The sequence below is a fragment of the Nicotiana tabacum genome, chromosome 3 (genome assembly GCF_000715075.1).
Source record: "Nicotiana tabacum cultivar K326 chromosome 3, ASM71507v2, whole genome shotgun sequence".
In the NCBI taxonomy this organism is placed as follows: Eukaryota; Viridiplantae; Streptophyta; class Magnoliopsida; order Solanales; family Solanaceae; genus Nicotiana; species Nicotiana tabacum.
The window spans coordinates 140818418-140962596 of NC_134082.1; the positions used below are offsets into that span (position 1 = coordinate 140818418).

The following is a 144179-nucleotide window of genomic DNA, read 5'->3' on the forward strand; positions in this document are numbered from 1 at the left end:
GGCATGACACGAGGACTGGTCAAATGGTCAAAGCATGATGATCAGTTAAGAGGCACGAGTGACAACAGATACGGGCAAAGGAAAGCTGAATAGGCACAAGAGGCAATTCGAATAATACAAGCTTCGTACCTATTTAGGCCATTTAAAGCCAAGAGATTAGAAGGCATTGAAGACTTGGATACGATGACAAAAAGGAGTCCAAATTCAATATTAAATACCCAATACATTAGAGAATTGGTATTAAATAGGAATGATTGTGTAACGTCTTATTTAATGTCATTTATTACTCATAATTGTCTCATTAAGGATAAGGTATTACTCCTTTATTTAGGATCAGCTATAAAAGGAGGAGGTCAGGTCATTTGTAAACACAGAGGAGACCAAAAACATTACATTAAAATACGAACTTATCTACTGCTTATTTGTCATTCTCAAAAAGTCTATTATTTCTTTTTCGTCTCCTGATTATCAGTAGCCCGAATTTCTATTTATCTTTAGCTTTGACCAAAGAATCATCTTTTTGGTTAAACAAATTGGTTCCGTTATCGAGAAACTGATAATCTTTTCTTTGAAGCTACGTTTTATTCGTCTTTTATCAACATGTCAAACAACAACAACAATAACAGTGATAACACATTGGGAAACCATGAAAATCAAATCCATCAAAATCAAGGTGACCAACCGAACATTGACGTGGTTCCCTCCCCTCCGGATTCACCACGTTAATCTCGTGAAGGCACTCTGCTCCGGAATCCCGTGCTGATCAACAAGACCAATCTGAACACTTTGAAGGAGGTACAAATGAAGCTTTACAAAAGCTAATTGATGCACAGATCGACAAAGCTCTTCAGGCTCTAGCTAATTGATTGCCTGCTGCACCACCCACACCAACTCCTAATAATAATACATTGGATAATCCTCGTTCTGGTCATGTTAATTCTGGAAATGGAGGAACCACAGTGAACCATAGTAAGGGGGACCAGGTAATTCAGGTAATTCCTATTTGCAAAATTTAGTACTAACCTTGCATAAACAGATTAAGGAACAAAATGAGCGTATTGAGCAAATCCCTGGAGTTCCGCCTGTAATAAAAGGAGTAGACATGGACAAATACTCACAACAACCTTGGAAGCCAAGTGCTGCTCCCTTTCCAATTCCGAAAAAGTTCAAAATGCCTGACATCCCGAAATATGATGGTACTACAGACCCACGTGACCACGTGACTGCATTTACAACAGGCGTGAAAGGCAACGACTTGACCAAACAAGAAATTGAATCAGTACTGGTCAAGAAATTTGGAGAAACACTCACCAAGGGTACATTAACCTGGTATTCTCTTTTATCTGAAAATTCTATAAATTCTTTTGCTGAGCTTGCAGATTCTTTTATTAAAGCACATTCGGGAGCTCAAAATGTTGAGAAAAGAATGGAAGATATTTTCAAAATCAAACAAGGGGATTTAAAATTGCTCAGAGACTTTGTTGATAGATTCCAGCGTGAAAGAATGACTCTACACCATGTACCTGACAACTGGGCTGCAATAGCTTTTGCAAGTAATTTAAATGACAAAAGTTCTAAAGACACGAGAAGACTCAAAGAAAGCCTTCGAGAATTTCCTGCAACCACGTGGAATGATATTTACAATAGGTACAGTATGAAGCTGCGAATTGAAGAAGATACCGTACCTAAGTTTCATCATGAAGAAAGGGGCGGTTCCAGAAGATCAGAAACCAAAAAAAGATCAGGTAAAAATATGTACGATCCATATATGGGACCTGCAGGAAAAGACTCACGGTCAAAACAAGATAGCCAGCAATATGATAAAAAATCGAGGAACAGGGACTCTGGTTCTTCATCAAGATTCAGAAATGATCGGAACAAACAAGATTCATGAGATGATGACAGAAGTTTAAAGGCACAGTTCGGCGGATATAACTTTAACGTCACTACCTCCGACCTTGTGGCTGTTTTGAGAAGCATGGGAGATAAGGTACGATGGCCAAAAGAGATGCGGTCAAATCCAAATACACGCAATCCAGATCATTGGTGCGAATTCCACAATGATCACGGGCACAAAACTTCAGAATGTAGATTCTTGCAGAGTGAAGTGGATCATCTATTGAAGCAAGGGTACCTCACTGAGTTATTTAGTGAAAAAAGGTAAACAAGCCTATATGAAAAATAGGCAAGAGCTACCAAAGCCTCCTTCACCCAACAGAACAGTGAATGTGATAAGTGGGGGATAAGATATTCACGGCATAACCTACACAGCTTCCAACAAAATTTCTAAAGTAACAATTACACACGGGAAACGGGTACGGCAGGTTTTAGAAAATGAAAGTGTTTCATTCGATGATGCGGATACCGAAGGAGTGATAACTCCACATAATGACGCACTGGTAATAACTTTACTTGTACATGATACTAATGTAAACCAAGTTTTGATTGATACAGGGAGTTCCGTAAATATTATACTACTAAGGGTATTACGTGAAATGCAAGCTGAAGACAAAATGATACCCAAGGTGCATGCCTTGTCAGGCTTCAACAATTCAAGTGTGGTAACAAAAGGAGAGGTAATTCTAACAACATTTGCTACAGGTGTTGTTAAAGAAACTAAATTTCAGGTAGTTGATATGGAAATGGCCTACAATATAATCATGGGGAGGCCTTGGATCCATGATATGGATGCTGTTCCATCGACTCTACATCAGGTTATTAAATTTCCGTCACCGTGGGGGATTTGTCGAATTCGAGGGGATCAACAAACAACCAGGAGTATCAACGCAGTAACAAATACGAGCACCGTAAACAAAGAAAAATAGCGATTACAGGAAACAGTTGAAGGTGCCAGCAATCAAACCTCAACTGAGCAAGAGAAAACAGATTTAGACTCGAGACCCGATACAATTCAAGAACCTGAGGAGAATGAAAACATCAAAACAACCATCGAAGAAATCGAGGCTGTGATATTATTTGAGCATTGGCCTGAACGGAAAGTTTATGTTGGAGCTAATTTAAACTCAAACATGCGAGGTATGGTAATTGAATTTCTAAAATCTAACATAAACTGTTTTGCTTGGTCCCATGCTGACATGACAGGAATACCACCGGATGTGATGACTCACAAGTTAAACGAAGACCCATCCTTTACACCAATAAAGCAAAAGAAAAGAAAGCAAGGAGCTTTCAAAAACCAGGTGATTCAGGATGAGGTCCAAAAGCTATTAAAAATTGGGTCAACCCGTGAGGTAAAGTACCCTAATTGGTTAGCCAACACAGTTGTTGTACCTAAGAAAAATGGTAAGTGGCGAGTCTGCGTAGATTATATAGATCTTAATAAAGCTTGTTCAAAGATTCTTTTCCTTTACCACATATAGATCAATTAATTGATGCAACTGCAGGACGTGAACTTTTAAGTTTTTTAGATGCATATTCAGGGTACAACCAAATTAAAATGGACCCTAGTGATGAAGAAAAAACTTCTTTCATCACAGACAGGGGGACTTACTGTTATAAAGTAATGCCCTTTGGTCTCAAAAATGCTGGGGCAACCTATCAAAGGTTGGTCACCTAAATGTTCTAGGAACATTTAGGAAAGACAATGGAGGTATATATAGACGATATGCTCGTCAAAACCCAGCAGTCTCATGATCATATTTCTCATCTATCTGTAACATTTGAAATTTTGCGAAAATTTAATATGAAACTCAACCTAGAAAAATGTGCATTTGGAGTTTCATCAGGTAAGTTTTTGGGTTTTCTTGTTTCTAACCGTGGTATTGAGGTGAATCCTTCTCAGATCAAAGCAATAGAAGAAATCCCTGATATCCTTACTAATAAAAAGGAAGTTCAAAGATTAACGAGAAGAATTGCAGCTTTGGGGAGATTTATTTCCAAATATTCAGAAAAATGTTTTAAGTTTTTCTCTGCACTCAAAAAGCAAGATTGTTTTGAATGGAATGAAGATTGTCAACAAGCCCTTAGAAATTTGAAAACTTATTTGTCAAAACCACCGTTATTGGCAAAACCAAAGGTGGGAGAAAATCTTCTCATCTATCTGGCTGTGTCTGAAGTTGCGGTAAGTGCTGTTTTAGTCTGTGAGGACCGAGGTAAACAATCTCCTATTTATTATGTAAGTAAGTCCTTACTAGATGCTGAAAAACGATACCCACGGCTAGAAAAGTTAACATTAGCTTTGATCATGGCATCTAGAAAATTAAGACCTTATTTTCAATGCCATCCCATTGTTGTAGTTACTGCTTTTCCGCTTCGAAATATTTTGCATAAACACGAACTGTCAGGAAGATTAGCAAAATGGGCTATAGAACTAAGTGAATACGAAATCATTTATCAACCTAGGACCGCTATAAAATCTCAAGTATTAGCCGATTTCGTGGCTGATTTTAGTCAGGGGATGCACTTAGAAGCAGAAAAAGAATTACAAGTTTTTAATGGTGCGAACCCAGGGACTTGGGTTTTATTCACTGATGGTTCATCTAATGTAAAAGGAGCAGGTCTGGGTATAGTTCTCATACTACCTACGGGTGAAACTATTAGGCAAGCTATAAAATGTCATTCTATAACTAACAATGAAGCAGAGTACGAGGCTGTAATTGCTGGTTTAGAATTGGCAAGAGAACTCGGCATAACACAAATTATAATCAAGAGTGATTCTCAACTCGTGGTCAATCAAATGCTGGGGACTTATACAGCCAGGGAAACTCGAATGCAAGAATATCTCGAAAAGGTACGGGAACTAATAAAGCAATTCCAAACTTGGAAGGTAATGCAGATCCCAAGAGATGAGAATGTGGAGGCAGATGCTTTAGCTAATCTCGCATCTGCAGCTGACGTAGCAGATGACGCAAATGCTTCAGTCATACATTTATTTCATTCTGTTCTCGAACCTGATAAGAATGAGGTAAATTTTAATCATTTAACATGGGATTAGAGAAACGAAATTATTGCTTTCTTACAGCACGGAACCGTGCCTAATGACAAAGGGAAGGCTCACGCACTTCGCAAAAAGCCGCTCGATATTGTTTATATCAAGGAAATCTTTATCGAAAGATGTTTGGTGGACCACTAGCAAGGTGTCTCGGACCCTCTCAAATAGAATATGTGATGAGGGAAGTGCACGAAGGACATTGTGGAAAACGCAGGGGGAAGGTCACTGGTAAGAACATTGATTCGAGCAGGATATTATTGGCCTAAGATGGAAGAAGAGGCAAACAGTTTCGTGTCCAAATGTGATAAATGTCAAAGATACGGCAATAATATGCACAGATCGGCTGAGTTATTACACCCTGTTATAGCCCCGTGGCCCTTTATGAAATGGGGAATAGATATCGTAAGTCCACTACCACAAGCAAAGGGTCAGTTAAAGTTTCTACTTGGACTCACAGATTATTTCACTAAATGGGTAGAAGTAGGAGCATTTAAACAGGTACGAGAGAAGGAAGTTAAAGACTTCATATGGCGAAATATAATATGCCGCTTTGGAGCACCAAAGGAGATTGTGTGTGACAATGGACCACAATTCATAGGATCTCAAATCACAGAATTTCTTCAAAGTTGGCAGATAAAAAGGATAACATCTACGCCATACCATACAGTGGGTAATGGACAAGCGGAATCCACAAATAAAGTCATTATCAATAACTTGAAGAAGAGGTTACATGATTCAAAAGGTAATTGGCCTGAGATATTACCTGGAGTACTATAGGCTTATCGTACAACGACAAAAACAAGCACTAGAGAAACACCATTTTCAATGGTTTATGGTGCGGAAGCCTTAATTCTAGTTGAAATAGGTGAACCGAGCACACGGTGCGTTCAGGCAACGGAGGAATCTAATGATGAAGAACTGCGGGTCAACCTTGATTTGCTTGAAGGAAGAAGAGAAGCTTCATTAGTAAGAATGGTAGCACAAAAGCAAGTAATTGAACGATATTATAATAGGAAAGCACGCCTCAAATTTTTCAAAATTGGGGACTTCGTACTTAAAAAGGTGTTCCAATCTGCAAAGTCTACTAATTCAGAAAAGCTAAGTCCAACATGGGAAGGACCATACAGAGTTCGTGACATTGCGGGAAAAGGAGCATACGAGTTGGAGACAATGGACGGCAAAGTTTTACCCTCACATTGGAATGCCGTCCATTTAAAGAGATATTACTTATGAGAAAGTACCCACGGTCAGGTATCACCATTTTAAAATTTTTCTTTTGAATTATTAAAGTTCTACTAACGATTTTAGATGCTAGGCAAAAACCCTAACTTGTGCCAAATGATGAGTCACGACTTGCAAGGCAAAATGGAGTATTGTAAAATTCCTAGCCCAGGGTTACAATTAATCTGATGGAAATACACACGAGTTAGGCAGTCTTCATCTATAATCACACCTTCGAGTCTCGTATATTTTTCTGTTTCAGGAAAAGGACCAAATTTAAAGAAATAAACAAGTGCTCGAGGCTTCATACTTCACCGCTCCAACACTTGGGAGACTACATATTATACACAGATATGTGTAGAAAAACAGATACGAATATCGAACAAAAGTCAGCCACAAAGAGACGAGTGTTGAGAAAAAGTTACGAAGTCTTCAACATTCATCATCGTGTTCAACAAACACAAGACATTCATCATAGTGTTTTTCCCATGAGAACAAAATAGTCATATTTCAAACTCATAAACGAAGTCACCTCTCAAACCCTTCCTAATATATACAGATAGGGTCATGACTATGTACTGAAATAGGTTATGAAGAAAAACCTTGTTTATTTTATATTATGTAAAAATCTGTTGCAAGAAAAATAGTTACGAGAAAGTTATAGATGTATTTTAATACATGTAATAGTCAAAAAGAACTTGTTAAAGTTCATGAATAAAAATTTGTCAAAGGTGTTTCATACAAAACATGTGTATTCCTATTTCTTTCATCATATTATAACACCATTATGAAGTTGAGATGTCTTCTTCATTAAGTGTCGATAAAATAAAAGGGCCCTCTTTTATAAGCCTCATCTTGATAATCCATGAGAAGAATCATAAAACATTTTCAAAGTATAAAAATGCTAAGTTATTCTATAAGTCCTAGATAAATAGGCAAGAATAGAATATACAGAAGTACCGATAAAACTTCTTAATATAAAAGACTAAGTACAAACTTAGTCAGCAAAATATTTATTTTTTACAAATGCCCCATTACGATAACTGGGGACTTCATCAAAATATCTCTTAAAGTTAACAAGGGATAACACCACCAGTTAAAAAAATAGTTAAGTTTGAAATACATTCAACTAGTCACTGAAGGGGTTGGAATACCAGAAGTTGCAATCTCATTTTCAGGAGCAGTCATAGGCACGGTAATAACTTCTGAAGGAGCAGCAATAGTAGCAGTTTCAACTGGGCCTGGAATGTTAAAATCACCGAGGGATGCAAAAGTCACGGGAACTTCAGCTTCCATGGACTGTGTCATAGAAGTTTCACCCTCAAGAGCTGGACTTGCAACTCCAATTGCCGCTGTAGCTACTTCTTCAATTAAAAGCTCTTCTGCCCCAGGAGTTCCAAGTCCAGGAGAAAGAGTATCAATTGGTTGTTGGCTTTTTTCAATAGTGTCTAAGACTTTGGATAATTCAGATTGCAAATCAAAGTTTTCTTGAGTAGCTTCCATCAAAGCATTACGACGAGATTTTAGAAAAGCCCAACTTACCTCTATGTTGAAGTTCTCCTCAAGAAGCCCATATTCCCTCTCCCACATAGTAAGATCGTTCTTCAATATCTGGTGTTCAGCTAAGTGGGAGTCAAGGGAAGCTTCAAGGGAGGCATGAGAACTCTTCAAAGCACGTATTTCGTCAGAGGAGATCCTTAAGTCAGCCTGAGCTTGAGTCAAGCTTTGTAACAATTCTCCTGCATATTCTTCTTTCTTCTCAACAAGTGCCTTGAGCTCTCTAATTTATTCACTAGCCTTTGATAGTTGTTTTGAAAATGAGTCCTCCAAAATCTCCTTATCTTTTTCAAGTTGGATTGAAGAAGCCTTGGCAATTGCTAGCTCAGAAGTCAAACCACGCTTTTGCTGCTCCAGGAAATTTCTACTTTCTTGCAACTCCTCTATGGTCCCCTGAGCATTCTCAAACTGCTCCTTCAAGTTTGTTGCCTCAAGCTGGGTATCCTTGGCTATTCTCCTAGCCTCAGAAATAGCCTTCACAGACTCTCGATCATTCTTCTCTAGAGTGGAGATTCTTCTCATTAACTCAGAACCAATAAGATTAGCTTACAAGGGAAAGGCATTGAATGTGATAATATAGAGAGATATATAAAAAAACTTGTAAGTTAAAAGAGAAGTACCTTCAAGGTAGAATGAACTATGCCATTCATCAGAGTCAAGCAACTGTGGCTCTCCATCTTCTTCTTCTCAATATCTCCGATTAAAGGCTCGAGCCAAACATCAGCTCCACCAGTCTTTCTCAAAAGGCTATGATTGGCAGGAACTTCAAGAGTAACACTTCTCATAGCCATGCCTCTGCAGCTAGAACCCGCCTCTGTATGATGAATAGAGGGAGAGGGAACAATGGAAGGAGGAGTAGTAGAAGAGGTAAAAACAATGGGAGCTGTGGGAGTCAACACAGGGATGGTAGGAGTAGATATGGGAACCAAAACAGGTAAAGAAACAGGAGTCGATAAAATAGGCAAAGAAATACTCGTGGTTGTCAAAGGAATAGAAGAAATGAGAATAGAAGAAGAAATGGGAGTTTCATCAAGAACTGGTCCAAACTCTCCACTCTCAAAACCACTAACAAAGAGACATCAAATTGATTCATTAGAGCCTCTTGGAGTGGTATCCTCATCAGAAAGGATTTGAACAGGCTCGGAGATAGAGGCTCGAGCAGGAGTATCTTCAACTTCGTCTTCATCAATGGCACGTCTCCTGGTTCTTGGCCTAGCTATCAAAGAGGTATTCTCTTCTTCCTCATTCTCATAACTTTCTTCTACAACTTTTCTTTTTGGTAGCGTGGCCCGAGTCTTTTCCAAATCAAGTGAAGCAGTAGAAGATGCTCGAATGGCAATGGCTACCTCAGCTGTCATACCCCTGATACCAAATCCTGATAAAAAGAGGGATAAGGAATTGAAATAAGAAAGAATTCAATATACGGCAAAGCATAAGGAAATACATACCATGGGTCTTCACTTTCCAACCATTCAAAAGAGAAATTGATTTCCAAGTTCTCGTCTCCATAGGTGCAATCTTCAAAATTGAATCTACCCAACCACGGAAGTCAGGAACATGTTTCACATCTCCCATGGTTGCTACAAAAAGCCGAAAAGAGACGAGATTAGAAAAGAAACCAAAATTCTTAAAAACTAAGATACGGTAGGAAAAAGAAAAACTTACGTGCAAAATTCCACTTCTCAGGGAAGGGAATGTTTGTTTCACCCAACAAATCCACCGTACATACAACAACGTAACGACAATACCACCCTCGATCCTTGTCATCTTCGGGGTTTACTAAAACCTTCTTGCTTCTTGCAATTAAGGTACAAACTCCATGGCGGAATAATTTGGGGTGGTATAGGTGAATAAGATGGGAAAAGGTAAAACTAACATTGGCTTTGGTAGAAAAATACCTTAAGCAAGCCACAGCTCTCCAAACAAGAGGCCCTACTTGAGCTAAGTAAATTTTGAAAAAGCGACAAAATTCAAGAATAACTAGGTCAATGGCAGGATTAAATCCCAAAGTAAAGGGATAAGTATAAACGAAAGAAAATCCAATTCTGAAAGAAGAAATTCTCTGGTTTGGGGCAGGAATCATCATACGAAGATTATCTCTCCAATTACAATCTTTCCTAACAGTGGGAATCACAAGTTCAGTTATTAAAAAAGGATAGATGTCAGCTTTTTCTAAAATTTTAACTTGTTCTTGGAGAGATCTTCTATCATTCCCAAAAGATAAATAATTGGGTACGATTTCTTCAACTAAAGGCTCCTCAGTAGGTTCAGAAAGTTCTTTACCTTTAGAAGAGGGGGTCTTTGGGATATAACTCCTAATACCAGAAGAAGAAGAAGCAGAACCAGATGAACCACCATGAGTGGATCCTAGGCTCAAGCTCCGAAGCCTACCTCCTCTGCCTCTCCTATGTCTTACGGGGGCATTGGGGAAGTGATCTAGAATTGGAACTTTTCTAGGGTTAGTGTTTGGAGATGACATTGTTGAAGAAGGATGAATTAAAGGGGAGAAAAAACAAAAGTGAATAATAAATTGCTTGTTGAAGATCTACGAAGAAGAAAACAAAAGAAAGAGGGTTAAATAGGTTTATAATGTCAATCGTCAAAATTAGAAGTGTAATGATGGAAAGCCTATAATAAAGGCAACTAACACTTCGTGAATAGTGGGAATGAAGAAGCCTTGAAAAAAGGGCGCAGAATTGCAGAACCAATCAAAAGATGTCACGTATGTAAAACATTAATTAGAAGGGACAATTGAAGCGTCAGTACTGTCAGAGTATTAATTACAGCAAATATTACCTTTTTATGAAGATCCACTTCCCAGATATTTAATCGATAAATAAATAGAAAGTGGGGGGGACTATCTGTATTGGGAAAAAACTAAATTTACATTGAAGGTGACGTGACATGACACGAGTACTGGTCAAATGGACAAAGCATGATGATCAGTTAAGAGGTACGAGTGACAACAGATATGGGGAAAGGAAAGCTGAATAGGCACGAGAGGCAATTCGAATAGTACAAGCTTCGTACCTATTTAGACCATTTAAAGCCAAGAGATTAGAAGGCATTGAAAACATGGATATGATGACAAAAAGGAGTCCAAATTCAATATTAAATACCCAATACGTTAGAGAATTGGTATTAAATAGGAATGATCGTGTAACGTCTTATTTAATGTTATTTATTACTCATAATTGTCTCATTAAGGCTAAGGTATTACTCCTTTATTTAGGATCAACTATAAAAGGAGGAGGTCAGGTCATTTGTAAACACAGAGGATACTATCAACATTACATTAAAATACAAACTTATCTACTACTTATTTGTCATTCTCAAAAAGTCTATTATTTCTTTTTCATCTCCTGATTATCAGTAACCCTAATTTCTATTTATCTTTAGCTTTGATCAAAGAATCATCTTTTTGGTTAATCAAGGTTACCATCAGTTGAAGATTCTGGAGCCAGATATCCCGAAGACTGCTTTCAGGACTCGGTATGGTCATTACGAGTTCCTTGTAATGTCGTTTGGGCTGACCAATGCCCCAGCAGCCTTCATGCATTTGATGCACAGTGTGTTAATGTAACTCCACATAGAGATAGCAATCGTGGATCTACTAGGATTACCGTTTTGTAGTCCCCAAATATAAATATCCAATGTATCTCCCGGGTGTCGTCCGTAGTCCAACTCATAGTGCGCAGGGATCTACCGGAATACCAATCCGTAGTCCTAAATGTAAATACCTAGTACTGGGGAAATCTACCGGGTGAAGTCCCATAGTTCCAATATAAATGTGTAGGGGATCTACCGGAATACCAATTTGTAGTCCCAAATAAACAGGCAAGGGGGATTTAATGTGATATTTTCTGTAGTACTAAAGTAAACGCACAACAGCATCAGGAAGAATATTCAATTCAATCCAATTTCATACCAAGGTAAAACAGGTATTTCTAACCTAGTATGCTGCACAGAATTCAAACAAAGCAGTTTGAACAAGTAAAGCAATTAAATCACTTAGACATGCTTCCCTAAGCTAACAATAGGCTTAAATTGCATGTAGTATAAACAGGGAAACAAACACAGTTGTAGTTACTTAATGAAAAAAGAATTTTCAACAATTAGCACATGTACGTACTCGTCACCTCACGTACAAGGCATTTCATATATCAACAATACCAAATCCTAAGGGGAGGTCCCCCACACCTCGAACCAACTCAATCAACTCGATATCACGTTCTTGCCACGAGTACCCGACTCCAAATGGCCCAAATCTATTCAAATGAATTGCATAATGTAAATATAACTTCAAGTAACTAATTCCACTAATTAATTCGAAGTTAACATGAGAAATTAAGAAAATCGCCCCAAAAGTCCCCCGAGCCCACATCTCGAAATCGGATAATATTCGCAAAAATATAATCCTCACACTCTCACGAGTTTATACATAACAAATACATGAAAATAGGACTACAAACGACTCCTCAAATCCCCAACTTCAAGTCTCCAATTTCAAACCCCAAACCCCCAATTCTAACCCTTATTTTCCATAAATTTCTTGCCAAATCAGTAGAATAATACCATAAAAATGAGTTTGGGTTCCAAAAATCTTACCTCCTTGAAGTTCTCTTGAATTTTCTCTCAAAAACCTCCCAAAAATTTCAAACCTCAGATAAAAATGGTGAAATAATAGGCTAAAATCGCGACAGAAACCTTATATAGGTTCTGGCCTAGGGTTTCTGCACCTGCGGCCATTTCCTTGCACCTGTGGACCCGCACCTGCGGCCCCAGGTGCACATCTACGAAAATTCACTTAAATACACTGGCCACATCTGCACTTCACTTACTGCATCTGCTGTCTGCAGGTGCGATAAAGCACCCGCACCTGCGACTCCTGATTTCCATTCCTCTGGCCGCATCTGCGACCGGTCACAAGCTTTTGCGGGCCCGCAAGGTCCCCAACCACAAGCGCGGTTATGACAACACTTCAACAACTAAATCTGCTTCCAAATCTCCCAATTTTCTTCCGTCAACCTTCCAAAATCATCCCGGGATCTCAACTAAAAATACTAACAAGTCACATAACACTATTCAAACTAGTACCAATCCTTGGAACACTCAAAACAATGCCGGAACACCAATTCACCATCTGATTCAAGCATAAGGATTCCAAAACTTCCAAATTCCGCTTTCGATCAAAAAGTCTATCAAACCTCATCCGAATGACCTGAAATTTTGCACACACTTCACATTCAACACTTCGGAGCTACTCCAACTCTCAAAGTTCCATTCAGACCCCTAGATCAATATCTTACTATCAAACCGAAAACTTCAGCATTTCAATCCTAAATAATCTACAGACCTCCAAAACATAATCCGAATATGCCCCTAAGCTTGAAATCACCCAACGGAGCTAACGGAACCAACAAAATTCCATTCTGATACCGTCTTCACACGGCTCTGACTACGGTCCAAATTCTAAAGCTTAAACTCTTATTTAGGGACTAAGTGTCCCAAAACACTCCGAAATTCAAACGAACGTTCCAAAAAACTTACAATAGCAGAAACATACACGGGGAATGCAGTTAATAGGGAAATTGGGGCGTTACAATATGTGATACAAAAGCGATTAGGATTCTAATAGCTTTCATGCAAGCAACCGGAGCAAACGTCTCATCATAATCAATTCCTTCCTTCTGATTGTAACCTTGAACCACTATCCTAGCCTTGTTCCTTGTAGTGTTTCCATGTTCATCAAACTTATTCTTGAATACCCACCTGGTTCCTATGATGGTTTGATCTGAGGGTCGAGGTACTAGGTATCATACATTGTTTCTTTCGAACTGATGCAACTCATCTTGCATGGTTGTAATCCAGTCTGCATTCTTTATGGCCCCCTTGATGTTTTTGGGTTCTATTTGGGAATGAAAAGCTAAAAAAGGTGAGTGAATTTCTGGCTTTTGATCTGGTTTGCACTCCGAAATCTAGAAGGATAATTATGTTGTCAAGAGGATGAGAGCTTTTCTGTTTCCAGTTGGGCATTAAAGGCTCATTTGCAGAGGTGCTGGGTAGATCTAACTGGTTCCCTTGTGTTCTTCTCTCAGCTACTTGTGGAGTACTTTGCACTGCATCAACCACTCTTTCTTCAGCTTCAGTGGTTGTAATTGTGGTACCTGGTTCCCTTGAGGCAGAAGCTTCATTGTCTCTACTTGGCTCCTTCACTTAACTCATCATGTCTGCCTTTCCATTTGTCATGTCGATGACTTCACCTAGAATCGGTAAGGGCTCCCCATCTTGATAATCCTTGTTGATTTTCTCACAGGAGGGATAAGACTCGTCAAATATTGCGTAAACACTTTCCTCAACACATTGAGTACACTTGTTTTATATCTTGTAAGCTTTGTTTTGAGAAGAATACCCCAAAAAGATCCCTCATCACTCTTGGAATCAAATTTTCCAAGATGATCTTTTCCATTGTTGAGAACATAATATTTACACCCAAATGTTCCCAGGTGAGTCAGCTTAGGCTTCCACTCAGCAACTCATAGGGGGTTTTATTCTAGAGAGATCTGATCATGCACCTGTTCACCAAGTAGCAGGCAGTGTTGACAACTTCAGCCCAGATGTTCTTTGCAATCCCACTATCGATCAACATATTTCTTTCCATTTCCTCAATAGTTATGTTCTTCCTTTCCACAACTCCATTTTGCTGGGGAGTTCTTGGGGCTAAGAAGTTGCGAGTAAAGCCATTTTTGGTACAAAATTCATCAAACTTGGCATTGTCAAACTTTGTTCCATGATCTGATTTAATGCATGCTACTCTCAATTCCATCTTCACTTGGATTTTCTTTACTAAGGCTGCGAATACTTCAAAGGTTTCATCTTTTGTTCTAAGAAACAGAGTCCAAGTGAATCTGGAGTAGTCATCCACTATCACAAAGATGTACCCTTTTCCCCCTGCTTTGCACTCTCATAGGTCCATATAGATCCATATGAAGGAGATCAAGTGGTTTTGAGGTGCTAACATGTTTCTTTGACTTGAATGAGGACTTCACATGCTTCCCTCTAGTACAACCATCACAGACTTTGTGTTCTTTGAACTTTGAAATGGGTAGACTGCGAACCAGGTCCTTCTGAATTAGTTTATTCAGAAGAGAGAAGCTTGCGTGCCCCAGTCTTCTGTGCCACAGTTCAAAATCATCATTAACAACTTTCAAGCAACTTAGATCACCACTTTGTAGAGACTCGAAATTAGCAACATAGATGTTCTTGTATCTTTTGGCCACAAGTACCACTTTACCACTTACCAGATTTGTAACTATGCATATCTTGACAAGAACTCCACCTTGTTTCCTTTCTCACAAATCTGAGAAACACTCAAGAGACTGTACTTAAGACTATTGACATAGTACACATTCTCAATTGAGTGAGTGACTTTCCAGCTTTTCCAATACCAAAAATGTACCCCTTTTTCCCATTTCCAAAGGATACACTCACTCCTTGCAGGGAATTTAGTGAAAGAAAGTCCATAGTATTTCCAGTCATGTGCTTTGAGCAACCACTGTCCATGAACCATTATTGATTGCTTCCTCTCACTGTTCCCTACACAAGGAGATCATGAGTTAGATTTAGGAACCCAAGCAAGTTTGGGTCCCTTGTAATAAGAAAGAGGATGAATAAATGGTCTTTTAGTCCATGTAGGTAACATGCCTTTTTTATGAGTGGCACCTGGTCCCTTTTCAGCAGTTACTCTCTTAGCAAAAACTTTATTTTTCTACAGAGATTGAACCCTGTCTTGGTAATTTTCCTTGAAATGCACATTGTTCCCACAGTGGGTGCACAACCAATTATCGGGTACAGTAACATATTTGTTGTGAGGGTTATAAGGAGTTTTCTCCTTTTAAAACCCTATTCCCTTCCTGTTACCACCATTATTTTCATACATGACAGTAATAGCTTCCGAGTACCAGGTCCATTTAAGAGACTTCTCAAGATCATTCTTTACTCTTTCCGTTTTGCTTGGAGTTGCCTATTTTTCTCAAGTTCAACACATAAATTAGTTCTCACAGAAGTTAACTCTTTTTCAAGCTTAATGTGTGCCTCACTAGCCATCTCTTTCCGTTTTTCAGAATTTCTAGGCCTACACTCAGCTCCAAGTTCCTATATTATTTTCTTTAAGTCTATAATCACTACTATAAGGTCATTTCTCTCCTGCTCAATAGCATTCACTTTTTGCACTAAGACCTCTTTTTCTTTACTGAAATTCTCAATGGTTTCTTTATAGTCAACAGCTACAACCACCAAATCATCTTTTTTTTTTGTTTTTTGTTTTTGTTTTTTTTTTAAATGAATTGTTGAGCAGATTACTATTAGAGGTAAGAAAAAGTTACAAAATGCCTTCCGCACCTCCAAGAATGGATCAAGCAAGCTCATTCAAGATTTTACATATTTTAATTCTACAAAACTATAGGTTAAGATAAAAGAACTCTTTAATGAAATCAAGAATTGCCAAAAAAAGGAGTAAAGAAAAAGAAAGATGAAACCTTTGAATTCTTGCACGGTAAAACATTGTTCTAATAGCAAGTTTTGGAGCCATTTTCCAGTATCTTGGACTGCCTAATACATACATATCGCCACTAACATAGCTACATAAACGATGATTCATGTAGAAGCTAACTTCAACATTCTCGAAGAATGTAGACGCGTATATATTTATAACTACGACTAATAAACCGAGGGAGAGATGAGAAATCAGAAACGTGCTCTAAGAATGAGCAGAACAAATGTTTACAGCTTTTGACCTGAATAAAGGTCCATTACCCTGGAGGACCTGGAATGCGCCTTCTTGTTATCGGTGACGCCAAGCCACTTCTTGAGAAGCTGGAAGACTTTCTCATCTCTTAATAGTTCCCTGTGACCACCTTGAACTCCTACTCTTTCCACCGCTTCAAAATTATCCGCCTTTGCTGATTCAGCTGGAACAGTTCCATCACCGTCCACGTAGGAGTATTGCGGCATAGTATGGCAGACATTCGTCAGGTCCTCGATTGGTGAAGCCTTTGAACCATAACAAACATCAAAAGGTGTATCAAAAGATGTCCCGTAGATGCTATAAAAAGGAATTCCTTGTGGTAATTGAGCAGTGTTTAAAATTTTGCGAGTACTAGCTGCCCAATCAAGAATTGATAAGTTGAAAGGTAGAGGCACTGTTTTCCCATTTAAGTTGAGCTCATTACTCTTCAATGCTTCTTGAAAGAGAGTCACACTTGTACTAGCGCCATAACATTCTAGTTCAACCACTGTCTCCCCCTCCTTAGATTTTTTCCTCCACACCAAAATCTCAGGTTGCTTTGCCCACTTGAAGTCGGGATTGGGCAACATCTCGTAGATTGATGGGCACTCAACCAACAATTGATGCATTGTCCACCTTGACACGAAAATGTTGCTTTCAAATCCATCAACGAACTGCACCCCAGTTAAGTGAGAATCATTAATGCATCCAGGTGCACCTTGAAAAGGAGTGGCAATGGTAATCCACTTATTCACATACTTGGAAAATACCTATTGCTTTGGCGGAAGTCGTAACCAAAACCGAACAATGTGGTTCCTTTTTCATATCCACATTTGACGAGCATATCAATCATATCATGAAAATGGTATACACCGGTCAAGTGTACACACTTCACCATCATAGAAGGATCCAAAATATCAATTGCATATAGCCCATAATCATCTTCATTGATAATTCCGCCAAATAATACTAAAGAAAAGTTATTACTACCTGTTTTAGGATTGTAAATGGACCATAACTTATTCTTAAACTCAAGTTCAGCAAGGAGAAGTCGGACCCAAACCCGGGTTTCAAAACCGCCCAGTTTCTTACTCTTTGAATGGAGAATGGACCCGGCAAGAACGGAAACCAACAATACAGGGTCTCTATCAGCCACAACATCGTTGACGGAGTCGGAGCTCCGACCCGGAAAGAGACAACAACAGTATTGTTTGAACATTTGATGCTCCGGTCGGAGCTCCGAACAGCGACGGTTAGTTCAGTGGAGGTGGTGGTAGTTGAAGTGAATGGCTCGTGGCAAATCATCTTTTTCATGTTCTACACTAGCAATTTTTTCAATTAGAACCACCTTTTCATTTTCAAGATTACTTATGTTTTCCTTCAGATCAACTACACACACTACCAAATCATCTCTAATTTGTTCAGCTTCTCCTAGTTCTAAGGTCAAAACATCTTTATCATCTACAAGACTATGATAGATATCAATTAATACATTTGTTAATGACATGAGTTTCTTAGGGGAGTAGGATTTCAGATTTCTCTGAACATCCCTGAAGTTTACCTCATCATTGACATCTTCTTCATCATCGTCTGATTGAGCCATCAAAGCAAATAGAGAATCATATTCATTTTCTTCACTTTCAATTGCCATCATGGAACTGTCACCAGCATTGGTTTCTTCTTTAGACTCACTGGAGGAATCTCCTGTTGATACCCAATTTTTTGCCGTGTATTTTTATATGTAAAAAGACTTTAAAATAGCATGTATATGCATATATAAGTATGTCCCAAGGTCCTATTATTTTTCTCAATTTTGTAAAGATTTTAAAATCAATTTTATTACCCTATTTTATTAAGAAAAAACCCAATAATTATCCCCAAAATTATCATCTTGGTGATTCATTTATTGGATTCTCATATTTTTACCAAAATATAGCTAAGGCAATTTTGCACATTTTTATTTTAGTATTTTAAAATAATTACAATATTAGCTTATTTTAAGATTTAATTGTGTTTATAATTATAAAATTGATTCCAGTATTTTTAATTTGACATTTATATATTATTAATTAATTTAGTACCTTTAATTTATTTCCAGGATTTAATTTACAACTTTTATAAAAAATAAAAGGGAAAAGTGGCTATTTAAATACTAGCCCTACTTATTTCAATTTTAGCCTAAATTCTACCTCAATTAAACCCAATTGAACCCCAGCCCAATTCCTAAAATTACCTGCCCCTGGCCCAATTAAATCCAACCCGCCCGGCTCCCTGTTTAATCCAGGTCGTTGATCAAAATGATCAACGGCCACATTCTTTCCTTTCCTTTTTAATTCACCAACCCCACTAACCCTAAGTCATTTTCACCTACCCGCCGCCTCTGAAACCCTCCACTCTCTCAAACTCTCTCGAGTCTCCTTAGCACCCTAGCCGCTTCCACCCTAAAAGCCACCGGAATCCATGGCTTCCAGGGCTCTAGGAGTCTTATACCTACCTCATGTTGCTCTTACACACCTGATCTCTGAAGATTCAAGGCTTGACCTTGAAGGTTTGTGCCCAGACCTCTGTCGATCGAGGTTCCACGGCCACCTCCGGCCTTGCTCCGGCGTACCACTGTTGTTTGAGCATGATCCTGACCTCTCCGATTCAGATCGGTGACTTTTCAAAGCCTTTCTCATTTCTAAGGGTTCTCCTGAAACCCTAACCCTTCGAGGTTTTTCCGATTCCCTTAGATTTGTTCCAGATCCAGGCTTTCCTTAAGGTCTTAAACGTTTTCTTGACTTTTTTTTCAAAAAAACTACTTTCAAAATCTTTCTTTTCCGATCTAGGGTTTTTGAAAGTATTTAAGTGTTTTCTAACTTTATTTTTTCTTTTATGTGTATTTGCTTCTATTGGGTTCTTGTATTTTCTTCTACCATGTTCTTACGTGCCTCTTCTGCTATATTTTCCTATACTATGTTCTCGTATGCTTTTCTACTGTATACTTTCTCTACTGTGTTCCGATATGTTTCTCCTACTATATTTTCTTACTAAGTTCTTAAGTTTCCTTATTAAGTTCCTTTTATTGAGCTCTGTTTAAAGTTTCTTCTAAAATTTCTTAGCATGCTTCTTCTACTGTTCTTATCAGTCTTCTCTATTATGTTTCATATTAGCTTCTCCTACTCTATTTTTCTTTGAATTCTGCTACTATGTTCTGCGTGTTACTTGCTATCATTGTTTTCTCATGAGTTTTTGCTGCTGAAAGAAACATACAAGAGGTTTTATAGAACTGAAACCTCTGAGCCTGTTTCGATTACTTGCCTTCTCATCTCTGTACTTGATTCAAGGAGGAAACCCTAGAATTCGGGGATTCTGCCAAGTTTGATTATGTGATTTGATTGAACTAGGGTTTTTATTTTAGAACCCCTTACTCTTTCAAACCAACTTCGAGTCTCTGAACCGAGTTTGGACATCCTGTTTGCATATGATTCTGTCCTTTAGCTAAACTCTTCTAAAACTCTTTCTTAACTGGATTTTTCTATTGGTTTTGCAATGGCACAACGTTTTCTTCCAACTCAACGTGTTTGTGTACTCTTTATATGTGATGAATCTTCCTCTAAAAAAGGCTTTCAACTCGTGATTGATTCAAATTCCTTCTAAATAGGTCTGATTGATTCCCTTTCCATTGTTTGCTGATTTCCCTTACGTTAAAAAACCTTTCCCATCTTTTTGACTCGGTTCATTCATACAAGATCCCTGACCTTTGATTTACTGGATGTTAATTGATTTTCTTGCCTTGTTTGTACAACCGCGTATTTCAGAAATTCTGTCTTTAAATAACCTTTATGTATTTACCCTTAATTGCATGATTTGCACAAAGTGCTTATTCATTTTTCTTTCCTTAAATTGTTTTTACTCGTTTAAATCTAAATCCCTTAATTAAGGGAAGTCTTGTATAATTGATTGACAATCAGTTCCTTGACTATTTTCTTACCTTATTTCTTCATGATTTTCACACTATAAAAGGCACGACCTTTTTTCACAAAGAGGACATCAGAATCCTTCTGAACTCATACTCTCTCACAATAACTTTCTCTTCTTGTCTGCATTGTGGCATGTTTACAAGACCTACTACTTTTCTTTGTTTGTTTCCTTTGAAAATGGTATGTCCTGATTTAAGCTTCAACACCACAACAATGTGTTTATTTACAGTCTTTGTATCCAAGTATACTCTACTGCTTTCTGTAAAGTTCAACCTTTAAATTAGTATGCTTATGTCCTACTACCTATTTCTGTTATGAATCATCGCTCCCTATTTCCTTTTATGTGCTTTGAGTTACAGTTTAAAATATGGCAATATGCAAGTTATTGTCTATGGATTGAACTTGATCTCTTAGAGGATCCTAACCTCTAAACAATGTGTTCTAATAGGCTTATGGGTGTGCTGGCATTTCCCATTGTTGGGTATTCCCACTAGCCTGTCTTTGCCTATTTACCACCTCTCCATTCCCTATACCCCTATGTGTATTAATGTGAGCTATTTTCTCTTCCCCTTTCCCCTTTTCAGAATTCTGCACTTGCACCCTCTCTTAGTGCCTAAGTTCTGCCCCCCTCTTGTGAGCCTTGCCTTGGGACATTGAGTTCCCTCTGAACTTGGACACTTGAGGGCTGACCCTTCTACGCTGCACTATGTCTTCATCTATAATGCATTTGGGTGTGAGCATTGCCCGGAGTCCATATGAGGCTCTTATAGAACTCTGACACATCCAAATGGGAGAAAGGCTTTGAAATAAGATCTCTTGGAGTTGGTTTACTTCATACTTCAGACATGAAGTCTGAATCAGGCTCTCCTTGGTTGTACTTATCTGATTATATTTTTGCTTTACTTTACTCTCTCTGGGTTGTAATAACTTTGTAATAAAACTCTAGGAGATGACTAGTGAAAAAGGAGGAGTAACTATGTATGCAGAAAGGGATAGATAACCTGCCTATAAGAGTTTATGAATTCCTGCATTCTCATATAAACACCATGTCTATAGGAATCCTGCATTCTCATATAGATACGATGTCTCTAAGAATTTCTGCATTCTCATGTATAGATACCATGTCTATAGGAATCTTGCATTCCCATATAGATACCATGCCTATAGGTTATTTCTGAATTTCTGTATATCATATAGATATCCGCCTATAGGAATTTTTGAATTTTCTGTGTATCATATAGATATCCTGCCTATAGGATCTTTCTGAATCTTGCATATGCATTCCTCATTAGGCAAACATGTTTATAGGTCTTAAATAATCAACCGCAATTAGATATCATGTTCATAGGCTTTAAACGAAATTCAACATCTAGATGTCATGCCTATAGGATTTCTGCATTTTTTACTATGCTTATAGAAGTGTCCAAAATCGACAACACATAGAAAGCATGCCTATAGGAGCTTCAATCGAATCTGAACCGCTTCACTCGCTTATAAGTCTAAACCAGTAACAATGACGCATGCTCTTTTACTAAAACTCGCCTTTCTTTAATAACAGATGATTTTTTCTTAAATCAGTATGTATTCATGTTTACTTCATTATTTCTGGAATCGGTAGATATCATGCCTTTAGGGTCATCGTCTAACACTTTGGCAAGCCATAGGGTGAATGTTTATAAACTGAATCAGACTTTTTATCAGCTACAACCAGCAGTCAATCCTGATTCGGGCTTCTTATCTGAACTATGTAATGAATCAGTATGCCTCAACCTTTAAGTTTAGTCAGGCCATAAACAGTATGTGTAAGTCATGCTATTTACTTGCTTTCTTTGTTTAAAGGAGGTGTATCTAAGCCTTTCTACTTACTGTATGCTTTCCCCAATGTGCTATACATGTTTTTGTATGTCGCCTTAGTATTTTACCCTTTTGAAACCAAGAATAAGCCCAATATCTTCTATCTTTAGGATTAGTAGTCCCAAATGCCTCCGGGACTGATAGGATAGGGGCGAGTAATAGCATGCAATAAGTAAACGAGACCATTTCGCGCTTTAATACCTCAACCGGGCGGGAAGGGTAGATATGGATATGATGACCACGCGGTAACATCACGTGTAGCCCCTCATTGAGGAGTGATTATCAGATGTTATGTGGGGTGATCCATATTATTAATAAACCTAGGACCCCCTTCCCTTTGTTTTCTTTGTTTCTCTTAAATATTTTTAAACCATTTCTTTTAAGAATCAACTTTTTTTACTTTTCTTATTTGTAACCATTACGTGAAAACCCCCTCTAGTTTGAAGTTCTTATTTGCCTACGTATTATTTGTACCTAAAGTCACAATAATTATCTGGCCGGGAACCACACTAATGGATCCTGAGGGGTTCCTAACACCTTCTCCTTTGGATAATTTCAAGCCCTTACCCAATCTCTAGTTGTTCAAATCAAACCTTTCTTAGTGTCCTAATGCACTTAAATTATTAGGTGGCGACTCTTCAATTCAAAACCCAATTCCCGAAAGGAAACGATTTGTCCTCCCAAATGTCATAAACCCGATTTCGCGAGAAAAAAGGGGTACGACAGCGTGGAGACTCTGCTAGGGATTTTTAGGCTTTTACCATTTCAGACTATTATTGTGAATTTATGCTTCTTTATGCGCAATTATTTGTTTATCTCTTTTAAGCATTCAATTTCCTTTTCTATTGCAAAACTGACTTGTCTTTTGTTTCTTTCTTTTATTTCTTTTACTGCTTTCCTTTATTACTACTTTAAATTATGAAGAATTGCTGTAATTACTTCATAACGTGCAAATACGTGACAACTTGTTTTAATTATTGCATAAGCATGTTTTCAACATCATATTCCACTCGTGCCAAATAAAATACCATAGCAACGCCTTTAATGAGTTGTTGCGCTCTTCCGATATTATCACTCCTAGATCCAGAAAAGGCATATTTGCAGTAAGACTAGCCGATCAATGGTGTAGTCAACGGTTCCGTGCCTTTCCCTCTTGAGTTGTCCGCTCAAGGGTACCAGTCTAAAACCCCCATAGAAACCTCACTCTATTTAAACTGTGCATGGTCAATCCTAGCCGAGTCAGTTATATTGTCCGCATAATGACTCTTTAATATAGCCTTGTCCAAAGTCCACTGGGTTTCCCTAAAACCCAAATGGACACCACCACGTTCTGTGCATTTATTTGGAGAACTAAATGCTTCATGCTAATTATTGATATTTAATAGTCGAGCCTGGCGGGGGTAAGGGCCTAACCTTGTTTGTCTTGCAGAAAATGAAGAACGAGGTCCCCAGTTTCGGTATGGTTAGCACGCCCCCACTCTTGCTAGACTGGTGGAGGAGTCTTCCATCAGATAACCAAATCAATAAGTGGAATGAGAGGGCCACCAGAGCTAGCGAAAAGTTAGAATATATGGAATACAGTCTGCTAGAATTAGAAGGAAAAGTGAAGAAGAGAGTCACCGACTGCCAGAACGCTAGTGAAACGAAGGAGAACACCTGGGAAAGGTATCTTTACGCGAACTGGAGGATTTGATCAATGCGAGGATTCAACCTGAGGAAGGTCCTTCTGGGACCAAATAGATAGGAGCTTGTTCTTTAGAATTCTAAGTTCTCCAAATCAATTTGTTGCTAGGCCTACCTCGGGCATAACGAGGCTCTTAATTAGGACACGATTTACATGCTTGCACTACGTGTTTAAATATCGCAACATTTTTTTCTTATAATTCGTACTGACTTGTTACCTTTTGTTTTTACTTTTGTTTTATTTATTCCTCTTCCTAAAGGTTAGTTAGGGCCCTCTGGCAACATCATCTTATTCAACGAGATCTAGGGGCCCTCCACCCACTCCTCCTCTTAGTCCTATAAAAAATAAGAACAAAGGGAAGATGGAAGATTCGAACAACACCAGAAAGGAAAACTCAACTGAACGGGTAGAGGTCACTCATGGTGCTCAGGTCTCCAAAGAAAGTGCATCCCAACTCGAGCAGAAACTGTCGAAATTTCAGGAGGAACTTGATCAGGTCCGGAATCTGGCAAACTTGTCATTTTCCCTCACCACTCTCGACATTAATTTCCCGAATGCTCAGAACCCCACACCTCTACAAAATATCCCAAAGTCACGAAACCATCCCTCTCCTTACCACCACTGCGATACTTGCCACACATCCAACAATACTCCACTGCTCATCCCTGAACCTTTGAATTTCACAGATGACCATTTCCACGCCCACCATAACACCCCCATTTATCTGGAGACCATGCCACATTCCACCAAACCCATCTCAAGCACACCTGAGTCTGATAATAAAGACTCACTCATCAGGAACCTGGCTGTGGAACTCAATAAATTAACTAGTTGAATTCAGGGTGTCGAATGAAGTAAGGGGATTGAAGGGTTGAACTACGAAGATATTTGCATACAACCGGATGTCGAACTGTCTGAGGGGTACAAACCTCCTAAGTTCGAGATGTTTGATGGTACAGGGGATCCGAGAGTCCACTTGAGAACATACTACGACAAGCTGGTTGGAGTAGGGAAGGATGAAAGGATTCACATGAAGCTTTTTATGAGGAGTCTGAGAGGAGATGATCTCTTGGTACATTAGCCAAGACCCGAAGAAATGGTCGAGCTTAGTGAGTATGGCGTCTAACTTTATGGATAGGTTCAGGGTCAACACAGAAAATGCGCCAGATGTGTTCTACGTCCTGAATTTAAAGAAGACGCCCATGGAAACATTTTGCGAGTACGCTACTTGTTGGAGATCAGAAGCCGCTAAGGTTAGACCGACTTTAGAAGAAGAACAAATGAACAAGTTTTTCGTTCGGGCTCAAAACCCATAGTACTATAAAAGGTTGATGTTGATTGAGAGCCAGAAATTTTTCGACATCATCAAGCTAGGGGAAAGGATCGAGGAAGGCATCAAAAGTGGTATGGTTACAAACTTTGAAGCTTTGCAAGCTACCAATAAGGCTTTACAGTCTGGTAGTACGTCCAAGAAAAGGGACGTAGGTGCCGTAATGGTTGCACAAAGAGCCAAATCCCCTATCAAATACCAAGCCTATCCGATACCTCCACTCACATATCAGCCTACCTCAAATTACCAAGCACCCTCATCCTCTTACCAAACTCCACCACCTATTTACCAATCACCCCCACCTCCTACATATCAACCTACTTTACCCAGATATTCCCAATCTGCACATGTCTACCAAGCCTACAATGCTCATCCATCCCACTATCAATCACATCCTACACATCAAAACATTCCTAGACCTCGACCAAATTTCGGCCGCAGACCTCCCAAACAGTATACCGCCATTACTGAGCCAATTGACCAGCTGTACGAAAGGCTCAAAGCTGCTGGTTAAGTCACCCTATCCCTGCTATAACCCTTGAAAACCCTTCTCAATGGGTCAATCTAAATAAATCATGTGCATACCATTCCGGCAAAGGGCATACCATTGATGAATGCTGCTCTCTGAAAGACAAGACCCAGACTTTGATTGATAATAAGATCATTGTGGAAAAGGAGCCTACTCCAAATGTCCCCAACAACCCTCTGCCAGACCATAAGGGTGGAGGTGTTCACATGATTGAAATAGAGGATGATTGGGATCCCAAAGGATCGATCGGTTTAATCACAAAAGGTGACAAACCAAAAAAAGGCAATAGTCACCCTTAATTAGATTGTAGTCCAGACTCAGCCTTCTGGGCACACTGAGGTAAACATGGCTGTGCCACTTGAGTTCGAAGCAACTACAAAGACACCAACACCAATCGAGGTCGAATTCATGACTCCATCAAATGCACCTCCACCATTTGAAGTTGCAGTTTTACCTCCCAAAGCACATGCTTCGTTCGGAGTGGAGATGTCCATGCCGATCCCAGTGGCGATGTTATCCGTAACACCATTCCATACAAATGCCATACCTTAGGATTACACAGCCGAGGCGAGAAGGAAAGATAAAGCCAAGTTCGGGGAAATAGTTGCGGCATAGGGTATGACAAGAACCAGCAGGGTTTATACTCCGGAACATTTAACTGAGTATAGTAATCAGGCCTCAGGTCGGTCGGCCATCACTAAAACTGGGCCCGATGATCTCTGGAGAAAGATACAGGCCAAGGAATACTCAGTCATTGATCAGCTGAACAAAACACCGGCACAAATTTCTATCCTAGCTTTGCTGCAAAGTTCTGACGCACATAAGAATGCCTTGTTGAAGGTGCTGAGTGAGGCATATGTACCAAGCAACATCACCAGAGGAGAAATGACAAATATGGTAGGGAAGGTATTGGAAAGTCAGAAGATTACTTTTCATGAAGATGAGCTGCCACCAGAAGGGTTGAGTCACAACAAAGCATTGCACATCACCGTGCAATGTGAAAATTATTTTATCACTAGGATCCTGATTGATGGAGGGTCCAACCTCAATATTTGTCCGTTGGTAACACTCAGAACATTGGGAAAGGGGCTGTATGAGATCAAGGACGGGGCCATCAATGTCAAAGCTTTCGACGGTTCCCAAAGGTCCACTATTAGGAAAATTAGTTTGTGCTTGCAAATGGGGCCTACTTGGTTCGATGTTGATTTCCAAGTAATAGATGTGCCAGTATCTTACAACTTGCTGTTGGGATAGTCGTGGATTCATGTCGCTAGGGCTGTAGCATCAACACTGCATCAGGTAGTGAAGTTTGAGTGGAATCACCAAGAGGTGATCATTCATGGCAATGGTAGAAATCCCATATACAGTCGCCAAACCATCCCAGCAATCAGAGGAAGAAGAAAGATAAGTGGGGAAACCTATCACCACATCGAGCGAGCCAATGCCATTAACAAAGGCAAATTGTGGGACAACAAAATTGAAAGCATATTGAACTGAAACGTATATGAACCTGGCAAGAGATTTGGCAAGAACCTCCAAGGAATCGTAAAGCCTATCAAACTGAAGAAACCTAGACCACTTTTGGTCTGGGATACGAGTATACTTGGGAGGAATTCAACAACTGGTCGACACCATGGCGTGGTCCATACTACTCGCTAGAGCAGCCAATACCCCATTTGGAGTAGACTTTCTAGCCAAACGATGTTATCTGTAGGTCGAAAGAAAAGGAAGAACTGGTAGCAGTAAGGAACTTGTTCCTAGAAGACAATGACATGGATTGTTGTGTCATTTTCGAGGAGGAGGGGGAGGAAGGCCCTTCCATACAGGCCGTAAGCCGAGGAGCATTCCTCAATAATTGGACTATCAGAACCATCAGGGCCCGAAAAGCCTCGGGGTAGCAAGGCTGAACAAAGCATCATGCACTATCTTTTATATTTACTAGTTGATTTTCCTTTCACATTTTGAATTTTCGCAATAAGATCTTCCAATGTTCAAAACAGTTATGAAATTTATCAAAGCATTTCGGTTTCCTTACAAATCTTACTCTTATTATTTTCTCTCATTACTTTATTTATACAACATTACTATTACCTATCTTGATGAACCAATGGTTGTGACATGCAATGAGACAACGCAGGAAATGGACATAAATTCAGAGGAAGATGATATACCAGAAGAGATTGTTAAAGAAGTCGAGAACTTGGAGAACAGGCCGAAGTACAACCTAGACGAGACTAAGATTGTTAACCTGGGAGATGTAGAGAATGCCAAAGAAATACGAATCAGCATTCACCTGTCGCCATCAGAAAAGAAAGAATACACAGAATTCCTAAAAGAGTATAAGGACATATTCGCCTGGTCGTATGATGACATGACTGGTCAGAATACGTCTATTGTGGCTCACAAACCGCCAACCGATCCAACGTGTCCACCGGTAAAGTAAAAGCTCAGAAAGTTCAAGCCTGGTATGAGTTTGAAAATCAAAGAAGAAGTCACTAAGCAGGTCAAAGCTAAGGTTCTCAGGGTAGTAGAATATCCGACATGGTTAGCCAATATTGTGTTGGTGCCAAAGAAGGATGGGAGGGTTAGAGTCTGTGTCGACTATCGGGATCTCAATCGGGCCAGTCCAAAGGATGACTTCCCCTTGCCAAATATACACATCCTGATTTACAATTTCACTAAGCATGAGCTACAATAATTCGTAGATTGCTTCGCTGGTTATTATCATATCTGGATGGATGAGGAAAATGATAGAGAATCACAGATAGTGGCACAAGAAGTTATCATTTCGTCTACTGGGGTATCACACCATAGTTCGCATATCAACCGAGGCAACCCCCTATATGCTGGTTTATGGTACCCGCTGAGGTAGAAATTTCTTCCATAAGGATAATACAAGTAGTCGAGCTCGACGACACAGAGTGGATAAAAAGTCGTTATGAGCAACTAGCACTTATAGACGGAAAGAGAATAAATGTAGTCTGCCATGGTCAACTCTATCAGAACAGAATATCTAGAGCCTTCAACAAAAGAGTCAAGCCAATACAGTTCACACCGGGGCAGCTGGTGTTATAGAAAATTTTTCCGCATCAAGATGAAGCCAAAGGAAAGTTCTCTCCCAACTGGAAGGGTCCATACATGGTTCACCGACTTCTGATATGAGGAGCCCTCATACTTGCAGAAATGGACAGAGAAGTCTGGCCAAAGCCAATCAATTCAGATGCAGTCAAGCGTTACTATGTGCAACCTTTAAGCTTTCTTCTATGATGTAATTTGAACTATACCCGACCTAATTCCCGTTTAAGAGGGGATTCGTAGGTAGCCACATGGGTTCGGTCACAAGTCAATAAAATTTTCATTTCCCCCGCAATTGGAAACTGGGGCACAATTTTGAGGAAGACCCTCAAAATTCCGAAGTGATTTCAGCCATTCGCCGCAAGCAGCCGTTAGAAGCAGCAACCCAATAAACTGCGGCAAAAAAGATGCAATGTCTTGAACCACGTCGCAGTCATCATTTAATCTAAAGAAAACTATTCTTAATTATGTATTTATGTTACATTTTCTTTACTAAAATCATGCATGTTTATTTCTGAAATCGCTCTATTTAGCAATGCTACCCCAATGATACGGGCAGTATCACTAGATCAAAATCAAGCAGGTCAAGCAAATCCAGAAGGGTACACGAACTAACCTTTCCCCCTTTACAAACTCACGACTTTTTCTTTGGATGCAGGCACTTGAGTTGCAAAATCATCAAATATACTATACGCTCACTCACAAAGTTCAGGAAAACAACTCTTAGAACTATTGTGCTTGCACGCAACTGCTATCCGCACACAATAGTCTCCCCAATAGGCACAATATCCCCATCAATCATGATACCACAATCCGCTATCAGCTAAGAAAACTCTATTGCCATTTGCTATTTTTACTTCCTGCATAAGGCTACCATTCTGCCTTCCAAGGTTAAGCTCTAAATCCATCTGCATTTCCTGCATTGCATAAGGCCACCATTCTGCCTTTCGAGGTTAAGCTCTACCTCCATCTGCATTTCCTGCATTGCATAAGGCTACCATTCTACCTTCCGAGACTAAGCTCTGTCTCTATCTGCAGCTCTACATTGCATAAGGCTACCATTCTGCCTTCCGAGACTAAGCTCTGTCTCCATCTGCATTCTCTGCATTGCATAAGGCTACCATTCTACCTTCCGAGACTAAGCTCTATCTCCATCTGCATTCTCTGCATTGCATAAGGCTACCATTCTGCCTTCTAGACTAAGCTCTGTCTCCATCTGCATTTTCTGCATTGCATAAAGCTACAATTCTGCCTTCCGAGACTAAGCTCTACCTCCATCTGCATGGCTGAAAGATCGCCACTTCATCTACATCTTGCATGGCTGAAATATCGCCACATTATTTACATCTTGCATGGCTTAAATATCGCCACCTTATTTACATCCTACATCAGCTGAAAGATCGCCACCTTATTTACATCCTGCATCGGCTGAAAGATAGCCCCTTATTGCATCTTGCATGGCTGAAATATCGCCACTTTATTTACATCTTACATGGCTGAAATATTGCCACTTCATTTACACTTGCATGGATGAAAGATCGCTACTTATTTCATTTCATGAGTTGAAATATCGCCACTACTGCATTCTATGGCTGAAAGATCGCCACCTTCACACTTGCATGGCTGAAATATCGCCGCCTTATTTTACGCTTGCATGGCTGAAATATCGCTGCTTTATTTTACGTTTGCATGGCTGAAAGATTGCCACCTACTGCATTCCATGGCTGAAAGATTGCCACCTACTGCATTCCATGGCTGAAAGATCGCCACCTTCACACTTGCATGGATGAAATATCGTCGCTTTATTTTACGCTTGCATGGCTGAAATATCGTCGCTTTATTTTACGTTTGCATGGCTGAAAGATCATCACTTATTGAATTTCATGGGTTGAAAGATCGCCACCTACTGCATTCCATGGGCTGAAAGATCGCCAAAATTGTCCAAAGGCGTCATTGTTCGGAGGCACCATTTTCATAGCCCGAGAACGCCATGCCATAGCCTGAGGACCCCTTTTATCTTTTGCATATCATTATTCAAAGGCATCATAGTTCGGAGGCATCATTATCATAGCCCGAGAGCATCATTTCATGGCGTGCGAATCCTTTATCATACGCTTCATGGCCCATGACGTCATGGTCTGAGGACGTCATCCTAACCGTCCAAAGACAACATTCATGGTCCGACGGGAACTTGCATCACGTTTAAATTTCCACACAATATACACTTGTATTGCTTATTTGCAGGTAAATCGGCGAGCAATGGCCTTCTCAGCTGGAGCAATCCCGCTCCAGTTCCCGCTGCCCTGTTAGACTTTAACTATCCATCCCAACCCAAATATTGCGTCAGCCTTGAAAAATCTCGATTGGCATATTCCGCTGACGGATCCTGAACTACATATGGTCTGATTCCTGTAAGACCAGGGATATGTAGGCAGCTCAGGAGCAAGATCTCGGTCAAATTCTTCAAACCATTCCGTTCGGTCAAATTGGCCATCATTTCTTTACCCGATAACTTTTTCATCCTTCCGGGGTAAATGGGGGCAGCTGTTGATACTCAATTTCCCCCCGTGTATTTTTATATGTAAAACGCTTTTCAAATAGTATGTATATGCATATATAAGTATGTCCCAAGGTCCTATTATTTTTCTCAATTTTTTAAAGATTTTAAACTCAATTTTATTGCCCTATTTTATCAAGATAAACCCAATAATTATCCCCAAAATTATCATCTTGCTGATTCATTTATTGGATTCTCATATTTTTACAAAAATATAGCTAAGGCAATTTTGCACATTTTTTACAAATTTATTTAGTATTTTAAAGCTAAATTGCATATAATTCCAATATTAGCCTATTTTAAGATTTGATAGCATTTTATAATTATGAAATTGATTCAAGTATTTTTAATTTAATATTTATATATTATTAATTAATTTAGTACCTTTAATCTATTTTTAGAAATCATTTTACTATTGTTTATAAAATAAAAAGCGAAAAAGTGGCTATTTAAAATCTAGCCCTAACTATTTCAATTTAAATACTAGCCCTGCTTATTTCAATTTTAGCTTAAATTCTACCTCAATTAAACCCAATTGAACCCCAACCCAATTCCTAAAATTACCCTCCCAACTCCCCGTTTAATCTATGTCGTTGATCAAAATGATCAACGACCACATTCTTTCCTTTCCTTTTTAATTCACCAACCTCACTAACCCTAAGTCATTTTCACCTACCCTCCGCCTCTGAAACCCTCCACTCTCTCAAACTCTCTCGAGTCTCCTTAGCACCCTAGCCGCTTCCACCCTAAAAGCCACCGGAATCCATGGCTTCCAGGGCTTTGGAAGTCTTATACCTACCTCCTGTTGCTCTTACACACCTGATCTCTGAAGATTCAAGGCTTGACCTTGAAGGTTTGTGCCCAGACCTCTGTCGATCGAGGTTCCATGGCCACCTCCGGCCTTGCTCCGGCGTACCACTGTTGTTTGAGCCTGATCCTGACCTCTCCGATTCAGATCGGTGACTTTTCAAAGCTTTTCTCATTTCTAAGGGTTCTTCTGAAACCCTAACCCTTCGAGGTTTTTCCGATTCCATTAGATTTGTTCCAGATCCATGCTTTCCTTAAGGTCTTTAACGTTTTCCTGACTTTTTTTTTTCAAAAAACTACTTTCAAAATCTTTCTTTTCCGATCTAGGGTTTTCTGAAAGTATTTAAGTGTTTTCTAACTTTATTTTTTCTTTTATGCGTATTTGCTTCTATTGGGTTCTTGTATTTTCTTCTACCATGTTCTTACGTGCCTCTTCTGCTATATTTTCCTATACTATGTTCTCGTATGCTCTTCTACTGTATGCTTTCTCTACTGTGTTCCGATATGTTTCTCCTACTATATTTTCTTACTAAGTTCTTAAGTTTCCTTATTAAGTTCCTTTTATTGAGCTCTGTTTAAAGTTTCTTCTAAAATTTCTTAGCATGTTTCTTCTACTGTTCTTATCAGTCTTCTCTATTATGTTTCGTATTAGCTTCTTCTACTCTATTTTTCTTTGAATTCTGCTACTATGTTCTGCGTGTTACTTGCTATCATTATTTTCTCATGAGTTTTTGCTGCTGAAAGAAACATGCAAGAGGTTTTATAGAACTGAAACCTTTGAGCATGTTTCGATTACTTGCCTTCTCATCTCTGTACTTGATTCAAGGTGGAAACCCTATAATTCGGGGGTTCTGCCAAGTTTGATTATGTGATTTGATTGAACTAGGGTTTTTATTTTAGAACCCCTAGCTCTTTCAGACCAACTTCGAGTCTCTAAACTGAGTTTGAACATCCGTATTTGCATATGATTCTGACCTTTGGCTAAACTCTTCTAAAACTCATTCTTCACTGGATTTTTCTATTGATTTTTGCAATGACACAACGTTTTCTTCCAACTCAACATGTTTATGTGCTCTTTATATGTAATGAATCTTCCTCTAAAAAGGCTTTCAACTCGTGATTGATTCAAATTCCTTCTAAATAGGTCTGATTGATTCCCTTTCCATTGTTTGCTGATTTCCCTTAAGTTAAAAAACCTTTCCCATCTTTTTGACTCGGTTCATTCATATAAGATCCCTGACCTTTGATTTACTGACTGTTAATTAATTTTCTTGCCTTGTTTGTGCAACCGCGTATTTCAGAAATTCTGTCCTTAAATAACCTTTATGTATTTACCCTTAATTGCATGTTGTGCACAAAGTGCTTATTCATTTTTCTTTCTTTAAATTGTTTTTACCCATTTGAATATGAATCCCTTAATTAAGGGAAGTCTTGTGTAATTGATTGACAATCAGTTCCTTGACTATTTTCTTCCCTTATTTCTTCATTATTTTCACACTATAAAAGGCACGACCCTTTTTCACAAAGAGGACATCAGAATCCTTCTAAACTCATACTCTCTCACAATAACTTTCTCTTCTTTTCTGCATTGTCGCCTGTTTACAAGACCTACTACTTTTATTTTTTTGTTTCCTTTGAAACTGGTGTGTACTGATTTAAGTTTCATCATTACAACAATGTGTTTATTTACAGTCTTTGTATCCATGTCTACTCTACTGCTTTCTGTAAAGTTCAACATTTAAATTAGTATGCTTATGTCCTATTGCCTATTTCTTCTATTAATCATCGCTCCCTATTTCCCTTTATGAGCTTTGACTTACGGTTTAAAACATGGAAATATGCAAGTTATTGTCTATGGATTGAACTTGATCCCTTAGAGGATCCTAACATCTAAATAATGTGTTCTAAAAAGCTTATGGGTGTGCCAACATTTCCCATTGCTGGGTATGCCCACTAGCCTGTCTTTGCCTATTTACCACCTCCCATTCTCTATACACCTATGTGTATTAATGTGAGCTATTTTCCCTTCCCCTTTCCCCTTTTTAGAATTCTACACTTGCACCCTCTCTTAGTCCCTAAGTTATGCCCCCCTCTTGTGAGCCTTGCCTTGGGACCTTGAGTTCTCTCTGAACTTGGACACCTGAGGGCTGGCCCTTCCACACTGCACTATGTCTTCATCTATAATGCATTTGGGGTGTGAGCATTGCCTGGAGTCCATATGAGGCTCTTAGGGAACTCTGACACATCCAAATGGGAGAAAGGCTTTGAAATAAGATCTCTTGGAGTTGGTTTACTTCATACTTCAGACAGGAAGTCTGAATCAGGCTCTCCTTGGTTGTACTTTTATGATTGTATTTTTCTTTATTTTCTCTCTCTGGGCTATAATAAAATTGTAATAAAACTCTCAAGGACGGCTAGTGAAAAAGGAGGGGTAGCTATGTATGCAAAAGGGGTAGATAACCTGCCTATAGGAGTTTATGAATTCCTGCTTTCTCATATAAACACCATGTCTATAGGAATCTTGCATTCTCATATAGATACCATGTCTCTAAGAATTTATGCATTCTCATGTATAGATACCATGTCTATAGGAATCTTGCATTCCCATATAGATACCATGCCTATAGGTTATTTATGAATTTCTGCATATCATATAGATATCCTGCCTATAGGAATTTCTGAATTTTCTGCATATCATATAGATATCCTGCCTATAGGTTATTTCTGAATCTTGCATATGCATTCCTCATTAGGCAAACATGTTTATAGATCTTAAATAATCAACCGCAATTAGATATCATGTTCATAGGCTTTAAATGAAATTCAGCATCTAGATGCCATGCCTATACGATTTCTGTATTTTCTACTATGTTTATTAAAGTGTCCAAAATCGACAACACATAGAAAGCATTCCTATAGGAGCTTCAATCGAACCTGAACCGCTTCACTCGCTTATAAGTCTAAACTAGTAACAATGGCGCATACTCTTTTGCTAAAACTCACCTTTCTTTAATAACAAACGATTTTTTCTTAAACCAGTATGTATTCATGTTTATTTCATTGTTTCTGGAATTGGTAGATATAATTCCTATAGGGTCTTCGTCTAACACTCCGGAAAGCCATAGGGTGAAATTTTATAAACTGAATCAGACTTTTTATCAACTACAACCAGCAGACAAGCCTGATTCGGGCTTATTATCTAAACTTTGTAATAAATCAATCTGCCTCAACCTTTAAGTTTAATCAGGCCCTAAACAGTATGTGTAAGTCATGCTATTTACTTGCTTTCTTTATTTAAAGGAGGTGTATCTGAGCCTTTCTACTTTCTGTATGCTTTCCCCAATGTGCTATACATGCTTTTGTATGTCGCCTTAGTATTTTACCCTTTTAAAACCACAAATAAGACCAATATCTCCTCCCTTTAGGATTAGTAGTCCCAAATGCCTCGGGGACTGATAGGATTGGGGCGGGTAATAGCATCCAATAAGTAAACGAGACCATTCCGCTCTTTAATACTTCAACCGGGCGGGAAGGGTAGATATGGATATGATTACCACGCGGTAACATCACGTGTAGCCCCTCACTAAGGAGTGATTACCAGATGTTGTGTGGGGTGATCCATATTATTAATAAACCTAGGACCCCCTTCCCTTTGTTTTATTTGTTTCTCTTAAATATTTTTAAACCATTTCTTTTAAGAAAATCAACTTTTTTTACTTTGCTTATTTGTAACCATTACGTGAAAATTCCCTCTTGTTTGAAGTTCTTATTTGCCTACGTGTTATTTGTACCTAAAGTCAAAATAATTGTTTGGTCGGGAACCACACTAGTGGATTCTGAGGGGTGCCTAACACCTTCCCCTTGGGATAATTTCAAGCCCTTACCCAATCTGGTTGTTCAAATCAAACCTTTCTTAGTGTCCTAATGCACTTAAATCATTAAGTGTCGACTCTTCCAATTCCCAAAAGGAAACAAGTTGTCCTCCCAAATGTCATAAACCCGATTTTGCGAGAAAAAGGGGGCGCGACATCTACCCATGCTGCAAAAGCTTGCTGTCAGCAGATTTCTTCCTTTTGAAGTGTTTGTCAGGAACCGGGTTCCTCTTTTCTCCTTTATCAGGGTTGTATTTGGAATGTTCTTGCTTCATAAGATGGCATTCTTTGATGAAGTTCCCCAATTTTCCTTACTTATGGAAGAGATCATAGTTGTTTGGTCTACTGGAGTTGCCCTATTTCAGTATTCCTCCATTTCTTATTACCATCTTCTGAAACCTTTTGGTTAAGTAAGCCATGTCACTGTCCTCCTCACTTGAGTTATTGCTTTCAGCTTTGAGTACCAGGTTCTTTTCCTTCTTTGGTTCTCTTCTTTCACTCTCTATCTTCCTCTTTATTTGGTTTTCAAATTTCCAACTAGCTCATCTATGGTCAGATCATGCAGGTCCTTTGCTTCCGTAATAACATACTCTTTACTTTCCCATGAACTAGGCAGGATGCTAAGAATTTTCCTCATAAGCTTGTTATTGGGAATGACTTCACCAGGTGAGTGTAACTCATTTATGATGGAAGTGAATCTTGTGTGCATGTCTTAAATAGATTCATCATCTTTCATCCTAAAGAGCTTATACTCAGTGGTAAGCATATCAATCTTTGATTGCTTTACTTGAGTGGTTACCTCATGTGCTATTTGCAAAGCTTCCCATATCTTCTTGGCAGTTTGACAAGTCGAGATTCTGTTGTATTCATCAGGTCCCATGCCACACACCAAAATTTTCTTGGCACAAAAAATTTTCTCCACAGCTTTCCTATCTGCATCGGTGTATTCTTTTCTGGTCTTTGGCATCGTCAATGGAAGATCTCCGACACTCTTTGTTGGGATATAAAGACCATCACATATGACATCCCATAACTCAGAGTCTTCTGCCATGATGAAATCATGCATTCTCGTCTTCCACCACCCATAGTATTTCCCCTTGAACCTGGGTGGTCTATATGTATATTGAACTTTTTCAAAATTTGGTGGAGCAGCCATAAGGATCCTTCCTAGGTCTTAGACTGATATGAAAAACCCGCTCTGATACCAATTGATAGTTTATATGAGTCCACTAAACTATAGAGAGACCAGGTCCTCTTATGAGTTTCCACTGAGAATGCTAATGAAATAGTAAGTAAATAAGACATGGAGTTTTATGTAGAAAAATCCCTGCTCAAGGGATAAGAAATTACGACCTACACTGGTAGGATTTCAACTTCACTATGAGCAACTTTTAGATTACAACCTATGCAATCTAGGAATTAAACTCTTAATCCCTCACTAACTTGCAATACACCTATTACAAACCAATTTACAATACACCTATTACAATGACTTCAACTCATGACTAACTCTAGTCACGACACAAACACTAAGGGTTATGGTTTACAAGGGGGTTCCTAAGCAACGCTTCTACCTAAGAAAATTAGGAATTATAATGAAGAACAATTACAAAGTTACACCTCAACTAAGGACAACAATATACTAGATTTAGAAACTGGTCCGTAGTAGTGTTAAACTTTGTTCTTGATGCACTTGAGAATTAAATGCTCGGATGTTAGATGGCTTGAATGCTTGAAGTGAATTCTCAAATATTCAAGTGATGTTTTGTTGTAATACTCTTGTTAGTACCACTTGAATGACATTACTTGAATGCTGTAATCACTTGGTTGGTCAAAGGACAAGTGACTGCAGAACTGTGTTGCACTGTTTCTGTGTACAATGCAGGCAGTCACTTTCTAGCTATACATAGTTGGCTTCGTACTACTGTCAGGGAAACACAACACAAGGGTATGAAGTCCTTGTGTTGGTTCTCTATCTTCTGAAGTTGTAGCAGTTCATATTAGCTGGAGTCCGTTGATTAGCAATATGTACCAAGTGTGTTAGGTTCCTTATCTGGTTTCTTTGACAGTAAGTTTGTTAGATTGTCAAAACATAAAGCTAAGACATTGGAGACCCATCAGTTAACTATTCCTTGGTCAGTGTGTTCCTGGCTGATGACAATCAACACTTCACTCTTTTCCTTTCTCTAGGCATGGTTTGTTGTTGATGCCCAATTATGTTGTGACTGTAGACAACACCTGGCATATTTGTCCGTCTGAAGACTAAATACAACATTTCATAAACTTTAAGATATCATGGTTACGACAAAAGTCTAAGATTTTTCTCTTTTTTTCTTTCTTTTATTGCAGTATTCCTCTATGTATTATTCATCTAAAATAATCCTTTTGATTCTTCTTTGGTTGTAGTTTTTCACTATGGATTTTCGTCATACTTTGTGTATTTTTAAGATTTCACGGTAATTTATCATCTAGATATTCTTTAGAATTTCTGCTTCATCACGTATTATTGATCTGATAGATAATTTTATCAAATTTTCTTTTAGTTCTAACTATTGTAATGGAAATAGTTGTTGAGGAGGTCACTTAACGAGCTACTTTACAACTTTAGACTTGCTTAGATTCAGTTTGTTTTGCTACTTCAGCATCACAAAATCCCTAATTGCTTAGCATTTGAAAGTAAAAATCCAGCAACAAAAAGGATATGAAAGTCATTGCAACTAGATTACCTCAATAAAAAAAGACAATAAAGAGGATGTTGTAAAAGCACATATATACTTTTATTGAATTGTTTCCTGATCGTATCCCTTCTTTAAAGTAGTAGAAGAGGAACCAGGAAAGATTAATATGTAAATGAAGAAAAAAGCCAAAATGTTTAGTAGGTTTACTATTGATTTCTTTTTGAATCCTTGTCGTTCTATTGTTCATTTAGTTCTTTTAGAAAGATGATGGATAATTCTGATGATCGTTGTCCAGGCTCTAATATCTACTTCTGGATCTCCTTCTTTCCTGCTATTGTATGTCCTTATTATATTCCGTTTCTTTTTTTGCTTCAGAAGCATAATTCAATTATCATTCAATTTCTAATATTTTGGAAAATTGTTTTTGGAAGTTAATACTTCTGGTTGGTACCAAGATTCACCATGTGGTAGTTAAGCTGGCAGTTGAAATCATGGATAGCAGTTCACGGGAAGGATTTCATCAGTTTAACCTCAGAGATGAGCTATTCTGGTTTGGTAAGCCTAGGTTTCTACTTCGGATAATACAATTTATATCATTCCAGGTATGCAAAATAACATTAATATTATCCTCAAATTAAAAGGGCTTAACAAGAGGAGCGATAATGTCACGACCCTAAATCGGACCCGGTCGTAATGGCGCCTCTCATGAAACAAGTCCAGCCAACACAAACCCCCAAACCAATTAAGACTGTTATAATAATTAATTTTAAGTCATAAATAAACTATAAATCCCAAAAATAAAGAGTAGAATAGAACATTGCGAAAACAACACAGCCTGATATCGGGGTGTATCCAGTCATGAGCATCTGAAAAATCCTTCTAAGAGTATGAAAAGACCACTCAGTCTAGTACAAGGCTAGTACAAAAGAAAGTAAAGGTAGGAAGGAGAAGCATGGGGCTGCGAATGCCGAGCAACTACCTAGTCAACTCCGCACAGCTTGTTGGTAAGTAATCAGCCCTTGCTAGCGTGACCCAAGACTCCTGGATCTGCACACAGGGTGTAGGGAGTAACATAAGTACACCAACTCAGTAAGTAATAAAAGTAAAGGCAGCTGAGCGATAAGAAAACACGTAAAACACATCAAAATGCCATAACGAGGCAGTATAAAAACCAGAACAATGCAATAAAACAGTAAAAGCTCGTAGAAATACCTTAGTTTAGTAAAAACCTCTCTAAAACATCTTTTAGCAGTTCAAACGAGTGAATGAAAACAGGGAGAAAAGATAGAAATATAAATCAGCCCCTCGGGCAAAATACCAACAGAACCAGCCCCTCGGGCTATCTCACAATCACTCGTATCAGCCCCTCGGGCAATAACATGGAACAACATCATCCCCTCGGGCTATATCACATCTCACACTGGGTACTCACGCTCACTGGGGGTATGCAGACTCAGGAGGGGCTCCTACAGCCCAAGCGCTATATCAAGCTATCTCGTGGCATAGTCAAACTGGCCCTCGACCTCACAACAGGCCACCTCGTGGCGTAATAAACCAGGCCCTCAGCCTCAAAATCATGAATCAGTACACACTACTACGTTGCACAGCTCGATCCCATAATATCCTCACAACACAAGCCCTCGACCTCACTTAGTCAGAAATCTCTCAAGCCACTCGGGCACAGTAAAACATGATGCTCAACCCAAAATATCATTTAAAATATCAAAATAGAGTAAATATGGCTGAGTTATGCAAACAGTAGAATATAGGATGACTGAATACAAATATGAAGTCAAAACAGTGAGGAATAGTAGTAAAACTCCCCTAAGGGTCCAAAACAACTGACACGAGGCCCAAATATGGAATTCAGCACAAAACATGATAATACTTTCCAAAACACAATGATATCAAATAGTTTTCAATCAAATATGCGACTTAACAGTCATACGGGACGGACTAAGTCACAATCCCCAATGGTGCACGACCCCACGCTAGTCATCTAGCGTGTGCGTTACCTCAAAGTAGCATAACGATGTGAAATCCAGGGTTTCATACCCTCACGACAACATTTACAAACATTACTTACCTCTATCTGGTCCGAACTCTAGCCCGCGATGCCTTTGCCTCTCGAATCGGCCTCCGGATGCTCCAAATCTATTAAAAAACAAATTTATACCGTCAAAATATGCTAAAGGAACAAAGCCCACTCGAAAATAACCAATTTACATCAAAAATCTCGAAATTGGCCAAACCCGACCCTGGGCCCATGTCTCGAATTCCGGTAAAAATAAAAAAAATAGAATCCTTACATTCTCACGAGTTCATACATATCAAATACATCAAAATCCGACCAAAAATAACCCCTCAAATCCCTAGATTTAGGTCTCCAATTTCCAAGCCCTAACATTCAATTTTAGGCTTTAGATTCCACAATTTCCATGTTTAATTAGGTAGAAATCACATTAGGATCAAGTATTAAGTCCATAAATATTACCTCCAAGTGTTTCCCCTTGATTCACTCTTCAATATCCCTCAAAAAGCTCCAAAATCGCTCAACAATGGTGAAACATAGACCCAAAATCGCAGATATGGTCTTTTAAACATTCTGCCCAGCTATTCACGATCCTTCTTCACGAACGCGGTCAACACCTCACGTTCGCGAAGAAAAAACTTATGTTGACCACCTTTTCCTTCATCGCAAATGCAACCTATGCACGCGAACGCGAAGCCTTAGCTTCTCAACTCATCACGAACACGGCAACACCCTCGCGGACGCGATGACCACTGATCTTCGCGAATGCGGGACCACCTTCGCGAACACAAAGGACAACTCTACTACCTCACATCCTAACCCTTCGTGAACGTGGGACATCCATCGTGAACGCGAAGACCAAAATCCTACAACACCAGCATCAGATTTTCTACAACTCTTTCCAACGTGAAATGATCCGTTCAGCCACCCGAAACTCACCCGAGGCCCTCGGGACCACAACCAAACATGTCAACATATCCCATAACATTATTCCAACTTGTTCCAATCTTCAGAACACTCAAAACAACATCAAAACACTAATTTGACATCTGATTCAAGCCTAAGAATTCAGAAAACTTCCAAGTTCCGCTTTCGATCAAAAAGTCTATCAAACCTTGTCGGAATGACCTGAATTTTTTCACACACGTCAAAAATGACACAACGGACCTACTCCCACTTCAGGAATTCCATTCCGACCCCCATATCAAAATCTCACCTATCAACCGGAAAACGCCAAAATTCTAATTTCACCAATTCAACCTAAATCTACTCCGGACCTCCAAAACACATTCTGATCATGCTCCTAAGTCCCAAATCACCTCGTGAAGCTATCCGAACCATCTTAATTCACATCCGAACCATTTTTCACATAAGTCAACATCTGATTGACTTTTTTAACTTAAGCTTACTCAAAAGAGACTAAGTGTCTCAAACCTTACCAAAACCTCTCCGAACCGGAACCAACCAACCCGATAGCACATAATATAGTTGAACAAGACAATAAGAAGCATAAATGGGAGAAACGGAGTGGTAACTCATGAAATGACCGATCGGGTCGTTACATCCTCCCGTTCTTAAACAAATGTTTGTCCTCGAATGAGTCAAGAAACATACCTGAAGCCTCAAATAGGTAAGGATATCTGTTCTGCATCTCCCGTTTGGTCTCCCAAGTAGCCTTCTCCCCGGGCCAACCTCTCCACTACACTTTCACTGAAGCTATATCCTTTGACCTCAACTTTCGAACCTGATGCTCTAAAATAGCTACTGGATCCACATCATAAGTCATATCATCATCTAATTGAACCATGCTAAAATCAAAAACATGATACGGATCACCAATATATTTCTAGAGTATGGAAACATGAAATACCGGATGCACACTCAATAAGCTGGGTGGCAAAGCAAGCTCGTAAGCCACCTTCCTAATTCTCTGAAGCACCACAAAAGGCACAATTAACCGAGGACTCAATCTACCCTTCTTCCCAAATCTCATAACACCCTTCATGGGCAAAACCTTCAATAGAACCTTCTTGCCAACCATATAGGACACATCCCGAACCTTCCTATCAGCATAACTCTTTTGTCTCGACTGCGCTATATGAAGCCTCTCCTGAATCACCTTCACCTTGTATAAAGCATTCTGTTCCAAGTCTATACCCAATAGTCTAGCCTTACCCAACTCAAACCAACAAACTGGAGATCTATACCACCTCCTATACAAAGCCTCGTATGGAGCCATCTGAATACTCGACTGGTAACTGTTGTTATAAGGAAACTCTGTGAGCGGAAGAAACTGATCCCATGACCCTCCAAAATCAATGACACAAGCGCACAACATGTCCTCAAATATCTAAATAGTGCGCTCTGACTGCCCGTCCATCTGAGGGTGAAAAGCTGTGCTCAACTCAACCTAAGTACCCAACTCTCGTTGCATAGACCACCAAAACTGTGAAATAAATTGGGTACCTCTATATGAGATGATGGAAACTGGGACACCATACAAACGAACAATCTCCCGAATGTATATCTCTGACAACCGCTCTGAAGAATAGGTAGTACACGCAGGAATGAAGTGCGTGGACTTGGTCAGTCGATCCACAATCACCAAAATAGCATCGAATTTCTTCAAAGTCCGTGGGAGCCCAACTACAAAGTCCCTGGTGATCCGCTCCCACTTCCATTCTGGAATATCCATCTGCTGAAGCAAGCCACCTGGTCTATGATGCTCATATTTCACCTGCTAACAATTGAGACACTGAGCTACAAATCCTACAATGTCCTTCTTCATTCTCCTCCACCAATAATGTTGTCTCAGATCTTGATATATCTTTGTGGCACCCGGATGAATGGAATACCGCGAGATATGGGTCTTCTCCAAAATCAACTCCCGAAGCCCATCTACATTGGGCACACATATCCGGCCCTGTATCCTCAATACCCCATCATCACCAATAGTGACATCTATGGCATCGTCATGCTGAACTTTATCCTTAAGGACAAACAAATGAGGATCATCATACTGGCGCTCTCTGATACAACAAATAAGGAAGACCGAGAAATCACACATGCCAATACCCAACTGGGCTACGAAATATCCAACCTCACGAATCGATTGTCCAAGGCCTAAACATCAACTGCAAGAGGTCTCTCCCCAATATGAATATACGCCAAACTCCACATACTCACCGCCTTCCTACTCAAGGCATCAGCCACTACATTGGCCTTCCCCAGATGGTACAAAATAGTGATATCATAGTCCTTTAGCAGCTCCAACTATCTCCGTTACCTCAAATTGAGATCCTTCTGCTTGAACAAGTGTTAAAGGCTACGATGATCAGTAAACACCTCACAATACACACTATACAAATAATGCCTCCAAATCTTTAACGCGTGAACAGTGGCAGCCAACTCCAAATCATGAACATGGCAGTCTTCTCATGGGGCTTCAACTGACGAGAAGCATAAGCAATAAATCTACCCTCCTACATCAACACACATCCAATACCCTACCCTCCTGCATCAACACACATCCATTACCAACTCTTGAAGCATCATAATACACGGTATATAAACCTGAAGCTAATGGAAAATTTAACACTGGAGCTGTGGTCAAGGCAATCTTGAGCCTCTGAAAGTTCTCCTCACACTCATCTGACCACCTGAATGGAGCACCCTTTTAAGTCAACTTGGTCAAGGGCGATGCAATAGATGAAAATACCTAAACAAACTGGCGGTTATAACTGGCCAAACCAAGAAAGTTGTGAATCTCTGTGGCTGAGGACGGTTTGGGCCAAGTCTAAACCACCTCTATTTTCTTCGGATCAACGTGAATACCATCACTGGACACCACGTGCCCCAAGAAAGCTACTGAACTAAGCCAAAACTCACACTTGGAGATCTTTGCATAAATTTTCTCCTCCCTCAATCTCTACAACACAACTCTCAGATGCTCCGTATGCTCATCCTAACTATGCGAGTATACCAGAATATCATCAATAAACACTATGACAAACGAGTCGAGATAAGGCTGAAACACATTGTTCATCAAATGCATGAACGCTGCTGGGGCATTGGTCAACCCAAAACACATCACCAGGAACTCATAATGACCATATCGTGTTAGGAAAGCTGTCTTAAGAATATCCGAGTCCCTAATCTTTAGATGGTGATAGCCGGAATGAAGATCAATCTTGGAGAAAACTCTCGCTCCCTGAAGCTGGCCAAACAAATCATCGATACGAGGCAAATGATACTTGTTCTTGATTGTTACTTTGTTCAACTGCCTGTAATCAATGCACATCCTCATCGTGCCATCCTTCTTCTTCACAAATAGAATAGGCGCACCCCAAGGCGACACACTATGGCGAATAAACCCCTTATCAGGGAGTTCCTGAAGCTACTCCTTCAACTCCGTTGGTGCCAAACGATATGGTAGAATAGAAATGGGCTGAGTGCCCGACCCCAAATCAATACCAAAACCAATATCCCTATCCGGTGGCATGCCCGACAGGTCTGCAGGAAACACATTGGGAAAATCCCTTACAACAGGAACAAAATCAATACTAGGAGTCTCTGCACCAACATCCCTCACAAAGGCTAAGTATGAAATACACCCTTTCCCAACCATCTGCTGGGCCTTCAAGAATGAAATCACCTTACTGGGGACAAAATCAGTCGAACCTCACCCCTCAATCCGTGGCACATCCGTCATAGCCAATGTCACTATCTTAGCATGACAATCCAAATTAGCACGACACAGAGATATCCAATCCATGCCTAATATCACATAAAAGTCCACCATACAAAGCAATAGCAGGTCCACTTAGGTCTCTAGACCCCCAATAGTCACCACACATGACTGGTACATACGGTCCACAACAATAGTATCGCCTACCAGAGTAGATACACGAATAGATGAAACAAGAGACTCGTGGGGCGTATCTGAATAACGAGCAAAATATGATGATACATATGAAAAAGTGGAACCGGGATCAAATAACACAAAGGCATCTCTATGGCAGACTAAGACAATACTTGTAATCACAGCATCTAACACAATAGCATCGGGTCTAGCTAGGAATGCATAGAAATGGGCCTGACCACCACCTGATCGACCTCCCGCTCTGGAGCGACCCCTAGCTAACTGACCTCCTCCCCTAGCTGGGTGGGTGGGTAGTCGTAAAGTAACTAGCGCTAAAGCCAATGGCTGACTCCTCTACTGAGATGGACCCCCAAGACGGTAAGGACACTGCCTCCATATGTGACCCAACTCTCCACACTCATAACAACTCCCTGATGCTGGAGACGGGGACTGAAGGGAACCCCAAGAACCAGAATGACTAGCAGATGCACCTGGCATAGAAGAACCCTGAACTGATGGAGCATGGACAAACTCTAGGCTGGAAGGGCACTGAGTGATGAATGGCCCTGATGAGACTGGGAGAACCATGACCTGATGATGCCCTACAATAACATAGGCAAGCTGACTGAGCATGTTTGAATGGACGACCTCTACCATGCTGAAACTGACCTCTCGAAGGAGCACCATCATAACTACCAGATCCTTGAGGCCTCTCTTGGCCTCCCTCTCATCTCGCTCCTAGCGACGAACTGACTCAATCTCGCAAGAAATGTCAACAACCTCCTCAAAAGTGGCACCAGACACCCTCTCCCTGGTCATGAGAATACGAAGCTGATATGTGAGGCCATCAACGAACCTCCTGATCCTTTCTCTATCTGTAGGAACCAACCAAACAACATGATGAGCTAACTATGAGAACCCCATCTCTTAATGCGTCACAATCATATATCCATGACGCAACTGCTCGAACTGCATGTGCAGCTCCTCTCAGCAAAACTGTGGCATATACTTCTCTAAAAAGAGAACGGAGAACTACTTCCAGGTAAGGGATGCTGCACCAACAGGCCTACGCCTCTCATAAGCCTCCCACCAAGTGAAGGCAGCTCCCGAAAACTAAAATGTAGTAAATGCGACCTCACCGGTCTCCAAAATACCCACTATTCGAAGAATCATCTGACACTTGTCCAAGAAGCTCTGGGCGTCCTCGCCCTCTGTACCACTAAAAGTTAGAGGCTGAAGTCTACCAAACCTCTCCAATCTGCGCTGCTCGTCCTCCTGCATAACAGGAGCTACATAGTCTTGAACAATTGCAACCGGCTGGGCTAGAGGCGCCCCCATGTCTAAAGTCCCTGCATGACCTGCTCAGGTGTGTGAGCAGCGGGAGTCGGAGTACCTCCCCCGACCTGAGAAGTAGTTGTGGCTATAGTAACTGAGACAGCCTGAGCTACGCCAGTGCATACTGATAGAATCTGAGCCAGGGCCTTCTGAAGACCAGGAATCACAATGGGCACAACTGGTGCCTGAACTGGTACTGCTGGAGCGTCCACAACTGGGACCTGATCATGAACTGGGATGGTTGGTGGATCTGCAGGTGCTGCCCAAGCTATTGTGCGGGCTACACCCTTGCACTTATCACGACATCGACCGCATCCTCCGCTTTTAGTGGCCCCAACTGGTGGTACTGGTGGTCGTCCATCATGATTGGTAGCACATGTCCTCACCATCTGTGAGATAATAGAATAATAGAAGTTTAGTACTCGGATCAACAGATTTGTATGACATGAATTTCAAGAATATGAAGTTTTCCTAAAGGTTATACAGCCTCCCAAGGATAAATACAGACGTCTTCGTACCGATCCGCGAGACTCTACTAAACCTGCTAATGACTCATAAGACCTATGTAACCTAGGCTCTGATACCAACTTGTCACGACCTTAAACTAGGCCCGGTCGTGATGGCGCCTCTCATGAAATAAGGCCAGCCGGCACAAACCCCCAAACCAAATAAGATAGTTATAATAATTCATTTTAAGTCATAAATAAACTATAAATCCCAATAATAAAGAGTAGAATAGAACATTGTGGAATCAACACAACCTGACATCGGGATGTCACCAGTCATGAGCATCTAAAAATCCGTCTAAGAGTACAAAAAGTCTACACAGTCTAGTAAAGACTAATACAAGGGAATGTAAATCTAGGAAGGAGAAGCACGGGGCTGCGAACGCCGAGCAGATACCTAGTTAACTCCGAACAGCCTATTGGAAAGCAATCAGCTCTCGTAAGCATGACCCAAGACTCCTGGATCTACACAAGGTGCAGGGAGTAACATGAGTATGCCAACTTAGTAAGTAATAAAAGTAAAGGCAGCTGAACGATAAGAAAACACATAAAATACAGCAAAATGCTACAACGAGGCAGCATAAAAACTAGAATAATGTAATAAAATAGTAAAAGCTCGTAGAAGCACCTTAGTTCAGTAAAATGCTCTTTAAAACATCTTTTAGCAGTTCAAATGAGTGAATGAAAATAGGGAGAAAAGATAGAAGCATAAATCAGCCCCTCAGGCAAAATACTAACAGAACCAGCCCTTCGAGCTATCTCACAATAACTTGTATCAGCCCTTCGGGAAATAAAATGGAACAACATCAGCCCATCGGGCTATATCATATCTCACACTGGTACCCGCGCTCACTGGGGGTGTGTAGACTCTAGAGGGGCTCCTACAGCCCAAACGTTATATCACCCATCTCGTGGCATAATCAAACTGGCCCTCAGCGTCATAACAAGCCACCTCGTGGCATAACAAATCAGGCCCTCGACCTTAAAATCATGGATCAGTACACACTGCTATAACGCGCAGCCCGATCTCATAATATCCTCACAACACAAGCCCTCGGCCTCACTCATTCAGAATTCTCTCAAGCCACTCGGGCATAGTAAAACATGATGCTCAGCCCAAAATATCATTTAAAATATCAAAAAAGAGTAAAAATGGATGAGTTATGAAAACAGTAGAATGCAGCATGATAGAGTACAAAAATGAAGTCAAAACAGTGAGGAATAGTAGTAAAAATCCCCTAAGGGTCCAAAATATTTGGCACGAGGCCCAAATATGGCATTCGGCAAAAACATGATAATACTTTCCAAAACACAATGATATCAAACAGATTTCAATCAAATACGTGACTTAGCAATCACACGGGACGGACTAAGTCACAATCCCCAACGGTGCATGACCTCACGCTCGTTATCTAGCGTGTGTGTCACCTCAAAGTAGCACAACGATGTGAAATCTGGGGTTTCATACCCTCGGGATAGCATTTACAATCATTACTTACCTCTATCTGGTCCAAACTCTAGCCCGTAATGATTTTTCCTCTCAAATTGGCCTCCGGATGATCCAAATCTATTCAAAAATAGATTTATACCATCAAAATATGCTAAGGGAATAAAGCCCACTCGAAAATAACCAATTTACATCAAAAATCTCGAAATTTGCCAAACCCGAGCCCGAGATCACGTCTCTAATTCCGATAAAAATCACAAAACTAGAATCCTTACACTCTCATGAGTTCATACATATCAAATACATCAAAATCTAATCACAAATGACCCATCAAATTCCTAGATTTAGGTCTCCAATTTCCAACCCCTAACTTCCAATTATAGGCTTTGATTCCACAATTGCTATTTGTAAGTAGCTAGAAATCACATTAGGATCGAGTATTAAGTCCATAAATCTTACCTCCAAGTGTTTCCCCTTGGTTCACTCTTCAATCTCCCTCAAAAAGCTCCAAAATCTCTCAACAATGGTGAAAAATAGACCCAAAATTGCGGATATGGTCTTTTAAACATTCTGCCCAGCTAATCACCATCCTTCTTCACGAACGCGGTCAACGCCTCACATTCGCGAATAACAAACTTATTTTGACCACCTTTTCCTTCATCACGAATGCGACCCATGCACATGAACGTGAAGCCTTAGCTTCTCAACTCATCGTGTACGCTTCAACACCCTCGCAAACACGATGACCACTGACCTCAGCCCTTCGCGAACGTGGTAACACCTTCTCGATCACGAAGGCCAGATCTAATGCCTACATCCTATCCCTTCACGAATGCGGGACATCTATCGCGAATGGGAAGGCCACAAGCCTTCCACATCAACAACAATTTTTCTGCAAATATTTCCAACATGAAATGATCCGTTCAGCCACTCGAAACTCACCTGAGGCCCTCGGGACCTCAACAAAATATGCCATCATATCCCATAACATCATTACATCTTGTTCCAATCTTCGGAACACTCAAAACAGCATCGAAACACCAATTTTACATCTGATTCAAGCCTAAGAATTCCCAAAACTTCCAAATTCCGCTTTTGATCAAAAAGTCTATCAAACCTCGTCTGAATGGCCTAAAATTATGCACACGCATCAAAAATGACATAAAGGACCTACTCCAACTTCCGGAATTCCATTTTGACCCCTATATCAAAATGTTACCTGTCAACCGGAATACGCTAAACTTCCAATTTCACCAATTCAAGCCTAAATCTACTCTGGACCTCCAAAACACATTCCGATCACGCTCCTACGTCCCAAATCACCTATCAAAGCTATCTGAACCATCAAAATTTACATCCGAGCCCTTTTACACATAAGTCAACATCCGGTGACTTTTCCAACTTAAGCTTACTCAAAAGAGACTAAGTGTCTCAAAACTTACAAAACTTCTCCGAATCTGAACCGACCAACCCGGTAGCACATAATTCAATTGAACAAGACAACAAGAATCAGAAATGAGAAAAATAGAGTGGTAACTCATGAAACGACCGGTCGGGTCATTACATCTAATTAAATTTAGGTCAATGATATAGCTGCCTCATATATGACTTATTGATTGCTCTTCTGGGTGAATCATTTGCAGAACGCATTTGAGATGGAAACATACATTTGGTCACTGGTAAGAACTTGGGAACTTAGTTTTCTGATTGAGGTAGAGTTGCTTATAATGAATTAAAACAATTTTGTCTTATTGTCAATGGGAAGAAGTAGAGTTGCTTATGAGGAAACGTTGTTCCTAGTTGGGATACTGCAGACTGTTATTAGGAATATTTTCCCTTTTGTAGCCAAAAGATGTAAGTTTCAGGTACTGATAATTATTCATGGACCCTCCATTGACTGCATATCGTAGTGTGATTAGGGCAAGTAATATCTTCTGCTTTGTATTTATCTTGTTTTACACTCTTGATAGTTTTGCCTTTTGAAAGCCTATACATAACTTCTACAAGTCTAAAGAACATTTATTTAACTTTTCAACTCTTAAAGCAAACTACAAAGTTATATTGATCGTTGGGTCTGACAATATAACAGAGAGCAAAGCAAAGGCTTTCATAGTTAGAAAATGCAAAAGCGGTAATTTTCTTTTGCAGTGATACAAAATTCTCTCCATAGGAGCTAACCCTGATTTCCTTTTCTAGTGCAGTGGGAAATTAAGGGATCATCGTGTTTCATAGAAAATCAAATGTTTCTCATGATTCGCTTGTCATTTGGGTACCTATCTTTATCTCACTTACTTGTTAACTTGTTGCTGAATACACTCATTGTGGCATGGCCCGTGTTAACCTGTCGCTGCAGGGTTATTTCTCAATTCTGGTGTAGATTTGTCACATTTTCACTCTATGTTATTGTTGCTCAGGTAACTAAAAAACACTATGCAATCTGTTTCTTTCGTCCTTGGTTATATATCCTTCTGCACTATTCCTTGAGTCACCGATGATCGAGCTAATGGGTTCCAGATACAAGAAGACAATTGTCTCAGAGAATGTTAGGAAATCGCTACATGGATGGCGACACAAGTTGAAAACCACACTCGAAGGTTCAGTTGTTAATCCAGAAAGATTATTAGCGACCACATCATTGGACTCTGTGGAGGATGAGACAGATCAAATTCATAGCATTGCTACCAACAGCACAACGAGATGCTCCCCATTATTCGAAAATACCAAGGTCTCAGACCAACAAATCGCTTTTGAGCAAAATTGCATGAATGAAATCTCAAAATGTGATGATGAGTTACATGTTCCATTTTCTCCTCGAAATTGAGGAGAGATTTGGTGAAAAATATGATGATGGATCAAACAATGACAATATAATTTCGTGCCTTCTACTACTGGAACCACAACCTTAGACTTAGTGTTCTTGTTTATCTTGCTTTCTTCTATATATATAATCAATTTTTGTTACGGAATGCAATGACCTTAAAGTGATTTCTATATGGCAATTGGAAAATGACATCCTATTGGTACTTTATCATGATGAACAAAATAATTTTTTTTACATCAATGAGTAATTTTTTAGAAGAATCACTTAGTATTTGCAACAAAGTATATTAATTTATAATAATTACGTGGTAAATAATGTGAAACTAAAACTAAAAACTACTAAATATATAGGAAAATAACGTTTCTCTTAACTTTCTCTTCTCAATCAATCCAGACTATTATAAAAGCACGAAACTTTAACGCAAAATTGGTCGACCTTTTTATCATATAAAATAGATTTTACATTGGATAAAATTAATGTTTTTAATATTTAGCTATTGTCATGGAGCTTGCGACTTGTATTATGTCGGGTTTTGGGCTATTGTATACACCTTGAGCTGTAAAGAATTTCCTTTTATATATGTTGTTGAGTTTTGATATTTTTAAATTACTGTTTCATTTACTTTCGCATGTTTGTTAAGCTTATCTAGTCTTAGAGATTAGGTGCGGTCAGAGGGAAATTGAGATCGTCACAATGCAACATATAATGTTTTATTATTATGAGATGGAGAAATTTAATGGATAAAAATTTAGTGTATGAAAATACTTCAGGTTTATGAAAGACGACAAAAATTATATTTTATTCTAATTTTCTCTTTGATTATCACACTATTAAGTTAAGTCTACTTATGATAACATGTGGTTTTTATAATAAGCATTTTAAATACAATAACATCGAAAATAAAGTAATAATAAATTGTAATTAACTGGTTAACGTATATACTAACAGTACAATAAATTATTGTATTGTTAGTACGAACAAGCTTGACAACTACATACACTCATTTGAGCTTCACATTGACTTTTAACAGAAGCTGCACGGTCATGATATTTGTTACACTGAACTTGACAATCATCGTCACTTGTACAGGATCCCCATCTTCGTGAACAAAAAACCAACATTGCCCAGCTGTCAACTCTGCATGAATTAAAATATTTAAATTAAGAGTTGATGATTCATTAAAATACAATTAAAATCAAACAAAATGAAGATTCTTTTGTTTACTTCGTATTTTTCAATTTATTCACAAATGTATTTCGCTTGATGAATTCAAGAAGTTACAAGAAAACCATTAACACCTCAAAGTACTTTTTTTTTTTAAAAAAAAAATAGCTTTAAACAATCCAATGGATAATGAATTTTAATGAATGATCATAATCATTTAAATGTTTGACATTATAAGTTTAATTAAAGAACATGATGAGAAGTATCGTCATAATTTGGTAGAAATTCAAAATGTTTACAGGCATAATTAATTATTTTCATTGATTAGAAAAATAAATGAGCTTTGATATAAAGGTAAGCTCTATCACCTAAGCTAATTTTCCTTTATTACTCACCATATAAGTTGATGCTTCAATTTATATTTTTTGTCTTCTGTTATCACTACTAATATAATATAAATCTTAATTTCGTATTTGTTATACTTAAATTTATTGAATTAACGTCTTAGGCACACGGAGAAGTGGACACTCTTGATCACCTAAGGTAGTTATGAAAGTTAAGTTTTAATCCAACAACTCGGTAATTATGAATATGGGTTCGAAACTAGATTTTATTAGTCTTATTTCTAGTAACAAATATGTTTTTGTTTTTTCTGTTGTTTCTGTTGTGAACTCAAATTTCAAAAAACTCTTTCTCATTGTTTAGAACAAATTTAGTACTAACTTTTGCTAATTCAATTAAAAGAAAATACCCACCTAGTGATGCAAAGGCGAAGACCATGAAAATCATAAGGACAATGATTTGTGATGTTGTCATTTTTGCTTCACTCAAATGTTAAAGTCACTATATGAATAAGGGGGATTAAAGAAGTAGTATGTTTCTGAATATTTTTATAGCAACTGTTTCATGCGTTTTTCCCATCAACCCGTTACTTGCAAAATAAAATTCTAAGCATTAAATTCTTCTAATTAATTTTCAGTTTCTTTTTTATTTAATGTCACTCGAACAATAAAGAACTATGATGATACAACAACAACAACAACAATAACAACCCAGTATAATCCCACTTAGTGGGGTCTGGGGAGGGTAGTGTATACGCAGACCTTACCCCTACCCTGAGGTAGAGAGGCTGTTTCCAAATGACCCTCGGCATCCTTCCCTCCAAGAACTTCCCACCTTGCTCTTGGGGAGACTCGAACTCACAACTTCTTGGTTGGAAGTGGAGGTTGCATACCATCAGAGCAACCCCTCTTATCAGAACTATGATGATAATAAAGGAATTTTCACAAAGCACTATAGTTTAGAGTTTAATTACCATACGTAACTATAGTTTGCCTAATTAATATTTAGCGCAACAAATATAACCTGTATTTCGCAATGCGTACAACCAAGGCGAAATACAGAAATACAAAAAAATTAAGAAACAAAATGCTCACGATGAGAGTCAACCTCAACACCTCCCTCTTACTAAACGGGTGTTCTATCCAACTGAGTTACGAGAGCTTATGTTGTTAGCGTTCAGTTCAAAATAATTGATCTCTTGTTTCAGTACTACAAGTAAATTTGATATAGCATTCAAATATCGCCATGCATAGCAATTTTTTAAAAGTATAGCTATCAATGATAAATACAATATATAAGTTAGCCAAACCATATAATTTTTCCATATAAAGAATGTGAAAGCAATACTATTTTTCCTCTGAGAGTTCGGCTGTTGTGCCTTTGCAATATTTCCTTTCATTCAAAAGAGTTATTTTATTCCATTTGTGTCACGACCCCAACCCCGGTTGTGATGGTGCCAAACATAATGCTAGGCAAACCCGACCAACTAACATCTCACAATCTCTTTCTTTATAATTCAATACCAATTTTCGGGATTTAATACCAATTTAATATAAATTGAAGTATGAATTTAATAGATAAAATGTGCGGAAACCATAATCACAAAAAACAATCTTTGTAAAACAGCCCACTGATCCGGTGTCACAAGTCTGAGCCTCTAATACAAGGTTTCAATAATCTAATACAGAAATATGTCTAAAATGCGGAATAATAAGTGGAGATAGAAGGAGAAATCAGGTATGCGAACGCCATGCAACTACCTCGATAACTCCGATGAAAACAAAACGGCAGGAAAAGTCGCCCTATGCCTCAGGAATACCTGCACCTGCACACATGGTGCAGGAAGTAATGTGAGTACTCCGACCCAGTGAGTAATAACAATAAATAATGGCTGACAGTATGAAATCACAGGGCACTAAGCAGTCCTATATCAAAACAGTAAAATCATTTAAGCAGCAGTGAATGAGGAAATCATGTGAAATTCTTTAAACCAGGTAAAATAGAAATAATCAGTATAAATCAGTTCCTCAAGTATTTTAGTTCATTTATTCGTCCTTATTCTCAGTTCTCAATTCATATACTTCTCACGATAACCGAGTCAATAAATATATATATACCTCTATGACGTGCAACTTGATCCGTATATCGCTGTGACGTACAACCCGATCCATAATAATAATAGTCGACTGCGCTCACTGGGGGTGTGCAGACTCCAGAGGGACTCCTTCAGCCCAAGCGCTATATAATTGCTGTGGCGTGCAACCCGATCCATATAAGTAATTGCTGCGGTGTACAGCCCGATCCATAATGTGTATAATATATATAACTGCTGCGGCGCGGAGCCCGATCCATATCATATAAAATATCCTCTCCTCGACCCCTCTCAGTCATTTAAAAATCACAACCTCTGAGGCATAATGTACGGTCGGGATCTCAGCCCTCATACCTCTTCCTATTTATGATTAACATTTCAAAAATTTGGTTCATATCATTCTTAAACAATTGGAAACATGACCGAGGATATAAATTCTTTAACAAAATAAGTGAGGTAAACCAGTCAAAATCCCCTAAGGGTTCTACAGGTCGGCACAAGGCCCCAAGCATGGCAACAAGCCCAATTCACAACAATAAAGTATATGTCTCAATCAAAAATGTAGTAAAATATCATTCGGGATGGACCAAGTCCCAATCCCCATAGCATTGAACCTCACGCTCGTCACACAGCATGTATCTCAACTTAGTATAGCACTACGTTGTGCAAATCCGGGATTTCAAACCCTCAGGACATCATTTAAAATCATTACTTACCTCAAACTGGCCAAAACTCTAGCTCGCTATGCCCTTGCCTCTCAAATTGGCCTTCACGCGCGTCGAATCTATCCAAAATCAGAACGAATAGGTCTGAATATGCTAAGGAAACATAGCCCAAGCGAAAACATTCGAAAAAATATCAAAAATCTCGAAATTAGCAAAACCCGAGCCCCGGGCCAACGTCTCGGAATCAGGTAAAATTTACGTTTTCAGAATCCTCATACCCTCACGAGTCTAACCATACAAAATTATCCAATTTCGATACCATTTGGTCTTTCAAATCATCATTTTACATTTTTGAAAGGTTTCACAATTTTCTTCCCAAATTCCATCCCAAATCACGAATCAAATGATGAATTCAATGATAGATTCATGTACCCTAGCCAAATCTAAGTTAAAATCACTTACCCCGATGAATTTCTTGAAAAACCCTCGAAAACCAAAATTCGAGCTCTGTAGGTCAAAATATCAAATAAAACCCAAAACCTCGTATTTATATAGAGTACCCTCCAGGTCTTCTCACCGCGGCCGCGCCCATTTTTGTGCGGTCCGCGCGAGTTCAGAGACGGTGAAACTACAAGTCAATCTCATGCAGCCACGTCCCACTTCATGCGGGCCGCATCCCTCTCCATGCGGCCGCACTCTATGGTCACGCGGTTCACATCAGTGACTTTCAGAGTGTTGTCAAACCCATTCATGCGGCCGCACAACAACTTTGTGCAGTCCGCGCCAGTCTTCATACGGCCGCATTCCAACTTTGTGCGGTCCGCGCGACGCCTACCGCGGCCGCGCCCCTGCAGTCCTCTTGGACCTGCTACAGCTGCTGCATTTTTCTGTTCTATTTTCCAACTCCAAACTTCCCGTTAGCCATCCGAAATCACCTCAAGGCCCCCGGGACCTCAACCAAAAGCACCAACACATCCTAAAACATCCTCCAAACTCGTTCCAATCCTTAAAACACCTCAGACAACATCAGAACCATCAAATTACATCGAATTCAAGCCTAAGAATTCCAAGAACTCTTGAATTATGCTTTCGATCAAAAAGACTATCAAATTTCGTCCAGATGACCTGAAATTTTGAACACACGGCCCAAATGACACAAAAAAGCTACTGCAACTCTCGGAATTCCATTCCGACCCCTATATCAAAATCTCGCCTATTAGCCGGAAATTGCCAAATATCAATTTCGCCAATTCAAGCCTAAATCTTCTCTACAACTCCAAAACCCATTCCGATCGTGCTCCTAAGTTACAAATCACCTCCCGAAGCTAACCGAACCATCGGAACTCACATCTAAGCCCTCTAATCCATAAGTCAACATCTAGTGGACGTTTTTTCCAACTTAAGCCTTCTTAGAAGAGACTAAGTGTCTCATTTCTTACCAAAACCACACCTACCACAAACCAATCAACCCGATCACATAAAGCATGAATAACGAAGCATAAATAAGCTGAAATGGGGGAAGACGGAGCGGTAACTCATGAGACGACTGGCTGGGTCGTCACATCCTCCCCAACTTAAACAAATGTTCGTCCTCGAACGAATCAAGAAATATACCTGAAGCCTCGAATAGGTTAGGATATCTGCTCCGCATATCCCGCTCGGTCTCCTAGGTAGCCTCCTCCACTAGCCGACCTCTCCACTGCACTTTCAATGAAGCTATATCCTTTGACCTCAACTTGCGAACCTGACGACCCAAAATAGCTACTGGCTCCACATCAGAGGTCAATCATCATCCAACTGAACCGTGCTGAAGTCCAAAACATGAGACGGATCCCCAATATACTTCCAGAGCATAGAAACATGAAATACCGGATGCACGCTAGACAAGTTGGGTGGAAAAGCAAGCTCATAAGCCACCTCCCAATCCTCCGAAGCACCTCGAACGGCCCAATAAACCGCGGACTAAACTTTCCTTTCTTCCCAAATCTCATAACACCCTTCATGGGCGAAACCTTCAGCAATACCTTCTCACCAATCATGTAGGATACATCTCAAACCTTCCAGTCCACATAACTCTTCTGACGTGATTGAGCTATACGAAGTCTTTCCTGAATCACCTTCACTTTCTCTAAGGCATCCTGAACCAAGTCTGTTCCTAACATCCTAGCCTCGCCAGGCTCAAACCAACCAACTGGAGATCTACACCGTCTCCCATACAAGGCCTCATATGGTGCCATCTGAATGATGGACTGATAGCTGTTGTTGTAGGCAAACTCTGCAAGTAGCAGAAACTTATCCCAAGAACCTCCGAAATTAATAACACAGGCGCGCACCATGTCCTCCAGTATCTGAATAGTGCGCTCAGATTGTCCGTCCGTCTGAGGATGAAACGTTGTGCTCAACTCTACCTGAGTACCCAACTCTCTCTGCACGACTCTCCAAAACTTCAAAGTAAACTGAGTACCTCTATCTGATATAATGGAAATCGGAACACCATGCAACCGAACAATCTCACGGATATAAATCCCTGCCAATCGCTCTGAAGAATAGGTAGTACACACAAGAATGAAGTGCGCAGACTTGGTCAGCCGATCCACAATCACCCAAATAGCATCAACCTTCTTCAAAGTTCGAGGAAGTCCAACCACAAAGTCCATAGTGATACTTTCCCACTTCCACTCGGGAATAACCATCTGTTGAAGCAAGACACCCGGTCTCTGATGCTCATATTTTACCTACTGACAATTGAGACACCGAGCTACAAATCCCACAATATCTTCTTCATTCTTCTCCACCAATAGTGCTGCCTCAAATCCTGATACATCTTCGCGGCACCCAGATGGATAGAATACCGCGAGCTATGGGCCTCTTCCAGAATCAATGCTCTAAGCCCATCCACATTGGGCACACAAATTCGGCCCTGCATCCTCAACACACCATCGTCACTGATGGTCACATCTCTGGCATCACCATGCTGAACTCTATCCTCAAGGACAAGCAAATGCGGATCATCATACTGGCGCTCTTTGATGCGATCATATAAGGAAGACCGAGAAACCACACAAGCCAACACCCGACTGGGCTCCGAAATATCCAATCTCACAAACCGATTGGCCAAGGCCTGAACATCAACTGCAAGGGGTCTCTCCCCAACTGGAATATATGCCAAACTCCCCATACTCACTGCCTTTCGGCTCAAAGCATCGGTCACTACATTGGCCTTTCCCGGATGATACAAAATAGTGATATCATAATCCTTAAGCAACTCCAACCATCTCCGCTGCCTCAAATTAAGATCCTTTTGCTTGAACAAATGTTGAAGACTGCGATGATCAGTGAACACCTCACAAGATACGCCATACAAGTAATACCTCAAAATATTCAATGCATGAACTATGGCAGCCAACTCCAAATCATGAAAGGGGTAGTTCTTCTTATGGGGCTTCAACTGACGAGAAGCATAAGCAATAATTCTACCCTCCTACATCAACACAACCAATCCCAACTCTCGAAGCATCACACACAGTATATGAACCTGAAGCTGATGGCAAAACCAACATTGGAGCTGTGGTCAAGGCTGTCTTGAGCTTATGAAAGCTCTCCTCACACTCGTCCGACCATACAAATGGAGCACCCTTCTAAGTCAACTTGGTCAAGGGCGATGCAATGGATGAAAATCCCTGAACAAACCGGCGATAATAGCCTGCCAACCCAAGAAAGCTCCGAATCTCTGTGGCTTAGGACGGTCTAGGCCAACTCTGAACCGCCTCTATCTTCTTTGGGTCAACCTGAATACCCTCACTGGATACCACGTGTCACAAGAAAGCCACTGTACTGAGCCAAAATTCACACTTGGAGAACTTTACATAAAGCTTCTCCTCCATTAATCTCTGCAACACAACTCTAAAATGCTCCGCGTGCTCCTCTTGACTATGCGAGTACACCAGGATATCATCAATGAATACTATAACGAACGAATCAAGATAAGGCCGGAACACGCTGTTCATCAAATGCATGAATGTTGTTGGGGCATTGGTTCGCCCGAAAGACATAACAAGAAACTCATAATGACCATATCTGGTCCTGAAAGCAGTCTTAAGAATATCTGAATCCCTGATCTTCAACTGGTGATAGCCCGAACGGAGATAAATCTTGGAGAACACTCTCGCTCCCTGAAGCTGATCAAATAAATTATCAATGCGAGGCAAAGGATATTTTTTCTTAATTGTTACTTTGTTCAATTGCCTATAATCGATGCACATTCTCATTGTGCCATCCTTCTTCTTCACAAATAGAACGAGCACACCCCAAGGTGACACACTAGGCTGAATGAACCCCTTATCTAGGAGTTCCTGAAGTTGTTCTTTCAATTCTTTCAACTCTGCTGGTGCCATACGATACGGTGGAATAGAGATGGGCTGAGTGCCCAGCAACAGGTCAATACCAAAATCAATATCCCTGTCCGATGGCATGCCCGGCAGGTCTGCAGGAAAAACATCGAAAAAATCCCTCACAATTGGAACAGAATCAATTCTAGGAGTCTCGGCTCCAACATCCCTCGCAAATGCTAGATTTGAAAGGCAACCCTTCCTAAACATATGTTGGGCCTTCAAGAAGGATATCACTCTACTAGGAACATAATCAGTCATACCACGCCACTCGATCCACGGTACACCCGGCATAGCCAAAGTGACTGTCTTAGCATGACAGTCTAGAATAGCACGACATGGGGATAACCAATCCATGCCCAAAATGACATCAAAATCCACCATGCTCAATAGCAATAGATCTACTCGGGTCTCCAGACCCCCAATAGTCACCACACATGACCGGTATACACGGTCTACAACAACAGTATCGCCCACCAGGGTAGATACATGAACATGTAAAGCAAGAAACTCACGGGCCGTACCCAAATAATGAGCAAAGTATGATGACACATAAGAAAAGGTGGAACCGGGATCAAATAATGCAAAGGAATCTCTGTGGCAGACTAAAACAATACATGTAATGGCAGCATCTGAAGCAATGGCGTCAGGTCTGCCTCGGAGTGCATAGAAACGGTCCTGACCGCCCCCTGATCGACCTCCCCCTCTAGGGCGACTTTTGGCTGCTTGACCTCCACCCCTAGTTGGCTGGGCGGGTGGTGAAGTAACTGGAGCATAAGTCAAGGGCTGACCCCTTTGCTGATACTAACCATCGCGAAGTCGAGGACACTGCCTCCTCATATGCCTAAACTCTCCGCACTCATAACAACTACCCGATGCTTGAGATGGGGACTAAAGGGAACCCCTGGCACCAGAATGGCCAGAAGAAGGACCTGCCACGGAAGAACCCTGGACTGATGGGGCACGAGATGAACTCTGAGCTGGAAGGACGCTGAGTGATGGCTGTCCCTGCTGCGACCCATGATAACCACGACTTGAGGATGCCCCACGATACTCTGGACGGGCCGACTGAGCGGGCCTAAAAGAACGACCTCTACCCTACTGGAACTAGCCCCTCGAAGGAGCACCACTGAAACTGCCAGAGCCTCGAGGCCTCTTGGCCTCCCTCTCTTCTCTATCCTGACGGCAAACCATCTCAATCTCCCGAGCGATATCAACCACCTCCTCGAATGTAGCACCCAATACCCTATCTCTAGTCATCAAGATACGGAGATGGTAGTTAAGGCTATCCACAAATCTCCTGATCCTCTCCCGATCGGTTGGAACCATCCAAACAGCATGACGAGACAACTCAGAATACCTCGCCTCATACTGTGACACAGTCATATCTCCCAGCTTTAGCCACTCAAACTGCCTACGCAGCTCCTCCCTGCAAGATTGCGGTACATACTTCTCCAAGAAGAGAGTGGAGAACTCCTGCCAAGTCAGGGGCGCTGCACTAACCGACCTACGCCTCTCATATGCCTCCCACCAAGTGAAGGCAGCCCCAGTAAACTGAAAGGTGGTAAATGCCACACCACTAGTCTCACGAATTCCTGTTGTACGGATCATCCGCTGACACTTATCAAGAAAACGCTAGGCATCCTCGCCCTCGGCACCACTGAATGACGGAGGTTGGAGTCTACCAAACCTCTCAAGACGACGCTGCTCATCGTCTGGCATGACTGGCATAACAAACTCCTGAGCTGGTGCAACCGGCTGATCTGGAGGTACCGCCAGTATCTGTAGTCCCTGCACTACCTGCTCAGGTGTGCGAGAAGCGGGGGTCTGATTGCCTCCCCTGACCTATGAAGTAGCTGCTACTGTGGTGGCTGAAACTGCCTGAGCCAGGCCTGTGCAAACTATCAAGATCTGTGCCAAGGCCTCCTATAAACCCGTGATCACGATGGGCACTACTGGTTCCTAAACCGGTGCTGCTGCTGGAGCCTGATCTGGAGTTGGGGCAGCTGGTGGGTCAATAGGTGTTGCCCTCGCTACTCTGCCTCTACCACAGCCACAACCGCGCCCACGGCCTCTAGTGACCTCAGTGGGTGGCACTGGTGGTTGTCCGCCTCGTCTGGTAGCGCGAGTCCTCGCCATCTGTGAGAGAATAGAATAATAGAAGTTTATCACTCGGATCAACAAGTTTGCACGACAAGAGTTTCAAGGATATGAAGTTTTCCTAAAGGTTTTGCAGCCTCTCGAGGATAAATACAGACGTCTCTGTACCGATCCGCAAGACTTTACTAAACCGGCTCATGACTCGCGAGACTAAGTAACCTAGGCACTGATACCAACTTGTCACGACCCCAACCCCAACCGTGATGGCGCCCAACATAATGCTAGGCAAGCCCGACCAACTAACATCTCACTAACATCTCACAATCTCTTTCTTTATAATTCAATACCAATTTTCGGGATTTAATACCAATTTAATATAAGTAGAAGTATGAATTTAATAGATGAAATGTGCGGAAACCATAATCACAAAAAAAAATCTCTGTAAAATAGCCTACTGATCCGGTGTCACAAGTCTGAGCCTATAATACAATGTTTCAACAATCTAATACATAAATATGTCTAAAAGGCGGAATAATAAGTGGATATAGAAGGAGAAATCGGGTCTGCAAATGCCACACAGCTACCTCGATAACTCCGATTAAAACAGAACGACAAGAAAACTCACCCTATGCCTCAGGAATACCTGCACCTGCACACATGGTGCAGGGAGTAATGTGAGTACTCCGACTTAGTGAGTAATAACAATAAATAATGGCTGACAGTATGAAATCACGTAAGGGCACTAAGCAGTTCTATATCAAAACAGTAAAATCATTTAAGCAGCAGTGAATGAGGAAATCATGTGAAATTCTTTAAAGCAGGTAAAATAGAAATAATCATTATAAATTAGCTCCTCAAGCATTTTAGTTCATTTATTCGTCCTTATCCTCAGTTCTCAATTCATATACTTCTCACGATAACCGAGTCAATAAATATATATATACCGTTGCGGCGTGCAGTCCGATCCGTATATCGCTATGGCGTACAACCCGATCCATAATAATAATAGTTGACTGCGCTCACTGGGGGTGTACAGACTCCGGAGGGACTCCTTCAGCCCAAGCGCTATATAATTGTTGCGGCGTGCAGCCCGATTCATATAAGTAATTGCTGCGGCGTGCAACCCGATCCATAATGTGTATAATATATATATCTACTGCGGCGCGCAACCTGATCCATATCATATAAAATATCCTCACTATTGTGTCCTCGACCCCTCTCAGTCATTTAAATATCACAACCTCTCGGGCATAATGTACGGTCGGGATCTCGGCCCTCATACCTCTTCCTATTTATGATTAACATTTCAAAAATTTGGTTCATATTATTCTTAAACAATTGGAAACATGACTGAGGATATAAATTCTTTAACAAAATAAGTGAGGAAAACCAGTTAAAAATCCCTTAAGGGTTCTACAGGTCGGCACAAGGCCCCAAGCATGGCAACAACCCCAATTCGCAACAATAAAGTGTATGTCTCAATAAAAAATGTAGTAAAATATCATTCGGGATGGACCAAGTCCCAATCCCCATAGCATTGAACCTCACGCTCGTCACACAGCGTGTATCTCAACTTAGTATAGTACTACGTTGTGCAAATCCAGGGTTTCAAACCCTCAGGACATCATTTAAAATTATTACTCACCTCAAACTGGCCAAAACTCTAGCTCGCTATGCCCTTACCTCTCAAATTGGCCTCCACGCGTGTCGAATATATCTAAAATCAGAACGAATTGGTCACAATATGCTAAGGGAACATAGCCCAAGCGAAAACATTCGAAAAAATATCAAAAATCTCGAAATTAACAAAACCTAAGCCCCGGGCCAACATCTCGGAATCGGGTAAAATTTACATTTTCAGAATCCTCATACCATCACGAGTCTAACCATACTAAAATTATCCAATTCCGATACCATTTGGTCCTTCAAATCATCATTTTACATTTTTGAAAGGTTTCACAATTTTCTTCCCAAATTCCATCCCAAATCACGAATCAAATGATGAATTCAATTATAGATTCATGTACCCTAGCCAAATCTGAGTTAAAATAACATACCCCGATGAATTTCTTGAAAAACCCTCAAAAAGTTGCCAAAATCCGAGCTCTCTAGGTCAAAATATGAAATAAAACCCAAAACCTCGTATTTATATAGAGTACCCTTCAGGTCTTCTCACCGCGGCCGCGGCCGTTTTTGTGCGGTCCGCGCGAGTTCAGAGACGGTGAAACTACAAGTCAAACTCATGCGTCCGCATCCAACTTCATGCGGGCCGCGTCCCTCTCCATACGGCCGCACTCAATGGTCATGCGGTCCGTGTCAGTGACGTTTAGAGAGCTGCCAAACCCATTCATGCGGCCGCACAACAACTTTGTGCGGTCCGCGCCAGTCTTCATGCGGCCTCATTTCAACTTTGTGCGGTCCACATTACCGCGCGGTCCGTGCGACGCCTACCACAGTCGCGCCTACTACAGTCCTCTTAGACCTGCTACAGCTGCTGCATTTTTCAGTTATATTTTTCAACTCCAAACTTCCCGTTAGCCATCCGAAATCACCCCGAGGCCCCCGGGACCTCAACCAAAAGCACCAATGCATCCTAAAACATCTTCCAAACTCGTTCCAATCCTCAAACCACCTCAGACAACATCAGAACCATAAAATTACATCGAATTCAAGCCTAAGAACTCCAAGAACTCTTGAATTATGCTTTCGATCAAAAAAGTCTATAAAATTTTGTCCGGATGACCTGAAATGTTGCACACACATCCCAAATGACACAACGAAGCTACTGTAACTCTCGGAATTCCATTCCGACCCCTATATCCAAATCTCGCCTATCAGCCGTAAATTGTTATTTCGCCAATTCAAGCCTAAATCTTCTCTACAACTCCAAAACCCATTCCGATCGCGCTCCTAAGTCACAAATCACCTCCCCAAGCTAACCAAACCATCAGAACTCACATCCGAGCCCTCTAACCCATAAGTCAACATCCGGTTGACTTTTTTTCCAACTTAAGCCTTCTTAGAAGAGACTAAGTGTCTCATTTCTTACCAAAAGCATGTGAAAGCAATACTATTTTTCCTCCGAGAGTTCCGGTGTTGTGCCTTTGCAACATTTTCTTTCATTCAAAAGAGTTATTTTATTCCATTTGGAAAGAAAACAAGGTTAAAAATATTTAACATTAACTTTTTTAAATGCTATGAAGTATTGTGCTGTTTGATAGTTTTGCAAGCAAAAAGTTTACCTTTTTATCAAAATTTTGAATATATATATAATTGTCACGACCCGGATTTTCCACCCTCGGGAGTCGTTTTGCAAGCAAAAAGTTTACCTTTTTATCAAAATTTTGAATATATATATATAATTAAATTTATTTTTAATTTAGTTTAATATATAAAATATAGAGTAAGAATAATTATTAAATATTTTAATCCGTAAAACATATAGCTACCAAAATAATAATATTGGGTATCTAGTATATTTATTTATTGTTTATATGATGATTTGAATAATCAAAATTTATCATCCAGTATAAATTAAAAATATATTTTATAAATTACTATGTATCGAGAAGCCACCATGAAATAATAAAAACCACTTACATATGATAATATTTCTAAGGAATTCATCTTAATTTATTACGTAATGCCTTCATAATAGTAGAAGACTTGTCTTTATCATCCTTTTCTTTTTTCACTTTTTCTATTTCTTATTTTTTCAAATTTTGACATTAAAATAATATATCAAACATAAAGAATGAGTTTAATTTTGAAAATAAAAGTTACCAATTACATGCAAATTTTTTCAAGTAATGCAATGGGAAAAACACATTCCAATCAAAGTAGCGAAACGATGTGAAATTCGAGGTTTCATACCCTCACGACAACATTTACAATCAGTATTTACCTATATCTCATCCAAACTCTAGCCCGCGATACTTTTGCTTCTCGAATCGGCTTCCGGATGCTCCAAATCTATTCAAAAATAGATTTATACCATCAAAATATGCTAAGGGAATAAAGCCCACTCGAGAATAACCAATTTACATCAAAAATCTTGAAATTGGCCAAACCCGACCCCCGAGCCCACGTATCTGATTCCGATAAAAATCATAAAACTAGAATCCTTACACTCTCACGAGTTTATACATATCAAATACTCAAAATCCGACCACAAATGACCCATCAAATTCCTAGATCTAGGTCTCCAATTTCCAACCCCTAACTTCCAATTTTAGGCTTTACATTCCACAATTGCCATGTTTAATTAGGTAGAAATCACATTAGAATCGAGTATTAAGTCCATAAATCTTACCTCCAAGTGTTTCCCCTTGATTCACACTTCAATCTCCTTCAAAACGCTCCAAAATATCTCAATAATGGTGAAACATAGACCCAAAATCGCGGATATGGTCTTTTAAACATTCTGCGCAGCTATTCACGTGTCACGACCCAAAATTCACCAAGGGTCGTGATGTCACCCAACACCGTTGTCAGGCAAGCCAACGCGGAAGTATTAGTAAATTCCAGTTTTACTTACCTGAAGCGGTTACAACATTTCTTAATTTGCAATTGAAAATAGGTGATGATAAGCAATATGTAATAATAATTATACAACCCAAAAGAACTGTCTACTAATGTGTGTGCCAAGACCTGGTGTCACAAGTAGTGGGAAACTAGTAGAATGTACAAAAAAATAATATTATCCTACTGCCGGGATAGAATAGACAACAAAAGTAAAGAAAGACCTCATCAAGCTGCTGAACGGCACAGGAAGGGAGCAGCTCACCGTGGAAGTCTCGAAATCTGCTTAGGGATGCGCACCGGACGGATAGCCATATGCACCCGCCTCAGATCCTGTACAATTAAGTACAGAAGAGTAGTATGAGTACATAAATAATATGTACCCAGTAAGTATCTAGTCTAACCTCGAAGAAGTAGTGACGACGGGTCGACTTGATACTTACTAGGGTCAATTAATATGAGAAAGAATCTATAATAAGATAGCACAATTTATTAGCATTGTATGGCAAGGAATAACAATTCTTTTTCCAAATAATATCATGGGTATCCATTTACGTTTCAAAGCATATATGAAGTTCAGTCCACAGAGAAATACTAAGTAAAGCATGCGCAAGCAACACCGAGGGACGTACGGTCCGATCCAACATAAAAGTAAATTTTGCATTGCCGAGGGTTGAGCGGGTCAAACCATAGATGCATCTATTACTCCGCTCGCGAATCACATGAGCAACGCGGTCAAATAAACTCATCAATAAGCAGACAATAATGTATATCTGAGGAGTAGTTATTCATAGGAATATTCAAATCCTCTTTTAAAAGACCAAGCAAGATAACGTTCCTCTACTAGTCTTATTTACCTTAATCAACATGATTTATATGAATCCAAATTTATCATCAATTTACAAGAATACCACGTAGATCATGCTTTTGGATCCTAGACTACCCGGACTTAATATAATAGTAGCTACGCATGGATTCTCTTCACCTAGTGTGTACGTAGCCCTCACATATAATAGCAATTAATTTAATTATTACACCTATTGGGATAATTCTCTCTTACATGGTTAGAAAGGAGGCTCACCTTGCTCCAAAGTGTACTTCCAATACCAAGAACGAGTCCAAGCCCTCTATTCGGAGTCGAACAATCCCAAACAAGTTAAATGAGGTAGGAACTAGTCAATATAGACTCACAAGATTGAATTCTAGCTATTTAAGTAATTTCCCAACCTTTAACACAAGTTTCCTAAAATTCGACCCCGGGCCCACGTGCCCGGATTCCAAAATTTTTCGAAGGAAGTTGTTCTCTATAACCTAAGGATCAATAATATATGATTTCTAATTCATTTCATAACAAATTTCGTGGTAAAATCTAAGTTTTATTAAAACCCTTGGTCTAGCTCTAACCCCATGATTTTACCTTAACCCTAGTGTTTAATCTACCTGATACACAAGTGTTAAACTAAGAATAGGTGGGGTAAGCTTACCTCAAGATGCCAAGTAGAAGCCCTCTTCCAAAATCTCCCAAAATTGCCAATGGAGGATTCAAAAGTGTCGAAAATGACTTAGAACCTATATCAAATGAACCTCACTGCTTCAGCGATTCCCGCATCTGCGAGAAGGGACCACATCTACGAAAAGGGGCTAAAAGGGATGGGACCGCTTTTGCGGTTCGAGAGTCGCTTCTGCGGTCGGCCTGGCCTTCCCTGGGCCGCATCTGCGATAGATGGACCGCATCTGCACTTCTAAAAAATTTCAACTTCACTTGAGCCTTGCCTGATTGACGCTCGGGGCTCCCGGGACCTGCCCGAAAATACCGTCATGTCTGAAATCACGAAACGGATGTACTCGAACCTTTGGAACGCCCGAAACAACGCTAAATCTAAAATCACCCCTAAAACCAATTGAATCAAACTTATGAACTTCAAGTTCTTAATTTTCCTCTAACGGGCTAAAACGCCCTTAAACTACTCGGATTGACACCAAATTTTACGAGCGATCCTTAAATGATATATTGGACCTGTACCGGTCTTCGGAACCAACATACGAGCCCGATACCCAAGGAATCAATCATTAATTAGTTTCTTTAAATATTTAAAACTTCAGATTAATAATTTCTAACAAAAATTCATTACTCGGGCTAGGGACCTCGGAATTCGATTCCGAGCATACGACTAGGTTCCATAATTTCCTACGGACCCTCCGGGACCGTCAAATCACGAATCTGGGTCCGTTTGCTCAAAATGTTGACCAAAGTCAAACTTAGCTTTTTAAGAAAATCCTAAGGAATCAAATGGGCATATTTCACTCCAAACTCTTCCAAATCCTGAAACCACCATCCTCGCAAGTCTTAAATTAGTTAAAGCAAGTGCGGGAAGTTTTATTCAAGGGAACGGGGTTCTAAAAGGCAAAACGACCAGTCAGCTCGTTACACTCTCCACCTCTTAAACAAATGTTCGTCCTCAAACGGACATAGAAAAGTAACTGAGTTGCCGTATAAATGTGGATATCTGCTCTACATGTCCTCCTCGGACTCCCAGGTTTCCTCCTCAACTGGTTAGCCCCTCCACTGGACTATCACCGCAGAAATCCTCTTGGACCTTAACTGGCAATCCTGTCTATCAGTAATGGCAACTAGCTCCTCCTCATAATCCAAACTCTCATCCAGCTGAATAGTACTGAAGTCTAACACATAGGACAAGTTGGCATGATACTTCCAAAGCATCGATACATGAAAAACTGGATGAACTCCCAATAAGCTGGGGGGGTAACGCAAGCTCGTAAGCAACCTCCCCAACTCGCCTCAACACCTCAAAAACTCTAATAAACCTTGGGCTCAGCTTGTCTTTCTTCCCGAATCTCATAACGCCCTTCATTGGCGAGACTTTCAAGAGGACCTTCTCGCCAACCATGAATGATACATCACACGCCTTCTGATTAACGTAACTCTTCTATCTGGACTGAGCTGTGCGAAGCCTTTCCTGAATCAACTTTACCATGTCCAAGGCATCCTGTACCAAAACTGTAGTGTATAACTTAGCCTCACCAGGCTCAAACTACCCAATAAGAGAACGACAACGTCGACCATATAAAGCCTCATATGGAGCCATCTTTATGTTGGACTGATAGCTGTTGTTGTACGCAAACTCTGCCAAGGGCAAGAACTGATCCCACTGCCCTCCAAAGTTAATCACACATGCTCTGAGCATGTCCTCCAAAATTTGAACTGTCCGCCACGACTGCCCGTCGGTCTGTGGATGAAATGTCGTGTTACGCTCCACGCGGGTCCCCAGCTCACCCTGAACAGCTCTCCAAAAATGTGAAGTGAACTGAAGGCCTCTATCTGATATGATGGAAACAGGCACACCGTGCAATTGGACTATCTCCCGAAAGTAAACTGAGCTAGTCTCTCCGAAGTATAAGTAGTCACCACCGGTATGAAGTGTGCCGACTTGGTCAATCTGTCAACAATGACTCACACTGAATCAAACTTCCACAAAGTCCGCAGCAACCCAACTACGAAATCTATAGTAATGCGCTGCCACTTCCACTTTGCTATAGGCATCTGCTGAAGTAGGACACACGGCCTCTGGTGTTCATTCTTGACCTACTGGAAATTCAGACACATAGCCACATACTCAACTATGTCCTTCTTTTTCCTGCGCCACCAATAATGTTGTCTCAAGTCATGATACATCTTCATAGCTCCCGAATGGATGGAATACCACGAACTGTGTGCCTCTTCTAGAATCCTCTCCCTCATACCATCGATATTAGGAACACATAGACGACCCTGGAGTCGCAAAACACCATCCTCACTAATAGAAACCTCCTTGGAACCTCCCTAAAGCACCGTCTTTATAAAAATTGCCAAATGTGGATCGTCGAACGGTCGGGCCTTAATCCGCCCCAATAATGAAGATAGAGCAACCACACACGCAAGAACTCGGCTGGGCTCTAAAATATGCAACCTCATAAGTCTGTTAGCCAAGGACTGAATGTCCCAGGCTAGTGTCCTCTCCTTCGCTGGAATGAATACCAAGCTACCCATACTCTATGCCTTCCTGCTTAGGCATTCGTGACCACATTAGCCTTGCCCGGATGATAAAGAATGGTGATGTCATAATCTTTCAGTAACTCAAGCCACTTGCGCTACCTCAAATTAAGATCCCTCTGTTTGAACAAATGCTGTAAGTTGCGATGATCTATATAAACCTCACATGACACCCCATATAGATAATGCCTCCATATCTTAAGAGAATGAACAATCGCGGCGAACTTTAGATCGTGCACATGATAATTCTTCTCATGAACCTTCAACTGGCTTGAGGCATAGGCAATAACTCGCCCATCCTGCATCAATACACACCCCAATCCAATGAGCGAAGCATCACAATATACCGTAACATCCCTGAATTGGAAGGCAACACAAGGACTGGTGTTGTAGTCAAGGTTGTCTTGAGCTTCTGAAAGCTTGCCTCACAATCATCGGACAACTGGAAAGTAGCACCCTTCTGGGTCAATCTAGTCAAAGGTGATGCAATAGATGAAAAGCCCTACACAAATTGTCTGTAGTAACCTGCTAACCCCAGGAAACTCGTAATCTTGGTCATCGAAGTATGACATGGCCAACTCTGAACTGCCTCAATCTGCTTGGGGTCCACCTTAATACCCTCTCTTGACACAATATGCCCCAAGAATGCAACTGACTCTAGTCAGAACTCACACTTAGAGAACTTAGAATATAGCTTCTACTCTTGCAAGGTCTGAATCACTACCCTCAAATGCTACTCGTGCTCCCTGAGGCTACACCATAGCACCCTGCAACTAGTCGAACAAATCGTCGATACGAAGAAACAGATACTTGTTCTTGATGGTGACTTTGTTCAACTGGCGGTAATCAATGCACTTCTACATAGTTCCATCCTTCTTCTTCACAAATAACATTAGTTCACCCTAAGGGGATACACTGGGTCTAACAAACCCCTTTGATAACAACTCCTCAAGCTCCTCCTTCAACTCTTTCAACTCCTTCGGAGCCATATGGTATGGTGGGATAGATACAGGCTGGGTGCCTAGAGCCAAATCAATGCAGAAATCAATATCACGATCTGGTGGCATGCCAGGTAGATAAAAAAGAAACACATTGGCAAACTCTCGAACTACTAGAACTGAATTAATCATTGTAGACTTTGTGGTGGTGTCTCGAACATAAGCCAAATAAGTCAAACACCCCTTCTCGACCATTTGCCGAACCTTCAGGAAAGAAATAACCCGACTAGATGTATCAACTGTGGAACCCTTCCACTCCAACCTCGGCAACCCTGGCATCACTAAAGTAACAATCTTGGCATGGCAATCCAAGACGGCGTGATATGGAGATAACCATTCCATGCCCAGGATGATCTCAAAATCAATCATATCAAGCAACAGGAGATCTGCTCTAGTTTCGAAACCATAAAGTGTAACCACACAGGACCAGTAGATCCAATCCACAACCGTAAAATCACCCACATGAGTAGACACATGAACAAGAGTGCTCAAAGGCTCAGGAGAAATAACTAGGAAATGAGCAAACATAGATGATACATATGAATAAGCAGACCCTGGATCAAATAATACCGAAGCATGTCTACCGCCGTCGAAAATAATACCTGTGATGATGTTATCTGAGGCCAATGCATCTGGCCTGGCCGGAAGGGCATAGAATCTGGCTGGAGCGCCGACTGGCTAGCCTCCACCGGACTGAGCAGTAGTTGGCTGACCTGTCCCTGCTTGGCCTCCACCTCTAGGACTGAGTAGTAGCCGGTTCTAAAATCATAGGCTGCTGACTCTGCTGCACTGCCTTACCCCGAAGTCTGGGGCAGGTCCTCTTTATGTGACCTATATCTCCACATTCATAGCACACTCTCGGTACTATAGCCTGCTGCCCTGAAGTCTGAGCCTGCTGACCCGAATACCCATTGGAGGAACCTTGGATGGCTGGTGGGAGATATGAACTCTCTCGCATGGAACTGAAGTGAGCACTGGAAGAATCCTGATGACCAGAATACCCGCTAGAGGAACCCTAAATAACTTGTGGTCAATATGAACTCTGCGGCATCGCACTGTAATAAGGCCTTACTGGAGCACCTCGGGGAGGGGGTGGTGGTGCTGAATACAGGGGTTTGCTGGGCTGACCCCTCCCGAAGTGACCTCTACCCCTAATTGGGGCGACTCTGAAGTCTCGCGAAAACTAGGCCCTATTGTCCTTTTGAATCTTCTCTCTACCCCTCTGGCGATACCCCTCAATCCTGCGAGCAATCTCTACCACTAGTTGATACTCAGTACCCATCTCCACTTCTCCGGCCATGCCATCTCGAATACTAGGGTGCAACCCAACAACAAATCTCTGCACTGTCTCTGCATATGTGGGAAGTATCATGAGTGTATGGCGAGACAACTCAGAAAACCTCGCCTCATAATTGGTCACAGACATCTGACCTTGCTCCAGATGCTCAAACTAATACCGTAGATCTTCCCTCTCAGAGGTTGGAATGTACCTATCCAATAACAATTGTGTGAATTGACCCCAAGTGATGGGAGGAGAACCTGTTGGCCTGCCTAAAACATAGGACTGCCACCATCTATGGGTCCTGCCCTCAAGCTGAAAAGTAGTGAAGTCAACTCCGTGCGACTCCGATATCCTCATATTATGCAATCTGTCCCTGCACCTATCTATGAAGTCTTGGGCATCCTCATGACGCTCGCCCCCGAAGACTAGAGGGTGAAGCCTAATCCATCTATCTAATAACTTCTACGGATCGCCAAATGCAGCTAGTCTGGGTTGGGGTACCACTACAACAACTCGCGGATCCCCATCTGTGGGTAGTGCACTCGGAATCTGATACACTGCAGTTGCATGTCCAGGAGCCTGGGCAGTAGGGGTCTGTGTTCCCCCTCCTTCCTATGATGTAGCTAGATTTGCTGGAAATAAACCAACCTGAATCATAGAATCCATGAACCGCAGTATACGGCCCATGACCTCCTGGAATCCCGGTGCTGTCATAAAGTCCGCTGGGTGGGCTCAACTGCGGGCACCTCGCCCTACTCCTCGATGATAAGATCTCTCGTGGGATCTGCTGGTGGTACTACTTGGATAACTCTGTGACGCCCTCGTCCCTTACCTCGGGCCGGTGCCCTCCCCCGGCCTCTGCCTCGGCCTCTAGCAATGGGGGAAGCAGCTCCACCCGGATTTGGAACATCAGCCGTGCATTTCCTCACCATCTGTGAGAGAATAGAAGAGGGAAATTTAGCACAACAACCATTGCACTATAGGAAATAAATAAAGAGTAGTTTTACTAACACCCTATAGCCTCTCGAAGATAAATACAGACGTCTCCGTACCGATCCGCAAGACTCTATTAGGTTTGCCCATGACTTGTGAGACCTACGTGAACCTAGTGATCTGATACCAATTTTGTCACGACTCAAAATCCACCAAGGGTCGTGATGGCGCCCAACACCGTTGTCAGGCAAGCCAATGTGGAAGTATTAGTAAATTCATATTTTACTTACCCGAAGCGGTTACAACATTACTTAATTTGCAATTGAAAATAGGTGATGATAAGCAATGTGTAATAATAATTATACAACCTAAAAAAACTGTCTACTAATGTGTGTACCAAGACCTGGTATCATGAGTAGTGGGCAACTAGTAGAATGTACAAAAAAATAATATTATCCAACTGTACGGGATAGAATAAACAACAAAAGTAAAGAAATAACCCATCAAGCTACTGAACGGCATAGAGAGGGAGCGGCTAACCGTTGAAGTCTCAAAATCCGCTCAGGGATGCGCACCAGACTGATAACCTGATACACCTGTCTCAGATCCTGTACAATTAAGTACAGAAGTGTAGTATGAGTACATAAACAATATGTACCCAGTAAGTATCCCATCTAATCTCGAAGAAGTAGAGATGAGAGGTCGACTTGATACTTACTAGGATCAATTAATATGAGAAAGAATCTGTAATAAACATGGATAGCACAATTTATTAGCATTGTATGGCAAGGAATAACAATTCTTTTTCCAAATAATATCATGGGTATCCATTTATGTTTCAAGGCATATATGAAGTTCAGTCCACAGAGAAATACTAAGTAAAGCATGCGCAAGCAACACCGAGGGACGTACAGCCCGATCCAACATAAAAGTAAATTGTGCACTGCCAAGGGTCAAACGGCTCGAACCATAGATGCCTCTATTACCCCGCTCGCGAATCACACGTGCAACATGGTCAAATTTAAATAACTCATCAACAAGAAGGGAAGAATGTATATCTGAGGAGTAGTTGTTCACATGAATATTCAAATCCTTTTTTAAAAGACCAAGCAAGATAAGGTTCCTCTACTAGTCTTATTTACATTAATCAACATGATTTATATGAATCCAAAGTTATCATCAAGTTACAAGAATACCACGCAGAGCATGCTTTACGGTCCGAGACTACCCAGACTTAACATAATAGTAGATATGCACAGACTCTCGTCAACTAGTGTGTACATAGCCCCCGCATATAATAGCAATTAATTCAATTATTACACCTATGGGGACAATTCCCTCTTACAAGGTTAGAAAGGAGACTCACCTCGCTCCAAAGTGCACTTCCAATACCAAGAACGAGTCCAAGCCCTCAATTCGGAGTCGAACGATCCCAAACTAGTTAAATGAGGTAGGAACTAGTCAATATAGACTTACAAGATTGAATTCTAGCTATTTAAGCAATTTCCCAACCTTCAACACAAGTTTTCTAAAATCCGACCCGAGCCCACATGCCCGAATTCCGAAATTTTTCGAAGGAAGTTGTTCTCTATAACATAAGGATCAATAATATATGATTTTTAATTCATTCCATAGCAAATTTCGTGGTAAAATCTAAGTTTTATTTAAACCCTAGGTCTAGCTATAACCCCATGATTTTACCTTAACCCTAGTGTTTAATCTACCTAAAACACAAGTGTTAAACTAAGAATAAGTGGGGTAAGCTTACATCAAGATGCCAAGTAGAAGCCCTCTTTTAAAAGCTCCCAAAATCGCCAATGGAGGAGTAAAAAGTGTCAAAAATGACTTAGAACCCGTATTAAATGAACCTAACTGCTTCAGGGATTCCCGCATCTGCGAGAAGGGACCACATCTACGAAAAGGGGCTAAAAGGGCTGGGACCGCTTCTGCGGTTTGTTCTAGCCTTCCCTAGGCCGCATCTGCAACAGATGGACTGCATCTGTGGTCTCGCACCTGCGGTTCACCAACCGCAGGTGCGTTTATGACAGAAGCAGCAACTTCAGCACTTCTCAAAAATTTCAACTTCACTTGATCCTCAACCGATTGACGCTCGGTCTCCCGGGCCCCGCCAGAACATACCATTAAGTTTGAAATCAAGAAATAGACCTACTCGAACCTTCGGAACGCCCGAAACAACGCTAAATCTAAGAATCACCCCCTAAAACCAATTGAATCAAACTTAGTTTACTTCAGGTTCTTAATTTTCCTCTAATGGGCCAAAACCCCCTTAAACTACTCAGATTGACACCAAATTTTACGGGCGAGCCTTAAATGATATATCGGACCTATACCAGGATTTAGAACCAACATAGGAGCCCAATACCCATAGAATCAATCATTAATTAGTTTCTTAAAATATTTAAAACTTCAGATTAACAATTTCTAATAAAAATTCATTACTTGGGCTAGGGACCTCGGAATTCGATTTCGAGCATACGCTCAGGTCCCATATTTTTCTAGGGACCCTCCGGGACCGTCAAATCATGAATCCGGACCCGTTTGCTCAAAATATTGACCAAAGTCAAATTTAGCCTTTTAAGAAAATCCTAAGGAATCAAATGGGCATATTTCACTCCAAACTCTTCCAAATCCCAAACCCACCATCCCCGCAAGTCGTAAATTAGTCAAAGCAAGCACGTGAAGTTTTATTCAAGGGAATAGGGTTCTAAAAGGAAAAATGATAAGTCGGATCATTACATCACGATCCTTCATCGCGAACGCGGTCAACGCCTCGCGTTCGCGAAGAACAAACTTATGTTGACCACCTTTTCCTTCATTACGAATGCGACCCATGCAAGAGAACGCGAATCTTAGCTTCTCAACTCATCGCGAATGGGGCAACACCCTCACGAATGGGATGACCACTAACCTCAGCCCTTCGTGAACCGAAGCCAACTCTACTGCCTCACATCCTAACCCTTCACGAACACGGGACATCTATCGCGAACGTGAAAGCCAAAAGCCTGCCACACTAACAACAATTTTTTTGCAACTTTTTCCAACATAAAATGATCCGTTCAGCCACCCGAAACTCACCCGAGGCCCTCGGGACCTCAACAAATATGCCAACATATCCCATAACATCATTACAACTTGCTCCAAACTTCGGAACACTAAAAACAACATCAAAATACCAATTTGACATCGGATTCAAGCCTCAGTATTCCAAAAACTTCCAAATTCCGCTTTCGATCAAAAGGTCTATCAAACCTCGTCCGAATGACCTAAAATTTTGCATACGCGTCAAAAATGACGCAAAGTACCTACTCCAACTTCCGAAATTCCATTCCGACCCCTATATCAAAATCTTACCTATTAACTGGAAAACGCAAAAATTCCAATTTCGCCAATTCAAGCCTAAATCTACTCAGGACCTCCAAAACACATTACGATCACTCTCCTACGTCCCAAATCACCTATCGAAGCTATCCGAACCATCAGAATTCACATTCGAGCCCTTTTTTACATAAATCAATATCCGGTTGACATTTCCAACTTAAGCTTACTTAAAAGATACTAAGTGTCTCAAACCTTACCAAAACCTCTCTGAACCCGAACCAACCAACCCGGGAGCACATAATACAGCCGAACAATACAATAAGAATTAGAAATGGAAAAATAGAGTGGTAACTCATTAAACGATCAGCCGGGTCGTTATATCTAATTAAATTTAGGTCAATGATATAGCTGCCTCATATATGACTTATTGATTGCTCTTCTGGGTGAATCATATGCATAACACATTTGAGATGGCAACATACATTTGGTCACTAGTAAGAACTTGGGAACTTAGTTTTCTGATTGAGGTAGAGTTGCTTATAATAAATTAAAACAATTTTGTCTTATTGTCAATGGGAAAAAGTAGAGTTTCTTATGAGGAAACATTGTTCCTAGTTCGGATACTGCAAACAATTATTAAGAATGTTTTCCCTTTCTTAGCCAATAGATGTAAGTTCCGGGTACTGATTATTATTCACAGACCCTCCATTGACTGCATATCATTGTGTGATCAGGCCGGGTATGAATTCGATTCTAAGTCGGAGAATGCCCATGAATAGGGTCTTATTACAGAATCCGCAGTTTTAAAAGTAGCCCTAAACTAAGTTGTTTACCTTGTAGACGGAGGAGATATAGAAAGTGTGTCGTGCTTGATTCATAAGATTCTATAATCAGTAGCACCAGTATATTATTTTACTTAGCCTTCCTCTCCCATGACTTTCCGGACCAACCAACCCGGAGTGCATAGCTTCTTTGAATGTCCCGCTGATTGACTACTACATCTAGGGACGGGACTGATCCCGAAAGAGAGGTCTTTCTTTATGGTTATGAAATCGCTTTGATTGAAAAGCAAGTTGATGATGCCATAAGTCAAATGGGCGGGTGAGGCGAGAGTCCTTCACTGCACTCACTGGAGAGAGGGGAACATATCCTATATAGTAGTAAGGTCTTATCCCATAATTAGTAGCCGAAGTGTGGGCCGGCTAATTCAGGAAAATATATAGAGTGCGGGCGTCGAAACCCCATGCTTTGAGAGTTCCTTTATGCCAGCACTTTCTTTACCCGGGAGTCACCTCATCAGTACCTGGGGATACTATCCCAGGATGCCAAAGGTATTATCCACACATTGAAAGTGCCAACGTTGACTCACACGCGCCACCCTCACCTTGAACCCTAGCTTCTCCTTCGATCAAAAAGCCGTCAATCTCATGTGCGATGTGTTTAGAGTTTACCTTTGGATCAGACCCTTTCTTCTGCCCTCGCCACTTCTTTCGCTGACCCTATCTACCTCCTTTGTGGAATACCAGAAAAAGAGATGAATTAGCAGCTGGCCTTTACTTGGGCCCATCCCAAGCTCCCTACTAAAAGAGAAGCATCACTTGATTATTTTCGTTTGTTTGATCAAGCGGATTGATAGCGGATCGAAGGGAGTGCGATAGGGCATCATCTATCCGGGTCGGTGCCGGACACCTTTGTGAATCAGTCCCTTTCCTTGTCTTCAAGAGTTCGGTTAGTTGATCGAGAAAGCGGCAGGACCGTAAAGCTTAGCCTTGAGCTGGGCTGCGGTCCCGGATACGAGAATAAGAAGAACAGAAGTACAAGAGGAAAAGAAGGAGAAGAGGCAATTACAATTTCACTTCAGTTTCACTTTCTTGCTAACCTCTTTCCCGGTCAGAGATAGGAAAGAATCCAAAGCTTGCAAGGATGTTAGGCTTCGAACGCTGTTAGGACAGATAAATTGGAAACTAGGACGAAATAGCCTACCTTGAATATAGAATCAATTACCAGACGGACTGGCTGACCCACTTGTACGTAATAGAATAGAAATCAAGGCAAATTCCAAGCGAGTAACATCTTCTGCCTTGTGTTTATCTTGTTTTACACTCTTGATAGTTTTGCTTTTTGGAAGCCACTACATAACTTCTACAAGTCTAAAGAACATTTATTTAAATTTTCAACTCTTAAAGCAAACTACAAAGTTATATTGAGCTTTGGGTCAGACAATATGACAGAGAGCAAAGCAAGGGCTTACATATGTGGTTTGTGTCTGTTTTATATTTTCACCCAATACTTAGAAAAGACAAAAGCGGTAATTTTCTTTTGCAGTGATACAAAATTCTCTCCATAGGAGCTAATCCTGATTTCCTTTTCTAGTGCAGTGAGAAATTAAGGGATCATCGTGTTTCACAGAAAATCAAACCTTTCTCGTGATTCGCTTGTCATCTGGGTACCTATCTTTGTCTCACTTACTTGTTAACTTGTTGCTGGATACACTCATTATGGCATGGACCTTGTTAACCTTTCGCTGCAGGGTTATTTCTCAATTCTGGTGTAGCTTTGTCACATTTCCACTCTATGTTATTGTTGCTCAGGTAACTAAAAAACACTATGTAATCTCTTTCTTTTGTCCTTGGTTATATATCTTTCTGCACTATTCCTTGAGTCACCGATGATCGAGCAGATGGGTTCCAGATACCAGAAGACAATTGTTTCAGAGAATGTTAGGAAGTCTCTACATGGATGGCGACACAAGATGAAAACCAGACTCGAAGGTTCAGTTATTAATCCAGAAAGATTATTAACGACCACATCATTGGACTCTATGGAGGATGAGACAGATCAAATTCATAGCACTACTACCAACATCACAGCGGGATGCTCCCCATTATTCAAAAATACCAGGGTCTCAGACAAACAAGTCGCTTTTGAGCAAGATTGCATGAATAAAATCTCAGAATGTGATGATGAGTTACATGTTCCATTTTCTCCTCGAAATTGAGGAGAGGTTTGGTGAAAAATATGATGATGGATCAAACAATGACAATATAATTTCGTGCCTTCTACTACTGGAACCACAACCTTAGACTTAGTGTTCTTGTTTATCTTGCTTTCTTCTCTCTCTCTCTCTCTCTCTCTCTCTCTCTCTATATATATATATATATATATATATATATATGTATGTATGTATAATCAATTTTTGTTACGGAATGCAATGACCTTCAAGTGATTTCTATATGGCAATTGGAAAATGACATCCTATTGGTACTTTATCATGATGAATAAAATAATTTTTTTACTTCAATGAGTAATTTTTTAGAAGAATTAATTAGTATTTGCAACAAAGTATATTAATTTATAATAATTACGCGATAAATAATGTGAAACTAAAACTAAAAACTACTAAATATATAGGAAAATAACATTTCTCTTAATTTTCTCTTCTCAATCAATCCAGACTATTATAAAAGCACGAAACTTTAACGCAAAATTGGTCGACCTTTTTATCATATAAAATAAATTTTACATTGGATAAAATTATGTCGGGTTTTGGGCTATTGTATACACCTTGAGTTGTAGAGAATTTCCTTTTATATATGTTGTTGAGTTTTAATATTTTTAAATTACTGTTTCATTTACTTCCGCATGTTTGTTAAGCTTACCTAATCTTAGAGACTAGGTGCGGTCAGAGAGAAATTGGGATCGTCACAATGCAACATATAATGTTTTATTATTATGAGATGGAGAAATTTAGTGGATAAAAATTTAGTGTATGAAAATAAATCTTCCTTGGTATTGTAAGGTTTATGAAAGACGACAAAAACCATATTTTATTCTAAATTTTCTCTTTGGTTATCACTATTAAGTTAAGTTTACTTATGATAACATGTAATTTTTATAATAAGCATTCTAAATACAATAACATCGAAAATAAAGTAATAACAAATTGTAATTAACTGGTTAACTTATATACCAACAGTACAATAAATTATTATATTGTTAGTAAGAACAAGCTTGACAACTACATACACTCATTTGAGCTTCACATTGACCTTTAACAAAAGCTGCACGGTCATGATATTTGTTACACTGAACCTGACAATCATCGTCACTTGTACAGGATCCCCAATCTTCGTGAACAAAAAGCCAACATTGCCCAGCTGTCAACTCTGCATGAGTTCAAATATTTAAATTAAGAGTTGATGATTCATTAACATAAATGATTAAAATCAAACAAAATGAAGATTCTTTTGTTTACTTCATATTTTTCAATTTATTCACAAATGTATTTCGCTTGATGAATTCAAGAAGTTACAAGAAAACCACTAACACCTCTAAATACTTTTTTTTAAATAGTTTTAAACAATCCATTGGATACTGAATTTTAATGAATAATCATAATCATTAAAAATGTTTGGCATCATAAGTTTAATTAAAGAACATGATGACAAGTATTGTCATTAATTTGGTAGAAATTAAAAATATTTACAGGCATAATTAATTTTTTTCATTGATTAGAAAAATAAATGAGTTTTGATATTATAAATTTAGTACTAACTTTTGCTAATTCAATTAAAAGAAAATACCCACCTAGTGATGCAAAGGCGAAGACCATGAAAGTCATAAGGACAAAGATTTGTGATGTTGTCATTTTTGCTTCACTCAAATGCATTAAAGTCACTATGTGAATAAGGGGGATTAAAGAAGTAGTATGTTTCTCAATATTTTTATAGCAACTGTTTCATGCGTTTTTCCCATGAACCCGTTACTTGCAAAATTAAATTCTAAGCATTAATTTTTTCTAATTAATCTTCAGTTTTTATTTTACTTAATGTCACTCGAACAATAAAGAACTATGATGATAATAAAGGAATTTTCACAAAACACTATGGTTTAGAGTTTAATTACCATTCGTAACTATAGTTTGCCTAATTTATATTTAGCGCAACAAATATAACATGTATTTCACAATGCGTACAACCAAGGCGAAATATAGAAATACAAAAAAAAAATTAAGAAACAAAATGCTCACGATGAGAGTCAATCTCAACACCGCCCTCTTACTAAATGGGTGTTCTAACCAACTGAGTTACGAGAGCTTATGTTGTTAGCGTTCAGTTCAAAATAATTGATCTCTTGTTTCAGTACTACAAGTAAATTGTTATAACATTCAAATATTGCTATGCATAGCAATTTTTTTAAAAGTATATCTATTAATGATAAATACAATATATAAGTTAGCTAAACCATATAATTTTTCCATATAAAGCATGTGAAAGCAATACTATTTTTCCTCCGAGAGTTCCGGTGTTGTGCCTTTGCAATATTTCCTTTCATTCAAAAGAGTTATTTTATTCCATTTGGAAAGAAAACAAGGTTAAAAATATTTAACAACAACTTTTTTTTAATGCTATGATGTATTGTGCTGTTTGATAGTTTTGCAAGCAAAAAGTTTACCTTTTTATCAAAATTTTGAATATATTTTGAATATATATATAATTGTCACGACCCGGATTTTCCACCCTCGGGAGTCGTGATGACGCCTACTAATGTGAGCTAGGCAAGCCAATTATTGCACAATTTACCTTTTTACCAATTTTATATTCATTAACAATTTCAAAATAATAACATTTACAAAGCGGAATTCAACACAAGCGAAAAAAAGAAACAATAAGTTATCTGAACAGGAATATCTAATACAACTGTTTGAGTCTCGACTACCCAGAACTGGTGTCACAGTTTCACAGACGGTCTAAAAATACTACAATTAAAGGTCTGAAAGAAATAAATACAACACCGTCTCTTGAAATGCATGTAAGAAACAAGAATAGTAGATATAAGGAGACGCCAAGGCCTGTGGACGTCTGCAGGACTACCTCGGGTCGCCTGATGAGCAAGAATCAACAATCCCACTGCGGTCCGAAGTCTACAATACTGGGGTCTGCACAAAAGAGGGCAGAGTGTAGTATCAGCACAACCGACCCCATGTGCTGGTAAGTGCCTAGCCTAACCTCGGCGAAGTAATGACGAGGTTAGGACCAGACTACCAAATAAACCTGTGCAATTTAACTATTTACAGCAGAAAAGAAGTACAGAAAGCAACGGTCATATACAATCAAGTATGGGAGGGGGAAAACATGTTGCGGGGAAACATCGAGTAGTAACGAAAGAGCAACAAATAAATATGAGGATCACAACAGTTCATTTGAAAATAGGAAGGGGAAATCATGTTGCGGGGTACAACAAGTATCAACAGGAAGCCAGGAATTTAGTGTAGAGAAGTCGTAACTCAGCTATCAATAACAATTAGGAAATCAAAGACAAGTGCACGGCATCACCCATCGTACTTTTACTCTCTCTCACCAAAACAATACACGGCATCACCCTTCATACTTTAACACTCTCTCACCAAACAATACACAGCATCACCCTTCGTGCTTTACGCTCTTCCTCACCCAAACAACAATCACAAGGCAAATAGGGTAAGGAAATCTATAACATCGAAATAAAATCAAATAACAACAGAAAATCAGTAAATAAATGTAAAGGACATCATAACTCAATTATCAGCAAGAATCAGGAAAATCAAAGACAAGTGCACGGCATCACCTTTCATGCTTTTACTCTCGTCCTCACCATAAGAATCAATATAAATTGCACGGAATGGTACATCGTGCGGCACAACATCACCCTTCATGCTTTACACTCTTTCCTCAGAAAACAAACAATGCACGACATCACCCTTCGTGCTTTAACTCTCTTCCTCACCCAAACAACAATCACAAACAATAGGGCAAGGAAATAAAGGAAATTTGCAATAAGAATCCCGGCAAGGGAGCAACAAGTTAACAATTAAATCCTGGCAAGGGAACAACATCAATAACATCCACATCCCGGCAAGGGAGATAACAAATAAATCAACGATAGCCTGGCAAGGGTGACAACATAATGATATTTCCTCTTTCTCACTTTTACTTCACAATTTACTTCACAACTCGAGCCAATGCTCTAGAGGTTCAATTATCACTTATACCGTCACAACTCATTTCACAACTCGAGCCAATGCTCTAAAAGTTCAACTATCACTTATACTTTCACAATTCATTATGCAACTTGAGCCAACGCTCCTCAATGTTCATAGGTCACAATTCTTTCCACAAACCTTATACAACAATTATAAATCTTCACCAAGGCATGAATAATGCAACGAAATCATGAAAATCACAATATAAGACTCACGATCATGCTTGACACCAACGTATAAATACTCGTCACCATGCTTATACGTCGTACTCAACAATTACCACATAGAAAATAGGACTCAACTCCTAATCCCTCAAGCTAAGGTTAGACCAAACACTTACCTCAATGTCACGAACATAACACAAAGTTCAATTATAGCTTTACCCCTTGATTCCACCTCCAATTCGCTTGTATCTAGTCACAAATTACCTAATTACATCAATAAACGCTACATGAATCAACCCCGATGCATAAAAATGCGTTTTTCAAAGTTTTACCTAAAAAGTCAAAAAATTCCCCCGGGCCCACATGGTCAAAACCCTAGGTTCAAACCAAAACCCGATTACCCATTCACTCATGAGCCCGAATATATAATTGTTTTTTAAATCCGACCCCAAAACGAGGTCTAAATCATGAATAATCAAAAGGCCCTAACTCTACCCAAATCCCTAATTTTCTACCCTTATTCACATGCTTTAGGCCTAGAAATCTAGTGGGTGTTGATGGAAAATGAGTCTAAGATTACATACCTATGAATTTGTGGTGAAATCCTCTTTCAAAAATCGCCCAATTTGGAGTTAAGTGAAAAAGTTATGAAACTTTGAATAAATCCCGAAATGGCTACTGTTTTAAGTGCTGGGCGACAATGTTCAGCGCGTTCACGAGAACGTTGCCGCGATCCCGAAGGGCTGCTAGTAATGGACTTACGCGATTGCGAGTTCTTTCACGCGTTCGCGAAGGGTTGACCCCTCTGACCTTCACGTTCGCGGAAAAGCTTACGCGTTCGCTTAGAAGAACGACCAAAATCCCAGCCCCCTCCAATTAACGATACGCGTTCACGTCACACAGGTCACTTTCGGGATGAGAAAATCCCCCAAAGCTTCGTGTTCGCGACTGCGGCTCCGCGTTCGCGATAGACAAATCACCCCTGTCCCCATTTACCTTACGCGATCGCGAGAGTGACTACGTGATCGCGATGAACAACAGGACTGAGCACCTGTAGCAGAAATTCTGCAACTTTTTCTTAAGTTTAAACTTCCTGAATCACATCCGAAACACACCTGAGCCCTCAGGGCTCCTAACCAAACATACGTACTAACTCAACAATATCATACGAACTTATCCGTGCGATCAAATCGCCAAAATAAAAACGAATCAAACCTCAAAATCAAAGAGTTTTTCTCAAACTTCATCAAGTATCAAATTTAGCAATTTAGATCCGAATCACGTCAAATGATATCCGTTTTTAACCAAATTTTATAGGAATGTCTTAAATAATATATACGACATGTACCGGGCGCCGAAAATAAAATGCAGGCCCGATACCATCACATTCTAATCAGATTTCATTTCATGTTTCCTTAAGCAATTTCAGAAAATAATTTTCTTCAAAAATTCATTCTCGGGCTTGGGACCTCGGAATTCGATTTCGGGCATACGCTCAAGTCCCATATTTTCCTACGAACCCTTTGGAACCGTCAAATTACGGGTCAGAGTCCGTTTACCCAAAATGTTGACCGAAGTCAAATTTACTCATTTTTATAACAAATATTTTTATCATTTTTCACAGATGTTCATATTTAAGCTTTTCGGATACCCGCCAGGATTGCGCATGCAAATCGAGGCGACTCTAAATGAGGTTTTCAAGGCCTCGGAGACACAAAATTCAATTAAAAGCAAGTAAAGAGGTCATCACAATAATTAAATTTATTTTTTATTTAATTTAATATATAAAATATAGAGTAAGAATATATATTAAATATTTTAATCCGTAAAACATATAGCTACAAAAATAATAATATTGGGTATCTAGTATATTTTTTTATTGTTTACATGATGATTTGAATAATCAAAAACTACGCGATCCAATATAAATTAAAAATATATTTTATAAATTACTATATATCGAGAAGCCACCATGAAATAATAAAAATCACTTACATATGATAATATTTCTAAGGAATTTCATCTTAATTAAATTATGTAAAGCTTTCATAACAGTAGAAGACTTGTCTTGATCATCCTTTTATTTTTTCACTTTTTCTGTTTCTCATTTTTTCAAATTTTCATATTAAAATAATATATCAAACATAAAGAATGAGTTTAATTTTGAAAATAAAATTTACCAATTACATGAAATTTTTTTCAAGCGATGCAATGGGGAAAACACATTCCGATCAAAGTAGAACAACGATTTGAAATCCGGGGTTTCATATCTTCATGACAGCATTTACAATCATTACATACCTCTATCTGGTCCAAACTCTAGCCCGCGATGCTTTTTCCTCTCGAATCGGCTCTAGATGCTCCAAATATATTCAAAAATAGATTTATACCATCAAAATATGCTAAGGGAACAAAGCCCACTCGAGAATAATCAATTTACATCAAAAAACTCGAAATTGGCCAAACCCGACCCCCGAGCCTACGTCTCTGATTCCGATAAAAATCACAAAACTAGAATCCATAAACTGTCACGAGTTCATACATATCAAATACATCAAAATTTGACCACAAATGACCCATCAAATTCCTAGATTCAAGTCTCCGATTTCCAAGCCCTAACTTCTAATTTTAGGCTTTAGATTCCATAATTGCCATGTTTAATTAGGTAGAAATCACATTAGGATTGAGTATTAAGTCCATAAATCTTACCTCTAAGTGTTTCCCCTTGATTCGCTCTTCAATCTCCTTTAAAAAGCTCCAAAATCACTTAACAATTGTGAAACGTAGAACCAAAATCGCGGAGATGTTCTTTTAAACATTGTGCCCAGCTATTCACGTGTCATGACCCAAAATCCACCAAGGGTCGTGATGGCGCCCAACATCGTTGTCAGGCAAGCCAACGCGGAAGTATCAGTAAATTCTTATTTTATTTACCCAAAGCGGTTACAACATTTCTTAATTTGCAATTGAAAACAGGTGATGATAAGCAATATGTAATAATAATTATACAACCCAAAAGAACTGTCTACTAATGTGTGTGCCAAGACCTGGTATCACAAGTAGTGGGCAACTAGTAGAATGTACAAAAGAATAATACTATCCTGCTGTCCGAGATAGAATAGACAACAAAAGTAAAGGAAGACCCCATCAAGCTGTTGAACGGCACAGGAAGAGAGCAGCTCACCGTGGAAGTCTCGAAATCCGCACAGGAATGTGCACCAGACTGATAGCCAGATACACTTGTCTCAGATCCTATACAATTAAGTACAAAAGTGTAGTATGAGTACATAAACAATATGTACCCAGTAAGTATGCCGTCTAATTTCGAAGAAGTAGAGCCTAGAGGTTGATTTGATACTTACTATGGTCAATTAATATGAGAAAGAATCTGTTATAAGCATGGATAGCACAATTTATTAGCATTGTATGGCAAGGAATAACAATTCTTCTTCCAAATTATATCATGGGTATCCATTTACGTTTCAAGGCATATATAAAGTTCAGTCCACAGAGAAATACTAAGTAAAGCATGCACAAGCAACACCGAGGGACGTACGGCCCGATCCAACATAAAAGTAAATTGTGCACTGCCGAGGGTCGGACGGCTCGAACGCTAGATGCATCTATTACCCCACTCGTGAATCACACGTGCGATGCGGTCAAATATAAATAACTCATTAAGAGGCAAACAATAATGTATATCTGAGGAGTAGTTGTTCACAGGAATATTCAAATCCTCTTTTAAAAGACCAAGCAAGATATGGTTACTCTACTAGTCTTATTTACCTTAATCAACATGATTTATATGAATCCAAATTTATAATTAAGTTACATGAATACCATGTAGATCATGCTTTTGGGTCCTAAACTACCCGGACTTAATATAATAGTAGCTACACACGGACTCTCGTCACATAGTGCGTACGTAGCCCCCACATATAATAGCAATTAATTCAATTATTATACTTATGGGTACAATTCTCTCTTACAAGGTTAGAAAAGAGACTCACCTCGCTCCAAAGTGTACTTCCAATACCAAGAACGACTCCAAGCCCTTAATTCGGAGTTGAACGGTCCCAAACTAATTAAATGAGGTACGAACTAGTCAATATAGACTCATAAGATTGAATTCTAGCTTTTAAGCAATTTTCCAACCTTTAACACAAGTTTCCTAAAATCTGACCCCGGGCCCATGTGCCCGGATTCCGAAATTTTTCAAAGGAAGTTGTTCTCTATAACCTAAGGATCAATAATATATGATTTCTAATATCTAAGTTTTATTAAAACCCTAAGTGTAGCTCTAACCCCATGATTTTATCTTAACCCTAGTGTTTAATCTACCTAAAACACAAGTGTAAAACTAAGAATGGGTGGGGTAAGCTTACCTCAAGATGCCAAGTAGAATACCGCTTCCAAAAGTTCCCAAAATCGCCAATGGAGGAGTAAAAAGTGTCGAAAATGACTTAGAACCCGTATTAAATGAACCTCACTGCTTCAGAGATTCCTGCATCTGCGGTCAGGGGACCGCATCTGCGAGAAGGGACCACATCTACAAAAAGGGGCTAAAAGGGCTGGGACCGCTTCTACGGTCTTGAGGGCGCTTCTGTGGTTCGAGAGTTGCTTCTGCGGTTTGGTCTGGCCTTCCCTGGGCCGCATCTACGATAGATGGACCGCATCTGTAGTCTCGCATCTGCGGTCCAACAACCGCAGATGTGGTTGTGACAGAAACAATAGCTTCAGCACTTCTCAAAAAGTTTAACTTCACTCGAGCCTCGCCCGATTGACGCTCGGGGCTCCCGGGCCCCGCCCGAAAATACCGTCAAGTCTGAAATCACGAAACGGACCTACTCGATGCTTCGGAACGCCCGAAACAATGCTAAATCTAAGAATCACTCGTAAAACCAATTGAATCAAACATATGAACTTCAAGTTCTTAATTTTTCTCTAACGGGCCAAAACGCCCTTAAACTACTTGGATTGACACAAAATTTACAGGCGGGCGTTAAATGATATATCGGACCTGTACTGGGCTTCATCACCAACATACGAGCCCGATACCTATGGAATAATTCATTAATTAGTTTCTTTAAATATTTAAAACTTCAGATTAACAATTTCTAATAAAAATTCATTACTCGGGATAAGGACCTCGTAATTCAATTCCGAGCATACGCCCAGGTCCCATATTTACCTACGGACCCTCCGGGATTGTCAAATCACGAAGCTGGGTCCGTTTGCTCAAAATATTAACCAAAGTCAAACTTAGTCTTTTAAGAAAATCCTAAGGAATCAAATGGGCATAATTTACTCCAACTCTTCCAAATCCTGAACCCACCATCCCCTCAAGTCGTAAATTAGTTAAAGCAAGCACGAGAAGTTTTATTCAAGGGAACAGGGTTCTAAAAGGCAAAACGACCAGTCGGGTCGTTACACTCTCCACCTCTTAAACAAACGTTCGTCCTTGAACAGACATAGAAAAGTACCTGAGCTGCTGAATAAATATGGATATCTGCACTGCATGTCCTCCTCGGACTCCCAGGTCGCTTTCTCGACTGCTTGGCCCCTCCACTGGACTCTTACCACAAAAATCCTATTGGACCTCAACTGGCGATCCTGTCTATCAGTAATGACAATTGGCTCCTCCTCATAACCCAAACTCTCGTCCAGCTGAATAGTACTGAATTCTAACACATGGGACAGGTCGGCGTGATACTTCCGAAGCATCGATACATAAAATATCGGATGAACTCCCGATAAGCTGGGGGGTAATGCAAGCTTGTAAGCAACCTCCCCAAATCGCCTCAACACCTCAAATGGGCCAATAAACCTTGGGCTCATCTTGCCTTTCTTCCCGAATCTTATAATGCCCTTCATTGGCGAGACTTTCAAGAGGACCTTCTCGCCAACCATGAATGAAACATCACGCGCCTTCTGATCTGCATAGCTCTTCTGTCTGGACTGAACTGTACGAAGCCTTTCCTGAATCACTAATACCTTGTCCAAGGCATCCTGTACCAAATCTGTACTGTATAACTTAGCCTCACCAGGCTCAAACCACCCGATAGGAGAACGACAATGTCGATCATATAATGCCTCATATAGAGCCATCTTTATGATGGATTGATAGCTGTTGTTGTACGCAAACTCTGCCAAGGGCAAGAACTGATCCCACTGTCCTCCAAAGTTAATCACACATGATCTAAGCATGTCCTCCAAAATTAGAACTATCCGCTCCGACTGCTCGTCGGTCTATGGATGAAATGTCGTGCTAAGCTCCATGCGGGTCCCCAGCTCACCCTGAACAGCTCTCCAGAAATGTGAAGTGAACTGAGGGCCTCTATCTGATATGATGGAAATAGGCACACCGTGCAACCGGACTATATCCCGAATGTAAATCTGAGCTTGTCTCTCCGAAGTATAAGTAGTCACCACCGGTATGAAGTGTGCCGACTTGGTCAATCTATCGACAATGACTCACACTGAATCAAACTTCCGCAAAGTCCGCAGCAACCCAACTACGAAATCCATGGTAATGCGCTCCCACTTCCACTCTGCTATAGGCATCTGCTGAAGTAGGCCACCCGGCCTCTGGTGTTCATACTTGACCTGCTGGCAATTCAGACACATAGCCACATACTCCACTATGTCATTGTTCATCCTCCGCCACCAATAATGCTATCTCAAGTCACAATACATCTTCGTAGCTCCCGGATGGATGGAATACCGCGAACTGTGTGCCTCTTCTAGAATCCTCTCCCTTATACCATCGACATTAGGAAAACATAGACGACCTTGGAGTCGCAAAACACCATCCTCGCTAATAGAAACCTCTTTGGCACCTCCCTGAAGCACTGTCTTTCTGAGAACCGCAAAATAATGAAGACTGAGAAACCACACATGCAAGAGCTCGATTGGGCTATGAAATATTCAACCTCACAAGTCTGTTAGCCAAGGACAGAATGTCCCAGGCTAGTGTCCTCTCCTCCGCTGGAATGAATGCCAAGCTTCCCATACTCTCTGCCTTCCTACTTAAGGCATTCGTGACCACATTAGCCTTGCCCGGATGGAAAAGAATTGTGATATAATAATCCCTTAGTAACTCAAGCCACCTGCACTGCCTCAAATTAAGATCCCTCTGTTTGAACAAATATTGTAAGCTGCGATGATCTGTATAAACCTCACATAACACCCCATACAGATAATGCCTCCATATCTTAAGAGCATGAACAATCACGGCCAAATCTAGATCGTGCATGTGATAATTCTTCTCATGAACCTTAAGTTGGCGCGAGACATATGCAATAACTCGCCCCTCCTACATCAATACACACCCCAATCCAATGCGCGAAACATTGCAATATACCATATACATCCCTAAATCGGAAGGCTACACAAGGGCTGGTGTTATAGTCAAGCCTATCTTGAGCTTCTGAAAGTTCGCCTCACAATCATCGGACCATTGGAAAGGAGCACCCTTCTGGGTCAATCTAGTTAGAGGTGATGCAATAACTGAAAAGCCCTGCACGAATCGTTTGTAGTAACCTGCTAACCCCAGGAATCTCCTAATCTCAGTCACCAAAGTAGGACGTGGCCAACTCTGAACTGCCTCAATATTCTTGGGGTCCACCTTAATACCCTCTCCTAACATAATATGCCCCAAGAATGCCATTGACACTAGCCAGAACTCACACTTGGAGAACTTAGCATATAGCTTCTACTTTCGCAAGGTCTGAAGCACTACCATCAAATGTTGCTCGTGCTCCCTAGGCTACGGGAGTATATCAAGATGTCGTCAATGAAGACAACGACAAATGAATCAATGTAAGGCCTGAATACCCTGTTCATCAAGTCTATGAATGTTGTTGGGGCATTAGTCAAGCCAAAGGACATCACTAGGAACTCATAGTGGCCATATCTAGTCCAGAATGCAGTCTTCAGAACATCCGAGTCCCGAATATTCAGCTGATGATAACCGGACCTCAAGTCAATCTTGGAGAACACCCTAGCACCCTGCAACTGGTCGAACAAATTGCTGATACAAGGCAATGGATACTTGTTCTTGATGGTGACTTTGTTCAACTAGCAGTAATCCATGCACATCTGCATAGTTCCATCCTTCTTCTTCACAAATAGCATTGGTGCACCCTAAGGTGACACACTTGGTCTAACAAACCCCTTTGCTAACAACTCCTCAAGCTACTCCTTCAACTCTTTCGGAGCCATACGGTACGGTGGGATAGATACAAGCTGGGTGCCTGGAGCCAAATCAATGCAGAAATCAATATCACGATCTGGTGGCATGACAGGTAGATCAAAAGGAAACACATCGGCAAACTCTCGAACTACTGGATTTGAATCAATCTTCGGAGACTCTGCAGTGGTGTCTCAAACATAATCCAAATAATCCAAACACCCCTTCTCGACCATTTGCCGAGCCTTCAGGAAAGAAATAACCCGACTAGATGTATGAACTGTGGAACCCTTCCGGTCCAACCTCGGCAACCCTGGCATCGCTAAAGTAACAATTTTGGCATAGCAATCCAGGACGGCGTGATACAGAGAGAACCAATCCATGCCTAGGATGATCTCAAAATCGATTATATCAAGTAACATGAGATCTGCTCTAGTTTCAAAAACACAAAGTGTAACCACACAAGACCGGTAGATCCGATCCACAACAGAGATGATACATATGAATAAGTAGACCTGTATCAAATAATACTGAAGCATCTCTAATGCCGACAAAAATAATACCTGTGATGACGGCATCTAAGGCCAATGCATCTGGCCTAGCCGGAAGGGCATAGAATTTGGCTGGAGTGCCGGCTGGCTGGCCTCCACCAGACTGAGCAGTGGCTGGCTGACCTCTCCCTTCCTGGCCTCTACCTTTAGGATGGCCCTTACCCATCTACCCTCCACCCCTAGGTGTCGGGGAAGCCAGTGCTAAAATCATATGCTGCTGACTCTACTGCACTACCTTGCCCCAAAGTCTGGGGTAGGTCCTCTTCATGTGACCCGGATCTCCACACTCGTAACACGCTCTCGGTACCATTTCCTGCTACCTTGAAGTCTTAGCCTGCTGACCCGAATACCCACTGGAGGAACCCTGGATGGCTGGTAGGAGATATGAACTCTCTGGCACGACACTGAAGTGAGCACTGGAAGAATAATGATGACCAGAATACCCACCAGAGGAACCCTGAATAACTGGTGGTCGATATGAACTCTCTGGCATCGCACTGAAATAAGGCCTCACTAGAGCACCTCGGGGAGGGGTGGTAGTGCTGAATATGGGGGTTTGCTGGGCTGACCCCTCCCAAAGTGACCTCTACTCCTAACTGGGGTGCCTCAGAACTCTCCCGAAAACCAGGCCCTCTTGTCCTGCTGAATCTGCTCTCTACCCCTCTTGCAATACCCCTCATTCATGCGAGCAATCTCTACCACTAGTTGATACTCAGTACCCATCTCCACCTCTCGAGCCATGCCATCTCGAATATTGGGGTGCAACCCCCCAATAAATCTCTGCACTCTCTCTGCATCTATAGGAATTATCGTGAGTGCATGGCGAGACAACTCAGAAAACCTCGCCTCATAATCGGTCACAGACATCTGACCCTGCTTCAGATGCTCAAACTGATACCGTAACTCTTCCCTATCAGAGGGTGGAATGTACCTATCCAAGAACAACTATGCGAACTGACCCTAAGTGATGGGAGGAGAACTTATTGGCATGCCTAGAACATAGGACTGCCACCATCTACGGGCCCTGCCCTCAAGCAAAAAAGTAGTGAAGTCAATTTCGTGCGACTCCAATATCCTCATATTGTGCAGTCTATCCCTGCACCTATCTATGAAGTCCTGGGCATCCTCATGACGCTCGCCCCCGAAGACCGGAGGGTGAAGCCTAGTCCATCTATCCAATAACTTCTGTGGATCACCATCCGCAGCTGGTCTGGGCTGGGGTGCCACTGCAGCAACTAGCGGAGCCCTATCTGCGGGTAGTGCAGCCAGAGTCTGATACACTGCAACTGCATGTCCGGGAGCCTAAGCAATAGGGGTCTGTGCTCCCCCTCCTGCCTGTGATGTAGCTGGATCTGCTAGAAATAAACCAGCATGAGTCATAGAATCCAAGAACCGCAGTATATGACCCATGACCTCCCGGAATCCCGGTGCTGTCATAATGTCCGCTAGGGTGGGATCTGTTGCGGGAACCTCACCCTGCTTCTCGATGATAGGATCTCCCGCGGGATCTGCTGGTGGTACTACTAGGATCACTATAGGATGCCCTGGTCCCCTACCTCGGGCCGGTGCCCTCCCCCGGCCTCTGCCTCGGCCTCTAGCAACGAGGGAAACAGCTCTGCCCGGGTCTGAAACATCAGTCGTGCGTGTCCTTACCATCTGTGAGAGAATAGAAGAGGGAAATTTAACACAACCACCACTGCACTATAGGAAATGAATAAAGAGCAGTTTTTCTAACACCCTATAGCCTCTCGAAGATAAATACAGACGTCTCTGTACTGATCCGCAAGACTCTATTAGGTTTGCCCATGTTGTGAGACCTATGTGAACCTAGTGCTCTGATACCATGTTGTCACGACCCAAAATCTACCAAGGGTCGTGATGGCGCCCAACACCGTTGTCAGGCAAGCCAATGCAGAAGTATTAGTAAATTCATATTTTACTTACCCGAAACGGTTACAGCATTTCTTAATGTGCAATTCAAAATAGGTGATGATAAGCAATATGTAATAACAATTATACAACCCAAAAGAACTATCTACTAATGTGTGTGCCAAGACCTGGTATCACGAGTAGTGGGCAACTAGTAGAATGTACAAAAGAATAATTCTATCCTACTGTCCGGGATAGAATATATATCAAGAGTAAAGAAAGACCTTATCAAGCTGCTGAACGGCACAGAAAGGGAGCAGCTCACCTTGGAAGTCTCGAAATTCGCTCAGGGATGCGCGCCAGACTGATAACAAGATACACTTATCTCAGATCCTGTACAATTAAGTACATAAGTGTAGTATGAGTACATAAACAATATGTACCCAGTAAGTATCCCGTCTAATTTCGAAGAAGTAGAGCTGATAGGTTAACTTGATACTTACTATGGTCAATTAATATGAGAAAGAATCTGTTATAAGCATGGATAGCACAATTTATTAGCATTGTATGGCGAGGAATAACAATTCTTCTTCCAAATTATATCATGGGTATCCATTTACGTTTCAAGGCATATATAAAGTTCAGTCCATAGAGAAATACTAAGTAAAGCATGCGCAAGCAACACTGAGGACGTACGGCCCGATCTAACATAAAAGTAAATTGTGCACTACCGAGGGTCGAACGGCTCGAACCCTAGATGCATCTATTACCCGGCTCGTGAATCACACGTGCAATGCGGTCAAATATAAATAACTCATAACAAGCAGACAATAATATATATCTGAGGAGTAGTTGTTCACAGGAATATTCAAATCCTCTTTTAAAAGACCAAGCAAGATAAGGTTCCTCTACTAGTCTTATTTACCTTAATCAATATGATTTAGATGAATCCAAATTTATCATCAAGTTACAAGAATACCACGCAGAGCATGCTTTTGGGTCCAACACTACCCGGACTTAACATAATAGTAGCTACACATAGACTCTCGTCACCTAGTTCATACGTAGCCCCCACATATAATAGCAATTAATTCAATTATTACACCTATGGGGACAATTCCCTCTTACAAGGTTAGTAAGGAGACTCACCTCGCTCCAAAGTGCACTTCCAATACCAAGAACGAGTCCAAGCCCTCAATTCGGAGTCGATCGATCTTTAACTAGTTAAATGAGGTAGGAACTAGTCAATATAGACTCACAATATTGAATTCTAGCTATTTAAGCAATTTCCCAACCTTTAACACAAGTTTCCTAAAATTTGAGCCTAGGCTTACGTGCCGGGATTCCGATTTACTTTAAACCTAGTGTTTAATCCTAGGTCTCGCTCTAACCCCATATTTTACTTTAACCCTAGTGTTTAATCTACCTAAAACACAAGTGTTAAACTAAGAATAGGTGGCGTAAGCTTACCACAAGATGCCAAGTAGAAGCCCTCTTGCAAAAGCTCCCAAAATCGCCAATGGAGGAGTGAAAAGTGTCGAAAATGACTTAGAACATGCATTAAATAAATCTCCCTGCTTCAGCGATTCCCGCATCTGCGGTCAGGGGACCACATCTGCAGTCCCGCACATACGAAAAGGTGCTAAAAGGGCTAGGACTGCTTCTGCGGTCTTGAGGCCGCTTTTGCGGTTCGAGAGCTGCTTCTACGGTTTGGCCTGGCCTTCCTAGGGCCTCATCTGCGGTCTCGCACCTACGGTCTACTAACCGCAGGTGCGGTTATGACGGAAGCAGCAGCTTCAACACTTCTCAAAAATTTCAACTTAACTCGAGCCTCGCCCGATTGATGCTCGGGGCTCCCGGGCCCTGCCCAAACATATCGTCAAGACTGAAATCAAGAAACAGACCTACTCGAACCGTCGGAACGCCCGAAACAACGCTAAATCTAAGAATCACCCCCTAAAACCAATTGAATCAACTTATGAACTTCAAGTTCTTAATTTTTCTCTAATGGGACAAAACTCCCTTAAACTACTCGGATTGACACCAAATTTTACAGGCGAGCCTTAAATGATATATTGGACCTGTACCGAGCTTTAGAACCAACATACGATCCTGATACCCATGAAATCAATCATTAATTAGTTTCTTTAAATATTTAAAACTTCAGATTAACAATTTCTAATAAAAATTCATTACTCGGGTTAGGGACCTCGAAATTTGATTCCGAGCATACGCCCAGGTCCCATATTTTACTACGGACCCTCTGGGACCGTCAAATCACGAATCAGGGCCCGTTTGCTCAAAATATTGACCAAAGTCAAACTTAGCCATTTAAGAAAATCCTAAGGAATCAAATGGGCATATTTCACTCCAAACTCTTCCAAATCCTGAACCGGCCATCCCCGCAAGTCATAAATTAGTCAATGCAAGCACGGGAAGTTTAATTCAAGGGAACGAGGTTCTAAAATGCAAAATGACAAGTCGGGTCGTTATATCACGATATTTCTTTGCGAACGCGGTCAACGCCTCGCGTTCGCTAAGAACAAACTTATGTTGACCACCTTTTCCTTTATCGCGAATGTGACCCATGCACGCGAACGCGAAGCCTTAGCTTCTCAACTCATCGCGAACGCAGCAACACCCTCGCGAACGGGATGACTGCTAACCTCAGCACTTTGCGTACGCGGGACCACCTTCCCGAACGCGAAGGCAAACTCTACTGCCTCTCATCCCAACCCTTCGCGAATGCGGGACATCCATTGCGAACGTGAAGTCCAAAAGCCTGCCACACCAACAACAGTTTTTTTGCAACTTTTTCCAACATGAAATGATCTGTTCAGCCACCCGAAACTCACCCGAGGCCCTCGGGACCTCAAACAAATATGCCAACATATCCCATAACATCATTACAACTTGTTCCAATATTCGGAACACTTAAAACAACATCAAAATACCAATTTGATATCGGATTCAAGCCTAAGAATTCCAAAAACTTCCAAATTCCGCTTTCGATGAAAAAGTCTATCAAACCTCATCCGAATGACCTAAAATTTTGCACACGCGTTAAAAATGACGCAAAGGACCTACTCCAACTTCCGGAATTCCATTCCAACCCCTATATCAAAATCTTACCTATCAACTGGAAAATGCTAAAATTCCAATTTCGTCAATTCAAGCCTAAATCTACTCCGGACCTCCAAAACACATTCCGATCACGCTCCTACATCCCAAATCACCTATCGAATTTATCCAAACCATTAGAACTCACATCCGAGCCCTTTTTGTATAAGCCAATATCCGGTTGACATTTCCATCTTAAGCTTACTTAAAAGAGTGTAAGTGTCTCAAACCTTACCAAAACCTCTCCGAACCCGAACCAACAAACTAGGTAGCACATAATACAACTGAACAAGACAATAAGAATCATAAATGGGAGAAATAGAGCGGTAACTCATGAAACAATCGGCCGAGTCGTTACATCTAATTAAATTTAGGTCAATAATATAGTTGCCTCATATATGACTTATTGATTGCTCTTCTGGGTGAATCATACGCAGAACGCATTTGAGATGGCAACATACATTTGGTCACTGGTAGGAACTTGGGAACTTAGTTTTCTGATTGTGGTAGAGTTACTGATTAAAAATTAAAACAATTTTGTATTATTGTCAATAGGAAGAAGTAGAGTTGCTTATAAGGAAACGTTGTTCCTAGTTGGGATACTGCTGACAGTTATTAGGAATATTTTACCTTTTGTAGCCACTAGATGTAAGTTCCGAGTACTAATTGTTATTCACAGACCCTCCTTTGGCTGCATATCGTTGTGTGATCAGAGCGAGTAACATCTTCTACCTTGTGTTTATCTTGTTTTACACTCTTTATAGTTTTGATTTTTGGAAGCCTCTACATAACTTCTACAAGTCTAAAGAACATTTATTTAACTTTTCAACTCTTAAAGCAAACTACAAAGTTATATTGAGCTTTGGGTCAGACAATATGACAAAGAGCAAAGCAGAGACTTTCATATGTGGTTTGTGTCTGTTTTACATTTTCACCTAATACTTAGAAAAGGCAAAAGTGGCAATTTTGTTTTGCAGTGATACAAAATTCTCTCCATAGGAGCTAACCCTGATTTCCTTTTCTAGTGCAGTGGGAAATTAAAGGATCATCATGTTTCACAGAAAATCAAACCTTTCACGTGATCCGCTTGTCACTTGGATACCTATCTTTGTCTCACTTACTTGTTAACTTGTTGTTGAATACACTCATTGTGGCATGGCCCGTGTTAACCTGTCGATGCAGGGTTATTTCTCAATTCTTGTGTAGCTTTGTCACATTTTCACTCTATGTTATTGTTGCCTAAGTAACTAAAAACACTATGTAATCTCTTTCTTTTGTCCTTGGCTATATATCCTTCTGCACTATTCCTTGAATCACCGATGATCGAGCAGATGGGTTCCGATACAAGAAGACAATTATTTCAGAGAATATTAGGAAGTCGCTACATGGATGGCGATGCAAGGTGAAAACCAGACTCGAAGGTTCAGTTGTTAATCCAGAAAGATTATTAGCGATCACATCATTGGACTCTGTGGAGTATGAGACAGATCAAATTCATAGCATTACTACCAACAACACAGCGGGATGCTCCCTATTATTCGAAAATACCAGGGTCTCAGGCCAACAAATCGCTTTTGAGTAAAATTGCACGAATGAAATCTCAGAATGTGATGATGAGTTACATGTTCCATTTTCTCCTAGAAATTGACGAGAGGTTTGGTGTAAAATATGATGATGGATCAAACAATGACAATATAATTTCGTGCCTTCTACTACTAAAACCACAACCTTAGACTTAGTCTTCTTGTTTATTTTGCTTTCTATCTATCTTGTTTATCTTGCTTTCTATATATATATATATATACATATAATCAATCTTTGTTACGGAATGCAATGACCTTAAAGTGATTTCTATATGGCAATTGGAAAATGACATCCTATTGGTACTTTATCATGATGAACAAAATAATTGTTTTACATCAATGAGTAATTTTTTAGAAGAATCACTTAGTATTTGCAACAAAGTATATTAGTTTATAATAATTACGTGGTAAATAATGTGAAACTAAAACTAAAAACTACTAAATATATAGGAAAATAACGTTTCTCTTAATTTTCTCTTCTCAATCAATCTAGACTATTATAAAAGCACGAAACTATAATGCATAATTGGTCGACCTTTTTATCATATAAAATAAATTTTACATTGGATAAACTTAATATTTTTAATATTTAGCTATTGTCATAGATCTTGCGACTTGTATTATGTCGGGTTTTGGGATATTGTATACACTTTGAGCTGTAGAGAATTTTCCGTTTATATATGTTGTTGAGTTTTGATATTTTTAAATTACTGTTTCATTTACTTCCGCATATTTGTTAAGCTTACTTAGTCTTATAGATTAGGTGCAATCAGAGGGAAATTGAGATCGTCACAATGCAACATATAATGTTTTATTATTATGAGATGGAGAAATTTAATGGATAAAAATTTAGTGTATGAAAATAAATCTTCCTTGTATTGTAAGGTTTATGAAATACGACAAAAATCATATTTTATTCTATTTATCTCTTTGATTATCACACTATTAAGTTAAGTCTACTTATGATAACATGTGATTTTTATAATAAGCATTTTAAATACAATAACATCGAAAATAAAGTAATAATAAATTGTAATTAACTGGTTAACTTATATACCAACAGTACAATAAATTATTATATTGTTAGTACGAACAAGCTTGACAACTACATACGCTCATTTGAGCTTCACATTGACCTTTAACAGAAGCAGCACGGTCATGATATTTGTTACACTGAACCTGACAATCGTCGTCACTTGTACAGGATCCCCAATCTTCATGAACAAAAAGCCAACATTGCCCAACTGTCAACTCTGCATGAGTTAAAATATTTAAATTAAGAGTTGATGATTCATTAACAAAAACTATTAAAATCAAACAAAATGAAGATTCTTTTGTTTACTTCATATTTTTCAATTTATTCACAAATATAATTCGCTTAATGAATTCAAGAAGTTACATGAAAACCACTAACTCCTCTAAATACTTTGTTTTTAAAAAATAGTTTTAAACAATCCATTGGATAATGAATTTTAGCGAATGATCATAATCATTAAAAATGTTTGACATTATAAGTTTAATTAAAGAACATGCTGAGAAGTATCGTCATTAATTTGGTAGAAATTAAAAATGTTTACAGGCATAATTAATTATTTTTATTGATTAGAAAAATAAATAAGTTTGATATTATAAATTTAGTACTAACTTTTGCTAATTCAATTAAAAGAAAATACCCACCTAGTGATGCAAAGGCGAAGACCATAAAAGTCATAAGGACAAAGATTTGTGATGATGTCATTTTTGCTTCACTCAAATGCATTAAAGTCACTATATGAATAAGGGGGATTAAAGAAGTAGTATGTTTCTGAATATTTTTATAGCAACTGTTTCATGCGTTTTTCCCATGAACCCGTTACTTGCAAAATTAAATTCTAAGCATTAAATTCTTCTAATTAATCTTCAGTTTCTTTTTTATTTGATGTCACTCGAACAATAAAGAACTATGATGATAATAAAGGAATTTTCACAAAACACTATACTTTAGAGTTTCATTACCATACGTAACTATAGTTTGCCTAATTAATATTTAGCGCAACAAATATAACCTGTATTCTGCAATGCGTACAACCAAGGCAAAATACAGAAATACAAAAAAATTAAGAAACAAAATGCTCACGATGAGAGTCAACCTCAACACCTCCCTCTTACTAAACGGGTGTTCTATCCAACTGATTTACGAGAGCTTATGTTGTTAGCGTTCAGTTCAAAATAATTGATCTCTTGTTTCAGTACTACAAGTAATTTTGCTATAACATTCAAATATCGCTATGCATAGGAATTTTTTAAAAGTATAGCTATTAATGATAAATACAATATATAAGTTAGCTAAACCATATAATTTTTTCATATAAAGAATGTGAAACCAATACTATTTTTCCTCCAAGAGTTCCGGTGTTGTGCCTTTGCAATATTTCCTTTCATTCAAAAGAGTTATTTTATTCCATTTGGAAAGAAAACAATGTTAAAAATATTTAACAACAACTTTTTTTAATGGTATGAAGTATTGTGCTGTTTGATAGTTTCGCAAGCAAAAAGTTTACCTTTTTATCAAAATTTTGAATATATATATATAATTAAATTTATTTTTAATTTAGTTTAATATATAAAATATAGAGTAAGAATAATTATTAAATATTTTAATCCGTAAAACATATAGCTACCAAAATAATAATATTGGGTATCTAGTATATTTACCAAATCAATAATATTGGGTATATAGTATATTTATTTATTGTTTACATGATGATTTGAATAATTAAAATTTATCATCCAGTATAAATTAAAAATATATTTTATAAATTTCTATATATCGAGAAGCCACCATGAAATAATAAAAACCACTTACATATGATAATATATCTAAGGAATTTTATCTTAATTATATTACGTAACGCCTTCATAATAGTAGAAGACTTGTCTTGATCATCCTTTTCTTTTTTCACTTTTTCTGTTTCTGATTTTTTCAAATTTTGATATTAAAACGATATATCAAACATAAAGAATGAGTTTAATTTTGAAAATAAAATTTACAAATGACATGCAAATTTTTTCAAGCAATGCAACGGGGAAAACACATTCCGATCAAAGTATCACAACGATGTAAAATTCGGGGTTTCATACTCTCAGGACAGCATTTACAATCATTACTTACCTCTATCTGGTCCAAACTCTAGCCCGCGATTCTTTTGCCTCTCGAATCGGCCTCCGAATACTCCAAATCTAATCAAAAATAGTTTTATACCATCAAAATATACTAAGGGAACAAAGCTCACTCGAGAATAACGAATTTACATCAAAAATCTCGAAATTGGCCAAACCCGACCCCCGACCCCACGCCTCCGATTCCGATAAAAATCACAAAACTATAATCCTTACACTCTCACGAGTTCATACATATCAAATACATCAAAATCCGACCACAAATGACCCATCAAATTCCTAGATTTAGGTCTCCAATTTTCAAGCCCTATCTTCTAATTTTAGGCTTTAGATTCCACAATTCCCATGTTTAATTAGGTAGAAATCACATTAGGATCGAGTATTAAGTCCATAAATCTTACCTCCAAGTGTTTCCCCTTGATTCGCTCTTCAATCTCTTTCAAAAAGCTCCAAAATCTCTCAACAATGGTGAAACATAGTCCCAAAATTGCGGATATGGTATTTTAATCATTCGGCCCAGCTATACACGTATCACGACCCAAAATCCACCAAGGGTCGTGATGGCGCCCAACACTATTGTCAGGCAAGCCAACGCGGAAGTATTAGTAAATTCTTATTTTACTTACCCGAAGCGGTTACAACATTTTGCAATTGAAAGCAGGTGATGATAAGCAATATGTAATAATAATTATACAACCCAAAAGAACTGTCTACTAATGTGTGTGCCAAGACCTGGTGTCACAAGTAGTGGGCAACTAGTAGAATGTACAAAAGACTAATACTATCCTACTGTCCGAGATAGAATAGACAACAAAAGTAATGAAAGACCCCATCAAGCTACTGAACGACACAGGAAGGGAGCAGCTCACCGTGGAACTCTCGAAATCCGCTCAGGGATGCGCACTAGACTGATAGCCAGATATACCTGTCTCAAATCCTGTACAATTAAGTATAGAAGTGTAGTATGAGTACATAAATAATATGTACCCAGTAAGTATCCCGTCTAATCTTGAAGAAGTAGAGATGAGAGGTCGACTTGATACTTACTAGGGTCAATTAATATGAGAAAGAATCTGTAATAAGCATGAATAATACAATTTATTAGCATTGTATGGCAAGGAATAACAATTATTTTTCCAAATAATATCATGGTTATCCATTTACGTTTCAAGGCATATATGAAGTTCAGTCCATAGATAAATACTAAGTAAAGCATGTGCAAGCAACACCGAGGGACGTACGGCCCGACCCAACATAAAAGTAAATTGTGCACTATCGAGGATCAAATGGATCAAACCATAGATGCATCTATTACCCCGCTCGCCAATCACACGTGCGACGCGGTCAAATATAAATAACTCATCAACAAGCAGATAATAATGTATATCTTAGGAGTAGTTGTTCGCAGGAATATTCAAATCCTCTTTTAAAAGACCAAGTAAGGTAAGGTTCCTCTACTAGTCTTATTTACCTTAATCAACATGATTTATATGAATCCAAATTTATCATCAAGTTACAAGAATACCACGTAGATCATGCTTTTGGGTCCTAGACTACCCAGACTTAATATAATAGTAGCTATGCACGGACTCTCGTTACCTAGTGCGTACGTAGCCCCCGCATATAATAGCAATTAATTCAATTATTACACCTATGGGGACAATTCCCTCTTACAAGGTTAGAAAGGAGACACACCTCGCTCCAAAGTGTACTTCCAATACCAAGAACGAGTCCAAGCTCTTAATTCAGATTCGAACAATCCCAAACTAGTTAAATGAGGTAGGAATTAGTCAATATAGACTCACAAGATTGAATTCTAGCTATTTAAGCAATTTCCCAACCTTTATCACAAGGTTCCTAAAATCTGACACCGGGCCCACGTACCCGGATTCCGAAATTTTTCGAAGGAAGTTATTCTCTATAACCTAAAGATCAATAATATATGATTTCTAATTCAGTCCATAACAAATTTCGTGGTAAAATCTAAGTTTTATTAAAACCCTAGGTCTAGCTCTAACCCCATGATTTTATCTTAACCCTAGTATTTAATCTACCTAAAACACAAGTGTCAAACACAAACCCTCTTCCAAAAGCTCCCAAAATCGCCAATGGAGGAGTAAAAAGTGTCGAAAATGACTTAGAACCCGTATTAAATGAACCTCACTGCTTCAGCAATTCCTACATCTGCGGTCAGAGGACCGCATCTGCGGTCCCGCATCTGTAAGAAGGGACCACATCTACAAAAAGGGGCTAAAAGGGCTGGGACCACTTTGCGGTCTTGAGGTCGCTTTTGCGGTTCAAGAGCCGCTTCTGCAGTTTGTCCTGACCTTCCTTGGGCCGCATCTGCGATAGATAGACCGCATCTGCGGTCCACCAACCGCAGGTGCGGTTATGACAGAAGCAACAACTTCAACACTTCTCAAAAATTTCTACTTCACTCGAGCCTCGCCCGATTGACGCTCGGGGCTCCCGGGCACCGCCCGAAAATAACGTCAAGTCTGAAATCACGAAACAAACCTACTCGAACCTTCGGAATGCCTGAAACAACGCTAAATCTAAGAATCACCCCTAAAACCAATTGAATCAAACTTATGAACTTCAAGTTCTTAATTTTCCTCTAACGGGCCAAAACGCCCTTAAACTACTCGGATTGACACCAAATTTTATGGGCGATCCTTAAATGATATATCAGACCTATAGCGGGCTTCAGAACCAACATACGAGCCGGATACCCCTGGAATCAATCATTAATTAGTTTCTTTAAATATTTAAAACTTCAGATTAACAATTTCTAATAAAAATTTATTACTCGGGCTAGAGACCTCAGAATTCGATTCCGAACATATGCCTAGGTCCCATATTTTCCTACAACCCTCCGGGACCGTCAAATCATGAATCAGGATCCGTTTGCTCAAAATATTGACCAAAGTCAAACTTAGCCTTTTAAGAAAATCCTAAGGAATCAAATGGGCATATTTCACTCCAAACTCTTCCAAATCCTGAACCCACCATCTCCGCAAGTCCTAAATTAGTTAAAGCAAGCACGAAAAGTTTTATTCAAGGGAACGAGGTTCTAAAAGGCAAAACGACCTATCGGGTCGTTACACTCTCCACCTCTTAAACAAACGTATGTCCTCGAACGAACATAAAAAAGTACCTGAGCTGCTGAATAAATGTGGATATCTGCTCCGCATGTCCTCCTCGAACTCCCAGGTCGCCTCCTCGACTGGTTGGCCCCTCCACTGGACTCTCACCGCAGAAATCCTCTTGGACCTCAACTGCGATCCTGTCTATCAGTAATTGCAACTAGCTCCGCCTGATAACCCAAACTCTCATCCGACTGAATAGTACTGAAGTCTAACACATGGGACAGGTCGGCATGATACTTTCGAAGCATCGATACATGAAAAGTCAGATGAACTCCCGATAAGCTGGGGGGTAATGCAAGCTCGTGAGCAACCTCCCCAACTCGCCTCAACACCTCAAATGGGCCAATAAATCTTGGGCTCAGCTTGCCTTTCTTCCCAAATCTCATAATGCCCTTCATTGGCGAGACTTTCAAGAGGACCTTCTCGCCAACCATGAATGATACATCACGCGCCTTCTGATCCGCGTAGCTCTTCCATCTGAACTGAGCTATGCGAAACCTTTCCTGAATCAACTTTACCTTGTCTAAGGCATCCCATACGAAATCTGTACCGTATAAATTAGCCTCACCAGGATCAAACCACCCGATAGGAGAACGACAACATTGACCATATAAAGCCTCGTATGGAGCTATCTCTATGATGGACTGATAGATGTTTTTGTATGCAAACTCCGCCAAGGGCAAGAACTGATCCCACTGCCCTCCAAAGTCAATCACATATGCTCTGAGTATGTCCTCAAAAATCTGAAATATCCGCTCCAACTGCCCGTCGGTCCTTGGATGAAATGTCGTGCTAAGCTCCATGCGGGTCCCCAGCTCACGCTGAACAGCTCTCCAAAAATGCGAAGTGAACTGAGGGTCTTTATCTGATATGATAGAAACAGGCACACCGTGCAACCGGACTATCTCTCAAATGTAAATCTGAGCTAGTCTCTCCAAAGTATAAGTAGTCACCACCGGTATAAGTATGCCGACTTGGTCAATCTGTCGACAATGACTCACACTGAATCAAACTTCCGCAAAGTTTGCAGTAACCCAACTACGAAATCCATGGTAATGCTCTCCCACTCCACTTTGGTATAGGCATCTGCTGAAGTAGGACACCCGGCCTCTGGTATTCATACTTGACCTGCTAGCAATTCAGACACCTAGCCACATACTCCACTATGTCCTTCTTCATCCTCCGCCACCCATAATATTGTCTCAAGTCACGATACATCTTTGTAGCTCCCGAATGGATGGTATACCGCAAACTGTGTGCCTCTTCTAGAATCCTCTCCCTCAAACCATCGACATTAGGAACACATAGACGACCCTGGAGTCGCAAAACACCATCCTCACTAATAGAAACCTCCTTGGCACCTTCCTAAAGCACCGTCTTTCTGAGAACCACCAAATGTGGATCATCGAACTGCCGGGCCTTGATCTGCCCCAATAATGAATACTGAGCAACCATACACGTAAGAACTCGGCTTTGCTCTGAAATATCCAATCTCACAAGTCTGTTAACCAAGGAATGAATGTCCTAGGCTAGTGTCCTCTCTTCCGCTGGAATGAATGCCAAGCTACCCATACTCTCTTCCTTCCAGCTTAAGGCATTCGCGACCACATTAGCCTTGCCTGGATGATAAAGAATGGTGATGTCATAATCCTTCAGTAACTCAAGCCACCTACCCTGCCTCAAATTAAGATCCCTATGTTTGAACAAATGTTGTAAGATGCAATGATCTGTATAAATCTCACATGACACCCCATATAGATAATGCCTCTATATCTTATGAGCATGAACAATCGCGGCCAACTCTAGATCGTGCACATGGTAATTCTTTTCATGAACCTTCAGCTGGCGTGAGGCATATGCAATAACTCGCCCCTCCTACATCAATACACACCCCAATCCAACACAAGAAGCATCGCAATATATCGTATACATCCCTGAATCGGAAGGCAATACTAGGAATGGTGTTGTAGTCAAGGCTGCCTTGAGCTTCTGAAAGCTCACCTCACAATCATCGGACCATTGGAAAGGAGCACCCTTATGGGTCAATCTAGTCAGAGGTGATTCAATAGATGAAAAGCCCTACACGAATCGTCTGTAGTAACTTGTTAACCCCAGAAAACTCCTAATCTCGGTCACCGGAGTAGAACGTGGCCAACTCTGAACTGCCTTAATCTTCTTGGGGTCCACCTTAATACCCTCTCCTAACACAATATGACCCAAGAATGCCACTCACTCTAGCCAGAACTCACACTTGGAGAACTTAGCATATAGCTTTTGCTCTCGCAAGGTCTGAAGCACTACCCTCAAATGCTGCTCGTGCTCCCCTAGGCTATGAGAGTATATCAAGATGTCGTCAATGAAGACGACGACAAATGAATCAATATAAGGCCTGAATACCCTGCTCATCAAGTCCATGCATGCTGTTGGGGCATTAGTCAAGCCAAAGGACATCACCAGGAACTCAAAGTGGTCATATCTAGTATGGCATGCAGTCTTCGGAACATTCGAGTCCTAAATCTTCAACTGATGATACCCTGACCTCAAGTCAATCTTTGATAACACCCTAGCACCCTGCAACTGGTCGAACAAATCATCAATATGAGGCAACAGATACTTGTTCTTGATGGTGACTTTGTTCAAATGGCGATAATCAATGCACATCCGCATAATTCCATCCTTCTTCTTCAAAAATAACATTGGTGGACCCTAAGGGGATACATTGGGTATGACAAACCCCTTTGCTAACAACTCCCCAAGATGCTCCTTCAACTCTTTCAACTATTTCGGAGCTGTACGGTATGGTGGGATAGATACAGGCTGGGTGCCTGGAGCCAAATCAATGCAGAAATAAATATCATGATCTGGTGGCATTCTAGGTAGATCAAAAGGAAACACATCAACAAACTCTTGAACTACTGGAACTGAATCAATCGTCGGAGACTCTACGGTGGTGTCTCAAACATAAGCCAAATAAGCCAAACACCCCTTCTCGACCATTAGCTGGGCCTTCAGGAAAGAAATAACCCGACTAGATGTATCAACAGTGGAACCCTTCCACTCCAACCTCGGTAACTCTGGCATCGCTAAAGTAACAGTTTTGGCATGGCAATCTAGGACGACGTGATAAGGAGAGAACCAATCCAAGCGCAGGATGATCTCAAAATCGATTATATCAAGCAACAAGAGATCTGATCTAGTTTTGAAACCACAAAGTGTAACCACATAAGACCGGTAGATCCGATCCACAATCGTAGAATCACCTACATGAGTAGACACATGAACATGAGTGCTTAAAGGCTCAGGAGAAATAACCAGGAAACGAGCAAACAGAGATGATACATATGAATAAGTACACCCTGGATCAAATAATACTGAAGCATCTCTACCGACAACGAAAATAATACCTGTGATGATTGCATCTGAGGCCAATGCATCTGGCCTGGTCAGAAGGGCATATAATCTGGCTGGAGCGTCGGCTGGCTGGCCTCCACCGGACTGAGCAGTAGTTGGCTGACCTCTCCCTACCTGGCCTCCACCTGTAGGACGGCCCTTACCCATCTGCCCTCCACCCCTAGGTGGTGGGGCAGCCAGTGCTTAAATCATAGGTTACTGACACTGCTGCACTGCCTTGCCCCGAAGTCTGGGGCAGGTCCTCTTCATGTGACCCGGATCTCCACACTCGTAGCACGCTCTCGGTACCATAGCCTGCTGCCCTGAAGTCTGAGCCTGCTGACCCGAATACCCACTAGAGGGACCTTTGATGGCTGGTGGGCGATATGAACTCTCTGGCACGACACTGAAGTGAGCCCTGGAAGAATCCTGATGACCAGAATACCCGCTAGAGGAACCCTGAATAACTGGTGGTCGATATGAACTCTACGGCATCGCACTGAAATAAGGCCTCACTGGAGCACCTCGGGGAGGGGGTGGCGGTGCTAAATATGGGGGTCTACTGGGCTGACCCCTCCCAAAGTGACCTCTACCCCGATCTGGGGCGCCTCCGAACTCTCCTGAAAATCAGGCCCTCTTGTCCTGCTAAATCTGCTCTCTACCCCTCAATCCTGCGAGCAATCTCTACCACTAGTTGATACTCAGTACCCATCTCCACCTCTCGGGCCATGCCAGCTCGAATACTGGGGTGCAACCTGGCAACAAATCTCCGCACTCTCTCTGTATCTGTGGGAAGTATCATGAGTGCATGGCAAGACAACTCAGAAAACCTCACCTCATAATCGGTCACAGACATCAAACCCTGCTCCAGATGCCTAAAATAATATCGTAGCTCTTCCCTATTAGAGGGTGGAATGTACCTATACAAGAACAACTGTGCGAACTGACCCCAAGTGATGGGAGGAGAACCTGTTGGCCTACCTAGAACATAGTACTGCCACCATTTACAGGCCCTGCCCTCAAGCTGAAAAGTAGTGAAGTCAACTCTGTGCGACTCCAACATCCTCATATTGTGCAGTTTGTCCTTGTACCTATCTATGAAGTATTGTGCATCCTCATGACGCTCGCCCCTGAAGACAGGAGGGTGAAGCCTAGTCCAACTATCCAACAACTTCTGCGGATCACAATCCACAGCTGGTCTGGGCTAGGGTGCCGCTGCAGCAACTGGCGGAGCCTCATCTACAGGTAGTGCACCCGGAGTTTGATACACTGCAGCTTCATGTCCAGGAGCCTGAGAAGTAGGGGCCTGTGCTCCCCCTCTTGCCTGTGATGTAGCTGGATCTGCTGGAAATAAACCAGCGTAAGTCATAGAATCCATGAACTACAGTATACGGCCCATGACCTCCTAGAATCCTGGCGCTGTGATAAAGTCCGCTGGGGTGGGCTCAGCTGCGGGAACCTCGCCCTGTTCCTTGATGATAGGATCTCTCGCGGGATCTGCTGGTTCTACTACTAGGATAACTCTGGGACGCCCTCGTCCCCTACCTCGGGTCAGTGCCCTCCCCCAGCCTATACCTCGGCCTCTAGCAATAGGGGAAGCAGCTCCGCTGGGTCTGGAATATTAGTTGTGCTTGTACTCACCATCTGTGAGAGAATAAACAGGGAAATTTAGCACACCAACCACTGCACTATAGGAAATTAATAAAGAGTAGTTTTCTTAATACCCTATAGCCTCTCGAAGATAAATACAGACGTCCCCGTACCGATCCACAAGACTATATTAGGTTTGTCCATGACTTGTGAGACCTACATTAACCTAGTGCCCTGATACCACATTGTCACAACCCAAAATCCACCAGGGGTCGTGATGGCGGCCAACACCGTTGTCAGGCAAGCCAATGCGGAAGTATTAGTAAATTCATATTTTACTTACCCGAAGTGGTTACAACATTTTTTAATTTTCAATTGAAAATAGGTGATTATAAACAATATGTAATAATAATTATACAACCCAAAAGAACTGTCTACTAATGTGTGTGCCAAGACCTGGTATCACGAGTAGTGGGCAACTAGTAGAATGTACAAAAGAATAATACTATCCTACTGTCCGGTATAGAATAGACAGCAAAAGTAAGGAAAGACCCCATCAAGCTGCTGAACGGCACAGAAAGGGAGCAGCTCACCCTGGAAGTCTCAAAATCCGCTAAGGGATGCGCACTAGACTGATAGCCAGATACACCTGTCTCAGATCCTGTACAATTAAGTACAAAAGTGTAGTATGAGTACATAAACAATATGTACCCAGTAAGTATCCCATCTAATCTCGAAGAAGTAGAGACGAGAGGTCGACTTGATACTTACTAGGGTCAAATAATATGAGAAAGAATCTGTAATAAGCATGGATAGCTCAATTTTATTAGCATTGTATGGAAAGGAATGACAATTCTTTTCCATATAATATCATGGGTATCCATTTACGTTTCAAGGCATATATGAAGTTCAGTCCACAGAGAAATACTAAGTAAAGCATGTGCAAGCAACATCGAGGGACGTACAGCCCGATCCAACATAAATGTAAATTGTGCACTGCTAAGGGTCGAACGGCTCGAACCATAGATGCATTTATTACCCCGATCGCGAATCACACGTGCAACACGGTCAAATATAAATAACTCATCAACAAACAGACAATAATGTATATCTGAGGAGTAGTTGTTCACAGGAATATTCAAATCCTCTTTTAAAAGACCAAGCAAGATAAGGTTCCTCTAATACTCTTATATTCCTTAATCAACATGATTTATACTAATCCAAATTTATCATCAAGTTACAAGACTACCACGTAGAGCATGCTTTTGGGTCTTAGACTACTCAGACTTAACATAATAGTAGCTACGCATAGACTTTCGTCACCTAGTGCGTACGTAGCCCCCGCATATAATACCAATTAATTCAATTATTACACCTATGGGGACAATTCCCTCTTACAAGGTTAGTAAAGAGACTCACCTCGCTCCAAAGTGCACTTCCAATACCAAGAACGAGTCCAAGCCCTCAATTCGGAGTCGAACGATCTCAAACTAGTTAAATAAAGTAAGAACTAGTCAATATAGACTCACAAGATTGAATTCTAGCTATTTAAGCAATTTTCCAACCTTTAACACAAGTTTCCTAAAATCTGAGCCCGGGCCTACGTGCCTGGATTCCGAAATTTTTCGAAGGAAGTTGTTCTCTATAACCTAAGATTCGGTAATATATGATTTCTAATTCATTCCATAACAAATTTCGTAGTAAAATCTAAGTTTTATTAAAACCCTAGGTCTCGCTCTAACCTCATATTTTACTTTAACCCTAGTGCTTAATCTACCTAAAATACAAGTGTTAAACTAAGAATAGGTGGCGTAAGCTTACCTCAAGATGCCAAGTAGAAGCCCTCTTGCAAAAGCTCCCAAAATCGCCAATGGAGGAGTGAACTTAATTAGTTATGAACTTATGAATCAAACTTAATCACCCCCTAAAACCAATTGAATCAAACTTATGAACTTCAAATTCTTAATTTTCCTCTAATGGGCCAAATGCTCTTAAACTATTCGGATTGACACCAAATTTTACGGGCGAGCCTTAAATGATATATCAGACCTCTAATGCACTTTAGAACCAACATACGAGCCCGATACCCATGGAATCAATCATTAGTTAGTTTCTTTAAATATTTAAAACTTCAGATTAACAATTTCCAATAAAAATTCATTACTCGGGCTAGAGACCTCGGAATTCGATTCCGAGCATAAGCCGAGATCCCATAATTTCCTACGGACTCTCCGGGACCGTCAAATCACAAATCTGGGCCTGTTTGCTTAAAATATTAACCAAAGTCAAATAGCCTTTTAAGAAAATCCTAAGGAATCAAATAGGCATATTTCACTCCAAACTCTTCCAAATCCCGAACCCACCATCCCCATACTTCATAAATTAGTCAAAGCAAGCACGAGAAGATTTATACAAGGGAACGAGGTTCTAAAAGACAAAACGACAAGTCGGGTCGTTACATCACGATCCTTCTTTGCGAACGCGGTCAACGCCTCGCGTTCATGAAGAAAAAACTTATGTTGACCACCTTTCCTTCATCGCGAATGCGACCTATGCACGCGAACACGAAGCCTTAGCTTCTCAACTCATCGTTAACGCGGCAATACCCTCGCGAATGGGATGACCACTAACCTTAGCCCTTCGCGAATGCGGGACCACCTTTGCGAATGCGAAGGCCAACTCTACTGCCTCGCATCCTAACCCTTCGCGAACACGGGACATCCATTGTGAACGTGAAGGCCAAAAGCCTTCCACACCAACAACAGTTTTTCTGCAACTTTTTCCAACATGAAATGATCCTTTCAGCCACCCGAAACTCACCCGAGGCCCTCGGGACCCCAACCAAATATACCAACATATCCCATAACATCATTACAACTTGTTCCAATCTCCGGAACACTAAAAAAACATCAAAATACCAATTTGACATCGGATTCAAGCCTAAAAATTCCAAAAACGTTTCCAAATTCCGCTTTCTATCAAAAAGTCTATCAACCCTCGTCCGAATGACATAATATTTTGCACACGCGTCAAAAATTACGGAAAGGACCTACTCCAACTTCCAGAATTCCATTCCCACCCCTATATCAAAATCTTACCTATCAACCGGAAAATGCAAAAATTCCAATTTCGCCAATTCAAGCCTAAATCTACTCCGGACCTCCAAAACACATTCTGATCATGCTCCTACGTCCCAAATCACCAATCGAAGGTATCTGAACCATCAAAATTTACATCCGAGCCCTTTTTTATATAAGTCAACATCCGATTGACATTTCCAACTTAAGCTTTCTTAAAAGAGACTAAGTGTCTCAAACCTTACCAAAACCTCTCCGAACCCGAACCAACCAACCCTAGCACATAATACAGCTGAACAAGACAATAAGAATGAGAAATGGGAGAAATAGAGCGATAACTCATGAAATGATCGGTCGGGTCGTTACATCTAATTAAATTTAGGTCAATGATATAGCTACCTCATATATGACTTATTGATTGCTCTTCTGTATGAATCATATACAGAACACATTTGAGATGGCAACATACATTTGGTTACTAGTAAGAACTTAGGAACTTAGTTTTCTTATTGAGGTAGAGTTGCTTATAATAAATTAAAACAATTTTGTCTTATTGTCAATGGGAAGAAGTAGAGTTGCTTATGAGGAAACGTTATTCCTAGTTGGGATACTGCAGACAATTATTAGGAATATTTTCCCTTTTGCAACCAATAGATGTAAGTTCCGGGTACTGATTATTATTCACAGACCCTCCATTGACTACATATCGTTGTGTGATCAGAGCGAGTAATATCTTCTGCCTTGTGTTTATCTTGTTTTACACTCTTGATAGTTTTGCCTTTTGGAAGCCTCTACATAACTTCTACAAGTCTAAAGAATATTTATTTAACTTTTTAACTCTTAAAGCAAACTAAAAAGTTATATTGAGTTTTGGGTCAGACAATATGACAGAGAGAAAGGCAGAGGTTTCATATGTGGTTTGTGTTTGTTTTATATTTTCACCTAATACTTAGAAAAGGAAAAAGCGGTAATTTTCTTTTGCAGGGATACAAAATTCTCTCCATAGGAGCTAACCCTGATTTCCTTTTCTAGTGCAGTGGAAAATTAAGGGATCATCATGTTTCACAAAAAATCAAACCTTTATCGTGATTCTCTTGTCATTTGGGTACCTATCTTTGTCTCACTTACTTGTTACCTTGTTGCTGAATACACTCATTGTGGCATGGCCCGTGTTAACCTGTCGCTGTAGGGTTATTTCTCAATTCTGGTGTAGCTTTGTCACATTTCCACTCAATGTTATTTTTGCTTAGGTAACTAAAAAACACTATGTAATCTCTTTCTTTTGTACTTGGTTATATATCCTTTTGCACTATTCCTTGAGTCAACGATGATCGAGTAGATGGATTCCAGATTCAAGAAGACAATTGTTTTAGAGAATGTTAGGAATTCGCTACATGGATGGCGACACAAGATGAAAACCAGAATCGAAGGTTCAGTTGTTAATCCAGAAAGATTATTAGCGACCACATCATTGGACTCTGTGGAGGATAAGACTGATCAAATTCATAGCATTGCTACCAGCAGCACAACGGGATGCTCCCCATTATTCGAAAATACCAGGGTCTCAGACCAACGAATCGCTTTTGAGCAAAATTGCACGAATAAAATGTCAGAATGTGATGATGAATTACATGTTCCATTTTCTCCTCGAAATTGAGGAGAAGTTTGGTGAAAAATATGATGATGGATCAAACAATGACAATATAATTTCGTGCCTTCTACTACTGGAACCACAACCTTAGACTTAGTGTTCTTGTTTATCTTACTTTCTTCTCTATATATATATGTATAAAATCAATTTTTGTTATGAAATGCAATGACCTTAAAGTGATTTTTATATGGAAATTGGAAAATAACATCCTATTGGTACTTTATCATGATGAACAAAATAATTTTTTTACATCAATGAGTAATTTTTTAGAAGAATCACTTAGTATTTGCAACAAAGTATATTCATTTATAATAATTACGCGGTAAATAATGTGAAAATAAAACTAAAAACTACTAAATATGTAGGAAAATAATGTTTCTCTTAATTTTCTCTTCTCAATCAATACAGACTATTATAAAAGCACGAAACTTTAACGCAAAATTGGTCGAACTTTTTATCATATAAAATAAATTTTACATTGGATAAAATTAATGTTTTTAATATTTAGCTATTGTCATAGAGCTTGCGACTTGTATTATGTCGGGTTTTGGGCTATTGTATACACCTTGAGCTGTAGAGAATTTTATATGTTGTTGAGTTTTGATATTTTTAAATTACTGTTTCATTTACTTCCGCATATTTGTTAAGCTTACCTATTCTTAAAGACTAGGTGCGGTCAGATGTAAATTGAGATCGTCACAATGCAACATATAATGTTTTATTATTATGAGATGGAGAAATTTAGTGGATAAAAATTTAGTGTATGAAAATAAATCTTCTTTGGTATTGTAAGGTTTATGAAAGACGACAAAAATCATATTTTATTCTAATTTTTCTCTTTGATTATCACACTATTAAGTTAAGTCTACTTATGATAACATATAATTCTTATACTAAGCTTTCTAAATACAATAACATCGAAAATAAAGTAATAACAAATTGTAATTAACTGGTTAACTTATATACTAACAGTACAATAAATTATTATATTGTTAGTACGAACAAGTTTGACAACTACATACACTCATTTGAGCTTCACATTGACTTTTAACGGAAGCTGCACGGTCATGATATTTGTTACACTGAACTTGACAATCATCGTCATTTTTCGTGAACAGAAAGCCAACAATGCCAAGTTGTCAACTCTGCATGAGTAAAAATATTTAAATTAAGAGTTGATGATTCATTAACAAAAACGATTAAAATCAAACAAAATGAAGATTCTTTTGTTTACTTCATATTTTTCAATTTATTCACAAATGTATTTCGCTTGATGAATTCAAGAAGTTACAAGAAAACCACTAACACCTCTAAATAAATATTTTTTTTAAAAAATAGTTTTAAACAATCCACTGGATAATGAATTTTAATGAATGATCATAATCACTAAAAATGTTTGACATTATAAGTTTAATTAAAGAACATGATGAGAAGTATCGTCACTAATTTGGTAGAAATTAAAAATGTTTACAGGCATAATTAATTATTTTCATTGATTAGAAAAATAAATGAGCTTTGATATTATAAATTTAGTACTAACTTTTGCTAATTCAATTAAAAGAAAATACCCACCTAGTGATGCAAAGGCGAAGACCATGAAAGTCATAAGGACAAAGATTTGTGATGTTGTCATTTTTGCTTCACTCAAATGCATTAAAGTCACTATATGAATAAGGGGGATTAAAGAAGTAGTGAGATGAAACCATAAAAGTAGAAGAACAAATTGCAAAGAAAGAGAGAGAGAGGAAAACAATATTGTAGAGAAAGAGAGAAGAAATTCTTACTGAATTTTGGGATGATCTACAATGTGGTAAGACCCCTTTATTTATAGGGGAAAAATGACTTAGCCACAAAGTAAAACTCTCTACAAGATAGACATTCACTCTAAATAGAATTCTATTCATAACACTACCCCTTGAATGTCTACTCGATAAGTAATGTGCCTCATTAAAACCTTAACTAAAATAAAATCCAATGGGGAAAAAATTCTAGAAAAGGAAAGAGAGTACACATGTTTAATAATACACCTTTTGGTTACCTCATTAAAAATCATACAAGGAAAACCTAGTGGGATAAAACCTTGTAAGGAAAAAAGAGTGCAACGCGCATTAAACTCCCCCTGATGAGAGCATCATTTCACATCCTTGAGCCTTCGCATCCCGATCTTGTATACTAGCTTCTTGAAGGTTGATGTCGGTAGAGATTTTGTGAACAAATCAACCATATTATCACTTGAACGAATCTGTTGCACATTGATATCACCATTCTTTTGAAGATCATGTGCGAAAAATAACTTTGGTGAAATGTGCTTTGTCCTATCTCCTTTTATGAATCCTCCCTTCAATTGGGCTATGCATGCTGCATTGTCTTCATACAAAATCGTGGATAGTTTGTCACATTTCAAACCACATTTGTCTCGAATAAATGTATTATAGACCTCAACCATACACACTCTCGACTTGCTTCATGAATAGCAATTATCTCAGCATGATTAGATGAAGTAGCCATAATTGATTGCTTAGTCGATCGCCAAGATATGGTAGTGCATCCACAGGTAAACACATAACCTGTTTGAGATCGAGCCTTGTGGGGATCAGATAAATACCCAGCATCGGCATAACCAACAAGATCAGGATTGCAATTATTGCCATAAAATAAGCCCATATCGGTAGTCCCTTTTAGATACCGCAATATGTGTTTGATCCATTCCAATATCTCCTTGTGGGAGCAGAGCTATATCTTGCTAAGACATTAACTGAAAAAGTTATGTCAGGCCTTGTAGTATTAGCAAGATACACTAGTGCACCAATTGCACTAAGATATGGTACTTCAGGACCAAGTAGCTCTTCATTCTCTTCTTGAGGTCGGAATGGATCCTTATTCACATCAAGTGATCGAACAACCATCGGAGTACTTAATGGATGTGCTCCATCCATGTAAAACCGTTTCAATACCTTTTCTATGTAGGCAGATTGATGAACAAAAATTCCATTTGCCAAATGTTCAATTTGCAAAACAAGACATAATTTTGTTTTTCCGAGATCTTTCATCTCGAATTCCTTCTTTAAATAATCAATTGCCTTTTGGAGTTCTATAGGAGTTCTAATAAGGTTTATGTCATCAACATATACGACAAGTACAATAAATTCCGATGTTGTTTTCTTTATAAAAACACATGGGAAAATGGCATCATTTATATAGCCTTCCTTTAATAAATACCCACTAAGACGATTATACCACATTCATCCAGATTGCTTTAGACCATACAAAGATCTTTGCAATTTGATTGAAAAAATTTTCCAGGACTTTGAATTATGTGCGTTTGGCATTTTAAATCCATCAGGAATTTTCATGTATATCTCATTATCAAGTGAGCCATAAAGGTAGGCGGTAACCACATCCATTAAATGCATGTCAAGCTTTTCATGGACAACAAAACTAATAAGATAAGGGAACGTTATAGCATCCATAACGGGTGAATATGTCTCTTCATAATCGACACCAGGCCTTTGTGAAAATCCTTGTACAACAAGGCGTGCCTTATATCTTTGTACCTCGTTTATCTTATTTCTCTTGCGTACAAAGACACATTTATAGCCAACAGGCTTAACACCATTGGGTGTTTGGACTACAGGCCCAAAAACTTCACATTTTGCAAGTGAGTTCAACTCTGATCATATTGTTTCTTGCCATTTTGGCCAATCAAGTCTTTGTCGACATTCTCCAACAGATTGAGGTTCAATATCCTCACTTTCTTGCATAATGCTAGATGCAACATTATATGCAAAGACATAATCCACCACTATATCCACTTGATTCAAATTTGTCTCAATATCGATTGGATTTATTGATAATTCCTTATTTTCTTGAGCCTCGGGCTTAGTGGATTCCTCATGAATCTCATAATTTATTAAATCGTGGATTTCTTTATGAGGTTCTTTCGTAGTGTCATTTTGATCATTTGTTTTCCTTTTCCTAGGATTTCGATCTTTGGAACCTAATGGTCTGCCACGTTTTAGGCGTGCTTTTGACTCATTAGCTATGACACTAGAAGATTGTTCAATAGGGACACAATACGAGTTGGAACATTCTCTGCAGGGATATGTGATTTTGTTATCCTTTTCAAATCCGTAAATGCGTCTGGCATTTGATTTGCGATTCTTTGCAAATGGATAATCTTTTGCACATCTTTTTCACAAATAGAGGCACGTGGATCAAGATGAGATAATGATGGATTTTTCCACAAAATTTCCCGTTTGGTTTTACCAACTTCTCCCCCTAATTTTGGGAAAAGTGTCTTATCGAATTGACAGTCTGCAAATCATGTAGTAAAGAAATCCCCCGTTAATGTTTTGAGGTAGCGAATAATAGAGGGCGATTGTAACGACCCGACCGGTCATTTTGAAATTTTGCACTTTGATCGCCAGTTCCCGGGCATGACTTGCCCCATGTAACGTATTATGACTAATGTAGATCGTTGGTTTTGGTTTTCAGGAAAAATCAGAATGAATTTGAAGGAACAGTCTCACTTGAAAGCTTTGAATTTGAAAGGTTTGACTAAGAGTTGACTTATTTGTATATGAGCTCAGATCGGAAATTTTATGATTTGGATAGCTTCGTTGGGTGATTTATGACTTAGGAGAGCGATCGGAATGCATTCTGGAAGCCCGTGGAAGGATTTGGCTTGAATTGGCAAATTTAATATTTTGGCGAATTCCGGTTGATAGGTGAGATTTTGATCCGAGAGTCAAAATGGAATTCCGAGAGTTGTTGTAGCTTCATTATGTCATTTGTGATGTGTGTACAAAATTTCAGGTCATTTGGACGTCGTTTGGTCGACCTTTTGATCGAATTCGGATTTTGGAAGTTTTGGATTTCTTAGGCTTGAATCCTAGGGTGATTTGATGTTTTGATATTGTTTTGAGCATTCCGAAGGTTGGAACAACTTTGAATTATGTTATGGGGTGTGTTGGCATGTTTGGTCAAGGTCCCATGAGGCTCGGATATGTTTTGGAAGAGTTTTTGGAAGATTTTGGCGTTTTGATTATAAGCATGTAATGATCCAAAGGTCCATTTTTAGTTATAGAGATCGAAATTTGATTTTGAGACTCCGAAATTTTGATAATGAATTATAGAAGTGATCTGGAAAGTTTGGTCTAATTTCATCAAGTCGCGATTGGGTTTTTGACGCGAATCATGAGTTAATTGTTTAACGAGCGAAATGGATATCGCACCGAGAAAACGAGCTCCGAATTGAGTTTTGATTGAAGGACTATGTTCATATCATTGTTTGTGACTCATAGGAACAAGAATCATCGAATTCCGAGTTCGTATGGTGGAGTTAGAGTCTTTTTAGTGAAAATAAACATTGCTGGTGCAGCAGGATCTGGTGCGCACCATTAGCGACCAGATTTGTCACTTTTAGCAACGGGAATGGCTCTTTTAGCGACCAGAATAGGTTTATTAAAGCTGTTGCGTTTTTCTGCTCATTTTGACCTTTTTTTGGTGAAAGAACACGGTTTGGGGCGATTTTTGAGCAAGAAATCATGGGAAATCTTGAGGTAAGTCACTTGTGATCATTTCTACTCCATAATATTGAATTATCATCGAATAATCCGACTAGATTACATGTTTTTGAGGTGTAAATTGGGGATTTGGACCTAGGGATTTGAAAATGTAAAATGATTATTTGAAGGACCAAATGGTATCGGAATTGTATAATTTTTATATGGATAGACTCGTGAAAGTATAAGGATTCTATTTTTGTGAGTTTTGTTAAATTTTGAGATGTGGGCCCAAGGGTCGGGTTTGACCAATTTCGGAAATTTTGTGGTAATTTGATTATTTTCGAGTGGGCTTTGTTCCCTTAGCACATTTTGATGGTTTTGTACTGATTTCAGCTATATTTGGAGCATTCAGAGGCCGATTCGAGGGGCAAAGGCGTCGCGAGCTAGAGGATTAGCTGGTTCGAGGTGAGTAATGATTGTAAATGATGTCCTGAGGGTTTGAAACCCCGGATTTGCACATCGTAGTGCTATATTAAGGTGAGACACGCACTGGATGATGAGCGCGAGGTCTTTTACTACCGGGGTTTGTGACTTGGTGCATCCCGATTGATGATTTTACCGCATATTTGATTGAAACTTATTTGTTATCATCATGATTTAGGCTGATTGCCATACTTGGTCTTCGTGCCAGTTATTTGAATCCTTTGGAAATTTTTATCACTATTTCCTCACTGTTTTGACTTATATTTAAACTCAGTCTTGTTGATAATTATTGTTTTACAAATCCAGCCGCTTTTATACAGATTTGAAAACTCAAATGATATTTCTAAGAGGTATTTTGGGCTGAGAACTACTGTTTTACAAATGCCCGAGGGGCTTATGATGATTTCCGAAAGAGTGAGGCCGCAGGCCATATGTGAGGATATGCTGAGTGATGTGAGGCCGATGGCCTGAGATACTATTTATGCCACGAGGTGTCTTGAGTGATGTGAGGCCAAGTGATATGAGGCCGAGGGCCTGAGATACTATTTATGCCACGAGATGGCTTGAGTGATGTGAAGCCGAGTGATATGAGGCGGAGGGCCTGAGATACTTTATATGACACGCGGTAGCTTTAGTGATGTGAAGATATGCTGAGTGATGATGCCATGAGGTGGCTTGATATAGCGCTTGGGCCGTAAGGGGCCCCTCCGGAGTCTGCACACCCACAGTGAGCGCGGGTACCCATTGTTCTGAGTGATTGTGAGGTAGCCCGAGGGGCTGATACTATTTTGAGAGTGAGCTCGAGGGGCTGTTACTGTTCTGATATTGAGCCCGAGGGGCTGTTACTGTTCTGATATTGAGCCCGAGGAGCTGTTACTGTTCTGATATTGAGCCCGAGGGGCTGGCACTGTTCTGATATTGAGCCCGAGGGGCTGGTTCTGTTGATATTATGCCTGAGGGGTGGTTTGTTGTACATGTTTTGCCCGAGGGGCTGTTTATATTTCTATCATTTTTGTTACTCACTTGTAAACTACTTGCTTTACTTGTTGGAAAAAAGGGATTTTCACTTGATTTCTCACTGCTTTACTGTTTAAAGTGATTTTACTGCTTCAGTATGGAATGTCTTGTGTTTCTGCATGATTTCTTGCCTTCAGTCTTTATTTATTATTATTACTCACTGAGTTGGAGTACCCACATTACTCCCTACACCTTGTGTGCAGATTCAGGTATGTTTTGGCTAATTTGAGGCAGAGTCATCAGGGTTTAGCAAGGTCGCTGCCGGCGTTCGCAGCACTGCTTTTCTCTCTCCTCATTTCATTAATCTATATTTGTACACTCCAGGCTTTCAGTTGTATTTATACCTTAATAGATGCTCGTGACTTGTGACACCCCGGTTAGGGTTGTGTCGGGTTGTGCTTCCGTTAATTATATCATTAAATCATATTTAAACTGTTTATTAATGTTTAACTATTTTTGAAAAGGCGATATGGGTTTGTTGGCTGGCCTTGTCTTCACGAGAGACGCCATCACGACCGGAGCGAGGTTTGGGTCGTGACAGCGATTCAAACCCGACATATATTCCTACCTTCTTTGGGGACCCATTTTGGTGTGATATGGCAGTGCTACAGGCACATATACTGCGCATCCAAAAATTCGTAAATGGGATATATTAGGTTCATGCCCCAAAACTAGTTGAAACGGGAAATATTTATGATAATTTGTCGGTCTGAGATAAACTAGCATTGCTGCATGCAAAATGGCATGACCCCAAACAGAAGTGGGTAGCCTCATATTCATGAGTAACGGTCTTGCTATCAATTGCAAACGTTTAATTAAAGACTCTGCAAGACCATTTTGAGTGTGAACATGAGCTACAGGATGTTCCACTTTTATCCCAATTGATAAGCAATTATCATTAAATGCTTGGGATGAAAACTCAGCAACATTATCAATTCTAATAGACTTAATTGGATTATCTGGAAATTGTGTCCGTAATCGAATTATTTGTGCCATTAATTTCGCAAATACGAGGCTGCGAGATGACAATAGGCACAGATGAGACCATCTAGAAGATGCATCTATTAAGACCATAAAATATCTAAACAACCCACTAGGTGGGTGAATAAGTCCACAAATGTCCCCTTGTATACGTTCCAAAAACGCAGGGGACTCAATTCTGGTGATGGTCTAATAATTAACTTGCCTTGATAACAAGAAGTGCAAGAAAATTCATTATTTAAAAGAATCTTTAAATTCTTTAATGAATGCCCATTTGAGTTTTCTATAATTCGTCTCATCATAATTGATCCAGGGTGTCCCAATCGATCATGCCAAAGTACAAAAGTATTGGAATTAGTAACCTTTTGGTTTACGGTAGAATGTGCTTCAATTGCACTAATTCTTGTTCAATACAAGCCACAAAATAAAGATGGGAACTTCTCAATAACCCTCTTTTGGCCAGAGACATTCTTGGTAGTGATGAGATATTCAAGATTATTCTCATCTATTGTCTCAATATGATATCCATTTCGACGGATATCTTTAAAATTCAACAAGTTCCTCTTGGACTTGGAGGAGAACATTGCATTCTCTATGATAAGTATTGTTCCCTTAGGTAGAGTTATAGTAGCTCTTCCAGAGCATTCAATTAATTTACTACTACCAGAAATTATAGTAATATCTGCCTTACACATATTTAAATGAGAGAAATATTTCTTCTCTTTGAATATTGTATGTGTCATACATGAATCAATTAAACAAATATTTTTACAATTGAACTTTGATCCAAGTTTTCTTTGTGTAATATCCATATTTGCTTCCCATTATTTGACATACAAAAGAAATATACGAATAAACCTTATTATTTTTAGAAAAACAAACCGTACTATTATCATAAACACAGGACAAAAACACTACCATAATGCTTTTAAACATGTTTAAAATATTCACACGGTGATTTTGAAAATAATTCTTCTAAAGTACCATGTACCTATATGAATTTAAAGCAAAATAGAAGTCGAAACACGGTATACTATTCAGTCCATATCACTGTTAACAACGTGAATACTTACATGTTCGATAAATATATGTTTTCGTTACGTTAATGTTCTTGAAATCATATGTTCCACTGGCTTATTACATTTTAGTTTTAGTAGGATAATTAATATTCTATTTTAAATCAAATTACCTATAAATTAGGCCATTCCAATATAAGAAGCGATAAGAAAGGTATTCGTACCATTATTGGAACATTGTATAAAACGAATACTAGAACTATATTTAATCAAAATGAACTAAAGCTATTCCATAAAATAAATAATATTAATTGATACTAATGGCTACTACTCATGTAAAGAACTATGATTACATGATATTTATTCACTAACTACTATGATTATGCAAAAATAAAAATTAAACTACTCAATCATCTTTAACCACGGATCCATCACCGATCAAGTGGTCTATTTTCCCATTAGGGCGCTCAAAAAAGTTTTCCACATCCAAGTGGGGTGATGTCAAAATCATTGTCAGAGACACAATTAGCTTTAGGGCCTTTGTTCTTTAGAGATGCTTGATAAAGCTCAATTAAATGTCTTGGTACACGACAAATATTTGCCCAATGCCCTTTTTTCCGCCGTAACGATAACATTCGGTTTCTGAACCATTTGCCTTTGGCTTCTCATCATTCCCTTTCCACTTTTGGTGGTTATTTTTCTTTGGGGGGTGATTAACACCAGAAAAATTTCTTCCTTGTCCACAGCCACGGCCACGACAATGACCACGACCACGACCACGAATAGGGCCACGGCCTTTTCCACGCTTAGCATAATGGGAATACACCTCATCCACTGTCAATGGTGTAGATCCAATGGGTCGATTTTCGTGATTTCTCATGAGCAAGTCATTGTTTCGCTCATCCACAAGGAGAAGAGAAATCAACTCAGAGTACTTCTTAAAACCTTTCTCTCGGTATTGTTATTGCAAGACCATATTGGAGGCATGAAACGTTGTGAACATTATTTCAAACATATCATAATCAATGGTAGTATCTCTACAGAGTTTCAATTTAGAAGTAATTCTGAACATTGCAGAATTATATTCAGAAACAGATTTAAAGTCTTGGAGGCTCAGATGAGCCCAATCATATCGTGCTTGTGGAAGAGTCACCAACTTTAAGTTCTCATATCTTTCCTTTAAGCCATTCCATAAAACAAGTGGATCTTTGACTGTGAGATATTCTATTTTCAACCCTTCATCAAGGTGATGACGCAAGAAAATCAAGGCCTTAGCACAGTCTTGGGTGAATGCTTTAGTTTTGTCTTTAATGGCGTCTCCAAGACCCATTGCATCTAAATGGATTTCAGTATCTAACACCCATGTCATATAGTTCTTGCCAGAAATTTCAAGGGCAACGAACTTTCTTTTCATAATATCAGTCATAATTAAAAGAGGAGAAAAGTTGTACCTTAATCCTCTTGATACGGTAGAGTCTCGTGCTGATAACGTGAGATGAAACAATAAAAGTAGAAGAATAATATTGCAGAGAAAGAGAGAGAGGAAATTCTTATTGAATTTTGGAATAATTTATAATGGGGTAAGACCCCTTTATTTATAGGGGAAAAATGACTTAGCCACAAAGTAGAACACTCTACAAGATAGACATTCACTCTAAATAGAATTCTATTCATAAGTAGTATGTTTCTGAATATTTTTATAGCAATTGTTTCATGCGTTTTTCCCATGAAACCGTTACTTGCAAAATTAAATTCTAAGCATTAAATTCTTCTAATTAATCTTTAGTTTCATTTTTATTTAATGTCACTCGAACAATAAAGAACTATGATGATAATAAAGGAATTTTCACAAATCACCATGGTTTAGAGTTTAATTACCATATGTAATTATATTTTGCCTAATTAATATTTAGCGCAACAAATATAACCTGTATTCCGCAATGCGTACAACCAAGGTGAAATACAGAAATACAAAAAAATTAAGAAACAATATGCTCACGATGAGAGTCAACCTCAACACCTCCCTCTTACTAAACGGGTGTTCTAACCAACTGAGTTACGAGAGCTTATGTTGTTAGCATTCAGTTCAAAATAATTAATCTCTTGTTTCAGTACTACAAGTAAATTTGCTATAACATTCAAATATCGCTATGCATAGCAATTTTTTTTACAAGTATAGCTATTAATGATAAATACAATATATAAGTTAACTAAACCATATAATTTTTCCTATAAAGAAAGTGAAAGCAATACTATTTTTCCTATAAAGAATGTGAAAGCAATACTATTTTTCCTCCGAGAGTTCCGCTGTTGTGCCTTTGCAATATTTCCTTTCATTCAAAAGAGTTATTTTATTCCATTTGGAAAGAAAACAAGGTTAAAAATATTTAACAACAACTTTTTTTTAATGCTATGAAGTATTGTGATGTTTAATAGTTTTGCAAGCAAAAAGTACTTATATATATATAGAAAAGAGAGGTGGCACCTCTCTTTGTCCAAGAAACCTATTTATTTTTTTTTCTCCATTTTTTGGTTTTCCCTTCATTCTTTACATTTAGTTTATGTTAAAAAGCCTAAAAATCTCTATTAAACACTAACTGTTACGGTTCTTTCCATCTTCCCTATAATAAATGTTGTTTAATGTATATTTTACTATATCCAATGTAGGAGATCTCCGAGAGACCATGTCCAAAGTAATGAAGTTGAGGTACAGTAGTCCAAAATTTCAGATTGAGGGCTTGATCTCCTCGAGAAACAAGAGTAGATAGAAGATGGCTTAGAAGGCTATGACACAAACCTTCTGGAATGGAGGCAATAAACGATGAAGTGTGTAACCATCCTTCTGTTGATGGTGGTATGATGTGGTTATAACTTCATTATTATCCTTACATTTTCCTTCTCTTTCTAAATTGGAGTAGAAAACTTCAGTTTATTTCTTGACCTTCCCAAAATCCATTTTAGATTTGGAAAAACATTTGATGAACTAATAATGCATTAATTATTATAGACAAGTGGGGTTGCTCTAATGGTAAGTAACCTCCAATTTTAATCAAGAGGTTGTGAGTTCGAGTCTCCCCAAAAGCAAGGTGTGAAGTTCTTGGAGGAAAGGATGTCGGGGGTCTATTTGGAAACAGCTTCTCTACCCCAGGGTAGGAGTAAGGTCTGGGTACACATTACCCTCCCCAGACCCCACTAAATGGGATTATACTGTGTTGTTTGTCACGACCCGGATTTCCCACCATCGGGAGTCATGATGGCGCCTACTATTGGAGCTAGGCCAGCCAAGAATTAAAACATTTCTGATAATATTCGCAATAATATAAACAAAACGATACAATTAAATAAAAGCGAGAGTCTTTAAACTTAGATAACTGAAATTAAATGCTGAAGTTTAACATAATCCTCTACCCAAGATTGGTGTCACAATACTCACGAACTTCTAAGATTTACTAAATACAATCGTCTGAAAGAAAATTATAAACTGTTTGTTTCGGTACAAAAGATAACAAACAGAATAAAGAGAGAGAGAGACTCCGGGCCTGCGAACGTCAGCAAGGCTACCTAGGTGTCTCTGGACTGAAGTCAGCTCCCGATCAAATCCTACTGCTGAGGTCCAAAAGCTGCTCCTGGATCTGTGCAAAAAGATGCACAGAGTGTAGCATCAGCACAACCGACCCCATGTGCTGGTAAGTGCCTGGCCTAACCCCAGCAAAGTAGTGACGAGGCTAGACAGGACCTACCAAAAACAACCTGTGCAGATATATGCAATAAAAGGAAATATACATAATTTAAATAACTAAGAGGAGGGGGGAGCATGATATGGGGAGATAACAGTTTCAAATAGAAATCCTCAATAACAGAAAGAAATAACAAAGCCAGAATGTCAACAAGTATCAAAAGCCAACAATTTGCACGGCATCACCCATCGTGCTTTTACTCTCGTCCTCACCAAAACAATACACGCATCACCCGTCGTGCTTTACGCTCTTCCTCACCCAAACAACAATCACAAGGCAAATAGGGTAAGAGAATCTATAACCTCAAAGTAAATCAAATAACAACAAGTAATGAAACAAACAACATAACTCGGATATCAACAAAGAATTAGAAAGCAACAAATGCACGACATCACCCTTCGTGCTTTTACTCTCGTCCTCACCAAAGCAATCATATAAATGAAATATGCACGGCATCACCCTTCGTGCTTTTACTCTCTTTCCACACCATATAATCAATAAAATCGGCACGGAATGGTACATCGTGAGGCACAGCATCACCCTTCGTGCTTTACACTCTTTCCTCACAATAGCAAACAATGCACGACATCACCCTTCGTGATTTACACTCTTTCTTCACAATAGCAAACAATGCACGGCATCACCCTTCGTGCTTTATCACTCTTCCTCACCCAAGAAACAATCACAAACAAGGGCCAAGGGAGTAGATGAATAAAGATAGAAATCCCGTCAAGGGAATACAAATAAACATCTAACTCCCGGCAAGGGAGCATAATTAAGCAGTTAAAAACCCGGCAAGGGAACAATATCAATAATCTCAGCATCCCGGTAGGGGAGCAATTCAATAAATCTTTCTCTTTCTTTCACTTTTACCTCTTATCTCACTTTACCACCTGAGCCAACGCTCCAAAGGGGTTCAATCATTCCATATACTTTCACGCTTTATGATATACTCGAGTCAATGCTCCAAGAATGTACAAATCATACTCTTTATCAAACTCTTCACATTATATGAAATTTATCAATTTAACAAGGAAGATGTATCACAAAATCCGAATAAACACAAATAAGACTCACGGTCATGCTAGACTCCGGTGTATAAATACTCCTCACCATGCCTATACACCGTACTCAACAATTAGCAAATAGCAAACAACACTCTAATCCTATTCCCTCAAGCCAAAGTTAGAACAAACACTTACCTCGGTCCAAAGAATAGCAATCAACCCTCAAATACCGCCTTTCCTTTAATAATCTGACTCTGAAACAATGATATCTAGGCATAATTAATTCAATAATACCAATAAAGACTCGATAACAAAATCCCATAGCTTAGATATGAAGTTCCTAGCATTCTTCCAAAAATACCACAATTCGGCCCCGGGCCCACATAATCCAAACACGAGGCTCGCACGAAAACCCGATTACCCATAACCCCACGAGTTCAAATATATAATTTATTTTAAGATCCGACCCCAAATTGAGGTTGAATCACTCAAAATTCCCAAAAACATAACTCTACCCAAAACCCCTAATTTCTACTCTAAATTACATGATTTAGGTTTAGAAACTCATTAATTAATGAAGGAAGATGAAGGAAATGAGTAGGAATTTACTTACCCAAGAAGCTTTGGTGAAGAAGTGCTCAAAAATTCGCTCAAGAGATGTGGAGAAGAAGAACTCGTGTGAAATATGGACTAAATCTCGTCACTGTTCTGTTTTGGGTATTTAAAATCACTGGGCAAAAATGCCCTATGCGATCGCAAAGAAGGTAATGCGATCGCATAGGGTAAGGAGAAGCTGGTCATTGTGATCGTGGAAGGGCTGATACGAATGCATAAAAGAAAAGGCTGTGCGTTCCAGGTTTGGACTTATTGAAATGCGAACGCGGATTAAAGGTTGCGTTCGTATTGAAGGATCTGGCTAAGCTATGCGATCGCATAGAACAAATGTGGGGCACCTGAAGGATTACTCTATGCGATTGCAATGCTACCTATGCGATCGCATAGAACTAGATACAAGAACACCAGAACTGAAACTTCTGCAACTTTTCTAAGGCCAAAACCACTCCGAAACACTTTCGAAACACTCCCGAGCCCTCGGGGCTCCTAACCAAACACACACACTAACTCAACAACATCCTACGAACTTAACCATGCGATTAAATCACCAAAAAAACATCTAAATCAATGAATCAAGCCTAAAAATCATCATTTTTCTATCAAACTTCATAGACTTTCAAATTTAGGAATTCAAGTCCAAATCACGTCAAACGACGTCCGTTTTCAACCAAATTTCACAGAAAGCGCTTAAACCACATATAAGACCTGTACGGGGCGCCGGAACCAAAATACGGGCCCGATACCAATGATTTCTAATTCATTTTTATTTCAAATTTCCAAATAAATTTCAGAAAAACAATTTCATTTAAAAATTCATTTCTCGAGCTTGAGACCTCGGATTTCGATTCCGGGCATACGCCCGAGTCCCATATTTTTCTACGGACCCTCCGGGACCGTCAAATCATGGGTCTGGGTCCGTTTACCCAAAATGTTGACCAAAGTCAACTTTAACCATTTTAAACCCACAATTGATCAAATTTCACATAATTTAACACATAAGCTTTTCCGGCTACGCGCCCGGACTGTGCATGCAAATCGAGGCAACTAAAGGTGAGGTTTTCAAGGCCTCAGAAGTGCAAAAAAAGGGAGAAAACTAGTGGTGACCCTTTGGGTCGTCACATTCTCCACCTCTAAAACAACCGTTCGTTCTCGAACGGACATAAGAAGGAAGTACCTGAGTCGGGGAAAAGGTGAGGATAACGGTCCCGCATATCGGACTCGGACTCCTAGATCGATGCCTCAGGAGGCTGACCTCTCCACTGAACGTGAACCGAAGGAAAACTCTTCGACCTCAACTGGCGAACCTGCCGGTCTAGAATAGCTACCGGCTCCTCCTCATAAGATAAGTCCTTGTCCAACTGGACAGTGCTAAAATCTAACACATAGGATGGATCGCCGTGATATTTCCGAAGCATGGACACATGAAACACTGGATGTACGGCTAATAAGCTCGGTGGCAATGCAAGTCTATAAGCCACCTCTCCCACTCGATCAAGAATCGCAAATAGACCAATGAACCTAGGGCTAAGCTTGCCCTTCTTCCCAAATCTCATCACGCCTTTCATAGGAGACACTCGGAGCAATACCCGCTCACCAACCATGAAAGCCACATCTCGAACCCTTCGATCTGCATAGCTCTTTTGCCTGGACTGAGCTGTACGAAGTCTATCCTGAATGATCCTGACCTTGTCCAAAGCCTCCTAAACAAAATTTGTACCCAATAATCGAGCCTTTCCCGGCTCAAACAATCCAACCAGAGATCGACATCGCCTACCATACAAAGCCTCATAAGGACCATCTGGATACTCAACTGGTAGCTATTGTTGTATGCAAACTCTGCTAAAGGCAAGAACTGATCCCACGAACCTCCAAAGTCAATGACACAAGCTCAGAGCATATCCTCCAATATCTAAATAGTCCGCTTGGATTGCCCGTCCGTCTGAGGATGAAATGTTGTACTCAACTCAACCTGGGTGCCTAACTCTCGCTGCACTGCTTTTCAGAAACGCGAGGTAAACAGCGTACCTCGGTCAGAAATGATAGATACCGGTTCACCATGAAGGCGAACAATCTCCCAGATATAGATCTCAGCTAACCTCTCGGATGAATAGGAGACTGCCACAGGAATGAAATGCACTGACTTGGTCAGCCTATCAACAATGACCCAAACTACGTCAAACTTCCTCCGAGTCTATAGGATCCCAACAACGAAGTCCATAGTGATCCGCTCCCACTTTCACTCGGGAAGCTCAATCCTCTGAAATAAATTGCCATTCCTTTGGTGCTCAAACTTAACTTGCTGACAATTCAAACACCGAATCACATAGGCAACGATATCCTTCTTCATTCTACGCCACCAATAATGTTGTCGCAAGTCCTGATACATCTTCGCGGCACCCGGATGAATAGAGTACCGGGAACTATGGGCCTCCTCTAAAATAAACTCTCGAAGCCCATCCACATTAGGCACACAAACTCGACCCTGCAATCTCAAAACTCTATAAGCATCTAAGGTAATCCGCTTGGCACCTCCACACTGTACCGTGTCCCTAAGGACACACAAATGGGGATCATCAAACTGCCGATCATGGATACCTTCCCATAACGAAGAACGAGCGATCGTGCAAGCTAATACTCTACTAGGTTCAGAAATATACAACCTCACTAACTGATTGGCCAAAGCCTGAACGTCCAAAGCAAGCGGTCTCTCACCGACCGGAATATAAGTAAGACTGCCCATACTGGCTGACTTCCTACTCAAGGCATCGGCCACCACATTGGCTTTTCCCGGGTGATATAGGATAGTGATGTCATAATCTTTCAACAACTCCAACCAGCTCCTCTGCCTCAAATTCAACTTCTTTTGCTTGAACAAATACTGAAGACTCTTATGATCCGTGAACACCTCACACACCATGCCATACAGATAGTGCCTCCAAAACTTCAATGTGTGAAAAATGGATGCCAACTCCAAATCATGCACTGGATATTTCTTCTTATGAACCTTCAACTACCTCAAATCATAGGCAATGACCTTGCCATCCTGTATCAACACTACACCAAGTCTAATACGAGATGCATCACAATAGACTGTATAAGGCCCTGAACCTATGGGAAAAACCAATATCGGTGCCGTAGTCAGAGCTGTCTTGCGCTTCTGAAAGCTCGCCTCACACTCGTCCGACCATCTGAACTGGGCTCCCTTCTGGGTCAACTTGGTCATTGGGGCTGCAATAGATGAGAACCCCTCCACGAACCAACGATAGTAACCTGCTAACCCCAAGAAACTCCGAATATTTGTGGCTGATGCTGGTCTAGGCTAGTTCTTGACTGCTTCAATCTTCTTTGGATCAACCTGAATACCCTCTGCTGATACAACATGTCCCAGAAATGCAATCGAGCTCAACCAGAACTCACACTTCGAGAACTTTGCATATAACTAACTATCCCTCAAGGTCTGAAGAACCACTCTAAGATGCTGCTCGTACTCCTCCCGGCTACGGGAATATATCAAAATATCATCAATGAAGACTATCACGAACGAGGCCAAATAAGGCCTGAACACTCGGTTCATCAAATCCATAAAGGCTGCTGGGGCATTGGTCAACCCAAATGACATAACCAAGAACTCATAATGCCTGTACCGAATGCAGAATGCTGTCTTAGGGACATCAGATGCCCTAATCCTCAACTGATGGTAGCTAGACCTCCAGTCAATCTTTGAAAATACCTTGGCACCCGGAAGTTGATCGAACAAATCATCAATACTTGGTAGTGGATACTTATTCTTAATTGTAACCTTGTTCAAATGCCGGTAATCAATGCACATTCTCATCGAGCCATCCTTTTTCTTTACAAACAAAACCGGCGCACCCCAAGGCAATACGCTGGGTCTAATGAAACCCTTCTCAAGCAAGTCTTGCAACTGCTCTTTCAACTCTTTCAACTCTGGCGGGGCCATGCGATATGGCAGAATAGAAATGGGCTGAGTGCCCGGAGCCAAATCGATGAAAAAATCAATATCCCTATCGGGTGGCATCCCTAGCAAGTCTGATAGGAAAATCTCAGGAAACTCACGAACCACGGGCAAAGAATCAATAGAGGGAATCTCAGCACTGGAATCACGAACATAAGCCAAGTAGGCCAAACACCCCTTCTCGACCATATGCCGAGCCTTCACAGGTGAAATAACACTGCGGGTAGGATGACCAGGAGTCCCTCTCCACTCTAAATGGGGAAAATCCGGTAAGGCTAAAGTCACAGTCTTGGCATGACAATCCAAGATCGCATGATACGGGGACAACCAATCCATCCCTAATATAACATCGAAATCCACCATATCTAAGAGCAACAAATCAACACGGGTCTCAAGTCCCCTAAACACCACAACACAGGAATGATGAACCCGATCAACCCCTATAGAATCACCCACTAGTGTAGATACATACACAGGAATACTCAAGGCCTCACTAGGCATAACCAGGTAGGGTGCAAAATAAGACGACACATATGAATAAGTAGATCCAGGGTTAAATAGCACTGAAGCATCTTTATCACGGACCAAAATATTACTTGTAATAACAGCATCAGATGACTCAGCCACTGGCCTGGCTGGCAAAGCATAACATCGGGGTTGGGCCCCACCTCCCTGAATCACATCCTTGGGACGATCGGCTGCTGGCTGACCTAAAATAGCCATCAAATGCGAATTGATGTTAAGATGAAGTCCTTACGGAGGTACTTCTATTATCAGATGAGGCAGAATCAGAACCTAGAGATCAATCCCAAGGACTGACTGCGGGATCAAGGATTGGATTTCCACGGTTTGAGCTCCACCTCTATGACCTCTACCTCAACTTCTATGTCCTCTACCCCCTCCTCTAGCTGGCTGGACAGGCTGTGGAGCAACCGGTGCCTGAATCATAGGATGAGGACCCTGCTACAGAGAACTACCTGAAACTCGAGGGCAAAACCTGACAATGTGACCCATATCACCACAAGTGTAACAAGTCATCGGCTGCTGAGACTGCTGACCCTGTCGCCCTGAATGTATACCTCGAAAACTCTGAAGCGGTGGTGCATTGATGGGAGCTGGTGGTGCACTGAAGGACTGCTGATCCAAATAATGCATCTGAGAACCATGACCACTTGAGATACCATGTGATACCTGGAGGGATGAATGAAAGGGCCTAGGAGGATGGCCTATACCATACGAATCTCTACCTCCAGACGAGGTACCACTGAATCTTCCTGAATGACGGGGCCTCTTATCCGACCCATGACCATCTCCCTATGACAGAACCATCTCAACTCTGCGGTCCACATTTGCCGCCTCCTGAAATGTGATCTCGCTCCCGACCTCCTTGGCCATCTGAAGACGAATTGGCAGAATAAGACCATCAATAAACCTTCTCACCCTCTCTCTCTCAGTGGGAAGTATGATGAGAGCATGGCGAGCTAAATCGATGAACCTGGTCTCATACTGGGTAACAATCATGGAACCCTGCTGGAGGCGCTCAAACTGCCTCCGATAAGCCTCTCTCTGAGTAACAGGGAGAAACTTCTATAGAAACAACACTGTAAACTGTTCCCAAGTCAAATATGGCGATCCGGCTGGTCTCACTAAGCAATAATCCCTCCACCAAGTCTTGGCAGATCCAGACAAGCGAAATGTAGTAAAATCAACCCCATTGGTCTCAACAATACCCATGTTTCTGAGAACCTCGTGGAAGCTGTCAAGATAATCCTGGGGATCCTCAGTAGATGCACCGGCAAAAGTAGAAGTGAAGAGCTTGAACCTATCTAGTCTCCATAAAGCATCGACGTACATAGCCGCTCTATTGGCGGTCTGAGCTAAGGCACCCGACTGAACTACCCCAACTGACTGAACTGCTGGAGTCTGAATCTGGGGAGCTACCTGCTCCGGAGTGTGTGTAGCAGGAGTCTTAGCCCCTACTCCAGCCTGAGAAGTGGCTGGTGCTATAGGAAGCAAACCTGTTCGGGTGACTCTCTCCTTAAGGACCACCAATCGAACTAGGGCGTCCTGAAGAACTGGGGTGGCAATGAAACCCTTTGGGACCTGAGCTGGGCCCACCGAAGCTGCAGGAGCTGGAACCTCCTTATCATAATCAACATAAGGCTCCACGTCTGGAACTGCTGCTCGGGGCTGAGCTCTGCCCCTGCCTCGCCCTCGCCCTCTGCTCCTAATAGGAGCTGCTGCTGGGGGCTCGGGCCGCTGCGCGGTCGATGAGGAAGCGTGTGTCCTTGCCATATGTGAAAGAACAGAGTAGAAATTCAATCAGTATTGGGGAAATAGAACCGCAGGACAAGAAAAAACATATGTGAAGTTTTCCTAACTCAGTAGCCTCTGCGGGATAAATACAGACGTCTCCGTACTGATCCCTCAGACTCTGCCGAGCTTGTCCGTGAGTTGTGAGATCTAAGTAACCTAGTGCTCTGATACCAACTTGCCACGACCTGGATTTCCCACCATCGGGAGACGTGATGGCGCCTACTATTGGAGCTAGGCCAGCCAAGTATTAAAACATTTCTGATAACATTCGCAACAACATAAACAAAACGAGACAATTAAATAAAAGCGAAAGTTTTTTAACTTAGTTAACTGAAATTAAATGCTGAAGTTTAACATAATCCTCTACCCAAGATTGGTGTCACAATGTTCACGAACTTCTAAGATTTACTAAATACAATCGTCTGAAAGAAAATTATAAGTTGTTTGTTTCGGTACAAAAGATAACAAATAGAATAAAGAGAGAGAGAGACTCCGGGCCTGCGGATGTCAGCAAGGCTACCTCGGTGTCTCTAGACTGAAGTCAGCTCCCGATCAAAACCTACTGCTGAGGTCCAAAAGCTGCTCCTGGATCTGTTCAAAAGATGAACAGAGTGTAGCATCAGCACAACCGACCCCATGTGCTGGTAAGTGCTTGGCCTAACCCCGGCGAAGTAGTGACGAGGCTAGACAGGACCTACCAAAAACAACCTGTGCACATATATGCAATAAAAGGAAATATACAGAATTTAAACACATAAGAGGGGGGAGCATGCTATGGGGAGCTAACAGTTTCAAATAGAAATCCTCAATAATAGAAACAGATAACAAAGCCAGAATGTCAACAAGTATCAAAAGTCAACAATTTGCACGACATCACCCTTCGTGCTTTTACTCTCGTCCTCACCAAAACAATACACGACATCACCCTTCGTGCTTTACGCTCTTCCTCACCCAAACAACAATCACAAGGCAAATAGGGTAAGGGAATCAATAACCTCGAAGTAAATCAAATAACAACAAGTAATGAAAGAAACAACATAACTCGGATATCAACAAAGAATCAGAAAGCAACAAATGCACGACCTCACCCTTCGTGCTTTTACTCTCGTCCTCACCAAAGCAATCATATAAATGAAATATTCACGGCATCACCCTTCGTGCTCTTACTATCTTTCCTAACCATATAATCAATAAAATCGGCACGGAATGGTACATCGTGCGGCACGGTATCACCCTTCGTGCTTTACACTCTTTCCTCACAATAGCAAACAATGCACGACATTACCCTTCGTTCTTTATCACTCTTCCTCACCCAAACAACAATCACAAACAAGGGGCAAGGGAGTAGACGAATAATGATAGAAATCCCGACAAGGGAATACAAATAAACAGCTAACTCCCGGCATGGGAGCACAATTAAGAAGTTAAAAACTCGGCTAGGGAACAATATCAATAATCTCAGCATCCCGATAGGGGAGCAATTCAATAAATCTTTCTATTTCTTTCACTTTTACCTCTTATCACACTTTACCACCTGAGCCAATGCTCCAAAGGGGTTCAATCATTTCATATACCTTTACGCTTTATGATATACTCAAGCCAATGCTCCAAGAATGTACAAATCATAATTCTTCCTCAAACTCTTCACATTATATGGAATTTACCAATTTAACAAGGAAGAGGTATCATAAAATCCGAATAAATACAAATAAGACTCACGGTCATGCTAGACTCCGGTGTATAGATACTTGTCACCATGCCTTGGTCCAAAGAATAGCAATCAACCCTCAAATACCGCCTTTCCTTTAATATTTCAACTTCGAAACAACGATATCTAGGCATAATTAATTCAATAATATCAATAAAGACTCGATAACAAAATCTCATAGCTTAGATATGAAGTTCCTAGCATTTTTCCAAAAATACCACAATTCGGCCCCGACCCACATGGTCTAAACACGAGGCTCGAACCAAAACACGATTACCCATAACCCCACGAGTTCAAATATATAATTTATTTTAAGATTCGATCCCAAATTGAGGTTGAATCACTCAAAATTCCAAAAAACCTAACTCTACCCAAAACCCATAATTTCTACTCTAAATTACATGATTTAGGTTTAGAAACTCATTAATTAATGAAGGAAGATGAAGGAAATGAGTGGGAATTTACTTACCCAAGAAGCTTTGGTGAAGAAGTGCTCAACAATTCGCTCAAGAGCTGTGGAGAAGAAGAACTCGTGTGAAATATGGACTAAATCTCGTCACTGTTCTATTTTGGGTATTTAAAATCACTGGGCAAAATGCCCTATGCGATCGCGAAGAAGGTAATGCGATCGCATAGGATAAGGGGAAGGTGGTCATTGCGATCGCGGAAGGGATGCTGCGAACGCATAGAAGAAAAGGCTGTGCGTTCCAGGTTTGGACTTAATGAAACGCGAACGCGGATTAAAGGTTGCGTTCGCATTGAAGGATTTGGCAAAGCTATGCGATTGCGGATGAATCTATGCGATCGCATAGAACAAATGTGGGGCACCTGAAGGATTACTCTATGTGATCGCAATGCTACCTATGCGATCGCATAGAACTAGATACCAGAACACTAGAACTGAAACTTCTGCAACTTTTCTAAGGCCAAAACCACTCCGAAACACTTCCGAAACACTCCCGAGCCCTCGGGGCTCCTAACCAAACACACATACTAACTCAACAACATCCTACGAAGTTAACCATGCGATTAAATCGCCAAAATAACATCAAAATCAATTAATCGAGCTTCAAAATCATAATTTTTTTATCAAACTTCATAGATTTTCAAATTTAGGAATTCAAGTCCGAATCACGTCAAACGACGTCCGATTTCAACCAAATTTCACAGAAGGCGATTACACCACACATAAGACCTGTACTAGGCGCCAGAACCATAATACGGGCCCTATACCAATGCTTTCTAATTCATTTTCATTTCAAATTTCCAAATAAATTTCAGAAAAATAATTTCTTTTAAAAATTCATTTCTCGGGCTCGGGACCTCGGATTTCGATTCCAGACATACGTCCGAGTCCCATATTTTTCTACGGACCCTCCGGGATCGTCAAATTACGGGTCCGGTACCGTTTACCCAAAATGTTGACCAAAGTCAACTTTAACCATTTTAAAGCCACAATTTATCAAATTTCACATAATTTAACACATAAGCTTTTCCAGCTACGCGCCCAGACTGCGCACGCAAATCGAGATAACTAAAGGTGAGGTTTTCAAGGCCTCGGAAGCGCAAAAAAAGGGAGAAAACCGGTGGTGACCCTTTGGGTCGTCACATTGTTGTTGTTGTTGTTGTTGGCTATAATATATTATTAGTGTTCTCCCCTTATTCTAAGGATTTACGGAGCTTTCACTTTCTTTTATTCAACAATATATATTTGATTATTGAAACTGTTGAAGGATGACAAGTTATATGTTATATTTACTTTATCAATTTGTATATGATTGCTAAATACATATTAAACTGTTTAATTAGAAACAAAATCACTTGACTTAAGCAAAGTCATAACAACCAATAAATCCTTAATCTACTTTAGCTGTATCAATCTGCAATTTCAACTAAATCGGCATTTATTTCTCAATCCATTGTAAAATAATATTTCTTTTGTATAATCATATGGTATTCAGTATACACAATATTCTGGATTGTTAGAAACTTGAATATCATGTTTAACAATTCTTGGTTGCGTGAACAAATAAATTCCCAGAGAGTGAAGTAATGAAACTCACAATTCCTTGTGTTATAGTTCACAGACAGAAACTAACTATATTTTCTTTTCATTTCAAGTACCCAGTGATATTATTAGATCTCTAGATATTACTAAGTGGCATGCTAAAAGTGAACGATGACATCTCTCATATATGAAGAAATGTATTTACCTCTTCCACCTTACATATTGAATTTTAAATATTGCTAAATTCTAACTTGAATAAGAGAAATAAACAATAATAAGATATTAAATAAAGACTAAATGAGTGAAAGGGGGTTACACTAATTTGGAATATTAAAAGATACATTAAGAAGCGGATTTTCAAGAATATAACGACAAAATTGCATAAATGAAGCTATTATCTTGACAATAAAAGAGTGAAATATTTATTCAACTGTGAAAAAGGGAGACATAAGAATTTTTAATCAGCAAAGCTTGTGGTAGGATAGATGAGTTCGAGCTCTTGAAAAGAGAAATTATTGATAGGAAGATTCTATCCCAATGAAGAAATACATTAAAAATGTTTATCTTTTCATTTCTTTTTAGTTTCTATTTCTTTTCCTTTTTGTTTCCCTTCTTTTTTTATCATTTTCTTAAAAATTTAATTGAGAAAAACAAAAAATATATCAATCTTATGAAATAGTATCAACAATTCATATTAAAAAAATTCTAAGAGGAAGACTTGAGAGGAAGAATAAAAAAGCGGGTGCCATATATCAAGTTTATATCTCCAAGATTACAGCATTACCATTTTTGCCATTATATTTTTATTTTTCTATAATTCTCATATATTCCAATATTTAGCCTAAGATGTTTCTCATGTATTCTTTCCGTCAAAAACTTTATAGAAGATTAAAATAATCATGAAATTATGATAGAATAATAAAAGCTAACATGTCTCAAATGTAAAAAATTATGTTTTTATTAAAACTATTATAACACTATTAAATTATATTTAATTTTTTCCAGCCGCGCGAAGCGCGGGGCAATTACACTAGTATGAAAAGAAAAAGGCAGTTAAAGAGGTCATCACAATAATTAAATTTATTTTTTATTTAATTTAATATATAAAATATAGAGTAAGAATATATATTAAATATTTTAATCCGTAAAACATATAGCTAGAAAAATAATAATATTGGTTATCTAGTATATTTATTTATTGTTTACATGATGATTTGAATAATCAAAACTTATCAATCAGTATAAATCAAAAATATATTTTATAAATTATTATATAACGAGAATGTCAAGACCCAATTCCATTATAGGTCATGATGGCACCCAACACCACTGTTGGGCAAGCCAACGCGGAAATATTAATAAGTTCTAGTTTTACTTTACTAAAACAGTTACAGCAATTTCTTTACAGCAATGTTGGATCGGGCCGTACGTCTCTCGGTGTTATTTGCGCATGCTTTACTTAGTATTTCTCGGTGGACTGAACTTCATATATGCCTTGAAAATGTAAATGGATACCATGACATTATTTGGAAAAAGAACTGTTACTCATTGCCATAAAACGTTAATAAATTGTGCTATCCATGTTTATTATAAATTCTTCTCATATTATTTGACCCTAGTAAGTATCAAGTCGACCTCTCATCTCTAATTCTTTGAGATTAGACGGGATGCTTACTGGGTACATATTGTTTATGTACTCATACTACACTTTTGTACTTAATTGTACATGATCTGAGGCAGGTGCATCTGGCTATCAATCTGGTGCGCATCCCTGATCGGACTCGAGACTTCTACGGTGAGCTGCTTCCCTCCCATGCCGTTCAGCACCCTAAAGAAGTCTTTCTTATATATTTTGCTGTCTATTCTGCTTCCGACAGTAGGATAGTGTGATTCTTTTGTATATTCTACTAGTTGCTCACAACTTATGACACCAGGTCTTGGCACACACATTAGTAGACTGTATGATTTTGGGGTTGTATAATTATTATGACTTTATTAATCATTTCTGATTTTTATTTCAACTTAAAGAATTATTTCAACTATTTTTGGGTAAAGGTAAATGAAAGTTTATTTAGTATCTTCTGCATTGGCTAGCCCGACAATGGTGTTGGGCGCCATCATGACCTATTATGGAAATGGGTCGTGACAACATGGTATCAGAGAGCTAGGTTCACGTAGGTCTCACAAGTCATGGGAAAACCTAGTAGAGTCTTGTAGATCGATACGGAAATGTCTGTATTTATTCGAGAGGCTATAGAGTATTAGGAAAACTACTCTTTATTCATTTCATATCGTGCATTGGTTGGTATAGTAAATTTCCCTCTTCTATTCTCTCACAGATGGTGAGGACACGCACGATTGATGTTCCAGACCCGGGCGGAGCTGCTCCCCCCATTGCTAGAGGCCGAGGCAAAGGCTGGGGGAGGGCACCGACCCATGATAGGGGACGAGGGCATTCTCGATCTATTCCAGTAGTACCACCAGTAGATCCTGCGGGAGATCCTATTATCGAGGAGCAGGGCGAGGTGCCCGTGACTGAGCCTACCCCTATAGACTTTGTGACAGCATCGAGATTCTAGGAGGTCATGGGCTGTATGATGCGGTTTATGGACTCTATGACTCATGCTGGTTTAATTTCAGCAGATCCGGCTACATCACAGACGGGAGGGGGAGCACAGACCCCTACTACTTAGGCTCCCGGTCACGTAGCCATAGTGTATCAGACTCCGAGTGCACTACACATACATGGGGCTCAGCTAGTTGCTGTAGTGGCACCCCAACCCAGGCCAGCTGCGAATGGCGATCCGCAGAAGTTATTGGATAGATTGACTAGGATTCACCCTCCTATCTTCGGGGGTTAGTGACATGAGGATGCCCTGGACTTCATTGATGGGTGCAGGGATAGACTGCACAACATGAGGATATTGGAGTCGCATGGAGTTGACTTTACTACTTTTTAGCTAGAGGGCAAGGCCCGTAGATGGTGGCAGTCCTATGTTCTTGGCAGGCCAGCAGGTTCTCCTCCCCTCACTTGGGGTCAGTTCACACAGTTATTCTTGGATAGGTACATTCCGCCCTTTGAGCGGGGGGAGTTGCGGTATCAGTTTTAGCATCTTGAGCAGGGTCAAATATCGGTGACCGATTATGAGGCGAGGTTCTCTGAGTTGTCTCGCCATGCAATTATGATCATTCCCACCGATGCAGAGAGAGTGTGGAGATTCGTTGCGGGTTACACCCCACTATTCGAGTTGGCATGGCTCGAGAGGTGGATATGGGTAGTAAGTATCAGCTAGTGGAAGAGATTGCTCGCAGGATTGAGGGGTACCGCTAGAGGGGTAGAGAGTAGATGCAGCAGGATATGAGGGCTAGATTTTAGGGAGAGTTCATAGGTGCCCCAGATAGGGGTAGAGGTCACTTCGGGAGGGGTCAGCCCAGCAGACCCCTATATTCGGCACCACCACCCCCTCCCAAAGGTGCTCCAGTGAGGCCTTATTTCAGTGCGATGCCGGAGAGTTCTTACCGCCCACCAGCTGTTCAAGGTTCCTCCGGTGGGT

At 40.1% G+C, this 144179-nt stretch overlaps 1 protein-coding gene, 1 long non-coding RNA gene and 1 pseudogene across 3 annotated transcripts; 1 reads left to right on the top strand and 2 right to left on the bottom strand.

Moving 5' to 3' along the window:
• Positions 1-16244: 16244 nt before the first annotated feature.
• Positions 16245-17891, bottom strand: LOC107761460 (phospholipase A(1) LCAT3-like; annotated as a pseudogene).
• A 19005-nt stretch (positions 17892-36896) lies between these two features.
• LOC142177477 (uncharacterized) lies at positions 36897-37340 on the bottom strand. Its single transcript, XM_075246325.1, has one exon. The coding sequence runs from the start codon at positions 37338-37340 to the stop codon at positions 36897-36899; it is 444 nt and encodes a 147-aa protein (XP_075102426.1).
• A 1959-nt stretch (positions 37341-39299) lies between these two features.
• Positions 39300-115204, top strand: LOC142179517 (uncharacterized). Of its 2 annotated transcripts, none has more exons than XR_012707873.1 (3): positions 39300-39464; positions 99093-99128; positions 115171-115204. It is a non-coding gene; the product is annotated as an uncharacterized LOC142179517 (long non-coding RNA). The 2 variants fall into 2 exon arrangements; XR_012707874.1 differs by lacking the exon at positions 115171-115204 and adding an exon at positions 99686-99730.
• Positions 115205-144179: the final 28975 nt, after the last annotated feature.

Excerpts from the sequence above, each read along its gene's own strand:
- LOC142177477 (XM_075246325.1), bottom strand. The coding sequence starts at position 37,340 with ATGGCTGCTCCACCAAATTTTGAAAAAGTTCAATATACATATAGACCA.